Below are 121,896 nucleotides of genomic sequence, written 5' to 3' on the forward strand. Positions count from 1 at the left end.
TAATTCAAATTGTGCTAATATTTAAGAAAGAAATTCAAATTTAGGGAGTTTTTGGCTGGCTCCGGGTGAGTGGCGCCACTATCCCATCTGTGGTGTGGACCAATCACGGGAACCTCAAATACATCAGGTCAGCCAAAAGACTAAATTTGAGGCAGGATTGATGGGCACTTTTCCTTGGGCACTTTGACTGTTGTATTATCGTCCGGCTGCAAAAATACCAATCCAGATTCTCTCTCCCACTTCCTGATACCATTTTGCCTTGTCCCGCCCTGCTCTCGCTCTCCAGCTCTGCCCGGTATTCAGAGTGCTCTCCCTGGTTATGACACACTGCCATTCTCTTGATGTCTTAATGGACTATTCTCTTGGCTCTCAGTTGTTTCTCAGAATCCCATTCCTCTCCACCAACCTCCGGCTTTGTTTCGTTCTCTATGCCTGGGGATCTGCCTTCTGTGCGCTTTTGCCTAACTTTTCAATAAACTATTGGGGGAAGTTTTGCTAAATAGTTTCGCCAAAATTCCTCAACAGCAGTGTGAAACTACAGCGGTTATTGATGCTAATGGGGGGAGGAGGGGGAGCAGTTATTGACACTATAAGGGGGCATTGCTTCCTTTAAAAAGTCACAGATATGTCAGTATGTACTCAACATTTTTATTTTATTTTTGTATTGCCAACAAAATAGAACAAAATTTAAACAAAAAAACTAAATGACAAACCTGTTTTCAGTGGAGAGGAGCTTGATGCATGCAGTATGACCACAGTACATGGCGTATGTGAGTGGCGTATTCTCGTTAATATCTCGAGGGTTGGGCTCCACTCCCAGCTCCAACAACACCTGCACACAGTCATCTTTACCTGCCGCGGCGGCCCAGTGGAGCGGGGTCCTGACACAAAAACAGAAATCATGCTGTATGATAATAAAGAACATGGGCGTGTTGGGCTCATGGTTAAGAATGTGACAGGAACTGCAGCTGTTACCCATCAGTAATGTGCTCTAAAAGTGAAGTATTATCAACTAAGCATACTGTAAGTAACTTTGAGAAAAGTGTTCAGACGTAAAAATGCACTATGCTTACAAATTTTTAGGTTCATTTTAAAGGGCTCCCATAATTAGATTCCTTTAGTGTGTAATGTTGCTTTTTGAGCAGGAAAAAGTTCAAAAGCACAAAGTGGGAGTTATTCTGTATATCAGTAACTGTTTCTGAACTCCCTGAAACGCCTCTATTGTAGTCTTGAGTTTTCCACTGGGAACCGCCCAATAATTCCCGCCCAAGGCATACGCAGAATAAAGGGGCGGGGCCTGGTTCAGTTAGTTAGTAGTGTGTTGAAACCGGCGGTTATGGTAAGAAGCGGGACATTTCCCAAACACGTTCGAAGCTCTTGACCAATCACAACACACTGATCCAGCCGACCAATCAGAGCACAGTGTGCTTTTCAGAAGGAGGGGCTTCATAGAGACAAGATCTAAACAGGGGTGTGTTTCCCGAAAGCATCGTTAGCCAACTATGTTCGCAAGTTCTGTCGTTATCAGCATAGTTCAACCAATCTGTGTTTCCCGAAACTATAGTTCTAACGAACATTTGCAAACCGCATCGCAAAGTTTTGTGGTTAGAAGCTAAAATTTCTTGTTTGCATGACATGTGGACTCAATAATCGATCCTTATCTTGAGTAAAGTAAGCAAGCATTTAGATTACATTGTACGAAGTATTACGAAGTACTTATATTACATTATAAGTAATTACGAAGTACATTGTATTCAGTACAATCTATATCTTTTATTTAGAATACATACAAATGCCTCAGTTTCTCAAAAGATTAAAATAGCCGTTTTTAAAGAGTGCACATGTGCGAACGTGCTCTAGAGTCTCTAGAGCGTAAGAACGAGCCTATGATTGAATCTGGAAATAAATCAAAATAACTAAGAAAAATGAGAAACAGTCCTCAGGTGCCATGTCTGAAATTTATAGCAAAACATAATTTGATCTCAAAAGATTTATTAAAAGTAGTTATTACTCCACTACGTGCGTGACATCATTAACTAACGTGGTTGAACGACCAATTTGCGACAATATGGTTTCGGGAAACAGTCGCGGCTATCTAGTTGATTTCTTCAACGATGCTTCGTACTATGGTAGTGAAGCAGCGAGTTACGTTGTTGTTCGGGAAACGCACCGCAGAGCGTTACTGACAGACTGGGAAGAGACGAGCTGCAACAAAGTCAAATATGTATAAGCATTCAAGCATAGACCCCAGAAACAAAATCAAGACTTTGAAAACGCAGCAGCGCGATTTCTGAAAGGATGTAAAAGATGTGTGCATGTCACTCCCCTTCTGGAAGACCTACATTGGTTGTCAGTTAATTATAGAATCAAGTTTAAAATCCTATTGCTTGTCTATAAACCTTTACATAATCAAACGCCGAGCTATCTGTCTAATTTACCCTATAATCCCTCATGAAGTTCACACGGGGCGTCAGCGTCAACGCTTGACGGAAGGCGTGGCTGAAGCTTGGCACTGACGCCATGGTCATAGCAGCGTCAGCCAATGAAATTAGACAGGAACTCAACAACAAGCTTCATTGCCGTGATTGGCTGCCGCCTGGCTACTGTATTTGCATAGAGCGATCCTGATTGGCTGACGCTTCCGTCTGCGGCGCTTCACTGGCGTTGCTCGCGGCAGAAGTTGAAAAATTCTCAACTTCTGCCGCGAGCAACGCCAGTGAAGCGCCGCCGACGGATCCACAATTCTTTTCGGCAACGCTTGACGTCACCCATTCAAAGTCAATGGGAAGCGTTGACGCTGACGCCCCGTGTGAACGTACCGTAAGATCTGAAGATCAAAACTTACTCCAAATTCCAAGAACCTGCTTAAAGTGAGATTTTTCTGTGGCTGGTCCCACTTTAGGGAACAGCCTTCCAAACCACATTAGGGCTGCTTCTACTTTATCTGCATTCGAATCTAGTCTTAAAACACATCTCTTTTCGTTGGCTTTTAATACATTGTAATGTCTTGTTTTATCTGTTATCTTATGGTCTTTTTATTTTGTGTTGTACAGCACTCTGGTCAGCCTTGCTGCTGTTATTAAATGTGCTTTAGAAATAAACTGAAATGAAATGAACTGAAAAAGGGCATAATATGTCCCCTTTAAGAATTTTGACATTTTAATCAAATTTCTGCCACAATGCTTCTATGGTGATACTAGAGTTTCATTCTGCCCCATCACAAATAAAAGTGAAATGATGTCCTCAAACCAATGACAAAAATTCTCAGTTAAACACTCCACTCCAAGTTTTGTCTTAGCTGTTCCTATGGTGAGCAAGATAGCACTTGAACGCAGACTCACTCACACAATGCCACTCACATATCACACAACATGTTTACTGTACCGTTCATCCACGTCTAAAGCTTGCAAGTTGGTCTCAGGAATTCGAGACAGTTCATAGATGATGTCGCTGAATCCTGCAGCGGCGGCGATGTGAACGCAGGTCTTCCCATTCTCGTCATCATAATTGATCACAGAGGAGCCCAGATTATGGTCAAGAATGAGGGAACACATTAACTGGCTGCCACTCTGTCACATAGTTATAAAACAATGAGACATGTAAATTAATAATCAACTTGCACATATAAAATGTACATTGTTTACAATGAATTTTTAAGACATAAATAGTATTAAACTGCATGATGAAACATTACATTTTTCTACCTTACAAGGAAATGAAATTTCTGATATTACAATTATAAATATAATTATGTATAAATATAGATCTCAGTACATTATTTATAACACAGAGTATGAATTAGTTTGCTATAATATACCATCAGTGTTATGTTTATGATTTGTACCTGCACAGCCCAGTGGAGCGCTGTTTTAAAGTCTTTGTCCACGAGTGTCGGGTCGGCTCCTTTCTGCAGCAGGGCCTGCACATGCTCCGGTCGGTTGTGGAAAGAAGCCCAGTGAAGAGCTGTCATTCCCTGCCCAACAACAATCAGAGCGTTACACGGGTTACACAAGTGCTCATGGCTGTTCATTTATAGTAGCAAATGGAGCATGAGTTGTTCAGAATTAATCGGATCAGATTGGATCATTCTGCATTCTGGAAATCAGCTTAGATCACAAAATCCAATCTTGGTTTTGATCTGGATCAAATCATCAGTTTGTGTTGTTCAAAACTCTTTAGTAAGATCGGGAGACCTTTGATCCAAAAAACAACAACATCAGGATTATACTGATCCCAGCAGAAGGGTGGATTTCAGGAACAAAAATTTAATAAAACTTTAAAACTGGTAAAAAAATACAACATTTGAATCATGTAATATATATATATATATATATATATATATATATATACACACACACACATTTTATTTTGCTCTTGATTATTTTAACTGTTGAAGTAATAAATTAGAAGTAGACTTTAGGGTACATATTAAGCCTTTCAGTAGCCTAACTGTAAAGTAGAAAAAGACATTTTGGCACCATAAAATAATCCCCAAACAGCTATAAATATCAAACAAAAAATTATATTTAATTTAAAGTGGGGTTTTTTTCATCACTTTTCTGAAAAGCATTGAAATATGTAAGTGTGTATCTGGATCAAGGTGATCCAATCCAATTTTGCTTTGAAAAACTGGCACAAAAGTAAAACGGATTATCTGATCCTGGATAGCAAGATTTCCAAATCCAGATCATTCTGATCCAGATTAAACTTTTTGAACGACTGGGCCCAGATATCAATGAAAAAAATGTCCTAGTAACAACCCTACTGTTATCTAAAGGCCAAAATGACAGTACAGCATGATACAATGATGACCATGCTTTTTACAAATAGATGAAAGTGTATGAAATCTGAAAATGAAAAGCATTTTTTTTGCTGCAAGGGTGACTCTCATCAAATCCCAGCAATATGCATCCAGGTCATCAATATATTTGTCACCTTACAACCAAAATGAAGAAATAGAAGCCTATTATAGACGTTAAGATTTTTTGCCTTTATGAAAATAGGTGGGTTTGCCTTAAATACACCTATTCCAGAGTGTTTGGGAAATGTCCCACCCCTTACCATAACCGCCAGTTTCAACAAACTACTAGCTTACCGATCGTTGTATGACATCAAAGTACCACGAGAGGGATTGGAAAGCATAGAGAGCCGTCTGTTCTCTAAATGCTCTAGCGCTACTTTAATATCATACACCAATCGGTCTGAACAACACCGCTTCCGCCAATATGCTGTCTTTAAAAAGAGACCAAGCTCAAAGCCCAAAGTGTACTTCGCCGGTTTGACAGTTTAAGTTGGAAATTTAATTTGCAGGTCCATGCTCAGAAAGGATGCTCATGGTTATAAATGGAGTATAACTACTTCATAAATATCATTTAGTACCATAAAATCCACTAAAAAGACCAAATATTAAATAAAAAATATAAATATAAAATATAATACATTCATTTCTTTGAAATAAAAAAAAAGAATTCAGACATTTTTGACTGCCACGATAGGGACACCAAAAAGTTTATTTAAAAAAGTGTTATTAAAGTATATTACCTGCAATTAGTATTTTTAAATAATATATATTTTTAAGATTTGTAGTACACTAGTCGTAGTGCTGTGACTCACCTCATTGTCTTGATGATTGATTTCACACAGTGTTGACTGCTGTAGCAGCACAGCCATGAGCCTTCAACAATCAAACAAACAAAGCAAGTTTATAACTCCATAAATACACCATTTTAATTCCATCATAGAATGCGAACCAGATAATCAATGAAAAAATGTAGGCCCTGATTTTCTAAGTCAGGAAATGATTTGGATGGTGGTTGGGAGGGGTTGAAAATTAAAAGTGATTTGGTGACATCAGCTGAAATCGAGCATTCATTTCAGAGGCAGAGCACATTATTCTCACGATGCATGTAGTTTAAAATCCAAAAGAAAGAAAGAACGATAAAGATACTTTTAATTGAACACCAAGACCAATAAACAATGCACATTAAAGATTGACAGTGCAGAACAATGACAGCTGAAATGCTGATTAAATACACAATGAACCAGGAACAGGTGTGAACTAATCAGAAACCATGACAACCAACAATCAACAAGAACTGGAAGTGAAAACTATAAACAGAACATGACAATGAACCTAAACAACATGATCGTGACAATTATTACTATTTTGAAGTAAATTCAAATGTTCCACCTTTCAGAATAACGTGCACTGATGAATCAAGGAATGTACATTAAGAAAATCGATTTTTGGTTTCATGTTGACTTTAACAACATATCTTATTATCTTGTCTTAACTCATTATTTCCAGTATGTTATCTACTGATGGATGTTTATAACAAGAACATAATAAAAAAAATGTTAGTGTAAAAATCCACAATTTTTGTTGGCTGAGATTTGACTGATCCTGTTTTCTAATTACCATCTCTTCATCTTGTCAAATGCACAGCATTTTTTACTGTACTTCTCGCTACCTTTTGTTTCATTAACCTATTTGCAATAACAACTTCTGTTTATTTTCCTTGTTACCTGAAGTCAGTTTCAGCAGTAGCAGCATGAATTGGCAAGCGTCCGTTCTTATCGGGAATGTTCTGCTTTGCCCCGTTCCGAAGCAAACACACACAGCCTTCCAGCCAACCCTGCAGAAGTTAAAACAACAGATTACAGTACAAGTCATACACAACAATAAGCAACCATTTCATTCAGTCAAAGAAATGAACCTCACTGCAACTTTGTACATGACAGCTCACAAACATGCTGAAGAATCACAATTCACTGACAACAGCGCACACAAACAAGGCAGAAATGTGCCTATTATGTTTTTTTCCATGTTCATCTTTCATTAATGTTGCTGTTTGAGCATGAAAAAGCTCTGTTAAATTCTAAAGCACAATATTATCTATATCAGTGTCAGTGTTTCTGAACTCTAACGCTCCATTGTAGTCTTGAGTTTCTTCCGGGAACGACCACGTCACAATATTCCTCATTTAAATAATTAATACGCAGAATAAAGGGGCGGGGCCTGGTTGAGTTAGTTAGTAGTGTGTTGAAACTGGCGGTTATGGTAAGAAGCGGGACATTTCCCAAACACACTCGAAGCGACCAATCACAACACACTGCTCCAGCCGACCAATCAGAGCACAGTGTGCTTTTCAGAAGGAGGGGCTTCATAGAGACAGGAACTAAACAGGGGCGCATTTCCCATACAATGACTTAACTCGCTGCTTAATTACCATAGTACGAAGCATCGTTGAAGAAATCACTAGATAGTCGCGTCTGTTTCCCCGAAACTGTATTGACGCAAATTTGTCGTTCAAGTAATAATAACGTCTTTTAAGGTCCCGCTGTGGTGAAAATCAAGGTTTTAATGTCGTTATTATGTCTATATGGTGTTTTTAATATGACAAATATTAAGACAAACCATGTGTAAATTCATAAGTCAACACCATTGCAACTGCAGTGAACTAGACTGGGTAAACCCAGCCTGATCTAGCGGCGATGTGATTTCGCCCTGCGGCTCAGGCTGGAAACCTGTACATTTATCTCTGCTGCTTCCTTTACAAATTTGCGGAAACCAATCATTGATCGTTGGTCTGATTGGTTGAAGGACTATCCAATTGCATACAGAGTCATTTGAACTCTGCCCGTCGATCACGCCTCTTGTGCAGTAGAAAATACAGAGCAGACTCCCCAGACTAATGTTCAGTCAGGTGATAGCCAGACTAGCAGTGAACCAAAGACAGTCTCAAAAACACGCTTTGAAATCGCTGGTGTTTCTGACGTCACAAACTACCTTGTAACCAATCAGATCAACGTGTGATCGTCAACGAGTGGATCTCTGAGCTGAGAGAGTGAGTGGAGGCGGGGCTCATTTGCATATAGAACCGTGTATACTAAATAAGGCAAGGGTGTCGAGTTCATTCAAGATATTTTAAGACATGAAGACATTTTTTTCAAGGAAAAAACTTTTAAATATGTCATTTTGGTGATCAAAGAGGAGTTTTAAGGGATACAATTATTGACTACAGGGGGACTTTAATGAATCTGTTTGAGACTGAATTAATACTATATTTTTTGCTATAAATTACGGATATGGCATCTGAAGACTATTTCAAATTTTTCTCAGTTATTTTGCTTTATTTCCAGATTCAATCATAGGCTAGTTCTTATGTACTAGAGCACGTTCGCACATGCGCACTCTTCAAAAACGCAGCTTTAAATCTCTTGACAAACTAAAAGACATAAATGGCATTTGTATGTATTCGAAATAAAAGATATAGATTGTACTGAATGTCAGCTTGCTTATTTGGCTCAAGATGAGGATTTATTGAGTCCACATGTCATGCAAACAAGAAACTCCGCTTCTAACCACAGGTCGAGATCTGCCCTTCTAAACACACAACTGTGCGATGCTGCTTGCGAATATTCGTTAGAACTATAGTTTCGGGAAACACCGACTCGTTGAATTATGCTGATAACGACGGAACATATTTGGTTAACGACGCTTTCGGGAAACACATCCCAGAGCGTTACTGACAGACTGGGAAGAGAGGAGCTGCAACAATGTCAGACATGGGGAAAATAATGTGTTTTTTGAACATTCAAGCATGAAAACATATTCTAGTAGAGCCTAAAAACAAAATCAAAACTTTGTAAAAGGGCATAATATGGCCTCGTTAAAGGAAGTGGATCCTGAGAGTGTTTCCGTACAAGGTATGTGGCTAGAGAGAGGGAGGTCCGTCCACAGGCGTCTTGTGTATTGATAGAAGCTCCCATCTTCAGCAGCAGTTTGACCGTATCCAGCTGTCTCCCAGACACAGCATGCATCAGCGGCGTGGAGCCTGTCGTCAGAAACACAGACCTCAACAGCAGTTCTCATCAAAACTTCAATGTAGGTTAGCCCTACTGTAATCTGTTTATGATGGTGGATTATTTCTGTCTCAGAAATATTTGGGACTGATTGTATGACAATGATCAGAGGTTTTCAGATTCTGAGTGATGAATGCTCTCCACAATTAGGGTTGTGGGTGGGTGTCTGCCAGCTGGTGGCTGCTTGGCACAGCAAAACATCCCACCCTCAATCACGCATTTCTAAATATTGCACAAATGTAAAAGCACAGCTCTCCTCAACATTCTGCTTAATTTGACGTATCTCATGTGAGCAGCATTAACAAATGATGCATCAAAGTTCAATACTTAGGCTGAGGGGTTTGTTCAAATTGGTAACCCTAACTATGAGCAACATGATAGTTGCCTTGTCAAACACAATCACAATGGTCAACTTGCATCTGAAATACCACAGCCTTTAGTGTCAGGACAGTGTTGTATCAACCCTTGTGAAAAAATTACACTTAGAGAACTTATTACTGTAATAAAAAACTTTAAAATATATACAATACTCAACTGCATGGTTTCGGACACAACTGCATGTTGGAATTGTAATTAAATGAAAATGTATTATAGTTTACATTTATATTAAACTAGCTTTAGAGTGCTTTTTTGACCTGCTTAAGAATACATATTCATGTCATTTCATAATTACTTCTCTGTCATTTCTTTTGAAAATATTTTTGTAATTTTATATTTGCAATGATGAAGTTGCAATTTAGTAGATTTTAAATATATTCACTTAAAATGTAATATTGAATAAATTATAATCAAATACTTTTAATCAAACACATATTTTAGTATGATAGCTAAAGTTTAGTTAGTCAGCCCATCAAAATAAGTGTACTTCTTTACAGCATGACAAAAGATTATTAAAACATAATGATTTAAACTTTCAGTTTTACATGGTGTTTGAACATAAATGTGTGTCAGTAGTGTGTGTACACAACCCCCTTATAATGGTTATCCCTATAAATCATGCAGTGGCTCAGAATAAGCCTTATGTGACGTCACATTGCTCAGGCTCCGCCCACAACTGCTGACGGACTCCGCCCTATTAGCATAAACCCCGCCCTCAGTGAGCTGTACACAGTCTCACCAGAGCATTTAACAGCAGCATTCACATGAGAAATATAGTCTTATTAAAGCTACTAAAGTTATTCAGTCAAGAGCAGTGAGTGATTTTCTCTTTTTCTTTTGGTGTTTGATTCATATTTACAGCATATATAGCAGTAGCTACTGTATATTACGCTGCTTTCACTTTGATACACAGATCTAATATACACATGCGATTTCTTTACTTACTGTTTACGTTCACAGACATAGCTTTGCATTTAAAGATACAGCATGTTTTTCCTTCCACTCAAAAATGGGCATTTATAACATGGTGTAATAAATGATCTGTAGGGTATTTGGAGCTGAAACTTCACAGACACATTCTGCGGACACCTGAGACTCATATTACATCTTGTCAAAAGGGGCATAATAGGTCGTCTTTAAGTACACTTAAGTGGCCTTTTATGTCATTAATATACATTCTGTGATATAAAAAATACTTTAGTATATACAATATACTTTTAAGATTTAAAGTACCCTACAAGGGCACATTCAATACAATTAAGTGTGCATCTTTTCACAAGCGTGGAACAGTTATCTTGAGTATATGACAGAAGTGCAGTGTGTGGTGTGAGAGAACACCTTCCCCATCGCAGCACTCGAGGATGGAGGGGTCTTCTCGGATGGTGGCGGTCAGCGTGTTGACGTCTCCGTTCGCTGCCGCCTGGTACACCACATTCAGATCAACCTCCTCCGCAGCTTCTGAGAGGGAAACGGATCAAACGGATCACTCAACAACATCTGTTGGGTGTAAATAAAATGCGGTGTACTGACACGTTTGTGCTTGAACTGAGTTACAGAAGAATAAGGGGATAAGGCTACAATTCTATTTCCACTCCAAATAAATCAACAGGTCGAGAGAAGCAGGTGTTTGACGCTACGGGCTTTCCTACTGAAAAGAATTTAGATCTCTCAGATGTTTCTTCTAAAAACCTATGAGATTAAATAGACTTCACAATATGAATTCAAACGTTTCTCTTCAAATTCTTCCTAAATAAAATTGTATTTATTAAGCTTTTATAGCACAGTCCTCTTACTGTTGTCAACAACTGGAAAATGAATGAACTCCTAAGGAGATATGGAGACAACGTTATACTGAGAAATCATTACGGCTTCTTTAACAACCACAGAGAAATCCAATCATGTTCCTTTGAGCTTATATATATTGTCTAGGGAGCTTGTTGGGTATATTGCAAAGGAGGATCCGCTGACAGAGACCTCATCAGACTACAACAGAAACCCCTGGGGTTTCTCATGAAGCTTTTGGATGTTGACCCTCACCCTCATGTTTTACTAACCAACATAATCATAGTCGCCAGTATTCTTCATTCTGGTGGGTTATACCTACACACAAACAGATGGCAAGATAAACAAATGATGGGCTATGGCAAACCCCACTGATAAGCATTACCATGGCAACACCTTCTTGTTATCAGCTCGTGCGTGTGCGTGTGTGTGTGTGCGTGAGTGTGTGTGCAGTGCTTTACCTTTGTGCTGCTCAAATACGGATGAGGTGTTGAACTCCATAATCAAAAGCAGCTTTCAGAGAAATCCCTCCAGTGCCCACGACATGATGATGTCCCTCGGCTCCTGATTCCAGCACTGTCCGCTTTACACACACACCGCGACTCGACCCGCTCGCGTGGAGAACCCCGACGCGACAGCACGGACGCGCAGAAGACGCTGCGGGGACGCGAGAGGCGAGAGCGCGTCTTCAGGTGTCGCAGATGCGCGAGCAGCGGCTCCGTTTGATTTTGCGGGATGTGATGATGGGGGAACACACTGAGCATGTGCAGAAGCCTGCTGGCATCACTAGTGTACGTGTGTGTGTGTGTGTGTGTGTGTGTGTGTGTGTGTGTGTGTGTGTGTGTGTGTGATCACTTCACAACACGCTGTAGAGGCAGGACTGTTGCTGTGTGTTCTTCACTCTAGCAGTTATTATTTTAAAAGGTAGTTTATCCAAAAATGAAAACTCTGTCATTAATTAACTACTTACTCACCCTCATGTTGTTCCGTAAGACTTTCATTCATCCTCGGAACACAAATGAAGATATTTTTGATGAAATCTAAGCGCTTTCTGTCCCTCCATTGACAGATACGCTACTACCACTTTCAAGCCCCAGAAAGGTAGTAAACACATCATTAAAGTAATCAATGTGACTCCATGTTTACAAAATATTAACCTCCAACGCGGGCTCACGCTGTTTTCGCGTCATCACAACACGCATGCGTCGGGCTCTTGTGAATGGGCATTGGAGATTGATATTTTGTAAATAAAGTGGTAAATTATGTTTGTTTGTTTTTTGCACAAATTAAGCACTTTCGACGCTTCATAAATCGAGGTTAAACACCTGTAGTCACATGGATTGCTTTAATGAATCTTTACCTTTCTGGGGCTTGAAAGTGGTTGTAGACTGTCAGTGGAGGATCTCTCAGATTTCGTTTAAAAGATCTTCACTTGTGTTGTGAAGATGAACGAAGGTCTTACGGGTTTGGAACGACATGAGGGTGAGTAATTAATGACAGAATTGTCATTTTTGGGTGAACTAACCCTTTAACCAGTGATTCCTTTAACCAGCACAACCCAGGCGAACTCAAGCAAGTTCCAGAGGACTAAAGTATTAATCAACTTTTTTTTACATTCTTCTGTTCTATTCTGTTGTTCTATATTCTATTCTATATTATTTTATTATGTCCTATCTTAATTTTTACATTCTTCTGTCACTATTCTATTATAGTAATTTCATGAATTGTCAGGTTTTAATGTCAAGATTAAACCTGTTACGATCTTGTCAAAACAGAATCACCAGCACCAGTCCTTCACATATATTTTCATTTCATTCATATGTATCATGCAGCCTGTCACCATGGGAACCCTCGAGGACATCACGAGAGGCAGTCATTGAGCAGCAGTGAGTCCATGTCCTCACACACTGATTCCAGAGATTAACTCAAATATCTCACGACCTCCACAGTTCTCTGTAGGAATCAGTCACATGTAGAATAAAGCCCGTTTTTGACAGGGTTCCAATTCAATCCAATTGTGATTCTAATTACACTCTGTGACAGTGACAGTGACGTGACGTCAATGAATATAATGAAATGTTTCATTCATAACAGCAGCAGCTGCATTCTGCCAGTGGAAGGGGGCGTTCCAGAAGTGCGCGCGCTCGCCCCCGTTTGTGTGTGTGTGTGTCTGTGTGTAAATGTTTTTCTATCCCGGTGGGGACTTCAACCTGAATGCACACAGACTCATGGGGACTCGTGTCACAGTGGGACCTAAATTGAGGTCCCCATGGGTACACAAGCTTATACATCATACAGAATGAGTTTTTTTGGAAATGTAAAAATGCAGAAAGTTTTCTGTGATGTGTAGGTTTAGGGGTAGGGTTAGTGTAAGAAGATAGAATATACAGTTTGTACAGTATAAAAACCATTAAGTCTACGGAGAGTCCCCACAAAGATAGTGAACCAGACATGTGTGTGTGTGTTCCTATATTTTTGGGACAAATGTGTACCCAGAAGTGTCCAAAAACCTCCCTTCTGGGACGTCCTCATATGTAAATCTGGTAAAAAAAAAAAAAAAAAAAAGTTTTTTTTTAAATGTGAAAATGCATTAAGTTTTCTGTGATGGGTAGTTTTAGGGGTAGGGTTAGTGCAAGGGGAAAGAATACAGCTTACGTCTATGGAATGTCCCCATTTAGATTGCTATGTAAACGTGTGTGTTGTGTGTGTGCGTGTGTGTGTGTGTGTGTGTGTGTGTGTGTGTGTGTGTGTGTGTGTGTGTGTGTGTGTGTGTGTGTGTGTGTGTGTGTGTGTGTGTGTGTGTGTGTGTGTGTGATTTCTTTCAGATTAGTTTTTTTCTTCTGTTTAATAAGAAACTAATTTGATCTTGCTACCATTATAATAAGCTACTCTTAATACAGCTACTCAGGTAACTGGACACACAAAAAAAAAAAAAAAAAAAAGTCAACAAATGAATTAATTACGCAAAGGTTATTGCATTTTAGCTGCCATTTAACGACACCGAATGCTTTAGTGCAGAAACCGCATAATCCCCTTTGGGCCAGCAGCTGGCGCAATACACAAGCAAATAAATATAGGCCAATCATGTCAAATGTCAATAGATGATATATTCTGACATGGCTATGCAGCCGTAAATAAAACGTATTATTCAGAATTGTATTCCCCATATCAGCATTTGTCTGTATGTAAATGAGGCCGAGGTTCTTTGCAAAACTCATGGCTGAAGTTGCTTCAATAACCGCCTTTATGAGCACACTGGAGGTTTGAGCAATTATGGTGAATAAACATTGTTATATAAACAGATGAAATCAAAGAACTCCATAAAAAGTACGGAAAAATGATGTCATTGTAAAAAAAGAAAGAAAAAAAAAACGAAGAGAAGAGAAGCCTGATATGACCAATCCGTAAACATATAATTTAGCAATTTTTTTCATGGAGATACGCTGGCTGAAATACCAGTGAATCTAAATATCCTAAAAGGGAAGCAATGAATAAAAATATTATTACGACATTTCTTACAAATCCAACAAAGATCAAATATCACAACTGCTAATAAACTGTGAATTGTATAAACTGTAAGAATTACACTTTGATGAGTGTGAACAAGGCGCTATTGTGAGCATTTTTTAGCAAACAGTAACTAGAAATCTTCAAAACACCGCATAAGTACTGCGCACTGGAAAGAGACTTTGAGACATGTTAATGTTTTTCCCCTTCCTTGTCATATCAAAGGCCCTTTCATCTTTATGAAGTGAATTATTAACACATTCCTCTACAGAGGTGGGGGTCTCTTCGTGTGGACGTGTTCCTCTGGGTCTGTACAGCGAGTGGCTCTCTGCCAGGGCCGGTGTCCACTGGAGCACTGCGGGCCGGCTGCACGTCTGTGCCGGCTGTGGGCAGCCGCTTTTGTTCCTTGGAATTTGAAATGGGAACGTCAGTTGTGTGGGAGATGTCTGGCTTGTCCCAGATGCCAGACGGAGCAGGGTGGGTGTGTTTTAGGGGGATGGGAGCAGCACAGACGCTACAGTGGGTTTACAGTACATGGTAAAACTCCATTATGTGATCAAACTTACTGAATATGCCTTTCCCCACTCTCCTGGACATTCATTCCTGTGCCAGAAATATTTACATGATGAGATTCTGAAACTGACTTTCTAAATAATAATAAATAAATAATAAAGATAATTAATGAAAATAGACAACTGTCCCTAGTGACAAAGTACACTTTAGCATACTTTTAAAATGTATACTTAAAAAAAAATTATATTAGAAATGCTATAGGAATATGCTATATCATATAAAAGAATATGCTTTTGTTCAAACTGAAATGAAAATTAAATATATTAAATATTAAAATATTGAATATTAGATATATTAAATGCAACTAGTTCAATAAAGAACTACTTAAAAAGCCCCTTTAGTGCATTTTCATAAGTAATTTTATAATTATTTAATTTATAGTAAACTAAATTTTTTAATGTAATTAATTTCATGGTAAAGTAAAATATACTTTGATGTAATTTCCATTGAAACATGTACACTCACCTAAAGGATTATTAGGAACACCTGTTCAATTTCTCATTAATGCAATTATCTAATCAACCAATCACATGGCAGTTGCTTCAATGCATTTAGGGGTGTGGTCCTGGTCAAGACAATCTCCTGAACTCCAAACTGAATGTCAGAATGGGAAAGAAAGGTGATTTAAGCAATTTTGAGCGTGGCATGGTTGTTGGTGGCAGACGGGCCGGTCTGAGTATTTCACAATCTGCTCAGTTACTGGGATTTTCACGCACAACCATTTCTAGGGTTTACAAAGAATGGTGTGAAAAGGGAAAAACATCCAGTATGCGGCAGTCCTGTGGGCGAAAATGCCTTGTTGATGCTAGAGGTCAGAGGAGAATGGGCCGACTGATTCAAGCTGATAGAAGAGCAACTTTGACTGAAATAACCACTCGTTACAACCGAGGTATGCAGCAAAGCATTTGTGAAGCCACAACACACACAACCTTGAGGCGGATGGGCTACAACAACAGAAGACCCCACCGGGTACCACTCATCTCCACTACAAATAGGAAAAAGAGGTTACAATTTGCACGAGCTCACCAAAATTGGACAGTTGAAGACTGGAAAAATGTTGCCTGGTCTGATGAGTCTCGATTTCTGTTGAGACATTCAGATGGTAGAGTCAGAATTTGGCGTAAACAGAATGAGAACATGGATCCATCATGCCTTGTTACCACTGTGCAGGCTGGTGGTGGTGGTGTAATGGTGTGGGGGATGTTTTCTTGGCACACTTTAGGCCCCTTAGTGCCAACTGGGCATCGTTTAAATGCCACGGCCTACCTGAGCATTGTTTCTGACCATGTCCATCCCTTTATGACCACGATGTACCCATCCTCTGATGGCTACTTCCAGCAGGATAATGCACCATGTCACAAAGCTCGAATCATTTCAAATTGGTTTCTTGAACATGACAATGAGTTCACTGTACTAAAATGGCCCCCACAGTCACCAGATCTCAACCCAATAGAGCATCTTTGGGATGTGGTGGAACGGGAGCTTCGTGCCCTGGATGTGCATCCCACAAATCTCCATCAACTGCAAGATGCTATCCTATCAATATGGGCCAACATTTCTAAAGAATGCTTTCAGCACCTTGTTGAATCAATGCCACGTAGAATTAAGGCAGTTCTGAAGGCGAAAGGGGGTCAAACACAGTATTAGTATGGTGTTCCTAATAATCCTTTAGGTGAGTGTATGTCATGCATTTAAATATATTGGTAATTATGCATTTGTAGTGATGAAGTTAGAATATATTAACCCTAAAGGTACCAACGAATAACACACTATACAGTTAAAATGTTAATCACCTCATCAAATTAAGTGTACTTAAAAAAAATGTAATTGCATTTATTCATGTTTTGTCTGGGGTATCATAAGCATTTCATAGGATGGTTAAAGCATCACGTTTTTAAAATAATTTTACATAATACAGTATTTTTACAGAATTTGTATCTAATCAGTGCTCATCTGCCTGATTCTTCAAATGTAAAGTATATTTTTAAGCTCTTAAAGGGCCTTGGGGTCTCTCAGATGCAAACCAGAACATGAGAGTCGAACAAGGAAGGAATGTTCCAGTGTTTTGCATCTGACCAGAGTTGTTTTTCAGAAATGCCTTTGATATTCCCTCTCTAAGCATTTTTTTTAAATGGCAGTGCCAGCACCACTGGGACGCTTTTGGATGCACATCACAAAAAAGCTTCCAAAGTGTCTGCCAAGTGAAATGGGGAAAACTCTTGATCAGGAAGTGTGTGGAGGGGCGTCCTGCTGGTGGATGTAGCAGCACACATCCTCTTCTCATTAATACACACCCCACTCTTATCTGCACAAGGACATGCACATCCACGGTCACTATATCAGGGGAATGTTTATGCTGTATATGAGTATGTATATGAGTTTCGAATCTGAGGTTGAACAAGAACTTTGATCTCTCAAGTGAATTTGAACTTACCTCACTAACTGAGGTAAAATTTGCATATTTGAAGTGCAAGTCATATTTCAAGTCATATTTCAGGGGGAGTTTCTATCTGCTAACAGAATACTAAATATTCATAGCCAAATTAGCCAAATTAGCATTCACAAAACCTCAAAGTTACCTTCATAACTAGTGTTCTGTTTCATTCCTCCTGACTACCAGAGGCAGTGTGTAAGCACTAGTGGAGGACTCTTACCACATGGTGAGGAACGCCACTCACCTGAATAAGTCAAGGGCTGCGTTCCATGCCCTTCACTCGCTAACTTCCCTCCGTCTTGTTCACTTGGATGTGCGTCATTGCTTACGTTGCATGAGTTCCCACTACTGGCAGAACCTTTGCAATAGGCTGAACTGGAACGTGCTAAACCCTTGATCACTTAGAATCCACTATGGGGTTGATTTATTATAAACAAATTCCCTTACGAAATTGTTTAATGCAGCTTTCTATATGTATATAGGTGTGTTTGAGTTGTTAAAAAAAATTGTTTTTAATAATTAATATACCATAGAGTTGTTTGTGGTGGGGTAAATTAAACGCAATATGCGTTGACGTCACAATCGTGTTGCATTGTGGTATATGGAGCTGCCTGAAGTGTACAAATGAAGTAGACACGCTCCCTCAGTCAAAATCGAGGGAGCGAGGGTCTGTCCATATAAACTTCCCTCGTCCACTTCACGAAGTCGAATGCACTTCAAAATGGCGGCAGGGATTCCCCCGAGGGGAAATGCTTAGGGAATTTTGCAAGTGCGTGTCTAAAAGTGGACTGGACTGGACTAGGTTGCTCCTGAAGAACCGTTAAACTGACAGGAAGAAGGATAGCAATGTTGAACTTAGGCCCTGTTTACTCCTGGTTTTTAGATGTGTTTTGGTCGATCGGATCACAAGTGAATGAGGGAGAAACATTCCCGTGTACACCTGGTGTTTTAATCCGTCTCTTTTGTCCGCTTTAGACCACTTCTGTCCTGATTTCTTCAAAGCGGAGGGTCTATGGGTTTTTTCAGATCTTTCAATTTAATGGACAAAAGAGAACATTGTGCTTGGTAAAACATGTGTCTCCAGTCGACAAAGTTTAAATCCCGCCTGGCTAGTGCCCTTCCCTTTATCTTTACGCATTTGGTCAGTAGGAGGAGAGTTGGGCGTTGTTTTCGACTACCTCTGGAAGTGGTCAAAAGTGGACAAGCTCAAAACGTTTTAGATCCCGTTTACACCTGTATTAGTGTCGACCACTTGTGATCCGATCGACCAAAACTCATCTTAATACCAGGTGTAAACAGGGCCTTAGAGAAGCGGACAAAAGTACAGGGAGAAGCCTAAGATGCAGCTGCACAGATATCCACCATAGAGACTACGATGTATATATAGCCCTATTGGAAAGACAAGAGATTCCTCCTGGCAAAGGCTTTTGAGCTTTCTTGCATGCCATAGTGATCACCTCCACAATCCAGTTGGACAATCTCTGCTTTGATATTGCGGCCCCTTTCCAGACACCAACAATTAACGAACAAAAAGCTGATATGTTTGTCTAAGGCGAATGGCAGCAGCCACATAACTCTTAAAGGCTCTCACAGGACGCAAGAGGTTATCCTTTGATCTGATCTGATTGAGATTAAAAAGATGCCAAATTGATCAACTGATTTCTAAACTGAGGAAGCAGAGCTTTAGGAAGAAAATATGAATTTAGTCGAAGAAAACCTCCAGAATCATCCAGCAACCAATGGATGCATAATTCACTAACAGACAGCACATCAATAACATGCTTAGCGGAAGTGATGGCCAACAACAATAACAACAACATAATGCTGTTTTCAAAGCTATACACTTTATACACTTAAGGCTAGCTGTATGCAAATGCTCAAATGGTGACAGAGTCAAGTGCAAAAGGTAAATACCACCCAAGAAAATGGGGGTTACAAGCTGGCCTTAACTGCTTCACTCCCTTTAAAAAAAAAAAATACAATAAGGAGTATGAGAACCAAGAGAAGAACAATTCATTGGTACATGATACGCAGAAATGCCCACAACATATACCTTTAATGTGGAGGCTGCTTTGCCCGAATCCAAAAGTTGCTGCAAAAGACTCCGAACTCTTGGAACTTCACAGTGTAATAGGATCCAACTCATGATCCTTGCACCATGAAGAGAAGAAAATCCAATATAGTGCATAGAGCAGACGTGCGGATGCAGCTCTAACACTAGTGATGGTATGAACAACGGCAGGTTCACAATCAGTTAAAAGAGAGTTTTGCACCCAAAGCTGCAGGCAGGCTGGATCCGGGTATCAAACAGCGCTGTCCATCTGTGACAACAAATGCTTCCAGAGCAGAAGCAACCATGGCCTGCCCACCAATAGTCTCAGACGCATGAGAAACCAAGGTCTGGATGGCCTCAGCATCAGGGCCGATTGTCTCTGTTCTCACGTACCACAAGCGACAGTGAGTTGCTCGACCCTGGGAGGTGAACTGCCTTCAGCAATGGTAGTCGAGGAAGAGATCAAGTGAGAATCTTGTGATTGAAATGCAGGGACCTGAGCAACTTTGTGCTACCTTAATGGTTCAGGTTAAACTGTGGTTTTGTCAGACCGAATGACAGCCTGCCAGAACTGGCAAGAAATAATGAAGGGCTGGGAAAACCACACTCAACTCCAGTAGGCTGATGTGGTCCCTGGACTGAACTGGAGACCAATGGCCACAAGCACCCCTGTGATTCCACCCAAGGAGAAAAGTGAGCACCTCTCAATAGGGGCCTTCACACCGGAGGAACCTTTTCATAGTTCCTAGAACTATTGGCGGAAATACCTGGATTTTCTCATGTTCACACCGCAGGAACTAGGAACGATTTTAGTTCTACCACAAAGACTCAGGAGATAAAATGATATAACAAGAGTAAATTTATTAATAGCTCAGCAAGCATAGTCTTTGGCGTAGGCCCCGTCCTTAGCAAGCAATGCGAGGGTAACGGAATCTGCAAATCCCGCCTGAAGATGAAGGCAGGGGCGCAGCCGACCCCCTGGAGGTAAAGGAAGGGACCATCCTGGTGGTGGTGGGGAGGATGGAGGGAAAGGACCATCTTGGAGGTGGTTGGGGAGGATGGAGGTAATTGGCGCCGTCAGTATCTGCGAACTCAGACGGATGTAAGTACCATTCTTTTATACTGAGAGTGTTAACACATGATTGGTTAGAAGTGAGTTAATTCATGACGCGCTGATTGAGTCTTCCTGGCAGAACTTAACGCTAAGCTTACATTTCTAGGAACTTCTTTTGGAGGAACTAATTTACTCCTACTTCAAAGTCGGTCTAAACCAGCGCTATAGGAACTACAGTGACATTAGTGACGCTGACTGGCCGAACGTACGCGAAACACCAGCACCCGCCATTTAAAAAAAAGCTGTGTTAAAAAAACACCTATACATTTACTCCAGAAACTAACTCTAAGAACATGGAAAACAGTGATAGATTGGTAATACCTTTATACATACTGTCTACTCTATATGTATAACAGTTCTATCTAGTAACGTATTAGACAGGACTGTTAGACAGATCGTAAACTAATGAACTCGGAGAATATGAGTGCTGTGAGCTCAAGCTCCGGCATCCTCAGCGCTGTCAAAATAAAAGTCACAACAACAAGCGCGGCTTACGTCACTTCAGAGTTCCTACTGGCAGTGCGAATGCAACCAGGAAAATGTTCCTAAGGGAACCTTTAGTTCTCGGGGAACTGGTGGCTAGTTTCTAGAACTAAGTTCTGTCAGGACCACTATCGTCAAATACGATTGACAATTACATACAGTTAGGATTGGTGGTATGGTACAACATAATTTGAATTAGAATTTTAGCCTGATTCAGGGGGATCCGGAATGCCAAATCCTGACTAACGAGAGGAGGAGCTGGGGATGGAGAAGGGTAATTGGCTCCTGAGAAACACGATAGCTGCTGATAATACTGAAGGAGCTTATAGATGTATACAGTGATAGGTGTCGTATTCCTATAGGTATACGTGAATCAGCTGAGAGTCAGCTGATGCGAGTTGACTAACGTGACCTGCCAGAACTGACGCTACACTTGATTTCCTAGAACTACCCGGTTTAAAAGCCCCTTATGACCACTAGGGGTCCACCAGACATCAGAAACTCCCAGCGATTCTGTCATGTCAGTGGCTGAATATGACGGTATGAGACAACAATCAACCGTCCGCGTTGTCTGGTGAGGTTCAACCGCAAACTGTTGTTGCACCGCTGGAGAAGCCCAGTGGAGTCACAGGAGTTTCTGCAGTGTTAGTAATTGTTAGGCCATTGTTAGGTTGTTTGTAAGGGTCTCCTGTGTCCCAGGTATTAGCCCACCGCCAAATATATCTGTGTGTTTCTTCCAATCCCTCCTTTCTTCCACTTAATTCAGTTGGAGACACTCTGGGGTTCAAGTTAATGGAGTTACTTATTATTTGGCTAAACCCAACTTTTGATCTTGGTGAACAAAACAAGGCAGAACTCCTATTTTCCTTTGTGCTGTTCACTCACCTTGTAACCCTTTTGAACCCCCTCAATCAACTTGTTTCACCTGGTCCTTGTTCCCTTTTCAATGGCTAACTGATAGCTAGCCAAGCTTTTCATTGACAAGGTGTGCTTCTTTTGTGTGATTGTTGTATCCCAACTCCACTTGCTTGTAGACCCACTACCAAAGTACATACGTGAATGGCCTGATAATAAGCAGATTCCATATACATTTGTTCTCACATGAAAACACTATATGAAATGTGCAGTATTCATTGGATATTTCATTGCAGTGATTCCCAACTCTCTTGACTCCAAGGCCCTACGCTGTCCAAAACAACATTCAAAGGCCTCCAAAGATATTTCTGGTACTCCTGCTGTGAAGACAAAGCTGCTCATTTTCAACCTTTTGTATTTACAGAAACTGTGACTGGCAATACTTTAGCAAAACAATAAAATAAAATAATTATGATTCATTAATTAAAATACATATATTTTCCTAGCGTTAGTCCCGTTCATTTGCAGGGTCCGCTTCATTGGAATTATCTGCAAATATGTTGGATTTGGCACTGGATTTATGCCAGATGCCCTTCTTTACGCAACCCAGCACTGAGAGCGGGTTTACACTTTACATTTAATTAATAATAGTTTACTCAAAAATAGCAATTTATACCTGCTAAAATATTTTAAAGCTTGACGTAACTAGAAAAAATGAATACAGAAAATTCTACTGTAGTATTCCTTTATATTAATGTCCATGACATTTTCAGGTCTAGAAATCACACTTTTTAATTTCCTTCACAAACTTTTCCAAGACCGTGGGAACTAAATGACAGATGTTGAGGGAACACGTTTAAATAAGAAACATGCTTTTGAATCTTAATTTTTAGCTGTTTTACACTGAAAAAATTGTAACCTAAAAATTGTAACATCTAAATTAACTGGTTGTATTAAAATCCAAAATAATCACAGAACCAATCAATTTATACCAACGAAACTAATTTTTATGGGTAAGTCAGGTAGAAATAATGACCACTTTTTACAGTGTAGCCTTTTAGAATTTAAAAAGGTTTCTTTTGTCTGATTTTAAATGATTTAAGCAGGGGTCCCAACTCTCTGTTTGAGAACCACTGTATAATTGGTTTTGGCATATTTCTTCCATGACTATACCCTTACTCAAGGCGGTCCTGCTCCTAGAGGGCCACTGTCCTGCAGAGTTTAGTTAATTAAACGCTCTTGAACCAGCTAATCAAGGTCTTCAGGATCAGAAACATCCAGGCATGTTGGAGATAAACTCTGCAGGAAGGCGGCCCGCAGGAGCAGGATCAGACACCCTTGCACTGCACTTACTATATGTCAACAAGTGACTAATTCATGTCCATTTTTATTTCCCATAAGAAATTTGAAGAGAAACATCTAAAACTAAGTCAAGGTCTCCAATAAGTCTAAGCTTCTGAGCCATAAAAGTTTCCTCAGGGAGGATCTCAACTCTAAGACATTGTATAGTTGCTGTAGTTCAAAAGCATCACCCTCAGGCCAATGAAGGGTCATTATCTCACAAATGCAGCCGTACCCTCAACCTGTGGTATTCTCCCTCAAGACAAAGAAGAAACTGATGTCTGCTCGTTTTACATGACCTGACCTGAAGCTGCCACTTTTTTGTGATTTGTGTTTCAGAGAAAGAAAGGCAAGGGGAGGGAGGAGAGAGCGTAGGCTGGGCGTGGAGGAGAAAGAAAGGAAAAGACAAAAGGAGGCTTTGAAAAGGGCCCTTTTCCCCTGCAGTAAACTTTGCCAACCTCTAGATGATTTGCAGTCAACAGAGTACAAAGGCTGCTTAGGGCAGCACAAAATCCTGCAATGAAAGACAGAGATTTAACGAGTGGTCATATCGATGCAGGAAAGGCTATCATTTCTGAATGGTTTTCTGGGTGAATGCTTGGTTACACTTTATTTTGATGGTCCACTTTAGACATTCTACTAGCTATAAGTAACTTGTCAACTATATCTACAATATGAACACATACTGTAAAGGTATATCAGCATGAAAACATTGTCTGTGGCCAGAGTAAAAGAAAAACAGAGAGATTATAGAAAGCAGATGCCGTCAGAAGTACACACTGGCATGCTTGTTTACTTACAGACAGTTCATTATACAACCAGACATTGCCAGACACTTTCAGTGGTCGAATGGACCAATGGGTTGTTGGTTGGTTAAGACGTTTGGTCAGGTCTGGTTGTGTTGCTACAAAGGCTGCCACTTGATTGAAAGTTCATTTACAATATACAGACACAGCCCCACTAATGGACTACTTGAACCAAAGTCCCCTTCAAGACAAGTCAGTTCACTTGGAGGCCATCTTGGAGGTGTTTTGAAGGTGGGACTTACCGGTACTTTACTAAAGCCATGATATTGGGCATTTATCCAAATCATTGTAATTCCAGTGGTCTGCACTGAGCTCTATAACTGGCTTCCGACTTCAAGTAATGCAACTTGATTATTTCTAGTTATGTATGTTTTGGATGTGCTGTATTGCCTAGTTTCATGAACACCACTTAAAATGAGTGTCCGTAAGATTACTCTGAATACTCTGAACATTACTGCGTCCAACAAGTCAATAAAACATGAAGTTTTAATCCAACCCAAGCCAATCTGAGAAAGAAGTGGCTGGTAACCATTTCACCACATATCAGTTTGAAGCACAACTCACATACATCTGATGAAGTCCATTGCAGTCTCCCCTAAAATCCCCTAAAATATACATTTGATCAGAATGTATCAATGTATTTCCTGGGAATCAAACCCTGAACTGAACTGAGCTGGACGATGACATCACTGTTTTCTCCAGAGCGGCTTTATAGCTGAATTAAAGGGTTACTTTCCCCTGATTAGCATTAAGCTTAGTATCAGTAAAACCTGGTGGTATTTTGGAATGACCGTGCTTCCCTCCCTCATGTCCCCCTGAGACGAGAGATTTCTGTATTGTGTGTCTGGAAAAAAACCTCGGATGACGCAAAAATCTTCATTTAGCTCATCAGAGGCTTATTTATCCAGAGGCGAGAGACTCCAGCCAGTAGGAGGAGCTCGTTCCGCATGTGTTCAACACGTCCATAGGGGGATCTCGCGATAAAACACAGTCTTTTTAAAACGTCTCGAGTCGACTATCCCAGTTATATCATTTCTCCCGAGACTGCCTTCTGTAACTGGTAGGCGTGGCTTGGGCGTGAAGCAAGTGCATTCTGGGAGTTGTTGTCTTTCATCCACATGAGCCAAAAATACATTTTCTGGCTTTTCTCAGTCTAGAAGGCACCAGCTTCTAAAATAATTTCACATTTCTACTACATAAATGACCTAATTTAAATACACATTCATATTTCCAGTGGTGAAATATCCCTTTAAACTCATTTCATAATTGATGATCTTTACAGTAACTGAACTGAACTGAATCAACACTGAACTGAACAATGACACTATTGTCTATTTCACGAGTTCACACGTACATGAAATCAGATGTAGTATTTTAAGCGTATTTGGCATGCTGTCCGGGGAGGGCTCCGAGCTCGGAATTTGGCCCGAACCCAGAGTACTCCCCCTTTTTACTGGGATAGAAACCAGCCGAGAGTGAGGTGATGGGGTGGTGGAGGGATGCTGTGAAACTTGTCATGAGACAGAGGTGAGGAAAGGCTTCATTTATACCGGCGTCCTCTTGTGCTGATTGGATGATTACCTGAACGTGCTTCTCCCGAACTTTGTTACATAAAATTTCATTTAGTGCTGCTTTACAGCAGAATTGAACTTGTTTGCAACATTGAATCATTATTTTCCTGTTTATCACTGTAAAGCTTTGAAACAATCTCTATTGTATAAAGCTGTATATAAATAAACGTGACTTGACTTTACGGCAGAAATAATAAATGCCTACTTTAAAATAATCAAGAACTGAATGTAATACCTTTGGACACTAAATTGCACATCATTTACAATTAAATGAAAATGTATTATAGTGTATTTTAAGTACACTTAGGTGGCCGTCTATTTAATTAATGTATTTTCTGCAAGTACAGATTTTTAATATATACTTTTAAGACTGTAGTGCACAAGTGCACATTCAATGCAATAACCCACCTGTATTGCACTTGTGCTCATCAAAGCTTTGCTACTAGGCTACTGTTTGCCACTGCAAACTTTTACCACAAATCTCATTAGCATGTGAAAATATGAGCTTGCAGGAAATTTACCAGAAATTTAGTTTTGTATAAGGGAAATGTAAATGTAATCCTACAGCAGTGTGCTCTGGACATCTTCTAAACTGTTTTGTTACAGTGGATGCAATAGTTATTTTTGTTACAGTGGATGTAACAGTCGTTGCAAGTGATTAAATCTTCCATTCTTATAGTAGACCATTCACAAATAAACATACATGGTGATGTATTTGTTGACACTGTATTGTAAATAGACAGTTAAGATTAAAAAAGACCTGCCACTGAGTGTTCATGTACACTTTTGTTCCTTTACCGTTAATCCATTAACCCATTATTATTATTGTTATTCCAAAATTGCTTACATCTTAAATAAAGCTGTAACTTTTTACTTCAGTTGTCATGCAAATGACCTGCATCTCTGAGAAGCGCCACTAACTCTGAAGTTTATTAAATCATGACAGCCTCTCATCTACTACTTTTTTATTTTAAAATATGAAACTCTCTCTCTCTCTCTCTCTCTCTCTCTCTCACACACACACACTCACACTCAGAATTTTATAGCTTTTCCTCCCATAGTGTCTTTCTGTAGCAGTGGCTTATTTCACAGCTGAACAAATAAAAGCTGTTTTATGTGCTAGTGAGAACACTGTATTTTCCAGTTTTTCATCAACATCCCATAAAACCAGCACAGGTGTTATCTTAGCAACAGAAGGCCAGAGCAGTTTGCTTAAGCAGAAAGCAGAGTTTGAGCACATATCTTGGCATAGCAATAATTCAGCATGTTCCAGTGGTGTATGGGCCAGAATGAATAGGTGATAACAGCCTTATAGAGGTCTCTTGACCTCTGCTGTCACTCATGATTATGATCAAATTGAGGGATTCATCGCTGTATAGCAAGAGTGACTCATCATATGCAAAACACAGAATTTTATCATGATAACTATGTATAGGCTATTTAGTGAAAATCAATGAAACAGGGTGAGTTGAAATAATCTGTTATAATATAAAGGTGACATGAAATACACTTTGAAAACTAATAGGTCTATATGATTGTTGCACACAAATGCAGTTCAAGCTGCCAATATAATTAGGCTATACATCCAGTGCTGCTCTTGACCAGTATTCCATGATTTCAGAAGTCATTTCACCATTACCATTGCAAAAACATTTAAGTTTCAATAAAGTGTCACCAAGCCACAGTGTTTAAACTTTTCAGGAAAATCCTATAAATGTCATACTTAAAGATGTCTGAGCCCTATTCAGATGGGACTAGGTTTCATAGAGGATGTTAGAGAAATTTGTGTTTCACAGGCGTACTTTGACCAGATTTACACAGCTACAGAATATGGTTGTCAGTCCAGCATTTGAGTCTTAATACGGTTACATTCTCACACAGTTCAGTTAAAGGTGCATTGCGCGAGAGTCTGAGTTTTCGCAGAACTACGCCCCCTCTGGCGGCAAGCGAAACTGCAACCAGAGGTGTGCACGCTCACGGACCACACGCACACGCACGCTTGCACGAGCTCGAGCTGGTCATAACCCAAGGAGCATCAGCCGCACAAATCTTTTGTTTACAATCATAATGTCTTCAGAGGTAATAAAGTTTTAAATCTGCAAGTAATTTAAAATATGTGAAAGGAAAGGCAATTGAGTAAATAACACACTTATGTGTGAGGGAAAAAATGGGGGTAGTAGAAAACTTCGTTTTTTATTCCCATCTATCTCCATGTTGAACTGTGTTATGTGTTTACTGTATCCACTTATGACTATTATTATGGAAACACGTTCATGAACAATATAAGTTATAACTTTGTAAAAGCTCAAAATAGTAATCATGATACCATACCATACACAGTCGGTCAACAAAGTACACCCAAATGTCTCAAGGTAATAAACAATCAAGTGGCACTATGACGTTACCATAAAAGCCAAACAGGCTAATCCGCCGAAGATTTGCGGGGGGTTAGCCTGTTTTATTGATCAGCTAAGTAGCATATTCCAATAGCAATACATCGTAATTAAGCAGTAATTTGCTCAAAATTTGTGTCTAAGTATCTAACTTATATATCAGCATTTTATATCACAATCATTCTGAACCTGATCACTGACAATGGTAAGTTAGTAAAACCTATTCCGATTGTGCATTTATCTAGCTTACGCTAAAGCATTACACATTTTATGGATCGTCATTTATTGTCATTATTGGCCGTATCAGACATTAGAGAATGGGATATATCTTACCTTTTTATCAAGAAAAAAGCCAACTGAGGATCCCGTTTGAGCCCTAGAGCAGACCGGAGATCTCTCCATTTGTTGAAAGCCTTCCCTATGTTTACTCTCGTCTTACCCCGACGCCTGTCTGACTCCAATTTGGACCTTTTGGTTGCACTAGACAAAAGTTCTCTTTTTTTTTTATCTTACGTGGAGTTTGCGTTGGTGTTTGAAATGAACTACAAGCCGGTCTCTTAGAATCCATTTTCTACGGAGAATGGCGGCGTCGGCGCATACACAAACCTGCCAGACATATGAGCGTGCCGTGAACGCGCATGACGTCACGCCCAGTCTCAGATTCCGACCCGAATCCCTCTTATTTATTTTACTGTACAGGATTATAGAGGCAATCGCAGTGATCAGAGAAGGGCTCAGTCAGCCCATCAGGCAATTGTTTAAGCATGTATGGGTTAGAAAACGGGTATTTTTAACATGAAAAGTTGCGCAATGCACCTTTAACGAGTTTGTTTGCCCATAAAATCCTTAAGATATTAGGTTAAACTTATTTGGCTTGCTGTCCACTGATGAGGGGCTCGATAAAGCAGCTTCAACTCAAGCTCTGATATACCCCCCAGAATGGCTAAATGTGGGATATGATTATGAAGGGCAAGGTACCTAAGATGAAGGTGGAGTTTGGGGAGGTGGAGGGATGCTGGAACGGCTGCTTATATACTCTGGCTGTTGATTGAAAGATTAGTTGGGTTTGGTCCTCGATATTTCTGTCTGGGCATAACCGTCCCGCTCCCTTGAGTCTTGTAGGCACCTTCGGGAGTGATGGACTTTAGAGAGCCCAATTTCCACGGGTTTGACTGTAGAGTTGAACCCTCCCCTTTAGTCGGGTCTTAAAGTAGGGTCCTCCAGTCCCTGGGATAAATACTTTGATCGATTTTGAGAATCCGACAAGAAGTGGTCTTTTGCCCCATTTTGCTAATACATTATAAATGGCGTGGTCAGTACTTTGTCTGGCCCCTGTATCATCTTCTGACAAAAGAAGGCTCAGAGCTCTTCTGGTCTTAAGCCTTGCACACTGTACATTTTTGGCCACGATTTGGCGGTCAAGTCTTTGAAATGTTTTTTAGGGGATTTTACTATTAGAGATTTAGGGGGTGTGGAGACTTATAAGTCTAATACTTTGAAAGAATATGTAAGTAGATACTACTTTGGTTCCTGGTCTGTATTCTTAATGGTGGGGGTGTTACGTCCAAGGACGTACGCATTTATTTATTTATTATTATTATGATTATTTTCTTCTGAACTTCTTTGGTTTACTTTACTTCTGAAAGGGTGGCCGTTGTTGTGTGCCATGTGTTTTTGGTTGCTTGCTGTCTCTCTTTCTCTTTCTCTCTCTACTCGCTCTCAGTCCTAATCATCAGCACCTGTAACTCGTTTGTGAGAGTGTGCCTGAGACGGAGAGTATAATGGGCAAGTCCAGTGTTTGCAGCAGGAAGATTCACTTCTCCCCTGCTCCAGATTGAACTCTGTTGTGAAATATGTTTACTTCTGACATTCAGAGACAGTAGTTGTGAGTAGGCGATGGCTAACTGAGTTTAGCAGTGGCCTATGTTAAGAGATCTTGATCTCACTTCAACTTATAATTAAGCAGAAGGTATTGTGTTCCTGTTAACCCTTTTTAATAGTTACTATTGTGAGCAAAGCTGTAGGGGGTGAGTGCCTTTTACTTTTAATTCTGTTTCTGTCCCTGTTTTTGTAAAGCAGGGGAGTTGAGGGAAGTTTATGTTGTTTATTTCTTTTTGTTTAACCTTTCTTAGGTTAGTTAGGACTCCTCCCTAAATTAGATATTGTTTGTTATTTTTAGGCCTTGCCCTCCCCTGAGCCATTGCTCCCCAGAACTCTATGTTCTGTCCTTTTTTTTTTTTTTTTGTAAATAAAATTACAGAGGATTGAGGATTGACGTGTGTTCTCGCCTTCCTCCTTGTATTTTTATTTTTCCTTTTTTCCTTTGTTACTTCCCCTCCCGACCCCTAGACCAGTGGTTCTCAATTCCAGTCCTCGGGACCCCTTGCTCTGCACATTTTGTATGTCTCTCTTATCTGACACACTCAGTTCAGTTCATGGAGTCTCTCCTAATGAGCTGATGATCTGGTTCAGGTGTGTTAAATAAGGGAGACATACAAAATGTGCAGAGCAGTGGGTCCCGAGGACTGGAATTGAGAACCACTGCCCTAGACGGTTAGGGGAACGTAACAGGGTGCTTAGCCAATTTTTCCTCTCAGGTCTGTCTGCCCACATCACCTGAATGACGTGTACTTCAGGCTCCTTTTTATACTCAGGTTGCACCGGTAGTGACGCCATGGGTTGTTGCCGGCCAATGTAATTGTCGAGTTTAAACATGCTCTTCAGACACTGGTCACACTGGGGGCATTCCCCATAGCATCTTCCAGACGCAGTGTCTCATTCCCCTTTTCAGGGAACAGTGGTTACAGTCGTGACCTGAGATGTTCCCTGCACGTCCTAAGGCTCATAGCTGTCAGGAGGTAATATTCCCTTTGCCCTCACCCAAGCTCCTATACTTCATGACAAGGAAAGTTCCAGCCTTTACAGCCTTCCTCCCTTCCTTGTGTGGGTCAGGCATTAGCCACATGTGGCCCAAGAGCAGAACTTGAATGTTTAGCTATGTCAACTTCTCTTGCTTGATACAGATCATCAGGAATACTGGCCCAGAGAGGACATTTTAGACTGCGACCTTGGCCAATAACTACCTCTAGGGGGAGCAAATACAAGGGTTGCATTTAGAATCATTATTTACCATCCTCATCACATAGAGCTCCAATGCCTAAGGAACTGCAGGGAAGCTTCAGCTCTTCTACCACAGAACAATCGGGGGAAAACGCTCACACCCTGCCTGGACTCATCAAGGATCCCAAGACTCCAATCACCTGCAAAGGTACCAGATAACAAGAAGGATGCCATAAGGCAAATTACCTCCTTCGATACTGCTGCCCTTTTAAAAGAGAGCCACCGGGGAGCTACCCTACTTAAAGACCCCAGAATCCTGGGGGAAGCAGCTCAACCCTCTTAACACACTCATCTAGGGCCAATACTTGATTCAATCAGCTCAACTCCTTTAAGAGGATGCATCACCTTGAAAAAGATAGCCTGCAAGCGTCTCTTCAATAGGAGGCATCCTTACACATCCCCATTCACACAATCCCTCCAGAATCGAATAATTTGAATGCTGAAAGGGATAGATGTGAGCTGAAAATGGGCTCTTCCACAACTTAAGGAAGGCAAGGAAGATAAGGATGGCTCATTGGAGCGGGATTGGTTATGGCTTGACAGGAACCACTCGTCGAGTCTGCAACGAGCTAGATCCAATCTAGCCATGGCGCAGGCCATTATCTCCAGCAACTAGCATGCAGGGCTGAGAGGGCTCAATTCAAGCAATATCTTCGCCCTCTTTAACCATGTCTGCCTCATCCTGACTGGATGGTGCCAGTAACATGTTACCTGCTGGATCCGAGGACTCAAGAGAGAGTACAACCTGATCCAGAAGATCGCTCTAGCCAGTGACTGAGGAATGAGAGAGAGAGTCATACCTTTCTCGAAGGTCCCCAAGTTTTTTCTGTGACCCCCCTGTCCCACATCCCTTGAGAATGGGGCCAAACACAAACAGAGCTTACTCACTGTGAATCTCTCACAACGGGCGCATTCAGATCCCTCGAGAACTGAATGTGTTCTCCTCACCAAACCACATAATAGACAGGTTGTGTGTGTCCTTCGGTGTCAAAAACCTGGCACACGTGGCACACACTTCATGGACTGTCGTCGGCCAGTCAAATTGTTGTGTTGGCACAAGTTGTCACTGATTCACCAGGCTCCACCCTCACTTCAGCACACGTCCACCAACTCCTAATCACATGCACCTGTCCCTCATCAGCACTGCCACCAACCACAGCATTTAAGTACACACCTCAGTTGCACTCATTTTACCTGATTGACCTTGTGTATTTCCTCCAGCATTTCCTGATCCAAGTGTTCCTCGTTATTCTCCTCTGCTAAATTCTCCAAGTCATTCTCCATCTCCATATTTCACCTACCAACCGCAACTGAGGTGTTTGTGCTTCAATCCAGCTGTCACGATCTCCAAACCAACCTGCAAAGATAAGAGACTGATTAATCCATTTGAATGCACCATTCACCCTGCTCAAAGTCACAGTCATTTACATGTTTGTTTGTGCTCCGCTTTCTATAAATGGTTAAACGTCATCTGTGCATCTCTTCTCTGAGTATACTTATCGTTACACACATGCTTCAGACACCGGTCATGATGATGGCATCCCTATAGAGTCGATCCAAGATGCAGTGTTGAGTTACACTTCGAAAGGGAACACACACTCCCACCTGTAATCAACAAGTATAACAATTGTAACTCAAACATTGTTTAGAAAACTAGTCTTGTCAGAAAGTTTAGGTGCAAAACGATGAAACCGACACCCTTAACTAAAACCATAGAAGCAACTGTATTTGTTCTTTTTCAAAACTGTTTCACCGTGGGATTGCAGATCATGAAATAAATGTAATGAGGGTATCAACAGGTAGTTGTTGAGAAGCAAACTGCCTTTGTCAGGTTTCTTTTGTGTGAGTTTTTCCACATTGTGGCATTCCAAAGTTTTGACGTCTTTGCTAAGATCAAAAATAAAAAGGTCTTTAAATTCAAAACCTCAAACTTAGGCTGTAGATTGATGCATGTTGTAACTTAACCTCCCAGGACAACTATTTAAAAACTTCCTGAGCCCGTGATCTCTGTACTAAACAATTTGTAAACTATCATACTGATTCACATGCATTGACACTGAAGCAGCTGTTATGTTTGCATTCAGCAAACCAATCAAACAAATGCTATCAATCTACAGCTCCCTTTCTGCAGGCACAACTGGACCAACCAGTCGTCATCTTTAACCACCAGTACCACCACAGTCTGATGTCATGTCTTGAATGGCAAGATTTAAATCAGCATGCTAAATTTACTTTCAAGTTTTCGAGAAGTACATCAATCCAAACAGCTTGTAAACAATGCATACCAGGCACAGTGAGTCACTTTTAAGTGTCTGCCAAATGATACAGTAAACGTAATTTAATAAATAGACAAACTGCATAACCACACAATACGTACATGTGCACGCACTATAGTGAAATTGTAACAAGATCATGTCACTTCACATGAATTGATGGACCTATGTGGAACATGAATTTTCTTTTATTCTGAGAAAATTATTCAGTCACAAAAAGTTTTTTAATATGAATGTAGTATTTTATCATAGTTTATGTGCATTTTTTCTTATCAAACAAAAAACATATCCACCTCAAGTGAATGTAAGTATTTTATTCAAATCTTGGTGTTTTCCATCAATGTGTACATGTTAGTGGAAGTCACGAAAGTGTACTGTCTTTTAAGTACACTTAAGTTGTCTTTTATGTCATTAACATTATATTACCTTACCTACTTAAAAAATATAAGTTTAAGATTTAAAGTACACTACAAGTGCACAATCAGTAAAATTAAAATGTATTATTGCAGTGCATTGTGGGATTGAAAGAGTGCACTCGATAACCTCCACCATGGTTTTGGACACCACTACAAATGGGCGGCGATTTCAGACACAAGAACAAGACAATGCAACTAAACATGACTGTGACAACTGCCTTCTGTCTCAAAGTTCCCGCTCTGGTTCTGCTAGGACTCAGAAAAGGAGGACAAGGAAGTCCTATAGTGTACTTTAAATATTAAATCTTTAAAAAAAATTTAAACTTGACATGTAGATGATATAATGTTAATGAAATAAAAAGCAACTTAAGTATACGTAAAGAGGGTACACTTTAATATTAAACCAACAGCACCATCATAGTTAGCTCAAAACACTTTGCTGTGTCAATATGAGGCCAGACCAACTCCTCAGGAATAGATACAACTTTTACAGATGCAGAAATATAGCTCATTTGCTGTATCTCTTGATCGTAAAACTTTTTTCCGACTGCCCAACATTTCAGCCTGTTCAAACATGTATCAGCAGAGTTCCTCTATCAACAGTGCACAACTTGACAAATAATACTCCTTTTATTGCATCAAACAATGATGTCATTGACGACTGCTGTGGAATTAAAACCTGCCCGACATATATGGCCCTTGTTTTGGGAGAAAATCTGTCTGGACCAGTTGGATAAGATTAGTTTGTCGACTAATTGGCCGAGCCAAAAGAACACGCTGTCCGTGGGGTATGAGTTTGAATCTCCCCACCGCTGTGATTAAAGCTGATTAATTGCAGTTCCCACCTAAACCCAAGCAGCCCTTGAGCCGATTCACTCTCTCCTCACTGATCCCGTCCAATTACACAACATCTAGAGACGGACTGAAACTGCGCTTGAGTTAAGTTTCACAGAAGTTAAATCTACATTGTGCAGTCCACAAGGAAAGTAAACCTGAAATTACGCTCAGTTTGCAATATTTGTTTTGCAAAAATCTAAACACATTTTTCTACATTAGACACATCATACAAAACAGCTCATTTGTTTTATTTGGAAAACGCTGGCTTTCAAAATGACACATTCATTTACCAATTACTTACACAATGCTCATTTGCCAACTTGTAAACTCCACAAATCTAAAATCATTAAGTGCTCAGAAAGTGCTTCTGTGTTCCTGGTTGTTGTTTTCTTCTTCTTCTTCTTCTTCTTCTTCTTCTTCCTCCATTTATAAAAATCTCCTGCAATTAGATTCACTTTTCCACAAGCCTTCCTTGCTCTCCTCGTTACAATAATAGATTCTTTATCATTCATTCATTAATCTTTTCAGTCATGTCTGACTCTTGGTGATTCTCTGACCATCTCTTGCCAAAAGCGAGAGACTCCATGAAATGTTTAAGCTATGATTTTTTCCAGGGTAAGTTACATGGCTTGGGACTCACACACACTCACACCTACAGACAATTTAGCTTCTCGAATTCACCTAACCTGCATGTTTTTGGACTGTGGGGGAAACCGGAGCACCCAGAGGAAACCAACACAGACTTGGGGAAAGCATGCAAACTTCACACAGAAAGACCTCCTGGCTCTTCCGCGACTCCAACCGCACTCAGTTTTATTACAGTCTTGTTGAAAAAATATATATTGTTTTGCATGTTGTGTGTGAGAGTGGGGACAATGAGTAAATAGGAGCCCCCACCCCATGTGTTTGTTTTGGGGTTTTGTGTGTGTAGAGTTTAAAGAAGTTCTAGAAATCACGCCTTGGCCATTGTCGAAAGCTGTAAAAGCAGAGCTATAGCACACTGCTGTGTAGCCACTGTATAATGTGTGTGATGCCGCTTGACATGCTCCACTGGTTGTTCTGGTAACAGGCTCTGGTGGAGGACAGAGGAGTGTGTAGACGAGGCTCGGCTGTACCAGGCACTGAGCTGGGGGGGGGGGGGGGGGTTTAGTGCATACCACTGCTTTGATATTAACCTCCCCTGCAGTCCCATACGGCAAACAATATACATAGATTTTCACATAATATATATAAAATAAATTGCCAAAAATATATTGCCAAAGTACATATTTTCGGTAAGTTTTAGTTACTTATATTTCCTCACATAGGCCTATTTTTGGGACATTTTTATGTATTGTCAATACAAATAAGTGTTTTGTTGTTGTTGTTTGTTTGTTTAAATATAAATATATTTAGGGGAAAAATATATATTTACCCCAAATGTGTTTTTAAGATTATAAATGTATTTACATGCCCATTGAAGTTTGTAGTATATTTTGATATTTGATTTAAACAAAATATAATTTTTTGCTGTTTACTGCATATATTTTGCATGTTTTTATTTAATACAAAACATTTTATTTTTAATTTTTTTCATATGGTTTGTCACAAAACTGTAGAATGTATATTTTTCTGACAACATTCTTGTTTCTCTTAGTTCACGGTAATGGAGTCAACACAATCAAGCACTGAAATCCACTGTTGCACTCACTGGCGTGGGGGAGTTCGGTTCATCTTCCCCCATCTGTCATCATGGCCTTATTTCCACGAGCAGTAAAAGAGCAACTGCTGTTATTATATAAAATGCCAGAGTCTCTCATGTCCTCAGAAGCTTTTCTGATACGAAATGAGCATGAAATTAACTTTTTGCTAAGTTTTCATTAAAGTGCAGTTGTCCATTTAGATTAGTAATTTGCGGATGAAACCGAAACGCCAGTCACAGAGTGTGTTTAAGTCTTCCTGGGAAGCTCATATTTACGAGTTGGGAATTCATAATTACGACATCAGGTGCGTTTTAATCAAAACAGTGAGTTCTTTGATTATAAATTACAGAACTGCAAATGATGCATGTATAAATGATTTTCTGAAGATAATCCTAATGGTAAATTGCCATGCTACACTTGTCATCCTGCTCGGGTGTTGTGGGCGGAGTCAAGTTTTAAATAGGAAAAATACCGAAACTGTTAATTTTTTTTGAGAGAGATGCTAATGGTCTTGTCCGGTTCAATTCATTATGCTGAGCTATGCTAAAAGTTGGACCCCCAGACCCGGAGATCGGCTGAATGGATTCGAAAACGGTAAAACTCAACTGTTTAACTCTGGGGGAGTTGTAAAATGAGCCTATTTCCAAAAAAAAGTGGAGTATCCCTTTAATGCTTAATTGAAAAAATTAAGTTATGTGAAATTGACAATTCCACATTACTTAATTTTTTTCAATTAGAGGATTAGTTCACTTCAGAATTAAAATTTCCTGATAATTTACTCAACCCTATGTCATTCAAGATGTTTATGTATTTCTTTCTTCAGTCGAAAAGAAATTAAGGGTTTTGAGGAAAACATTCCAGGATTTTTCTCCATATAGTGGTTCTCAATGGCAACCAACGGGTTGAAGGTCCAAATTGCAGTTTCAATGCAGCTTCAAAGTCTCTACACGATCCCAGCCGAGGGATAAGGGTCTTATCTAGAAAAACAATCGGCCATTTTCTAAAAATAAAATAAAAATATACTTTTATGTTTTATGTTATTACGTTATGCAGGGCGCATCACAGAGTTCTGCAAGACGAGCATTTGTGGTTAAAATGTATATAAAATTTTATAATGACCTATCGTTTCTCTAGATAAGACTCTTATTCCTCGGCTGGGATCGTGTCGAGACTTTGAAGCTGCACTGAAACTGCAGTTTGGACCTTCAACCCGTTGGCTGCCATTGAAGTCACTATATGGAGAAAAATTCGGACAGTTTTTTCTGCATCCCTCCTCCACCCCGACTCCTCACTCTCGGCTGGTTCCTATCCCAGCCAGGTATACGGGGGAGTACTCTGGGTTTGGGTCACATTCCCAGCTCGGAGCCTCCCTCGGACTGCATGCCAAATACGCCTACTCTTTTAATCTATCTGATGATTTGTAAGTGTGAACTCACGAAATGCTGATATGCGAGTCATAAAGGTGCTCAGAGGTCACTGTCTGTAGAGGAATATGAAAAGATATTTGTGTCTGGACCTTCATGCAGCTATTCAAAATAAGACAAGCCTTTTTTCCTGACAATGCTCAGTTACGTAATTACAGGCAATAATATAAAATATGAATTCTCACAATAATATAAATCATTCATATATTACAATCAAGGTGATATTGGTATTTCAACCAACATGATTGTCTGACAAAACATTGCTATTATCTTCATTATATTGACAACCTTGATATGATATTAATTTCTTACTAATGAAACCATTTTACTTTATATTTTTAGTATACTGCACTTAAATTGGCCTTAGTTTGAATCATTTAGTTATGCTACCAGTCTGATGGAGTCTCATTACTGTGATATTACAGATACATTTCACCCATCAGGGGTCCAGTTTAACCTTCCAATTTATGAAGAGAATCCAAGTAAAACTATCCCACAATTCTTCATGAATGTACAACCACCCACTCCGATTCACATCACAGCTCTTTGCGTCACACTTTTCCTTTCATTAGTTGGAAACAATAACATCTATCCACAAAGCTGTTTCCTGCCTTTGACCAAACTGGCCTCCTATTCCTTTGAATGCTTTTGTGTATTGGTGCACTGTTTAAGTTTTATTCCACAGGAAGATTTTCATTTTTTTATTTCCAGTTTTTTTCATGTGAAATTCACTTTCACATCAAATAATAAAAGGTGGATATACTTGGTGGATACTCAAATGCTGTAAACTGCTGTATAATAACAATTATAAAACGGATAGTTCCAGACCTGGCTTCTAAGTCCCAGTTAGTCTAGCACAGTACTGTCGCTTGTTCATGTGCTGTCTGTGTGTTAATTAGTTCAGTCTTCCTCAGTACCCTGTCTGTTTGTATCCTTGGTTACTGATTGAGTTAGTTCGGTTCAGGTGTGTCTCTTGTTTGCTGTGTATTTAAGCCCCGTGTTTAGTCCTGTTTAGTGTCTGTCGACGTATATGTGTACCTGTTAATGTCTAGGCTATGTTACCTGATTTCTGTTATATTTGGGATGATACCACAAGGTGCCGTTCACTTGCAGAATGCAAGGCTCTGAAGGGCACATGTAGATGGAGAAGAGAAGTGGTCCCAGCACTGAGCCCTGAGGCACCCCAGTAGCCAGATGTTGTGTCTTATGCCCTTCGTCATGAGGGTTGACAGGAGGATCTGCTGGTTAACTGTTACAAGCAGCAGATAGATCCTGAAGGATGAGTACTGAAGATGTGGAAGCTGCTCTTGCCGTCTCAGAGCTTCAGTAACTGAGAGCAGGGCCGTCTTAGTTGAGTGACCTCTCTGAAACCAGACTGTTCTGTGTGAGAAAGGCAGAGATTTGGTTGAACACGACTTGTTCAAGTGCTTTAGCAATGAATGGAAGAAGGGATACTAGTCTGTAATTTTCTAAAAGTGATGGATTTAGAGTGTGTTTCTTAAGCAGTGGGGTTACCCGAGCTTAAATGCTGTGGTGTTGAGGTGTTAATGATATGAGTGAGTGCGGGAGTGTGTGTGTTTGCTGTTAAGATTTGTGTTTGTCGGTCTGTGGTGTGGAGAATTGGCCGCTGATGGTTGTTGTTGTTTTATTTATGAAGAATGTGGCAAAGTCATCAGCTGTTACGAGTTCATGAAGGAGGAGGACAAAGGAGAGAGGAAAAGTTTTGAAAAGCATGTGAGAGTCAAAAGAATTGTTAATTTTTGTTGTGGTAGTAAAGTAAAACTTTTTCAGTCATACTGGATGCAACTTAAAGTCATCACAAAACAGAATTTGCAACCTATATTTTTATGTGCACTCAGTATGAAAAAGATTTAACCCTAAAGAAATAAGTTGTACTTTTGAAAAGCATTATGAAAATATTGTACACTCAAAAATTATACTAAGAAAACTCTAGAGTGAAACGGATTTTGAAGAGGGGGAAAAATCTAGGGGAGGACTTGGCATTATACATTAGTTTTTGATTGGATTGTGAAAAGTGAGTGTTGCATATTGAAACTGAGGCAGATTTCAATGTGATTGATTGAATTCAGCGAGCCTCGCATAGTGTCATATCACAGGAAGAGCTAGTTATTACAATTTGATTACAAGTTGCGCAGACCAAAAATAATAATAGGCAAATAAACAGATGAATTGCTCACAATAAGATTGATGCATTAAGAAAATAATGTCAGTTTTTATTTCATGCAGAGTTTAACAATACAAACTGACACCAATACGCAAGTAAATTTGAGCCCATTGCATCTTTCCCATCTGCAGTAGCATTCAAATGTCATTTGTACTTCTGCATATTCACATTTTAAGTATACCAGCATTTCTGATTAGCCTAAATACAAATTTAGTACAATTTAATAATACATTTGTATTTAATAATACAAATTAAATATGGTTCTTTCCGTCAAATGAAGCTATTGTATGGCTTCAGAATATGGAATATGTAGTTGATTTCAGTATGTGTATTACTGTGCATGACTGCAGACATCTTGCATAGATCCTGTTAAGGAACATTTGCTTCAAACCATTTGATTACCATGGCAGTCAAGCCAGCTCTTTGTTTGCAGTCGAGTCGTTTACTGTGGGAAGTCCAGGAAGTCTTTTGTCTTGTTTTCTTTTTGCTGAAATGGCATTGTATTTTACTTGGACAGTCACAGAAATGTAGAAATCGAAGCAAAATTTCGGCATTAAAGAAAAAAAAATCAGAAAGGTTGAAATATAACCTTTTAGAACGGGCCTTATAATTTCTGGCAGTTTTCTCTGTAATTCAGTGCAAACAAATCTCTAAAAGAACTGTAATGCGTAATTTATGCTTAATTTTTTCTTTCATCATTTGTCTTACTCATTTTGTTCAACTCTAATTTGAGATTAAACTGCATTGCAAGTTGGGGCAAACATATTTTGTGTGGTGGTCAGCGTGAACAGGAAAACACAGAAGCTGCAGGAAGCCTGACCGGCTAAGAATAACACTTACTGATGAAGTGGATCTACTTTAACAGGAAATTGCTTCCTCTAGCAGCCCTCCCCCTAAACCAATGCTCTGCTTACTTGTGTTCAGCCAACAGAAGGCTGAACCACTGGACTTCTGCTTTAAAAGGCTTATTTTTGCTGATTCAGGGACTTGCTGATTGCAGTTAAAGGGATTTTCCACTCTCTCGATCTGGACTGCTTGCAATTCAAACACGTACAATCAATTTTAAACCCAGAAGAAAAGGAGGGATTCTGTTTTAGGTTTAATACCTAAACATTTATCTTCAAAATGTGGTCTATTTCATGAAGTGGAACTGTCATTAAAATGTATTTGTCATTAAAATAATGCTACATTATATATACTTGTGTGAAAAAGATGTCTTCTTAAATTATTGAATGTGCATTTGTCGTGTACTTCAAATATATTAAATAAATATTGATATAAAAAAAACTGTACTTGTAGATAATTGTCATGATTATGTTTTGTTCTTTGTGTATGTTTCTGTTCCTGCCTATATACCTTATCTGTGTTCGAAATCGCCCCCCTATACCCACATTCACTATCCCCTACATTACTCAACTAATATAGTCCACTTGAAGGAGTGAATGAAAACGAATTTGGACACTGAGTGCGCCAGAAGGGCTGATGCTTTTGCATTGTTTGTACTTGGTGTTTAATTATTACTTGATACTTAGCAAACTGGCAGCTCCAGTAGCTAAGATGTGCTTCCTGTGATGGCAACCGCCATCTTGTGTGTGTGGACCATTCACACTTCATCTACTCCTCCCGAGGCGGCGGTACCCGCTCATGAACTCAGTCTACTATGAAATGACCACGGAGGTCGCCCCTGTCCCTGTACTCTCTATCGGCCCTGTCACGACCACAGAGGTCGCCCTGGAACACGTAGCCTGTTCTATTATGACCACAGAGGTCAATCTGGCCACGGAGACCATTACTGAACTGGCCTGTTTCGCCTCGGACATCTCCCCTGTGAAGACCTTCTTCCCTTTAACTCTGCACAGATAAAATGTTGTCAAAATAATCCCGGTTCACATGGTTATGTGGAAGCAATACAATAATTCTGTATTATAAATTTTAAGGCCAGACAAGTAATTTGTTGAGGTCAATTTGTAAAGAAAGACTACACATCTGCACACATATATATTCAAACACGCATCCCTATAGACTAAACACGTAATACGCATGTGCACTACATCAGTGTACTCACAGGTTTGCGTATTTTAAAGTTTGAGCAGAGTTAACTTGTTTTGTTTTTGTTTTTTTTGCAAGGCTTGCGTTCTCGAGCCACCAGGCACTGTTGTTGTGTAAATGAACGGCCGGAGCGCATTAAGGGTTTTCTGTTAGAACAGTGGTGTTTAAGCGGCCCTAACACGATCTATTAGTGATCTCCGATCATTAATAACTAATGATCTTTGCAACTTTGAATCAATCAAAGCTAACTTTAGCTGGACAATAACTTTATTCTAGAGCTGGTGTAAAGCCAAAACAATCTCTTTAATTCCCTATTATCACTGTAAAGCTGCTTTGAAACAATCTATATTGTTAAAAGCGCTATATAAATGAAGGTGACTTGACTTGACTTGACTAAGCTCCCCAGCCTTGGCCAAGGAAGCCGCGATTAAAGACTCTGCTTGCCTTGCCACAGACATCACTCCTGATTCTCCTGCCCTGTTATGGACCAGTCTTCAGCTCCACCGTGACGGTCCTCAGCGACACCTTGGTGGTCACCGGTCCCGTCTGCTCTGCTGTGGTGGTCCTCTGCTCCGCCGTGGGGCTCTTCAGTCCCGTTGACTCTGCTGTGGTGGTCCTCTGCTCCGCCGTGGGGCTCTTCAGTCCTGTCTGCTCTGCTGTGGTGGTCCTCTGCTCCGCCGTGGGGCTCTTCAGTCCCGTTGACTCTGCTGTGGTGGTCCTCTGCTCCGCCGTGGGGCTCTTCAGTCCTGTCTGCTCTGCTGTGGTGGTCCTCTGCTCCGCCGTGGGGCTCTTCAGTCCCGTTGACTCTGCTGTGGTGGTCCTCTGCTCCGCCGTGGGGCTCTTCAGTCCTGTCTGCTCTGCTGTGGTTGTCCTCTGCTCCGCCGTGGGGCTCTTCAGTCCCGTTGACTCTGCTGTGGTGGTCCTCTGCTCCGCCGTGGGGCTCTTCAGTCCTGTCTGCTCTGCTGTGGTGGTCCTCTGCTCCGCCGTGGGGCTCTTCAGTCCCGTTGACTCTGCTGTGGTGGTCCTCTGCTCCGCCGTGGGGCTCTTCAGTCCTGTCTGCTCTGCTGTGGTGGTCCTCTGCTCCGCCGTGGGGCTCTTCAGTCCTGTCTGCTCTGCTGTGGTGGTCCTCTGCTCCGCCGTGGGGCTCTTCAGTCCTGTCTGCTCTGCTGTGGTGGTCCTCTGCTCCGCCGTGGGGCTCTTCAGTCCTGTCTGCTCTGCTGTGGTGGTCCTCTGCTCCGCCGTGGGGCTCTTCAGTCCCGTCTGCTCTGCTGTGGTGGTCCTCTGCTCCGCCGTGGGGCTCTTCAGTCCTGTCTGCTCTGCTGTGGTGGTCCTCTGCTCCGCCGTGGGGCTCTTCAGTCCCGTTGACTCTGCTGTGGTGGTCCTCTGCTCCGCCGTGGGGCTCTTCAGTCCTGTCTGCTCTGCTGTGGTGCATATTAGTATCGATGCGCCCTAGTTTTCATGGTGCACTGTGGGACTTTTTAGGGAGCAAACATTTCAGTGCCCTGAAAGGATTCTGTAAATCCTTCAAATGGCCGTCTCCCTGATCCGGGTATATGGCTGACTGCTGAAGTAGGGAGCTGATTGTGACGCAGCTAAACACAGATTAAACACAGATTATTGAACTACACTCTTAAAAATAAAGCTTCCAAATGGGTGTTTTAGCATCAGTGCCATAGAAGAACCATTTTCGGTTCCCCAAAGAACCTTTCGGTGAAGAGTTCTTAAAAGAACCACTTTTTTTCCTTAGTGTGAAGAACATCCTAAAAAACTTGAGAACCCTTTTCCTCTATAAGAAGCTTTGTGGAATGGAAAGGGTCCATGAATGTTAATAGCGGTCCTCATATACAGTTAACACTTAGTGTCTTTGGGGTCATTTAGACCTCAAACTTTTACAGAGCGATTGTATAAAAAATATAAAAATTAATAATACAAATGAAATATCACAGTTTTTATTTACTTCTTAACTATACGTTTGTGCTGTGTTTTTTTTTAACCTATTTACTGCAAAATTACTCAAGTAGACCATTAGTTTTCTTATGAAATATAGAATTTTTATGCATAAAGCACTTTAATGTTGCTTTAAAATAACAGTTTTTCTCAATCGATTTGACGCATTTCTCCAAATGAATGTAGTTGCTCTCGAAACAATTAGTGCACCAAACTAAACACACTCTTATGTTGGCAAAACAGTTCAGTTTTCACTTACTGCACATTAATGAAGCACTGCGTTTTATTCTAGTAATGCGTTTATCAAAAATAAATACTAACATCAAAACTACAAGTGTGCTCTCTGTCGGTTTAATAACAAATTCAGCTGTAATACAAGAATGAAAATACATGTTTTTCGTGTTCTTTAATCGTGTTCTTCAAAGTTCTGTAATGACGAGTTTAGTTGTATAACGATGAGTTTTCGACCCCCAAATAAAATAAAATAAGTAATTAAATAAATGTACTGCATTTATTGAATCAATGAACTTTACAGATCTTGACTCTCATTCTGTGCCTCCACTTCTCCACAGGCCTCTTCCATCACTTGAAGACTTGGTAGTGATCGTATTCTTTCCATCTCCAAGAGGAGAATATGCTGGGGGAACACCATCCTGAACTGTGAGTGATGCGCCAGTGCTGAATGGTGAAATTGGACATTGTCCCAAACAACTACACAATTTGGTGCTCCTGATCACCCTGCTAAAAGTGGATTTTATTGAGAGTTTAAAACATTGAGGAGCCTTTCTGGACTGCAGCATCTGTACAGGGACATTGACTGTGAGCCGATGTTTATATTGGGCTGAACTCTCTCTCCTCTCTTTTCTCTCAAGGAAAGACCATTAACGACATGGTAAATTAGGGTGGCTCTGATTTCATTTGCAACCCGTTTGTGCCCTATCCTTACCTCCCCTGCCCCTCTCTACCATCTATTCTCCCTCTACTTTCCCCTCTTTTCCTCTTTCTACATCTCAGCTCTTCTTGCTTCATCTCCTCTTCCTATACCATCTGTTCCTTCCCCATCATCTCTTTCTACCTCTTCCTCTATTCTCTCCAAAATATCTTACTCTTACATTTCTTCATTTCCCATTCTTCTCCTTTTTTTTTCTTTTCCTCTTTTATAGGAACTCAGCAGAGATTTATTTGGGGCTAATTGAGGACATTCCTAGTGCAACTGAGAATTTAACAAATAACAGAGTTTTGTTTGTTGTGTTTGGAAAAATGGCGCACAAATGATTGTGATTCTTGTGAAACCAATAAAATCCTGATATATTAAAGTTTTGGCTGGTTGATCTACTGTGAAAACATTTGAGAATTTTGTGCAGTGTTTTGAGAAAATGATGCATGTGATTTGTAATATGCATTAAATGGAGGACAATTTACAACCTGTTTAGGACAATTACAAGTGTTCAGGTTACTGTGTTAACTGTTTTGAGAACAGTGATCTGAGTTTAGAGAAATGTGTCAAATAGATTGTTATGAGCAAATATGAGTTATTTCTGGATATTGATCCAGGGGCAGAATTCTGCATCTGCTGATTAGAGGAAAACCTGCAGTTGTAGAACAAATGACCATCTAGAGTATATCCAGCACAGGCTCATAGAGATCCATTCATTTATCTGGATGTGGCCAACTGCTCCTCTCACGACTTTTGTAATATATTTTGTGAATATATATTTAAACATTTGTATGTCGCAAAAATACAAACTCTCATGCCACTGAGATGAAGGAAACCATGTTTTTCAAAGAAGGAAAATTCAAATGGGGTCAGCCTGATCCCAAGGACCTCAAAATGGTTAAATGTTCTTCACAGAACCATCAATGCCAATAAAAAAACGTTATTTTTACAAGAAAATACAAATTTAGTCCTTCAACTTCAAAATGTCATGTTTAATTAAATGTGTTACTTGCCATTTCTTTGTAATTATTGCTGAAATTTACTAGCAATATCTGAGTGCATTTTTTTGAAAGTAAAAAAAAAAAAGTCAGTGTAATTTTCAACTTTCATCTTTAAAGGTCAAGAAAATTCGAATTATTATTATTTTTTTATTAATACCAAGGTATCAAAAATATAAGTAGGCCTACATAGCAAAAATGTAAAAATTACATAAATGATAAAGAAAGCACCTATACACAGACAGTATATACACACAAAAATGCGAATTATTTTGACATGGCCCCTTGAAGTTGTATGACACCGTGCACGTAGGTTCCCAAAAGAGGTCCCTTGGCCCCTCCCACATTGTACATGACCCCTCCCATCTATCCGGAAACCCCTCCCTCTCATCCTCCCCCAAATTCCCGCCACTCCCTCTCACATAGAATCTATTAAGTGGCAAATATTCAGGTCAGAAAATGGCGACGGCGGGGAGCCGGACGTCGTCGTTAGGCGGATTATTGGACCCCAGTAGCGGCTCAGGCACCGGGACCGGAGCCCAGGACAGTACCAGCGGCTCCAGCGGGACCAGTGTGTCGACCAGCAGCGGGAAGGCGAAGAGGAGCGCGGGCGAGAGCTCTCAGTGGAGGCGCAAGGTGAGGAGTGTGGATCTGGATAAATGCGAGAGCGGCTCGGTCCAGTCCGCATTACTGCAGCACAGCCTCGGCGACAGAACCAGCTCTCATCTGGGTGATACTAATGGTGCTCAGGAGTGGATGAGGAGCTCTTTAAAGAGTCCGAGCTGTGCGGATCATGGAGCGGCTTCTGCTACGGTGGACTTGAACGCTTCACACAACAACAGGTAAAAATAACTGCGAAACTACTTCAGTCGAACGGGCTTCCGTTCTACGTGCATTTGGGGAAACGTTACAAACTTGAATTATTAGCGATATACATGAGTTTCTCTCTGGCAGAGCTCCTCCTGTGTGGATATGGGTCAAGTATGAAGGATATAGATGTTGCAAAATGTGATACAAACTTTATGCAAGTGACACTCGTAATGCAGGCGTTTTTAAAAAGTCGGTTACACTTTATTTTAATGTGTCCCTGTTACAGTGTAATTATGCATTTTAGTACCGAGGAATAATAATTAACTAAATGTACTTATAGGGTTAGGACTGGGGTTAGTTGCATCATGTACTTATGCATAATTTATAGTTATTGCTACAGTAACTACATGTAATGCCATGTGTAACAAGGACACTGTAAAATAGTGTTACTAAAAATTCTTAAGACACTTAAAAAGATATTCATACGGTTTATTTGTTTTTGCTTCTACTGAACTAACGCCTTAGAAGTGCAAGCTAAACTAAATAAATTATAATTACAAGTTATGTAAACATACTCGAAATAGTTATTAGAAAACAATAACTGGAAGAAAAAAAAAACATGCGTTTAGTATGTTTTCCCGTTTGATTTGAACGCATTTTTCAGTTGTTCTCCTGTATGACATTTGTTTTGATATTTTGTGTTTCTGATGTTGTATATTTTCAGTTCATATTTAAGTTGAAAACCGTGTCTTTAGGTTAGACCTTTAAAGGATTTTACAGAGGAGATTTTGGATATCTTCATATATTCCTTAAATCAGAATAGCCTATACTGTCAAAACCCAGAAAAATGTCCTCGTATTTTTGGGAATAAAATGCATGAAGTATAAAACCAGGCAAATGGTCGCCTATATGAACAAATTCCTCTGTAAAATACCTCCAGAATATGAATAAAACTGTAAAGTTTGGTGTTTGTTAGAGCTGCTGAAGTGGAGATATCTGAGAAAATGGCTGTAATTTGACACACATAGGTAGTGTAATGAAATAATTGTTTATTGAGTTCATATTTGAGTGTGGTGTTGAAAACCGTTGTGCTCCTCGGCTGAGTGTATGATGATGATGATGATGATGATGATGTGTGAATATTATGGTGTGAGAAAGTTCAGCGTCTGCAGGATGAATGGCAGTTGTTTTCAGAAGGAAGACTGCGAGCGCAGGATTTGATGCAATATGAGCTGCAGGCTTTGAGACTGTGAAGATAATGAGAGATGAATGGAGCTGAAACCTAAAGAATCTGCTGGAAAAAACCTGCATGCCTTTGAGAGCTCTGCTTTCCCCGAGAATACTTGAGTTAATGCACACACAGAGGACACGTACGTGGGGTTTTGTTTCATGTTTCATCATGCGTTATTTTCTTCTTCGTAAATAACTAGGCATGACGCATGTTAGTGTATCTAGATTCTTCAGCATGTTCATTTTGAGATTGATAATGAAACAACCCATATATGACCCATATATAAACCCATATATGACAGTGTGTGTGCCTTTCAGACTATAGATATTCTTCAGGTTAGTTGTCTTTCGTTGAGTGTTTATGAGCCGTTCAGGCATTCTGTGACTCCAAACCGTGTTCTACGTCATTGAGCTTATTCATTTCCCGCCGTTCCCCCTCAGGTGTGAACCGGAGCGTCACGCGTCGTGTGTGTTTCATGTGTGCTTGTTAATGGAGTGAAGGTTACAGGCAGAAACAGTCCTGATGGACACAGCAGGTGTTGAGCAGGTGTTGAAGCAGATGTTCTCCTGCTTGACTAAGATGCCTCATCCTCTCAAACTGGTTTTGTTAAGAGATCAAAGTAGTTTCCTTTCAGCGTCTCTTGATCTGTTAAAGGAACAGCTGAAACTGTGAAGAAGAAGTGTGCAGTCTAGGGGTGTAACGATGCCCTCATCATGTCATGATTCGATACATATCACGATACTGAACTCACGATACTGAACTCACGATACTGAACTCATGATACGATATTTTTGTGATACTCCAAGACATTAAGGTTAGCAAAAAATGCACTGTTGAAAAAAAAAATCTCGGTTTGGTTTTCCAAACACTCTCCCAGTCTTGAACTGAATGCTTCTGCCTCTCGCTCTCGGTCGAGCTGATGTTGTGTCTGGCTGGTTGGGATTCTCAAACAAACTGAGTAATGTTTTGCTTGTTTTCAGAGTCGCAGTGTTTTGACTTTTCACGGGAATCCGGCTGGCGGAGTTAGTGGGACAGGTGAAAGTATTTATAAATACTTGAAAAAAAGTGCCATATTTCACCTTGAATATTTTGGGTCCAGGGCTTGACATTAACACCCGCCAACCCGCCAAATGCGGGTCCATAAAATACAAAGACTAATATTGGCTTGACACCTGTTTAGCTCACAGAGAAAGTCTTAAAGTCCCCCTGTGGTCAATCATTTTATCCCTTAAAACTCCTCTTTCATTACGAAAATGGCATATTTAAAAGCTTTTTCCTTAAATTCTTCATGCCTTAAAATATCTTGAATGTAACTCGACACCCTTGCCTTATTTAGTATAGTATAATAGTGTTCTATGAATATGCAAATGAGCCCCGCCTCCACTCACTCACTCAGCTCAGAGATCCACTGGTTGACGATCACACGTTGATCTGATTGGTTACAAGGTAGTTTGTGACGTCAGAAACACCAGCGATTTCAAACCGTGTGTTTGAGACTGTCTTTGGAGAAAATACTCAGCAATGGAGTCGACTTATGAATTTACACATGGTTTGTCTTAAAGCACATTAAAAACACCACATAGACACATAAACAACATTAAAAACTGGATTTTCACCACAGAGGGACTTTAAAAGCCTGTTCGGACTATGATATCGGCACGGTTTTCGCTCGATATGTTTGGCGGAGGCCGTCATGGTGATTCCTAAACGACAATGGCTGTCGGGACGCTGAATCTGTCGGTTTATCTCGTATAGTGTGTCATAATGGATGACTTCACCACGTCCCGAGAGAAAGACTAGCTGTCACATCTGTGACCAATAGGAGCACAGAAGCTCTTCCGTACGCGTGCTGAGACGAGAGAGTGGCGATGGTGTTGGTGTCCTTCAATCCAGGAACATGTCCACTGCTGGGGTCTTCTTTCTTTTGGGGCTTTTCTGGCGACAAGACAGCAAGTACAAAACACGCCACTTCGTTTACGCTAGTTCTGCCTTTTTGGTGACATCAAGCACATCGTTAAAGACCGCAAGCAATCATTGGTCGGGGAGCAACGTGTAGTCTGACATGTTTCTTGTACATGACAGACAGGAATTAGCTAAGGAGTCAAAATCACTTAATCTGACACAGTGACACTAGTAACAGACAGAAATGTTGTATAGTCTGAACCCAGCATTAGGTAACGTCACTTTGTGATTTGTTTACATTGTTTCTGTGAACTTTGCTGCTTTCAAACGAGTCTTAGGCTAATGCTTGTTTGAGATGATTTCCAAAATTGTTCTTTTTTAAGTCAAGACACCCTCTGTGAATTAGCTTATAAAATATGCATACAAATAAATATCAACATACTTCCCCATTTGATTGATTACATTAAGAACATTTATGTATTACAAGTTTTCTGAAATGTTAGGTGTAAATATGATGAGAACTATATATGTGTATATATATATATACACACACACATCGAGTTCTCAAAACTGGGTTATGTCCATATATATATTAGTGCATGAAATAAATGTTTTGCCTGTGGTGTCTTGCTGCCTTGAGCAGAACTTTTGGATGTGATCTATTATAGTCATTTGTTCTGTGGTTTGTGAACGTGGACTGAATTGCTTAATATATCTTCGCAGATCTGCCATTGGAGCTTGGCATTGTGAAAGAGCGGTGTGGTTTTTCCATCATTGTCCGGTGGGCTCCTGTGTGAGTGTGACACAGTTGGTGTGCTCCCATTGGGTGTTCCCAGCCCACAGAATCGTAATTAATTTGTTTGCGTTTCCAGCGGATGTGGCGGGGTTTGCCTGTTCTCGTTACGCATAGATGGCTGGTCCAATGCTGGAGAAGATACTACCTCCAGAAAAGAAAATGTCGCAGGCCTTTCATCTGGTAAAGCGAGAGCATGAGGTTACATGCGTTTATGTCAGGATCAAGAAAGAGCAAACACAGCGTTTGAGGGTCTTATTGTGAAATATTGTGTGTATGCTAGGGCTTAATTGATTAATTTAGATCTATATCAGGTTCAGTAAATGGCAAACTTTCTCAAGGAAAAAACCCTCAATACAGGGAGTGAGTTAGTAGTACTACTTTAATGTAACACTAAAGGTTAAATTGAACTGATTTGTATACAAACACTTATCCTAAATTACACACAAGGCAGTTTTTATACAGTTATAATTCTAACTTTAATTACATAATTATCTTTCTACTCATTCGTTTTTTTTAAATCTGAACGGTGGCTGTCGTAACTTGTTTTCATGACAGATTTATTCAAACTTAATTAAGGCCTATTGAAGAACAGGTTAAGTAAAATTATAATGAATATGCCAGTGCACTCCTCTAGAGTTCAGTTTTCTTGAGCTATGGGCATTGAATAGCTTTTCTGAGGTAAATGTATACGTTACATGACATGTTTACAAGTTGTTGAAACACTGAATGAGAAATGACATGAGTCATTATGCGGATTTCGGTAAGCTTTATATGTCAACACTCCTGATCATGTTCATTTGTGTTTATGCTGTAACTAGTAAAACTGAAGACATGATCGGACGAGGCGCTACAGCGATCCGTCAAACCACGTTAAAGAGTGCCAAAACGGTGTTTATTGTTTGAATTTTGTAATAAAATTGACAGAATTTGAGATCTGAGATTTTGTTTCATATCAAAAGTAGGCTTGCTGCGGTAACACCGTGTTCGGCCGTACACCGATTACACTACTTGCCCACTGCGGCACAGCCTCCACTGTCGTTCAGGTCCTTATAGAAATAAAAACCTTTTAGTTTGAAGTGAACAAGATGCAACAGTTATAAACTGAAAGCGTCTGCTCTGCTTCATACGGCACGAGCTGCAGAGTCACACTGATCATGTGACTGACGAGACGATGGCGGAGGATTCGCTTCCCAACAGATCCTGAGCTTCATCGGCAGGAATATCGGAAATATATGGATTCAGGAAACAGGATGTTTCCAAGTCTCCATTGTTAATCAAAAAATGTCACTTTAGCACTAGCCATAGTGGCATGGACTAGTTTAGAGGAATTATTGGAGTAGCGAGAGGCCAGGACGATTGTGAGATATTGCTTTTATACATAGTTCAATAAACAAAGTTAATATTGAGTAACTTACATTTTACACACAAATATTGCTAATTACTTTGTCTTAGCTTTTACTTTGTAAAACATACAGAACAGAAAGGTAAATCCAAGATTTCTAGTGAATTAGCATAAACGCACTGCTCCTTTTCACACATACTGACATCCACAATAATAACACTGGTAGTAAAGAGAACTGCAGATTCTCACATTTTAGTTTGAAAATTAGTTTAATCTTGAATTATCATCAGCTCTTGAGGATTAAATTAAAACCCTCTATTCTGAACTAACAAACGATTTGAGTTTGTGAAACATATCTTGAATATTCACACTGTTCTCTGTGGTTTTCTTAGCAGGTGAAATAAATATTGTGTGATTGTGCAGCACACGTCCTGGTTTTGTGAAGTATGTGATGTTTCATTGATGCCCCATGAAGAGCATGCGAGTAATCTCTCAAGCGGACCTTTCCAGGCCGGCCCTCGAGTAGCACCGACATCTGGAGCCAAACCGGCTCCTCAAACGTTTGCTCTCAAACACGGTCCTAAATGCTATTGTTCCTGTTGGGAATGTGCCCTCGACAGGCTTCACGCTTGTAAGAAGACTCCCAGAAACTCATGAGGTCCTCTGGAGCTTCACCGTGACAGATATAGCCTCCCCGTGGGAGACGGCGAAGGGCTAAAATAAAGATCTGGGGTGTATGTTCATCTGTGGTGTCCTGAACGTGCGCTGAGGGACTGACTCGCTGGCGTTTGAGTGTGAAATGTGACACTTCTTAAAACGGCAGTCTTGCGCTTCAGCTATAGAGGATACATTTAGCTTTCTCGTAGTATTTTCTGTCCTAGCGCATGCTTTTCTGTCAGAGTAGAGGCCTGTTCACATCACACCTAATGCACATATCCTGTGCCAGGAAACCTTTGGGTAGAAAGAAACAATGGAGGTGTGTGTATGTGTATATATATATATATATATATATATATATATATATATATATATATGAGTAGCATTTTGTTTAACTGTGGTGATGTTCATTTTACAGCTCAAAAAACATATTTTTTGTCCTTATGAGGATCTTGCTGTTGTATTTTAATTGCTCCGACCGAATCGTGCTGACTGCGACCTCTCACTGTTTGTGTTTGCCAGTCATCTGAAAGCCAGATGAAGATGGGTTTGTTGACCACATATTTCACAGGAATGAATTTGCTCTTCATAACAATGTTCATGTAACGTGTGACCTTTCAAATGCAATTCGTCTTGCATTTTTATCTTGAATTTGGCATGAATAGGCCTCAGTGCTGGAAGTGTCTCTTGTGGCACTCCTTAGCTTATACTGTCTCCTGGATGAATTGCCTGTTTTGTAGCATAAGCCTTTTAAATAATAAAGAAAATAAGTGGATGATGAAATATTTAAAAACAGTATTACTAGAATTTCTGAAAGTGAACAATATATCATATTGGAAAAAGTCTGATAATGATGTTTTAAGCAGCGGTTGTAAAACAAACATGCACAAACTTAAACATGACATCTTTAGTTGAGTGTCATAATGTAATAAAACAAAGTATATGTTGCAAATACTATTACTAGCATCAAATTAGAAAGTACATTAAATACAAAAAAACAAAAACTTAGGCTAATTTAGTTTGTTGTCGTCTGGTCTACGGTGTGACTGCTAAAAGCAAGAGTGTGAAGCTACACACTAAATGAACTGAGCCGCTTCTCAAACACCTTTGTTCTGTAATTTCCCTCCTAAACATTTTAATTTTAAGAGCCAGTGGCTCCCTTGTCATTTTATTTTTCAGTCTGGATTTTAAAGTATTAAAATAACTTTTAGCCCTAATATACGTATTTGCGATATTTGGATATTTATGTGGGTGCAGCCCAAACTATGATTGATTTATGGCGTCAGCACAGCGCGAGAAAAATAAATCAGCGAGTCACGCATTGAATCAGTGCCATTGGTCTCTATTAGTGAAGCTTCAGCTTCAGCGTGACCAGCAATGCGTCACATGGGTAAGCTGAGCCTTGAAAAGTGGAGCTCAAAGTTAAGAAAAATTAACACCTTGTTTCATTACATCTATCTTTTAATGAATCAGCGTAACGATGTCATGATACAATCATTATTTGAAGCATCAAGTTACTTTCAAAAGGTGATTTACTGTGTTAAATACCCCTGCAGGTGTCTTTCAGTCATTACTTTACTTTAGAAGTTGTAGCAACAACATCATGGCATGCAAATCATTACTTGAACCTTTTTGAATGTCATTGCAATTTCTCTGCATTCCAAGGACCAGTTTTCATGTAGTTTTCATGCAGTCTGCGGGCCGGCAGAGTCTCTGAGGCTGCTCTCTGTGGAGTGTTTTAGCATGTTTTGTCTAATGAGCGGAGGCCTCTCCATGGTCACCAGGAACTGCATATTTAAAGCCCAGGGTTAGCTGAATGATCACGCCTGGACGCCGGACACAAAGGCCCGGATATTTCTATACCCATTAGGCCCTGTCCGCAGGCACAGGGGTCCCCCCCCTCTCAGGTTTTGTTTAGTTAACAGCAGGACGAGGCAAGCTAGAGATTACATGTGAAAAGTAAACACATGGGAGCATGACTAATAAGACCCAGATTACTGGTTAAAACAACAGGTCTTGTGGCAGGCCGAGGCTAGACACCCACGATACGAGCAAACACCCTCTGAAACAAACGATATGTCTTGGAAACCGTGTCTGAATGCAGTGTGTGTTCATATTCAGAGGTTTGGGAAGTCAGAACTCTCTTCAAAATGCTGGGTTGTTGGCATTAATGCTGGGCATGGTTGTGGCCAAGAGAATCACATGAAGGGATTGGAAAGCCACTGCTCCCCCATGTTTGCAGAGATGGCTTGCTAAGATGGTCTCTGTCTTAAACCTGGGAAAAAATGGGGTTTAACGAAGCAAAGTCTCAAGGTCTGGGGTCCCTTCCTCCCTAAAGATTTTATCGCATCTGTTACTATGATTTTTTTTTTATTACATTTTTTTGCTGATTTTGATCCCCCTCTTTATGTGATTTCAACTTTGGGTCAAATATGGACAAACCCAGCCGTTGGGTTACAATTTTAAATTGCATTTTTAACCCAACCTTTTGGTTTGTCCATATTTGACCCAAAATTGGGTTAAACCAACCCAGCATTTTTTCGAGTGAAGGCCGTCCCCTCTGGATTGGAGCGTGTCGATTGTTGTACACGCTCCGCGTCCAGTAAGAGCTGTTGACACACTGTGTGTTGTAACGGCATGGGAAAGGGCCATCGATTTTCCCAGCGTCTCGTTGGCCTCCGGGGACCATCAGCGGGAAACTTGATCCCGCCTGTAAATTGGGAGTGACTGTCAGTTGATTGGCGCTGTTGGACGGGCACTGAATCCATGGGCTTAGAAGGCGACACAAAGAGAAGCATTGTGAAAGCCAGCGCTGTTGTCATAATGAGGAGGATCCCAGCTCCGGCTCCGGCACTGAAGGGGCCAAAATAGGAAATGGCCAAGTGTCCCTTCTTGACCACCGCGCATCCCTCGGGCCTTCCCGTGCCTCTCTTTAGCTGAAGTAAAGTTCAGATCGAGTAATGCTAACACGTCCATCCGGGCAGCTGCCTCGGCCCGCGCGTCCCCCGGGACTTTCTTCCGCCTTTGTCTTTTGTTTTACTCTGTTCTTTTGAGGTTGGATTTAATCTCAATTGACCTTTTTCCTGAGTCCCTGCCCTTGTTTGGTGGAGAGCGTGCAGAGACTTAATTTCCTATTATCTCTGTAAAGCTGCTTTGAAACAATCCATATTGTTTAAAGCGCTATAGAAATGAAGGTGACTTGACTTAATGAAGCTTTTATTTATATGTTGAGTCTGGAGAGGCTTTTTTTAGTGGAGATGGACTGTAGTAGTTGGTCTTTGGCACAGTGAGCATTAAGTAAGGATCCTCATGACTCTGACATGAACTGTAATCTGACCTCTCACCCACCAGGCCCACACCCAGACACTTACTTCATTAGGGACTGGATTAAATCGTTAGAACTAGTGTGTCTCTCTGTTCTTGTTTTTTTTATTATGCGCTCACACTCCTTCTTTAGAAGTGCATGTGAGTGTATTAGGGGTGTAACGAGACCCTCATGTCACGATTCGATACAGATCACGATACGATATTATTGCGATACTCCAAGGCATATGGTAAAAGGTTCACAATAAATGTACTGTTGATTAAAATGCTGTTACATTGAGTGTGTAAATGAATAGTCTTGGACTTGGTGCTGAAACCCAAAGATCAGGACAATAGAGACGCCAGAATAACAATATTCATGATTCTGGAGCTGAAAATACAGGATTATTTTAGATGAATATGCTTGTTCTCTGTCACTGACTAGATATATTTATTATAATGTAGGCCACTTTTTACTGGTAGCATAAGACCCACAGATATTCCCCCATTGCATTATTATACATTACATTTAACATTATATATAGTAGTTTAATGTAGAACTGACACTAAAAAAAATTTCTCACACTGTCATTTTCATTACTTAGAGGAGTATACTTCTGGAAATATCTGGCCCTATATATGTGTTTTATAGTTTATAAGTGCAATAAACCCTCATTATAGGGCTGCACGATTTACAGAAAAGAACTGCAAATTGTTGTTTAAAAAGATTTAAATTAATTTGGCCAAAATTGTGTAATTATTTATCAGTATGGATACATAAAAGTATTATTAATAATAGTGATGAACTGTAAAATAAAGCATTCAAGAAAAGTATTTATTCTACAATACAACTTTAAAATTGCAATACTAAGATTTAATTCTTAATTTCATAATTTTCAAACGTTAAACCTTTATTTATTTTAGATAAGCGCTTCTCATTACAAGCTTTGAAGATTTTGCATTTTGCGTTTCCAAATGTGTAAATAAGTGACCCATCCCTGCAGTTTCACTGAGACACGGCTAACCCCGGCGGCTCATGAGCTGCTCGCTCGTGTGTGTGAACAGAGCTGTGCTTCACTCTGAAACACACAGCGCACATATTCAATCAAATCACAGCCTTTGTGTTTTGATATTGCCATGTTTAAATTTTGGCTTAATTTAGACTAATAGTGCAGCTCAAAGTCTTATAATTGGACCTAAAACCATTTAAATCTTAAAAAGCACAAATGTGCTTAGATGTGCGTTTATTTATTTATTTTTTGTTAACTGATTAACCTAACTTAAGATTAACCTAGCAAGCAAAGGAGGTTGTTTTAACCTTGCTGTATTTGACTATTACAATAAACAAATGTGACTATAAAGGTGCAAGTCCCCCTGTGGTGAAAATCCAGCTTTTAATGTTGTTTATGTGTCTACTGTCTATGTGATGTTTTTAATGTGCTTTAAGACAGCAATGGTGTCGACTTATGAATTTACACATGGTTTGAGTGTTTTCTCCTTAAAACTGCAGTGAACCAAAGACAGTCTCAAACACACGCTTTGAAATGGAAATCAAACTACCTTGTAACAAACATTAGGAAACTGTTTTAGTGTCGAGAGGAGAACTCAGCAGAGCTTCCTGAGCTCCGGACGCAGATGATCAAGTCCTGGCCTTACACACACCGTGATCGGCTGGAACCACACACACACACACACACACACACACACACACACACACACACACACACACACACACAGTGTAGTGCTCCTTTTAAATTGACATTCAGTTCATTGATGCTAAATGTCATTTTTATTATAAAAAGCTCAATGTTTTCTGCACTTTATGTGCACTGTTACTGCATGATTTTCTCCGTACTGCAAGAAGAGTAACATTCCTTCGAGTCAAACCGTGATTTAACATTATTTGATGGGAAGACGAGTAAATAATCTTATTCCAGTTTCTCCGTTTCTAAACGGATAGCAGTGTTGACTGCGTTCGTAAGTCTGAACCTTTAACTCTGTTACTCAACAAGTATTGTTTGTGTAATAGAAACCATGACAACAGATAATAACAAAGTGAGCCCTCTTTTGAAACATGAAATATTGCTGTTCGGAAATGTTGTTTTAGTTTTGGTGCAAACCTTACAAATATGGATTTATAAATGATGCAGTTTTTCCGTGGTATGATTGACATTTTAATGCAGTTTCACAGATTTGTCTTTGGAAGAAGGACTTTATCTACCAGGCCTCTATAACCTGTGCTGTGCTGATACTGAACCAGATAACACTTGTTGTTGTGGTCGCATGGATTTAAGATTGCTCTTAGCTTTATGCCAAATAAGAAATTGATCTGCGTTTCATTGTTTTCCTTTGTGGGAGAACTAGATGTAGCATGATTGGGAGATCAGGGCTCCTAAAACAGTCGCATCTGCAACCAGAAATATTAATTTGCATGTGATATATTTTCTGAGATCACAACTGGTGACGATATGAATGTACATGTTATGATTTAGTAATTCGCATGTGGATAAACCACAACAGGGAAACACGTCAGCTGAGTGGGCGATTCACACACTCTCAAGATCTTTCAGTCTTGGCTGTTTCCTGTTGATGCGTGAACTTCACATTAAAGGAGAACTCCGGTCAATTTTAACATTGACAACATTTAACAGAGAACAACAACAAAAATCGGTGTTGCCTACACCGTGTTATCCTCTTTTTAAAATGTGCACCCTGTTGACTTCAATGGGGCAGGTTTTAAACCTGCGTTTAGCCTGCTTTAACATCCTTGATTTGTCATTACAAGTGCACAGGTCATGTGAGTGAGTTTATTTAGAGTGAACACGGTGAATCTGACTGCAGTAGATGTGAAAGAAATGAATAAAAATGATAATTCAGCCAGCGAAAATACCTGTATTTACATCCTGTTTTCGATCGAAGTCCACAGTAGTCGATTGTCGAGTTCACGCGCGTGATCATAAGTACTAAACCTATGCGCGTGAACTCGACAATCGATTACTGACAGCACTCCAAATGTACAAAAAAATGAGCTCAATGTTAAAATTGACCGAAGTTCTCCTTTAATTATAACAACTTACTGAAATGTATCGTCTCATGTAATCGATCAATCAGTGTTTTAACCACCGGAAGACGTCAATAAAACGGCTTTTAAACAGTGTCACGTAGCGTCACATTCACCTCAAATAAAGCCATTCAATGACCATAAACTTAAGTTAGCTAGAGAAATAACTGAGAGTTATGTTAGTATGTAATATATTACATATTCATTATATGAATACATTTTGAGGCATCGAGGAGGCCAAACTACACTCAGGGCCCTATTTTAACGATCTGAAACGCAAGTGTCAAAGCGCAAAGCGCAAGTAACTTTGTGGGCGGGTCTCGGCGCTGTTGCTATTTTCCCGGCGGGATAAATGACTCTTGCGCCGGGCGCAAATCTAAAAGGGGTTGGTCTGAAGTAGCTTCATTATTCATAGGTGTGGTTTGGGCGTAACGTGAAATAAACCAATCAGAGCATCATCTCACATTCCCTTTAAGAGCAGACGCACTTTTTCCTTGGCGTATTGCTATTATAACGGCGGATTTGCCAGGCGCGCGTCAAGAGCGGTTCACAGCCGAGGAGAGCAACGCTCTCGTCACGGCCGTAAAAGAGAGAGAAGTGACATTGGGGATGGGAGAAACACACCCAAATTAGCTTCGGCTAAACAGGCATATAATAATGTGGTAAATGTGTAAGCTAGATGTATGCTTTTATAATAAATTATTATATTTATAATAAATTATCTATCTATCTATCTATCTATCTATCTATCTATCTATCTATCTATCTATCTATCTATCTATCTATCTATCTATCTATCTATCTATCTATCTATCTATCTATCTATCTATCTATCTATCTATCTATCTATCTATCTATCTATCTATCTATCTATCTATCTATCTATCGTTTGTAATAATATGATTTGCAAAAATGAAAACTGCTGCTTCTGTGTAGATTAGAGAATCACAGTGTATGAGCGTTTGTGCACTCTATACATTATGGTCAAGCATGCGCCCTTAAAATAGCATAATGAACAACGCGCAACGCGTCACTGACTTTAGACTAGGTTTTTTCTGGCCAGTGGCGCAATTGTTTTATGGAACAGTAAAATAGCACCAGGGAACGTTTGCGCCAAAACACGCCTCCTTTTTTGCGCTGAACCGCCCAGAGAGCGCAAGTTCATTCCCTAGTTTAGCGACGTGCTTCTGTGGAGGGAAAAGCGCGCTTTGCGCGGGTGCAAAATAGGAATGAAACATGCGTCGGTGTACAAAGTCAATTGCGCTGGGTGCAAGATAGGGCCCTCAATGTCCAAGTGAAGCTGGCATTATTATAGTCTGTGACACTGGCTCAGAAATCAGTTCCTCAGTTCCCGGGACATCCACGAGCCGGATGAAGAGCTGAGGCTGCGGATGTACATGTGAAGGAGGACTGGAATCAAGCCTTTAATAAATGTAAAACATGTTTATTTATATGTGGCACCTAAAAAATAAAGATTTTTTTCCTTATAGAAGCCAATGGCTCTTTACTCAAGTACCCGTTAATAAATAATGTACGCACTGTTTAGTTTGTTATTGGTCTTGCGTACCATAAATCATACTTTAGAAATGGCACCATTAAACCTTAATGCAATGTTTTTACTGAGCGTTATCCCTGAAATCCTAAAAATGATCCGAATGTCATCAGACGTGAAATATGTTTGGACTCTGTGTGGCCTAGAGAGTGTTTAATCACGACCGCCGCGCTAAACAGCTCTGGAGTGTTTAGGTGAAATCATTTCTTTTTTATATATATATCAGTAATTTAGTTGTAAGTTTCAGAAAGTTTCACTCTGTCAGCATCATTGACTGACACATTTATTAACAAGGATGTTGACTCTAAAGTTACTTTTTACCTGAATGTGAAACGGACCCGAAGGCAATGTTTAACGTGTTGTGTGTGTGTGTGTGTGTGTGTGTGAGCGCTGTTCATAAGAAACCAGCGCACAGGACATCATGTGATCACAACGTCAGATCTACACTCATCATCATCATCATCATCATCATGGACTGGACTGGGATTTCCATTCTATATGTGTGATTGATTTCATGTTTTATTTGAGAAAATGTCAGAAAATGTCATCAGCGAATGTATGATGCAATACTCTTGCCGAAGTGTCTCTCTGTGAGCTTTGCTCACACCAAACATGCCTGACTACTTCTCGAAATATCTGTTTCAAATAAAGCTGATGGCGTTTGCGAGCTGGAAGTCTCATGGGTGGATGACGGGTCATTCTGCTTTAGAAATGTGTTTTTGTCAGCGGTATTTATATGTCAGTCGTTGGGTTTCTGCTCAAGAGGTCAGATATCCTGTGACAGCCTTTAATGTTTAACCTCAAGATAGTCAATGATTCAGCGTGAAGTGTTCTTCTTCTGTGATGTTAGTACACTGACTGCTAGAAGTGTTTCCTTTTATGTTAGTGGATCACAGTCTTGTTTAATACAGCTAATGCTAACAGGACTGAATGGAAAGTTCAGTTTTCATTTTGTGTGTGTGTGTGTGTGTGTGTGTGTGCAGTTACGCTCCTCACTCCTTCACCTGTGTGTTTCATGTGCTCTGGGTTCATCTTTGGCCCTGCGCTCCAGTTCCAGCGCTCCCGTCAGAGATCGCGGCTCAATCGGCCTGACATTGGAGGGGTGTGTGTGTGTGTGTGTGTGTGAGTGAAATAGTGGAGGGGGAGGAACACAAGTGTCTCATGATGGGGGTGCAGGAATGTGATCAGAAACCCTGTTAGTAACTGTCCTGCGCACCGAACACACACCACAGCTCTCGTTTGCTAGCGCACGTGTTCAGGGGCCGATGATATGCTCTTGTAGAGAGTGTGTGTGTGTGTGTGTGTGTGTGGGGTTAGAGCAGGGGGCCGGTGGGCAGATTGTGGGGTCGTGCTGCTCCAGTTGGGGTGTGTGTGTGTGTGTGTGTGTGTGTGTGTGTGTGTGTGTGTGTGTGTGTGAAGCGTCTGCTGGGAGGAATTTCCCTGCATTCCTGGTACATGCCAGAGCAGTGTGCAGATTGAAGGATATAAAAACACAGGGAATGCACGACTCTTGGCTATGCTGTGCATGAGAAAAAGGGTGAAAATGTCAACTTTACTAAAAAAAGAGAAAAAAAAAGAGTAGGATAGTGAAAATAGTGAAAAAAATAAAGTGTAAACAGTCTGCTGACTGAAAGCAACAAGACTGCTTAAATCTCTAAATAATGAGGGAAAAAGCCAGAGAAGTGTAGCGCTCAATGACACTTTTTTTTTTTCATTCCCTATGATTTCATTCCCATTCCCCAAATTGTTTATTTTTAAAAAAATTCAGTTTTAATGGGTTAATTAAATCTTAACCATTTAAAAGCATATCTAATCAATTGAATTCATAACATATATTCATAACAATATGTTTCTATAATAATAGGGCCCTGTAGAGTGTTTTGTAAATTGTAAATTTTTCTGATTTTTGATTTAAATGCAAATGTATTATTATTAAAACAATGTGATTTAAGTGTTCTCAAATTAAAATTGACCAATTACTGTATTTTTTTTTTTTGGTAAACAATACAGAATATGAAAAAATTTGATTATTACTACTACTTTGATAAGTATGAATACAGTGAATGCACTTTTAAAAAATACAGCATTGAATCATTAATCTAAACAAACCTCACTGTAAATCAAATTGAGTCATTCTGATTTTGCAAAAAATAAATCTGAACCGAAAACCTACGAATCGATTCCCTGTCTACCCAAACATTCACAGACCTGCTATGAAGTGTTAACTGGTAAATAACACACACATTCACCTGTACAGACTCTCTCTAATGAAGGCAGCCGGCCATCATCAACACATCTGTGTTTACTGTGTGTTTACTGGTGCGTGTGATCCTACAGTAAGCTCAAACTCTGACCTGTTTTTCTTACTGTACTCAGGGCTGTGAGAGAGATGAAACCCTAAACCCTCTCTATTGTGGACGTGCTGGGACTCTCTTCTGCGGTTTCAGTTGCAGTCCAGTTATGATATTGTGAGACAGTGGCATGTATTGAGTTTTGACGTTTTGCAGTGGGTGTATCATATTGTGAAGGATTCCCAACCTAGTTTTTTCCCTCTGTTCTCTTGCTAAGTCACACAGAGTTTGTTTGTTCCAGCCCTCAAGAACACAGACACACACACACACACACACACACACACACACAGACACACACACAGACACACACACAAAGATGCTTTTTATACAGTCTCTCTCTCCCAGCACAAACATGCCTACTCCCAAATGTATGCATTATTTTCTCAAATCTTAATGCATTCCTCAGTTCTTGCAAATGGTAATCCTGCTATTTTTTCTAATGCAGTCCATTTCCATTTTCATTTTTTATTCACTTTTTAATCATCTAAATAATTGTCTGATTCCTCTAAGAATATACACTATTCTTCAAAAGTTTGGGGTCAGTAAGATAAAAAAAAAAAAAAAAAAAATGTATACATTTATTCAGCAAGAATACGTTAAATTGATCAAAAGTGACAGTAAAGTATTTTATAATGTTACAAAATATTTATATTTCAAATAAACACTGTTCCTTTAAACTTTCTATTCATCAAGGAATCCTGAATTAAAAAAAATAAAATAATTCACCACGTTTTATACAATAAATGCAATATTATTATGAAATATTATAACAATTTAAAATAGCTTTTTATATGTGAATGTTAAACTGTAATTTATTCCTGTGATCAAAGCTGTATTTTCAGCATCATTACTCCAGTCTTCAGTGTCACATGATCCTTCAGAAATCACTCTGATATGATGATTTGATGATCAAGAAACATTTCTGATTGTTATCAGTGTTAAAAACAGTTGCACTGCTTTATATTTTTGTGAAAAATGTGGTACATTTTGTTTTCCAGGATTCAGAAAACTCTCACAAAAACTTTTGAAAGTTACTCTGCTAAAAGGTTCACCTTGTGTACATGATTTATCTATAAAGGGTGCATATTAGTACCTTCAATTTAAATATTAATACCGGTGTAACCCTACTTTGTTCCTCTTGCACATTTTAGAGTAATAGTGTTGCCATAAAAACAATGAAGCAGCACAAATAGAAATGCGTAGTAAGCAAAAATGTGAAACTAAACCCTTATATTTTAGATTCTTTGCAGCTCACAGCGACGCACACAATCTTTCAACCAATTTCATGGGGTGGATCCTGGGGTTAGTGTTTCCCACAGCATTTTGTGAGACAATGGTGGGCGGACCCAAGTTAAAAATATCAATATGGTGCACTTTGAGTTCAGAATGAAGCGCTCCAACCCATGTTCATTGTCCAAATTGAACCGAGTAAAAGGTCTGCATTGACGTGTACCTGCACAGTAAAGTGGACTCAACCCTACTTTTAGTTGATGTAGTGTCTGTCTACATTCACACTGCTGTTTTAGGAAGTTATTCCTATGACAGTAATACCCATATATTGTAAAACAAATGCACTGTAAAATAAATGAAAAGGAATATTTCAGAAGTATTTTTATTTTTTTTACTTTACGCTGCAGTAGGGAAATTACAATATTTTTGTCCTAATTTCTACACATGCAAGAGATAACTTGAGCTTTTGTTTTGATGACAACTGCAGTTGAGCTTTTATTTTGGCGGAAAAATAAGGAAAAAACAGGTTTGCAAACGTCTCATTACAAATCAATGCTGTAGTCATCTGCCCATTAAAATGTTGGAAATGATGCAAATGCCGGCTAGACTCAGCACACGCAGAGATGGAGTTCACTGCGTTCATCCACGGGGAACCAAGCCATTCTCAGCTAAACACACGGTGAGCAACTGCTTTGAAACGTGCAGCGCAAACAGACTATATACTTAACTAAATTACAGTCTTTTAGGGTTTGGTAACGGCACAAAGCCTTATCGCACTTTCATTTTATTACGTTTGACAGATGCTTTTCCAAAGCAATGGTGCAAACCAGCGATAGATTAGAGACCTTAACTGTGTCCCATTCAGAGGCTGCATCCATCGTTTAAATGTGTTTACCGTGGTCCATTTATGTAGATAAGAGTATAAACTATATAAAATCACATCTTAGTAAGATATGTCAACATTTGAACCTTACATTTGAAGCTTTAAAGGTTTTTTTTTTTTTTTTACATTTGTATCGTTAGATATTCAAGGAAGTTGAAAACCCAATTCTTACACAAGTGTAATCCGGCATTTAAATAAATCCTGTGGTCTCCAGCACACGGTGGATCTTGAGCTGGGCTAGGCCGTGTGGGATCATCTGTTGGGTCCTTCATGGCCTGAGAAATGAAGGATGCATTTGTAGGCCTCATCTGAAGGAGCCTCGGACTTGGGACGGCCCGTGTCGTGCCGCGCTGAAGCACTTGGTCTCGAATTCAGCCCTAGAAGGATGCAGTCTCTGAATTGGGATGCAGCTTTTATGTTATTATGAGAAGTTTTAAAATATTTTTGGTTCATTATGAACCTGTGGCGGCACAGATTAGACTATGACAGGCCGCCAGAGTTTAGGTGATTGCAGATGCACTGCTGGGATGCAGAATTCCCATATATTACCTTCACTGCTCTATCTGTAAATCAAACCTTTTTGCCGGTGCTTCTTCTCTTACCAATGTGCTTTTTCCTTCATGTAGAATTTCTTTAACTAGAGTGATACTGCCCACTTCAAGTCCCCCACATCGCTTCATTTGGCTTGAAATTATAGACCTGGGCCTTGACTTGGCCACACTTTCATATTTTGGTTCATCATATTGAAAGGTCCCCTTATCATTAGCATGTTGGAAGGTTCAGCTTACATTTTTTTGACACTAAAGGCCAAGACACACCGCACAGACAAACGCGATCAGTGTGTTACCCCTTATGTGTCGTTTGTTGGAGAAAATCCAACACAACTTTGAGGATCCAAGAGAAACATGATTATGTATTTCTGCTCAGCAACACCGGACATCAAACACACGGCATACGCTAATAACTTTTTATATACTCTTTCTATGTATAACAGTTCTATAATAACGTGTTAGACGGGACTGTTAGACCGATCGTAAACTAATGAACACGGAGAATGCGAGCGATGTTTGTTTGCTCAGACTCTGCCGTTCTCAGCGCCGTCAAAATAACAAGCGTGTCTTACGTCACTTCAGAGTTCCTACTGGCGGTGCGAATGCAACCAGGAAAACGTTCCTAAGGGAACCATTAGTTCTCTGGAAATCACACTGGTGGCTCGTTCCTATAACTACCCGGTGCGAAAGCTCCTTATGACATAGCGACAACACTGTATTCTCTAATGCAGCTCAGCCGGGCCTCGTGAGATGCATGACGGATGAACACAAACGTGGATGTACAGGAGCTGACGGCAGTAGATGTTGCGGCTCTGTGCTCTGAGTTGCAATAAAATGAGGCAAGCACATTTGGATGTGGTCTTGTGTGGATAGATGTGGTAATGCGGTCAGTACGGATCCCAGTGGAAGCTGCAGTTATAAGGCACGTCACACACTTTGATGTGTGTTCTGCAACCGGCTCAAAATATCAAACATGTTAGATATCCTTCAAATGGATGAATTATAGTCTAAAGTTAATCTGTGCCCAAAGTTTTGTGCCTATTTCCTCTAAAGCTCGCTTGAATTTGTTGTAAAATAGATCATTAGACATGATGTTATGGTGCCTTGAAAGCTTGTGTGAAAGCAGGTTCATAATGAGGCCCGCCGTCACACACACACACACACACACACACACACACACACACACACACACACACACACACACACACACACACACACACACACATACACACATACACACATACACACACACACACACACACACTTTCTGTTTGGCCATTTCCAGACGGTTAAAGGCTGACGGTGGAGTTTGCTTTGACATGTCTGCTGGTTTCACTCTGTAGACCAAACCTGAGGAAAACTATTCATAGAAGAACAGACCTATAGCCATGTTCAGCTTCATCATCATCTCTAATGCCCTTTCTCCCTGGGAAATGTACTAATGTTCAAAGCAAACGTTTGACTTGGTATTTTCACTGGAAACTCTTCACTAGTCACTGCCTCCACTAGCACAGCCCGGTGTGTATATAGTGCTGATCTCACTCCTGGTCCGTTCTATATTAGGAAATAATTTATTATGAGGTTGACATCTCAGATGACTTCCAAAAATAATACTCACGTTCAGCTGGATGGACCTCTGCAGCCGACAACCAGTTTGATCTACTACTGATTTTAGATTTTAGATTTTAGTACTACTTTTGCAACCTGGTATAGAAATAAACAATTTAAATGGAACATAAGTCTAATATTGAAAATGTAGGCTAACTCTCACCAAAATGCCATTTTTACTTTAACACTAGAACTACCAAGGAAGTCATTTTGACTGGTTTAAAATTTTGCAATGTAATAACTTTGTTGAAATAAAACCCATGTAACTATAGGACCCTGACTTTTCCTAAATGTGTCTATATTTTATGCTATCATTGTTATTTTATTAAAATTTCAAGACACAAAAGAGTTTTGAGTATTTCTACCTTGAATGGCCATAACAGTCATACTGACCGTGTGACCGTATGCATACAATTTTCATTGTAATTTTACAGCATGATATTTTTGCTCACTAGAACAAATATTGGTTACTAAATCAGTTCGGTTTCTCGCAGTTTGGGGCATATGCATTTCATATGTGCCCATAAAGGTTTTACCTATGCATTGAAATGCATATTGGCGATGTTTTTGTAAGTTATTGTATTCTAATATCCAAGGATGAATACATTTGTTTTCATTTTACAAAGAAAATAATAGAAAATTGATCACTTTCGACTTTGTTTCTGTAATTACAATAGCTATTGTGGTTGTCGATTAACTAATACATTTTTACATACGTTAGAATTAAAAATTGTGTGTGGTGATGTTTATTATTACCTATCCTAACATTACAGATCCATTTATTCTTAGATTTGATATAGCTTATTGAAATCATATGCAGATAATGTATGAGTGGTCAGAATGACTGCGATGGCCATTATAGTAGTGACAGAATTCTGGTAGTTCTAGTGTTAAAGCTGAAAGAAAACGTATGGAGAAAAGCAGCGTGTGTGTGAAATGACCAGTTAAGTTGCATTTGTAAAAGCTGGCTGCTGTTGGACGATTTCTTGAGGAAAAAGAGCTTAAATCTGCAGTTGTTACGATAAACCGGCCAGAAGCTTCTGTTAAATGAGCAGCTTTCCTCTATAAAGGTATAATGAGCCTCTCTAAGCGCTGTGCTGCTGTTGAAGGGTGCAGTGCTGCTTGCATTGGCCAAAAGATTTATTATTGAGGTTTATTGCGAGATCATTGGGCCTCATTCATAAAACACAAGAATTTTTGTGTAAATTGGTCGTATTTTCAAAACGTTGGTGTATTTCCAGTTGTATTTCCAGTTGTTTTGAACCCAGATGTTCTTAATAAGGTCAACTGAAGAATAAGCTTAAGCACTTACTCCAGAACAAAACCTAAAAATCCTGGACAAACTTTTTGTTTTGAAGCCAAGAATTTTCATTTTAGTGCAAAATGACAAAATCAGACAATATGACTAAAGGGGTTACTTTACCAATCAGCGATTGGCTCTTATTTAGAAGGCGGGACTTATTCCGCCACTCTGAGCGTTGCACTTTTTCCCATTCAAAACAATACGAGTGACGCGTCTTGTGTTATTCTACAGTCTTTGATATTACTTCCTCAAACGTCCACGTCACAGTGTGAAACATTAGCATAATTCCCGCCCACAGGTTTAAGCGCACTGGCTCGGCTGGCCAATCAGAGCACTCTGAGCTTTTCTGAAGGAGGGCTTTGTAGATATCAGTGCGTTTCAGACAGACCGGGAACAGAGGAGCAGCTAATATGTTTTTTTGAGCATTAATGCATGTTAAGCTATTCTTTTACTCCCAATAATCAAAATAATGAGCTTTTAAAATAGCATTTTTAAACAGTCTTATGGCTGGCACCAGTGTGATCACAGATATATTACGTTTCCTAGATGGTATAGTTCTTGTGAGCTTTCCCACCCGGGGGTTTTCTCAGGTGTACAGTAAGCCAGTGTGTGCAGTGATTGAAGCACTCCTAGTTTCACAGTGTGACCCAGTTAGCCTGTGAGTGTGGTGATATCGTGTTAGCGCTCGTGTTAGCAGCTCTCTCTCCGTGTGCTAGTTCACATCACAGCCGGATCCTGGTGGACGAGCGGGACACAGTTTGGTCTCTGTAACGCCCCTGTTTATCTGATTATCTCCACTATAGCAGTACATTAATACTCCATGCCTATGCCGGTTCCTCAGCTGGGGTGGTCAGAGATGTTGGCAGGACAGTGGCGGGTGCTTTCGGAAACATGTATTTCCCAAGGCTTCCTGCAGTCGGTCCAGCGTGTGCCGCCGGAAATGCCCTGTTGGTGTTCGCTCTCTCTGCATGGCTCTGTTAGGATGGGGCAACGGGATAAGATCATGTGATTTAAACTTCAAAGGACATTTGATGATAATGTAGCTGCTTTTTAAGTAGTTTGTTGTAGGGCTGGGAATTTACAAATTTCACAAGTCTATTTCAATTTGATTTCATGACGGATTTATTCAAACATATATTTAATATTGAAGAACAGGGTTATGTAAAAATATGAGTATAAAATATAGTGCAAATATTTATTCAAATATTAATACACTAGATTTAACGCACACGATTTATTGACGTGGAGGAGCAGGTTTTGTGATCTATTATCCCGGGAACGCGCTGCTCACGTGGTCGTCAGTCACATGATTGTCTGCTGTCAATAAAATGTCATAATTCATTGATATTTAACTTAATAATAGGAAAATAATCTCCATCTATTATTTGATTATTTAATCTCTTGTTTAGACATAGGAAGAAAGACGCACTATAGGTAAAATGGTTTTCTGTCTTGTATTTTACCTCAAAATGATGGATGTTATTTTAATAAAAATGTGGGAATTAGCAGAAATAAGTTAATATTATTTACATGTGGTAAACATACATCTGCTTGGTTTATATTGTTACTGTATATAATTTCTGCCACTATAATGGCCCATTTAAAATGTTTACGTGCTTTTCTTCTCTAAATCTTTTAAGCTGTGATGAAATATTGTTGTTGGAAATACTTTCCAGCATTTCAGAAATAAAAGCCTAGGCTAGATCTTTAAAATGCATCTATATTACAGCGACGCACAACATTCACCGTGCGGTGCTCAGCAGTCGTCAAAAAGAGTTTCAACCGTGAATTTTTAATGGCTCTCTTCTTGTAAACTCAGATGTGGATCCGGACAGCAAGTAAATTACTGTACGACTTTGGTGTTTGTCAAAAAACAGTAGGTAGAAAACGTCATTCATTCGATTAAAACCGGCGATGAGATCATCCACTAGCGCCATGTAAATGTTGAAAATACCTCACGAGAAACAGTTACTGTCCGCATTGGGCTAGTGTTTGCGTTTCATTTTAATATGAAAAAGGCTCAGCTTATAAATCATAAGTAATAAAGCACAAAGCTTATTGTGATTATTGGATGGCAGGTGCGCAAGTAATGTTCACTCTGTTCAGTTCACGCATTCACGCAGTAAAACATCAATTCTTCTGATTTTAAAAGTCAGTATCGGTTGATCAAATGAAAATCAATTAAAACCGATATTTTTAACACAGCCTTAGTCTATTGTGTTTGTTTTTTTGTTTTTGCCTTTTTTTGCATTATTTTCCTGTTATGTTCAAGTCATTTTGACCCGGAGAGGATTTTCCCGTACCCGAAAATGCTAGTTAATGTTATTATTGCAATGGACTAAAATTGACTGACTTTACTCACCCAGAGTCTAACGACTTTAACATTTTTTTTGTGGTGTTCCCGGTCAAAAATGACCGGCCTATAAATTTTAGAAATAGCTTATAAATCTCTTAGTTGACAAAAAGATTGAATCCAATATTTGTTGATAAAATAGCGTAACGAGTGATTTTATGTTTTTTGTTTAGTCATTTTTGACCGACATCACCACAAGTGTTATAGGGTTTAACAAGGGTTAAGAAAAAGTAGACCTATATTGCTTAAGTAGAGCCCGGATGGGCATCTTCAGACCTGGAGGGCCGTAGTCCTGTCGAGTTCAGCTCCATCCCTCCTCAAACACCCCTGAACCAGCTCATCCATGTCCACACTGTGCCGAGCCGGAGTCTAACCGAAGGCTTTGCTTCATGTTTGCTGATGGGTAAAGCTGTGAGCGTTTCACGATACGCCTGCCATCGCTGTTTATCAGTCATTTTTGTTTTGTCTGTCTGATAGAAGGGTTAGTTTATGGCCTGTTGTTTGCTGGTTTAGTTAGTTCAGTGTATGTTTTGAGTGGTGACTGAGGTCCGAGCGCTCGGCCCCTCCGGCGCACACATTGTGCTGGCGTAACCGGAGCGCTGAGAGCGGGCGGCCCGTGAGAAAGGGTGTGCACCGCTACAGGCCTGCAGTCTAGGCTTACGTGGAGCCCGAGATGCATTCCCAGCGCTGGCTCCTCCACAGCCCACCTGCGCGGCCCACAATGCCTCTTTGTTCCTGCCCCATGGCACTGTGGGATAGCTGTTATCTGAGAGGCAGGGGTTGGCCACCACCGACTTTCCCATTCAGAGTAAAGATGGTGCATTCCTGCTCTCCGGTTTCGCTGCGGCTCAGGCTCGTGAGAGCTGCTTTCCCAGTGTGCTGTGTTGTGCGCTCGCACGCTTAGTGTGGCCGTTTGCGGTCGCGGTGAAGTCGCACCGTTCTCGCACTGAACATTGAGTACGAGAATTAGCGTTTGAGTCAGTAAATATACACTGGAAAACTTGAAACCGTCTGCAGTTTAATGTACAATGTTTATCAGAACTGTCTTGAGCAACAAGATCAAGTTTATGTTTATTCTCAAACGCTGGTTTCTGCGTTTCATGATTCTCCATAGCAGTGCCGTTACCACAGGCTAATGAACACGCATACTTATTTTAAAGGGTAAATGTTCATGTAAATATTGACCATTGAAGTTACAAATATGGCATGCAAGTAATGAGTAATAACGAACAAAGAAACGCATTGCAATAAATAATAAACCCGTTAGAACAAGGATACAAATGAAGTGCATGAGGCTTGAAGTTTTTCATGTATTTAAAAATAACAGCATTAATTATTCAAATAAACATCTAAAAAGGAAAATAATAATGGTATTATAAAAATAACTAAAATGGCAATCTCCAAACTAGGGATGCCAATTTTTAGGCCTTTTGATAATATTTTATACTATTATATACTATAATTAAATGTTATTTATTATAATATATAATATTTAATATTATTATTAATAATGTTTTAATAAATGTAGGGCTGGGATAAGGTATAAAATAACTATAAATCCAAAGCTAAATGTGACCTTTTATTTCTGTAGGCATTACTATGTGTTGGTGTTTATTTAAATTAAAAGTTATGGTTCATTATGGCCTGTAATTGTTGTTGATAAATGACTTATAAAATGTTAATGATGGCTTTCAAATAAGTTTAATGGCTAAAAATACTGTTTAATAGATGTATTGGTTGCACTTTATTTTACAGTGTACTACTTACCCACAAAAGTACAGAGTAGTGTAAGGTAACTACATGGGTTAAGTTGAGGTTTAGTGGTAGGTTCAGGGTCAGTACCTATAGTTGTTACCCAGTAGTGTCATTACTACAGTAAATAGGCCTATATAGTATACATGGGGAACAGGACTGTAAAATAAAGTGCTACTGATGTACTGGGAATCCTGGCCTTTGTTATTTACAATCTACTACCTTTGTTAATTTTATATTAAAGGTGGGGTAAGCGATGTTTGAAAGTTGGTCCGACCGACACAACAACAAACGCATGTAGCCAATCAGCATTAGGGGCGTATGACGGTGTAGGAGAGAGAACGAGCAGGAGGGAGATCTGAAGAAAGACTGTAGAAAGAGAGATGGCTGAGAGACATTACAAAAGAGAGAAGCTCAGAGGAATATCACTGGGAAATGAAGCGTTATGACCAGGAAAGAGCTTTAGGATCCGCGTTAATACTAGAAAAGCTGTCCAGCGCTGGAGAGAGCTCAGCGGGGAAGGCCTGATAACAGGTGTTGCTTTGTTTCGCTCCACACGCGAGTAACACTGGGTTTGGGGGCGGAGCAATGAAGGGAAGGGTGTGTTTGTTTGGGTTGATCTCAAATATCAACAATGTTCACCAACGACTTTGAGAAATAACACACTGCACCTTTAATTTGGGTGTTCAGTGTCAGTATTTTTGACTAGTTTTTGGTGTTAAGTATAATTTAATCCCAGAAGCCTGTGTGTGTAATTACTCAAATGTAATCGATTCAAAGCCTTCGTTAATTACATACAGGCACAGATATGACTCCCTGATTGCATCATGTGACAGACTGTCACAGACAGCTAGTCCAGCACACTGTTATCAGGAAACCTGTGCTGAGAGATTAGAGTCGTGATGGATGGATGGATGGATTAACACTTGTACTTGAGTGCTGGTGAGAGGGGTTAATAGTTATTCTTTAAATTTACATATTAACATATTTTTCCCTTCCATTTTCTCGTTGAGAAAAACTCGAAACATCATGTTGTGTCATCGTGTGAACTTAATGGAAAAGATGACTCTAATGCCTTTCTGCAGATGACCATACTTATCTTTTACACCGCTATTATCGTCCTGACTTTCTGTTCTGAAGCCACGGCTGGCCATGTTTTAATACAGCATGTCGAGATTCTGTGCTCTTTTACATTTCAGTCGTATCTAGTAGTTTGAAAGGGGAAAAGACGTTTAAAAAAGTGTTGCATTGACCTGAAAGTCACCTTGTGTGGTTTCTATTGCTGTGTAATGAATCAACCCATAAGAATCGCAGAAAGTTTGGCCCCTCGTTTGGTTTTCATGGTCGATCATTAGTGCCCATCCTCCATTATTAACCACTGTTAATTGACCAGCTGACCAGTCCAGTGAAAACACAAGCAGCTGTCGTCATATTTCTGCTCTTCCATTCATTTTCATTAGACACAATAAACCATGAGCAGTATTTAATTCTTACTGTCGTCTTCAGAGGTTGTGTTCTGCATTAGCGACACTGTAGAAAGTAACATCAGCAGTTTTTCTGTAATGTTAGAGCCATGATTGAAGAACATTGTTTGAGGTTAAAACGAGCTTCAACAATCAGTTGGTCAGCCGATGCGCTTCTGCAAAAGAGCCGAGTTTGACGTCAGCGCACTTCCTCGTGTGATGTGGCAGGAAGCCTGGCTTTCCTGTCCCGGGTTGTTGTTGTTTTGCTTGTAGAGGATCCTGAAAGAGGCGAAGGGACGCCGTGATCCGCCTGCTCATTACAGCTGGAGATGCTCCTTCCCCATCCCGCCTCCACATGTGGACACACAGCTCCAGACGACTCTCTCTCTCAGGCTTCGTCTCGCTGTCGGCGGTTTAGGGGCTTTTCCAACATCCACTTTAATGATGTTTAATCAGACCCTCAGTCGTGATCTTCATCTTGTGTAAACTGATGCATGACTGGTAAGATGGCAAGAGATAAAACGTTTCCTCCATCCACTATACAAAAATACTTTTTGGTAACACTTTATTTTACAGTGTCCTTGTTACATATGTTACATGTACTTACTATAGTATTAACAGTAAATTATGCATAATTACCTGCAACTAACCCTCAACCAAATCCTAATCCTACCCTAACCCTATAGTGAGTACATGTAGTTAATTAATATTACTCAGTACTTAAATATGTAATTACACTGTAACAATGACACCTTAAAATAAAGTGTAACCTACTTTTTTTGTAACATGAAATCTTTTAAGAACCATTTATTGCAAAAACTCTTTTCTGCATATTTATGTTGAACCTCGCTTTGTTACACACACATGCAATCGTTTAGAAGGGGTGTAACGATTCATGCATATGGATCAAGTCATCTGGCAACTGACTAATGATATGATGTCAGGGCTCCAGACTAACTTTTTTTATTAGGAGCGCTGTAGCCCCTGACTTAAAATTTTAGGAGCGCAAGCAGAAAATTTAGGGGCACACCTTCACATTTTCCCCCTAAATAACTATTACAGACAAATGCTTTGATAATAAATAGATTAAGCGTACAGAAATTATGGTGCAGTTTTATTTTAAGATCACAGGGCTCCAGACTAACATCTGAGGGCCGCGGCTCTAAGTTCTACAGAAAGTATTTGGTAGCACTGTGGGATGACAAAGCACTGAGATAAATTTGAGGTGTATAGATAAAGTTAAATTTAATTATTATCCTTCATAATGTCTTAATATTATTTCAAAAGCAAAATGAGTGACAAAATAGATATTAGGGAGTGAAAATAGCCAATAAGCACCCTCAGCAGCTGTTTACAATGGTAATTTAGTCTTTTTAAAAAAAATAAGTGTGAGTTTTCCTACTTCTTGAAACTTTCAGTTTTATAAATAGAGACAATCTTTAAAGGATGAACAAAAATGTTTTGGTCGACACATTAAAAAAAAAAAACATTTTAATAGGATATAGTTTTGAAGTGCTGTAAAAAGATGTGTAGGCTACTTTCATAACCACAGTATACCATAGTTATAGTTATGCCTGGTTCAGAATACGCAATTTTTTTGTCTGTTATTATAGTCAATGTATCAGATTACACGATTTCGACTCCTAAAAATCTTGTCATGTCCTGGACAAGAAACATTGTCAGACTACACACTGCTTTACAACCAGTCATCTCGAGCCGTCTCACACACATATTCACTCGCACATGTACACACGCACTCACTCACTCACTCGCGCACACACTCTCTCACTCTCTCTCGCTCGCTCGCTCACTCACTCACTCACTTGCGCGCGGGCAGCCGGGCACACACACACACGCGCGCACACACACACACACACTCATTCACTCGGAACCCTTCATGGAGGACCGTTAAAAAATTAAACATGCTAGTCTTCTTGTCGTGATGTCGTAAACAAAGCATCGCAGACGCGACGTCGGTTGTCGCCCACTATGAACGAGATGAAATTTACTGGTCGCACATGTGCGACTGGATGTAAAATTTAGTCGCACACTCTCAAATTTTGGTCGCAAAATGCGACCATTTGGTCGCAGTCTGGAGCCCTGGATGTATCGATGCAACGTGTCAAAATTATGTTTAAGATGCACATTTATTTTGACTCTTTCATGCATGCAATGCCTGTTGAACGCTCTGTATTTTTGTATATTATTTTAAAAACTAAATTGGGACACATGATTGCAGAGAGTAAATGTAAATGTTAAATGTTAAATTTTGGATGCATTTGTCAAAATAGGCAAATAATGTCGTGAAATTGATGGCCCTCTAATCTAATTAAACCATAACCGTATCAAGGCATGATATTGTATCAAGGAGAATGATTGTCGTGGTGAACCAATCACATCACAGCATCTCGCGTTTCAGAAAGACCAAACCAACATTTGTCATCGGATTAGAATGATTTGGTTTGATTCCCTCCAGAAGCGTCTCACACGATTGCGTTTCCGAACACCAGCGAGAGAGCATGACAGCGGTTATTGTGTTTCGTCTGACACTCTGAGAGACGCTCATTTATGATGGAGGAAGAAAGAGCCTGATTGCAGCAACAATATTTATCCGCAAATGCTTTATGATGCGATATTCCAATTTTACCCATAAGATAAATTCACAACTTTGGATGGAAACAGCTACTGATGGGTTCAGTGAGTGAGTTTGATTGGTTCCTACAGGTGACCTGTGAGTTTGATTGGTTCCTACAGGTGACCTGTGAGTTTGATTGGTTCATACCAGGTGACCTGTGAGTTTGATTGGTTCATACCAGGTGACCTGTGAGTTTGATTGGTTCCTACAGGTGACCTGTGAGTTTGATTGGTTCCTACAGGTGACCTGTGAGTTTGATTGGTTCATACCAGGTGACCTGTGAGTTTGATTGGTTCCTACAGGTGACCTGTGAGTTTGATTGGTTCATACCAGGTGACCTGTGAGTTTGATTGGTTCCTACAGGTGACCTGTGAGTTTGATTGGTTCATACCAGGTGACCTGTGAGTTTGATTGGTTCATACCAGGTGACCTGTGAGTTTGATTGGTTCCTACAGGTGACCTGTGAGTTTGATTGGTTCCTACAGGTGACCTGTGAGTTTGATTGGTTCATACCAGGTGACCTGTGAGTTTGATTGGTTCATACCAGGTGACCTGTGAGTTTGATTGGTTCCTACAGGTGACCTGTGAGTTTGATTGGTTCCTACCAGGTGACCTGTGAGTTTGATTGGTTCCTACAGGTGACCTGTGAGTTTGATTGGTTCCTACAGGTGACCTGTGAGTTTGATTGGTTCCTACAGGTGACCTGTGAGTTTGATTGGTTCATACCAGGTGACCTGTGAGTTTGATTGGTTCCTACAGGTGACCTGTGAGTTTGATTGGTTCCTACAGGTGACCTGTGAGTTTGATTGGTTCATACCAGGTGACCTGTGAGTTTGATTGGTTCATACCAGGTGACCTGTGAGTTTGATTGGTTCCTACAGGTGACCTGTGAGTTTGATTGGTTCCTACCAGGTGACCTGTGAGTTTGATTGGTTCCTACAGGTGACCTGTGAGTTTGATTGGTTCCTACAGGTGACCTGTGAGTTTGATTGGTTCCTACAGGTGACCTGTGAGTTTGATTGGTTCATACCAGGTGACCTGTGAGTTTGATTGGTTCCTACAGGTGACCTGTGAGTTTGATTGGTTCCTACAGGTGACCTGTGAGTTTGATTGGTTCCTACAGGTGACCTGTGAGTTTGATTGGTTCATACCAGGTGACCTGTGAGTTTGATTGGTTCATACCAGGTGACCTGTGAGTTTGATTGGTTCAGGTGACCTGTGAGTTTGATTGGTTCATACCAGGTGACCTGTGAGTTTGATTGGTTCCTACAGGTGACCTGTGAGTTTGATTGGTTCCTACCAGGTGACCTGTGAGTTTGATTGGTTCCTACAGGTGACCTGTGAGTTTGATTGGTTCATACCAGGTGACCTGTGAGTTTGATTGGTTCATACCAGGTGACCTGTGAGTTTGATTGGTTCAGGTGACCTGTGAGTTTGATTGGTTCATACCAGGTGACCTGTGAGTTTGATTGGTTCCTACAGGTGACCTGTGAGTTTGATTGGTTCCTACAGGTGACCTGTGAGTTTGATTGGTTCATACCAGGTGACCTGTGAGTTTGATTGGTTCATACCAGGTGACCTGTGAGTTTGATTGGTTCAGGTGACCTGTGAGTTTGATTGGTTCATACCAGGTGACCTGTGAGTTTGATTGGTTCCTACAGGTGACCTGTGAGTTTGATTGGTTCCTACCAGGTGACCTGTGAGTTTGATTGGTTCCTACAGGTGACCTGTGAGTTTGATTGGTTCATACCAGGTGACCTGTGAGTTTGATTGGTTCCTACCAGGTGACCTGTGAGTTTGATTGGTTCCTACAGGTGACCTGTGAGTTTGATTGGTTCCTACAGGTGACCTGTGAGTTTTTCCTGACCGACTGATTTTAAGAGTAATTTATTCGTGCCTTGCATGTCTGACTGCATATGATAAATGTCATGTGATGTTCCTCATTTGTAAGTTGCTTTGGATAAAAGCGTGTGCTAAACGAGTACACTGCTGCAGACAGCCAGTGAAGCCAGTGTGGTGGTGTTGGCTTATTGTCTTTACCAGTCTTTACGTCTCATCACATTCAACTTTGGCTGCAAACAAACAACACATTTGTGTGTGAGTATTTCTTTTGCTATGTGATTGTACAGTGTGCAGATTCTGTGAGAGCTTTGTTAGGACTGCAAGAGAGATGCATCAAGATGCATTTTCTATGCCGATAATTAGCATATTTATTTATGGCATCAGCTGATGAGTCTTGAAGTGCTGAGAGCTTGACTTTGACAGCCAGCACAGATGCACAGGAGCTTCATTAGTCTTTTGTTGAACAGTTATAAACTGTGTAAAAGTGAGCTGAGCAATTTGCCACTTTCTATTTATTTTCAAATAGTTTTTCAAATTTAGTATATATTATGTATAAAAAAAAAAAAAAAAAAAACATTTAATTGCAGATGTGTTATTTGCTTTTTAAATAGATTTTAAATAACTAAATATATAGTGTGATATCACATTTATCGTCTTTATATTGGCCATCGGCCTCCTTGCTCTCGACAGTTTCGGCATTGGCCATAAATGAGTTCATATTGGTCGCCCGCTAGTGCCTGTGCTGCTTGCTGGGAAATATCTGTGGGAAACTGTGGAAAGGGGATAATGTGGTGAAATGCACGTTTACGCACATGCTTATTGACCCTCAGACTGATGCTAGTGTGTTGTGTCCCTGCAGCCGGGACATGGAGAGCAAGGAGACTCTGCGCGGGCTGCAGAAGATGGAGGACCGGCCGGAGGAGCGCTTGATCCGGGAGAAGCTGAAGGCCACCTGCATGCCCACCTGGAAGAGCGAGTGGCTGGAGCGGCGCAGCAGGAGAGGCCCGATGGTGCGAACACACCACACCAGTTATTACACATCTCCAAATACATATGCACAGGGCAGTGTTTAACACCGTGCTGCACTACATCCAGCTGTTATTGATGCAGGAACACATCTGCAGAAACCAGGCTAATTGCTTACGGCCTTAAGATGTTATGCTCATGTTAGATTCAGTTTATTTTGTGTTCATTACTAGTATTTTTCTGCGATAGTGTGACAAAAGGTTTATACAATTAATTATATTGGTAACAATTATAAAGATTTAATTAGGTAACTACATTAGTACATTTCAGTATTTCTACAGCATTTTATTAATCTTAATGTTAATTTCAACATTACTAATACACTTTTTAAATCAATTTTGTGTAAGTCTGTTAATATTAGTTAATGCGCTATGAACAACATGAACAATTGAATTTTATAAACTAACATAAACTAAACAATAATTCTTTATACAATTAATCTTTGTTAGTCCATGTTAGCTAATGTGATTAATGTTTACAAATGAAACCTTATTTTAATATTACTATATTACTGTTTTATTATTGTAATAATAGTTATGTTAAAATATTAAATATGAATTTATAATATTAAGTATTATAATATATCAAATAAAATATTATTACTATATGATATTAATAATATTACTATTGAGATCTTATTTCTTTTTATTAATAGAATTGATGTCATTATAAGGGTACTTTTAACATACATGACCTCACATTAATGGGGCTCATTTTGAGGAATACCATATAAAAACCATACCATATCAAACTCGCTTTATATTCCAGTTTTAATTGTTTTGTTTTAGCTTGAAGTTAATTTTATAATGCTCTGAATTATGAAGATTTGTTTCTATTTTGGTTAAATGGTGTAAAGTAACAGACTATTGATTGAGATATAAATGTCTAGACAGAACACATTGTCACCATTTTCTTCTGCTTTACTCTTATGGCATCATTACTGATTCTTCAGTACATTACTGATTTCTACATTACTACAGTTAACAATTAAATCACTGGATTAATTGGCTAGTTAACTATTGTTAACTACTGTTAATGGTTAAATCGTTGGATCGGATGCCCTGTTACCAAAGATAGCAGTAAGGAACGGGAAATGAGGAGTTTTGCAGGTCTCCTCCTGAGAGCCTTCCTTACGCAAGCATTATTACAGCTGACCCTGTTGAGGAACTCCACACTGTGTGCTCGAACGCTCCACCGCAGTTTCACTGGGGCTGGACACTCAGGGGCCGTTTATACCACAGCTTTCAACTAAAAGCTGAAAACGTTTTGTCCGCTGTAGCTGTTAATTTACACAGTAATGGCATTTGGGGGCCTGAAAACGCAAGTTTTTGAAAACGATACCATTATAGTCTCCATGTAAACTACCAAAGCATGAATTTGTGAAAACATCATATGTATTACATGTTCAGTCCATAGACGCATAGTGTTTCTTTACAAAGTGACATTCACTGATCAGTGTGAACGGAGATCGATTTGAAAACGTTGTCGTCTATACGCGAGAAACGCAAAGGAAAAACTTTCCATTTTTAGTTAATCGTTGTCGCGTAAACGTACCCTTAACTAACGTTTTCTCACTGGAAATAACAATTTTAGTAATACAAAGCATAATCTCAATGTCCACATATTGGCCAATGTGACTCATCCCCACAAGACAAAATCAAAGATCAAATGAAGCTCAGGAAGCGGGATGGAAGCAGTGTGTGATGTGTTTGTGTGTGTGTGTGTGTGTCAGGTCGTGAAGCCCATCCCTCTGCGAGCCGACGGCACTGAGGCGGGCAGCGACGGGCACAGCTCGTCCTCCTCTCACAGCAGAGGCCATCGCAGCCCTTCTCCTGGACCCTCCTCATCCTCATCCTCCTCCTCCACAAGGACTGCTGGGAAGCCCGATTCTCCTGGTCTGCGCAGGCGGAGAGGCTCCCCAGTGCCTGTGAGTTGGTCACATTTCCATTGTCTTCTGCTGGCATGAATTTTGTTGTTGTATAGATGAGTGTTTTGGGTTTCTGCAAGTCTAGTTCACACAAAAAGTCATCATGGATATAAATGTGCCGGTGATGAACATGCACTGTATTATTGTGAGCACTTAGAAATACAGTGAATAATTCTGGATACTTTGTTACAAATTGTTTAGATTTTTAGAATGTGTTTTTAGATGTGCTTCTTCCATCAACCGGTTAAATTTAACAGCAGTGCATGGATGATGCGTAAAAGAGGCGTGAACTTTCAATATTTCAGAGTGTCAGATTTCCCCCGTCTTATATTCATAAGTGGCAGATGGAATGGGACGAGTGTCACAGATATATGTTACATGAAATAAATCCTAGTATAAGGCTTTCCTCAGTCATTTCAAATCTAGGTATGATCAAGTTGTTTTTAGGTGCCATTTAGGTAATTAGAAATTCACACATGGTTATTTACTAAAAGGTGAAGAACAACCATCATGGCTTCCTTGTCAAACTCCAGTGACAGTTAAACATTTTACTGGACTGTGCTGTTTTTTTTAACGTATTTTATAATCTTTGTCTTGTATTAATCTTTTTGTTAATTGTATGACATTTATTCACTTTGTTCTTGTCATAAAGATTGCCTTGTTGCTGACATGACGTTAGAAATAAATAATAATAATAATAATAATAATGATATTTTTATGGATTACACACTCCTTAAATGGGAGTTTGTGACATTTTCCATTTATGTGGTCTTAAAAATATGGTCTGAATGTGTGTTTACAGAGCGGCAGGGTGACGCCCCCCCGCAGAGCTCCCTCCCCTGATGGCTTTTCCCCATATAGTCCCGAGGAGACCAACCGCAGGGTCAACAAGGTCATGAGAGCCCGCCTCTATCTGCTGCAGCAAATAGGACCCAACTCATTCTTGATTGGCGGAGACAGTCCTGACAACAAATTCCGGGTGTTCATTGGTCCACAGGTATGCCATGTCCCTATATCCAACGTGTATAAATCCTGAACAATGCACTAGTCAAAGAAAAACCCTTGAACAAACATGTTTGAACTGCCGTTTTACTATGGTTAGTTTCATATTTGAAGGGCTTACTAAATGTTAGTCGACCAAAATGTTATTAGTCGGTTAGTCGCAGAAAAAAGAAAAACTTTGCGAAGTGACGCAGTCTGTGACGGACAGATCATTAACGGCGGGTTCTTGAGGTAATTACAGTATGTCGGGCAGTAAATCCAAACGTTTGCCTATCATCCATCAACCTCAAATATGGATTATCAATTGGAACAGGATAGTAGTAGCAACTTTACATAACTCTATCAATATCCTAGATAAACGTGTGCTATTATTAGGTGCACATCCAAGTGTTTGAGCTGAAGTAGAGTGTGCTTTACTGCATGACATGGAGGCGCCGGCGCGATCACTTTTTTTCCTGATAACAGTGGAAACAACCAAATATTAATTTTGTCCACTTGCCTCACAGACATGAGAAATACATCTATAGAAAGCTTGAAATGTCTACAAATACTCTCTGCTTATGTAATCCGCATGAAAGGTGCATTTCTCTCTAAAGGTGTGTCCACTTTACTGCGGAGATGAGAGTCCGCATCGTCAACTTCATCTTTGCAGCGACACTGACTCAGAAAACGCTAGTTTATTAATAAACAATTAAAATGTCTCCCAGCTATTTTTTCCAACACGTTTATAATCATTACTTTTGTCGATGCTTTGCGGCAAGCTTTATGTGTGTGCTTGAGTGTGAAATAATCATCCCCAGTATATATTTACGTAATTAAATTAATATAAACATGAACGGCTACTAGTCGGCTAGAAAAAGCTTTAGTCGGGGGAAGCCCTGGTGTTTATGAAAATTGGTAGCCTAAAGATTTGTAAAAAATATGGTTCTGTTTCCTCACTGCCTAATATAGTATATTAATGTCGCTTACATTAATATTTAGTTATTCCTCATAAATATGATTCCCCTTGTGTTGTGTGTGATCAGACCTGTAGCTGTGCGCGAGGGACGTTCTGCATCCACGTGCTCTTCGTGATGCTCAGGGTCTTCCAGCTGGAGCCGTCAGACCCCCTGCTGTGGCGCAAGACCCTCAAGAACTTCGAGGTGAGGTGACCGTGATCCAGCCAGATCTCTGGGCCTGTCCTTACGCTCAGATCACTCATGCTTTGCTTTCATTCAGGTGGAGAGCTTGTTTCAGAAGTACCACAATCGGCGCAGCTCACGCATCAAAGCTCCCTCACGCAGCACCATCCAGAAGTTTGTGTCCCGCATGTCCAACTCGCACACGTCATGCACCTCCAGCGCCTCCCCATCCAGCAACGAGAGCAGGTCGGTAAAGCTCGAGAGACTCTTATCCTGTTGAACTGTGTGATGATGTCAGGCTGTCCCTGACTGTGGATCTTGTTTTACTTGCTCTTTTTAAAGAGGTCCTATCATTCATGGTTTAGGGCTGTCACTGTATTTTAACATTTTAATTGCAACAATCATCGTGTTGGTTTTTCTTCTTCTACCTCTTAAAACTGAGCCTGTGTGTCTACTCTTGTGAGCAGTATGAAGGATGAGGAGGAGCAGATGTGTCCCATCTGCCTGCTGGACATGCTGGATGAGGAGAGTCTGACGGTGTGTGAAGAGGGCTGCCGAAACAAGCTCCACCATCACTGCATGTCCATATGTAAGTACCAAGAGAAATATCAGTGGTCGTATCCCAGATTATCCCACATCACCTACTGTGATATTTAGAGTAGTCGCAGGAACTAGAATGGACTTCTGAATCTGGCCACATCACAGGAGGTATAGCAGTATTATATACAGCATTAGCCCAGAACACTTCAGGCCTGGTCCAGAGTGAGCGTGTTTAAGCCTTTTCGGCCCATTTCTTTCAGCTACACTAATGCTCTAGACATTAACCAGGCATTTAGGTGCACACATTTGATCAGTTATTAGTCTGCTAATAAAGACAGTAGCTACGTTTACATGGACACCTTTTGTTTCAATTGGAATGAATCCTAATGTAATGTTTACATGAACACTAAATAAAGCGGTCGCGTTGATGTGTGCATTTATACATCACAAGCTTCAGGTTTCTGATGTTTGCGTATACTAACCGTTCTGATTTTCTTTGTTTTAAAGAGCAGACATAACATTTATCCTTTCGGGTCCTAGTTAGGAGACGACGAACACATGAACCGTTGTGCCGTGGTGCTTATATTAATCAAACCCTTTAAAACGGCCCTTCCCGCAGCTAAAACAAGGCGTCTGTGGATGAGAGTCCGAAACAAGGACTGATGGGACGTTATAGTGCTCCACTTCACAGACGATGAGTGGAAGGAGAATTGTAGAATGACAGGACACTCATTTATGACACATTACGTCCTTACACATGAGCAGTACTTTCCAGTTTCGGTTTTCAATCAGATCAAGTGTTTACATGTGCTCTCGATCGGATTAGGAAAGCTTTAAATCACCTGTTATAATTTTAATCGGATTTGGCCAATTCATTCCGATTGACGTGGTAATGTGTTTTTATTTTTATATTATTTTATTCCCACTGTGCTTCTAGTCCGATTAAAACCAGATTATTAGGGTCCATGTAAACACTGATATTGCTAGGGCAGTAAATATTAAGATAGTGTCAAGAATAAAGGCTTTGGAAGATCTTTTAAATGTTGTTTCGCAAATGTTAAATGCTCATTCATTGCCTCTATTACAGAGCTCTTCAAATGATCTCCCCTCGTGCTAAAACAGCCAACAACTCAACAACCAGAGATTGTTGCATAAAAATGCTGAACAAATTAAAAAAAGAAGTCATGTATGAACACCCCCTTAGGGATCTCTGAATTACCAAATGTAGTCAATTGGGTAATGCAGTAAATAGGCTTGATATTGCACAAATCTGTCATAATACTTATAAAAGACATGAGGATTCCTCGCAGGAGATGATTTGAAGTCTGACTAGTTGTTTGTTGAACGAGCATCCTTGCCCTATATCCCCTGACAGCCTTCATGTAATGATGAGTGATGTGAACATCTTGTGCCCTGTTTGTGTTTCAGGGGCTGAGGAGTGCCGGAGAAATCAGGACACGTTAATCTGCCCTCTGTGCAGAGCCAAGTGGAAGTCTCATGATTTTTACAGGTAAAGATGTAGAAGCGTGATCGAAGCTTAGAGAATTCAGCCGTTCATGTTTAAAGTGAGGCTAGAGTCTTCAGTTACAGATGTTTATGAGCATTAAGTTCCCTACATCAGGAATATGTTCATGACCCATAGACTGAGATGAGATCATGTGGAGGTCAGGGTGGCTAGATGTCGAACTCCTCTCTGGTGGTTAGGTGAGCGAGACAGCCCGGCACCAGCCATGTTTGTGTGTGTCTGCCCGGGATTGACATGCTAGCGGCTAGTCGGTTTTTGGTGTTTTCTAGCTTCCCGCAAATCATCCAGAGATTCGCCCCACACACAATGATGCCCGAAACCAAACCCTGCTGTTTCTTCTTTAGGAAACTGCAATTATTCTAATTTCATGAAGTAAATCCCCTCCATTTGTCTTGGCTGACTGTGAGATGGCATGACTGTTGAGAGGTTGGCACTTTCAGACAGTCAGTGCATTATGGTCTTGCCATCTCAGCTTATGAGAACACAAACCACGGGTTCGGTTTGTTGCCTTTTGTGATGTTTTTCTGAGCTATTAGACCTTAAACATGCATGCGTTTTGTCGTGTTATGAGACACAATGGCAGCCATTAGTATAAAAACTGTCTTCTACAGTCAGAAATCATTCTGATATGATGATTTGATGCTCAAGAAACATTTCTGATTATAATCCATGTTAAAAAAAAGTTGCGATGCTTTTTTTTTTTTTTTTTTTAAAGAGAACCACATTTTAATTGAAATCGAAACTGTCAATTTTGATCAATTTAATGCATCCTTTCTTAATAAATGTTTAGTTAAAAATCACACTGTTTTGAACAGTAGTGTACAGTGGATGTTGCCTTAAAGAGCTGTGTGTCTGTGTTTGTGTGTAGTTTTGAGGCCTCATCTACAGTGGAAAGCACAACAAACCACTCCCAGAGTCAAACCACCGCAGCTTCCTCTTCATCGTCTTCATCTCTTCAGGCCGAGAGCTCCAGATCGGGGCAGGAGGGCGACTTCTCTCTCCCACAGTACGGAGTGCAGCACATCCCGCAGACTTACACAGAGCTCGCCGAACCCTGGATCAAGGTGCCGTACACACACACACACACACACACACACACACACACACACACACACACACACACACACGATCCTGCATCAGGTCTTCAGACAAAAAAACTCATTAAAGTGACCATTCATGAACAAAATGAACATGGCTTCCATGTATTCTTGAACCTATATAAGACCCAGTAGTTGACCCAAAAATAAAAATCCTGTCATCATTTACTCAACCTCAAGTTGTTCTGTATGACTTTCTTTCTTCTATGGAACACAAAAGAAGATATTTTGAAGAATGTTGGTAACCAAACAGTGTTGGTTCCCATTGAATGTCAAAATAATTAGTGTTCTGCAGAAGAAAGAAATGAATACAGGTTTGGAAGAACATAAGAGTGAGAAAATGATGTCAGGGTTTTTGGCTGGACAACGCCTTTAAAAACGTGCACAACAGAATAGATTTTATTATAGGCCATCAATATCTCAAAAATAATTGTTGGCTGCCAGTATTGGCAAAACTCACTATATTTTAGGGAATCTCACATAAACTGACATATCTAAATTCTCATTACTGTAATGCAATGGCAAAAAAAAGATTTAAATGCAGTCGTAAGAATTACAGTGTTACCAAACATATCTATTTCAATTAAATGTGGTTCTTTTGCATGGTAGTATTTTTCTTTTATCATTTAATTTGTAACAATAATATGCAACAATGTACGAAAGCTTTCTGTTTTTTCTATTTTATTTCTTTTTCAAAATTGCAGTGAAAAAAGTGACCCTTCTGATTCTTAATGTTATTATCTGACGTGAACGGTCCCGCTGACGGTCTGTTGTGTGTGTTCATGCGTTCCCTCAGGTGTTTGGTCTGGAGCTGGTTGGCTGTCTCTTTTCCCGTAACTGGAACATCAGGGAGATGGCCCTCCGGCGGCTGTCACATGACGTGAGCGGGGCGCTCCTGCTGGCCAACGGGGAGCACTCATTGGCCGGGGCGGGGCCGGGGGCGGGGCTGGGCACGGTGACCGGAGAGGTGGTGGTGGAGTCGTGCTGCAGTGTGCTCTCCATGGTCTGCGCCGACCCCGTCTACAAGGTCTATGTGGCAGCACTGGTGAGAGGCTTTATAACACTCACGCTTGCCCCTGATACAGCAGCTGAAGATATAGGGTTAGCACACTGAATAAACAACATCACTTCAGTAATACTGTCAGTAGTATATTATCTGTTAGACATGATGGTAACACTTTACAATAAGGTTCATTAGTTAACTACCTTAGTTAACATGAACTAAGAATGAACAATAGTTCTTCAGCATTTATTAATCTTAGTTAATATTAATTAAAACTTTTACTAATACGTTATTAAAATCAAAGGTTGTATTGTTAACATTAGTTAATGCACTGTGAACTCACATGAACAAACAATGAACAGCTGGATTTTATTAACCAACATTAACGATGAGAAATACATTTTTTACAGTTTTTATTAATCTTTGTTAGTTCATGTTAGTTAATACATTAACTAATGTTAACTAATGAACTTAATGCAAAGTGTTACCGACATGACAATGAATAAGTGCTTCAGTCGAACAGACTGCACAGGTTAACAGTGGTTCCCACTCTCTTTCTGCCCCACATGAAGACACGCTCAGACAAAACATTGCTTGCACAATCCTATAGGATTTGAAACTTTGTAAATGACACAGTACTAAACTTCTGCAGGCTTCTCTTTGTGTTCGTGATGAATCTCTAAGTGGCGTCTTAACTTGTTCGGCTGTCATACTGTCAGAAGCTAATGTTTTCAGGCCCAGACACAACACACTGTGGTCTCTCTTCATTACCCACCGCTGCTCTGGTGAACCCGAGAGCCATGCCTCGTCTCTTGTCTTCACTGGACGTGACAAAGCGAGCGTTGCAATCCATTACTATAAGTCCAGTACTATATTCCTGCAATACCGGAGGGGCATGAGTTTACTCTCGGGGATTTGTCATGTTGTGTCGCGCCACATCCAGTGTAGACAGCATCACTGATTATAATGGCTTCTGTCTGTTTTTGTTGCGCTGCTCGCGTCTGGTGTAGACAGACAGTGTTTTGGCAGCTGTGACATTCGAAGTACATTCATCATCTGCTTTGTTTACCTGCCACTGGCAGTCCGTTCACAAAAGTGTCCATGCTCAGTGCAGAACCGTGCATCATCCATTTATATTCTCACACGGCTCCCTGCAATACTCTGATTCCTCAGTCGCTCCATCTAGGGGGCTGTTATTACACGACAACCTCTACAACCAGGACAGACCACTCAGGCTGTATTGAGTCATCGTGAGGTCATTAGATATGTCAAATTAATATTTTGTGTTCAACTATTTACTAGTGGCAATAAGGATAATTTCGCAGTGGGGTCTTGTATAACCCTGAAGAGTAATCTTTTGCATAACAATCTGCTGACTGTACACGTTTTATAACTCCAGGTCACGCCGCCTCAGTTTGGTAACCACTGGGTTACATTCATTCTTTATTATTCAAACACTCCAGCCCTAATTATGTCCATGCAGAATCGTGAAGTGCCGTGACATGTGAGCTTACTCGACCACTGTTTCACATGCCTGACCCACTGCTGTTATCATGTGACCACTTCACTTGTCATGTTGATGGCGTGTGATGCTTCTGTTGAGATCACATGAACGAGAGAGATTGTGGCACGGCAAAAGGAAGTTGCACAATCCTGCACGAACCAAGAGCTCCTACAGTCATCAGGGCTGGTTAAACCCGAGGACTGGCTCATCGTTTTGGCTTGGTGGCCTTTGCTCTTTCATTTGCTCTTTTCATTTAGCTTCATTAACACCACAACTCAGGACAAAGGAGAATGTTCACATGACCTGGTCAGAACGGGTGACTGAGCCACATTGAGGAAGATGTGATCACTTTGGCTGGTTTCAGTGTCCTCCATCATACCACGGGTACGTCCAAATTGGACTGGTCAATATAGAATATGCAACAAAGCAAGTTCTTTGAAGAATCCCAGGTCACTAAAAATCCCAAATTTGCCCATTGTCCTCTGTCCATCATCATGGCTCCTCCTAATCATCCCCATACACACTGATTGGCTTCATCACGGTCTCCTCTCCACCAGTAAGCCGGTGTGTGGTGTGTGTTCTGGCTGCCGTCGCATCATCATCATCATCATCATCATCATCATCAGGTGGTGTTTGAGGAGATTCCCCTCTTCCATATGTAAAGTGTTTTGAGTGCTGGGTAAAGTGCTATGTGACGAAGAATTATTTTAAGTTAGTGTTCCTTCAAATAGAAAACATTGACTCTTTTCACATAGCACTTACACAAATACTCATTCCCTAATTTTAAATTGCAAGCAAAATGATGCAATAACACCAGCAAAATGCAATAATACCAGTAATATCTGATCTCCCAGCCCTTCGCCTATAGACTGTTCTCTCAGTAAAAATCCCAAGAAATAAAACAGAAATAGCACAAAATACCGTTTCATGGCCCTTAATGCGTTTTACTTGCCATTGGCTGGTGTGCAAAAACATCATCATTGAATACAATGTCTAGATATTTCTTTTCCTTTTGTCAACTTTGATCTGAGGTTATCTGAACCGGGCCAGAGTGCTAAAGTGCAACAAACCACGCTGGCTAGTTTTAAAGTTCACTTCAAACCAGGAAGTCTGGAAGCAGCAGGGATCCTCAGACTGAAGCTGGGAAAGAAAGGTTTATTTTTTTTCTTTCTTTCATAACCTATTTTTCCTCCTTAAAAACAACAAACAAACCAACAAAAAAAACAATAGCTCTTGCTGCTCGGACTTGGTGTCTTTCCCTCAGGCTCTGTGCTCCAGTGAGCCGCCTTTATGAAAACAACAAGCGTTTTGTCCGTTCGGGGTTTTCCAGCAGTTTTTCTATATTCTTCGAACACGCACCAGGAAAGAGGGCTGTCTCTGTGAACTAAAAATACTACAGACAAAAGCTTTCAGGACGTTACCTTGTGTTAGACTGCTCTGTAAACACTGCAGTTGTGTAGCGCTCTGGCTGATCTGAAGTCTGCTTGTGAACTAAATGTGGCGAGTTCAAATGTCATAATGTTTCACTGTTTATACTTGACGTGGAGTTATTTTTTGCATGCAGAGGAGAATTATTTGATCCTTTTAGTGTGTGTGTGTGTGTGTGTGTGTGTGTATGTGTAGGCGGGTGAATGTGTGTGTGTGCTCGGGAGGGGTGTGTATGCTGTGTTAATCAATGCTGGGCCGCGCTCCAGTGCACTGTGCTATCAGTCACCACTTCCCAGCTCTCTCTGGGAGTCAGGGTCAGGGTGAACTCTTTCTCACACACACACACACACACACACACACACACACACACACACACACACACACACACACACACACACACACACACACTGTAGCACTGTTAATGTACTGTAGTCAAGCCGATCACAGGACTGTTCAGACCTCAGGGAGAATACGCTGGTAATGCAAATAATTAATGAACTGCAACTAATCACATACTTGTGTTTGTGTATAAAGGCTTTTAAAATAGAAATGCGTATCAGCTTTTAAAATGGAGAAGAAAAGGCGTCTTGTTTCTTTTGTTGTTGACGTCAGAGCCAATCAAACTCGGTCACTGTGTAGAAGCTAGCTGTGTTCGGCAGATGCCAACATGGACATTTTCAAATTCGAGAGACTTTTAAACACAACACTAAAACAAACAAACAAATAAAATAAGTGAATCCACATTTAAATGTTAACATTTTTACTTTTGGACAGTATGTTGGTACTATATTTGGCCATCACATGATGCCCAGTGTTGGGATGCCTTATTTTGTGATATTTATGATAAAAATTGTGATTCTGATTGAAAATGTATTGTTTGTTGTTGTTGTTGTTTTAAAATAATATAATCTCTTTTTGCTTTGCTTCTTTGTAGCACAGTTTGACCACAAATGTTGTAATTGTATGTTAGTATGGCAATAATAATATATTAATATTATTTTATTATTTTGATAGTTATTATTACTAAATATTATTATTATTATTATTATTATTATTATTATCATCATTATTATCATCATCACTAAGTATATTAAACAAAATAAAAATAGTACTATTATAATTTCACTGTAAAGTAAAAAACTAATATTTAAGAAAAATACGAATTTTATTTTATAGTACATCTAAATTTCCAATATTAATATTTATTGCCGTCTTAATTTCTTCATTTTTAAATGTTAAACAATCATGCTTTTATTTGAGGAATACTCTTAAAGCTTCTCTTTTGTTGACAACACGCACTTTCAGGCCTGGTTTCACAGACAGGGTTTAGATTAAGCCAGGATTAGGTCATAGTTCAATTAGGACATTGAAGTAGCTTTTATAAACGTGCCTTAGAAAAAAACTTCACTGGTGTCAATCTTGAGACAAAACAATGGCACTGACATATTTTAGGATATGCTTTCAGTTAAAACAGCTCAAACATGCATTTTAGTCCAGGATTAGACTTGAGCCTTGACTGTGAAACCGGGGGTAAATGTTTAAATGAATCGTGCATCCCTCTGTGTCCTGATTCCTGAACCACACTGTCTGAGAACCAGTCTTGTGCTCAACACAGGACTAGAGGATCCACAACACAAGCCACAGTCCTGAATTTGGCAACATCGTTTGTGATCTGTATTAAGAGTCGATCTTTGCGCTGTGTTTCAGAAAACCCTGCGAGCGATGCTTGTCTACACCCCCTGTCACTCTGTGTCAGAGCGGACTCGCCTACAGCAGCTGCTGCGGCCCGTGGTGGAAACCATACTGGTCAAGTGTGCAGACGCCAACAGGTACAACTCGCTGAAGAGCGTCTCTGATTGGGCCCTAGTCGTCATGCGTAGTGGATAAATGAGTTGCCTGGGTGTAATTGGCCTGATCCAGGATTCCTCCATTATTCAAAGCTAGCCAAAAGGGGAATGATCACAATCAGAAGATCTGGTATACATCAAATCATTTCTAGGCTGTCGTGAAGTTAACAGGCTATTGCCACCTAGTGGACGGGCACTGTAGGCACAGACAAATTATTGCTTGTTTTAAAGAGTTGTCAGTATGAAATCAAATGTTACTGTTACTTCACCACGACTCTCTGGTCATATTGTGAATGATTCATTGGTGCATGTTATTTTAAAGTAAACAATCTTTCATCAGAATCTAGTAACTGAAAGCTTTTCTCTGACGTCCTCTTTTCCCCATCCAATCAATTCTTGATGTATAATCACGTGTTTATTTTTAGTAGTCCTGTTGACTTTAAATGCTCTTTTGAAGTAGGTTTGCTAAGTGTACGTGTTTGTCTTGTTGTGCTCATAGTCGCACCAGTCAGCTGTCCGTGTCCACGCTACTGGAGCTGTGCAAAGGTCAAATGGGGGAACTCGCTGTGGGCAGAGAAATCCTCAAAGCAGGTACAAATTTGTAATCAGCAAATCTGTGTAACAATGAAATATCCTGAAGTTGGCTGGTGGTTAATATTCCGTGAACAGCTTCCTATTTCTTATTATTTAAATTGATAGTGCACCCAGAAAGGCAAATTTAGTTTTTGTGGCTGGCAATCTACAAGAAAAGCATCATAAAAGTAGTCCATTTGACTTTATTAACGATATTCCATGTTGTTTGAAGTTATTTATGTTGTGTCCCAGAAGACACACTATACACTATGCACTATGTACTCAACTGTCTAGTGCAGGGGTGCAAAGCCCAACCCCGCTCCAGCACACATACCTGTAGTTTTCAAATAAGCCTGAAGTGCTTGATAAGGGTTGAAGCTGAACTCTGTAGGGCTGAGTTTTGCACCCCTGGTCTAGTGTATAAGGTTTAAAATGTTATTTTGTCAACCATCACTGGAGTCTGATAGCCTCTCTCCATTCGTATAAAAGGAAAGCTGTGACAGAGTGCAAGAAATGTCAGACATTCTACACTTCTTTTTTATTTATTAGTTACATTTTGACATTTTCAGTGTGAACACCCTACACTTTATATTACAAAACCGCATAGAATAGAGCATAAATACGAGAATTGGGATGCACCTATACTTTAGCTTTGTGTGAGGAATAAGAAGCTTACATTATTGACTGATAAATGTACCCTTTTTTTTTTATTATTTGTTTGCTTTTCAATGGAAACATGTTCATCTCTGATTTTCCATTAGGCTCTATTGGTATCGGTGGAGTTGACTATGTCCTGAACTGTATCTTGGGCTCTAAAACGGAGGCCAATAACTGGCAAGCACTGCTGGGTCGTCTGTGTCTGATCGACAGGCTCTTACTGGAGTTTCCTGCTGAATTCTACCCTCATATTGTGTCAGGTGGAGACTGCAACCAGGCCCAAAACCTTGTGGAGAGGTACAGAAATACATGCTAATCTCGCTGAGTTTCTGTTTTCCGGTTATGAACCTTTATAAAAGTTTGCCATTTTTGCAACCCTGTAAATAATTTTTAGGACATGTCATCATTTTCTAGAGATACGATTTTAAATTATACAGTTAAAAACAAGTACTGGGATTGTAGATTTAACCTAGAATAATTTCTTGCATATGTAAGCAAAATGGAAATTATAAATCTAATGAATCAGAATCTAATCAAACTGAATCGAGGTCAAAATCAAATCGAATTGGGACATCTGCAGTGTTACCCATCACTCATTAAGAGCTTGCTAGATTGGTATCTGTTTACTTGTTTTTTTTTTGGCGAGCCACCCAACAGCTGATCAGCCAAATTTAATGTATTAAAGGTTGTTTTTTTGTTTTTGTTTTTTTTAGTTTTTACTCTTGTCTTGAGCAAAATGCTTCACAAACACAGCAGTTGATTATTTCATGTCTCATCCTTCTTAAAATCTTAGCCAAAGGTTCTGTCTGTGCAACCAGACCTTTATATGGTAACAGATGACATTGTCTCACTAATTGTATGGCCCATTTGGGTCACACCTTTGCAGACACAGTAACGCCCAAAGTATACTTCGGCGCGCACATGTGCAAGTGACTTGAGCACTTAAAAGCAAAGTCCACTGGAGAGTATGCATCTGCCGAGCGCGTCTTTCCGTGCTCATGGCCAATGGAGTGTACTTTGAAAAGCTAGCATGCTCAACTGTGTGCGAGACGGAGCGCAATGTGGAAAACGAAGTATACCCGGGCCTTTACTGTTGATTGCATCTCAGACCTCAGTTGTACCAGGGTTGCAAGCAAAGCATCGCTCAATATTCATTCAGTTCTTGATAATTGAAAAACGATTTTAAAAGTAAAGGAAAACCAGTTTGCAGTCTTTTTGTGGAAAGTGCTTTCCTGTATTGGCATTGGTTTTAACTCCATTATTTTGCCTTTGTAGGTACCAGAAGCTGCTGCCTCTTCTAAGTTTTGCGCTGCAGTCCATCGATAACTCTCACTCCATGGTGGGTAAGCTTTCTCGTCGCGTCTTCCTGAGCGCTGCCCGTATGGTAGCTCGTGTGCCTCATGTCTTTGTCAAGCTTCTGGACATGCTCAGCGTCACCAGTTCCACTCACTACGCCCGCATGCGCAGGCGTCTTCTAGCCATCGCTGAGGAGATGGACATCTTGGAAGCCATCCATCTGGGAGTGGACGACCTACAGACCGGTCACAGTTCGCTCTCCAATGCCTTCATCGAGCCCACCGCCCCCCATAACTCCCCGTGTACGACAGAAAGGAACTCGCCCACCCATGGTCTACAGCAGCCGACCGCCAAGGTGCCGCTTTCAGGTCAAGCCAGTTCAACTCCTGTAGATGACATAACAGAGAGACTCTCAAACATCGTCACAAGCCCTGCTGAGTTTCCAAAGCCCCCTATTCAGGCCCGAAACAGACCTAGTCAATGTTTGAACTCCCCCTCATCCAGTCAACCCCCGAGCCTTCCTTCTCTGTCCATGGCCAACGCCACTGCCTTCCCTCCAGAAAACCACAAAGGCCTTCCACAGAGTTTTATTCCCAACAAACTCCCCCAGTCCTCACTGAGTTCCCAGCGCAAGTTGCCAGTGCAGAAGGGATTAAGTGGAGGTGCCTGTAGTGGGAAGGAGCCAGAGAAGCTGCCCTCCCCTGTGTTCACCCAAGCTCGACCGCTTCCCTCGAGTCACATCCACTGGCCCAGACCCTGTCGACCCTCTCCATCTGATGGAGCTAAAGCTTTAAGCCCAGGGACAAAGAGCAACATGAAACTGGACCTTCAGGAGGGCAGGTCCAGAGACGAGGTGTGCTGCAGTGGCGGCTCTGCTCTCATCCCCAGCGAGGACACGGTCTTCACACCAGTCGAGGAGAAATTCCCCGGCATAGACGCTTCGGCCGATCTCAGTTCCAGCATCGAGGACCTGTTGGAGGCCTCCATACCTGTGGCAGACAGCACCGTCACCTTCCAGTCCGAAGTGGCAGTGCTGTCACCGGAGCAGGCCAACACCAACGACGACACCTACAGTGAGGACATGACCAAGAACCAGAAGTGCAAGGAGAAGATGGAGGCTGAGGAAGAGGAGGCGCTGGCTGTGGTCATGGCAATGTCCGAGTCTCAAGATGCCCTGCCTATCATCCCGCAGTTACAGGTGGAGAAAGGAGAGGACGTGATCATTATTCAGGTGGATGTAAGTGCATGGCTATTAATATCATAGTAAACTCTGCTCAAAAATAAAGGCGACTCCTGTACACTGTCAGAAATAACAGCTTGTCACTGGGGCAGTACCCTTAAAAGGACAACATGGTACCTTATTTACCCCAAAAAGGGTGCATATTAGTAGATTAGGCCCTGTTTAGACCTGGTATTAAGATCTGTTTTGGTCGAGAGAACATGGTGCTTGGTTGGTTTTTCATCTTCAAACCAAACTTGGGTCTTCAGCCGACAAAGTTTAAATCGTGTCTGGCTAGTGCGCTTCCCATAATGTTTACGCATCAGGTCAGTAGGCGGAGAGCATGTGGTCTTTTGTGGATGTTTGAACACATTCGATTGACCACATGAGCGTTTACACTACGAAAGCAATCCGGTCTAATGCGTTTTCGACTACCTCTGTAAGTGGTCAAAAGTGGAAAAGCGCAAAAGGTTTTAGACCCCGTTTACACCTGTATTAGCGTCGTCTACTTGTGATCCGATCGACCAAACAGATCTTAATACCAGGTGTGAACAGGGCCTGGTTCCTGTACCATTAAGGTTCCACCGTGAAATATGGTACAATAAGGTTAGGTATGGTGGAAATAAGGTACAAAGATGTCCCATTAAGGGCACTGCCCCAGTTACAAGCTGTTGTACCTCTAAAGGTTTTCTGAGAATGTAGAAAGAGATTTGACACCAATAACATCTAGGTCTTAAACCTTGACTTTTCAATCATTCTGCCTTACGCAAGCACTGCTCATGTACAATTTTAGGATCAAAAAGTTTGTTTGGCTTCATTTCTCCCTGCCTTTTTTCCTTCTCATGGTCAGACACCAGAGACTCTGCCTGGTCATACCAAAGCAAAGCAGCCATACAGGGAGGGCAAGGAATGGTTAAAAGGGCAACAAATTGGCCTGGGTGCCTTTTCGTCATGTTACCAGGCTCAGGATGTGGGCACTGGTACTCTGATGGCTGTCAAACAGGTGAGAATATCTGTTACACACACCACCCGATACTTTTTCCTAACACTTTATGGGGGATCTGTGTGTTTGGATGGTTGTAAACGCAAATTAATGAAAATTATCCGAAAATGCGGAGAAATTGTTAACGGGTCACTTACTCAAGGTTGGACACCCCTGGGGTATACAAAAGCACTAAATATGTACACATGGGGGCTGAATATGTTTTGTTTTTGGCAGCTATTGCAGAACACATACAGACACGATGGTTGATTGTAATTTTATTCATCAGGTGACGTATGTGAGGAACACCTCCTCAGAGCAGGAGGAGGTGGTGGAGGCACTGCGAGAGGAAATTCGCATGATGGGTCTCCTTAACCACCCAAACATCATCCGAATGCTTGGGGCAACTTGTGAGAAGAACAACTACAACCTTTTTGTGGAGTGGATGGCAGGTGGGTTGTCCACAAACTTGCAAAGAGTAAAGGTGTGGTCAACGGGTCCAGTATTACTTTCAAACCAAGCAGTTTTTTGTTGGTCAAGATTGGTCAAACTTGAACCTGCTGTGAAATATGCTCTTGCGCAAAATTCCCATTGGCGTGGAATGTTGAAATGGCTGGATTTGGGCCATGAAAATTTGCTGAACAAAAGTAAATGTAACTGCTCCTTAAATGTAGTGGTCGTATTGGGATCTCACCAGGGTTGCCAGGTCCCAGAAAAATGTCCAGTCCAAAGACTCAAAATAATACAGCGTTTGCCTGTGTGTACGCTAGACTACATTAGAGCATATATGGGACAAACTGGGTTTAATATGGAAAGCTACTTTGATGTCTTAAACTTCAAATGCTTGTATTCATGCTTATAAATGAATCACTGCTTAATGGGACGATTCTGTATTATATATGCACATTGGCAACCCTAGCTAACACTTATTATTAGCAGCCTAATAATTAATATGCCAAACTCAAACTACCTTAAAATTCCAGTTGTAAGCGAATCTCACGTAATCCCTCTTTCTGAAGTGACATCAAACCATCTCACCTCTCTTTCAGCGGTCCTTAGTTTGCCAGTTATTCTTTCTGAGGATCAATACACATTAGTAAAAGGATCCATTTTAATTTCTTTGTCTACAAAATAACTTTTTTCTGTGACCACTGTACATTTACATTTAGTCATTTAGCAAACGCCTTTGTCCAAAGCGACTTATAAATGAGAACTAAAGCAAGCGAGTAATCATGAAGAGGCAAAAAGTACGCAAGAAGTGCTCAAAATACAAACTTCAGGCATTGCTTAGTGTAGCATAAGCCAGAAAAGAGAGGATTAAAGAGGCTAAGTGCTCACAGAAGAGATGAGTTCAGCTGTCTTTTGAATGTTGTCAGGGATTCTGCATTCCGGATGAGGGAGGTCATTCCACCAGCAAGGAACTGTGAATGAGAATGTTCTGGAGAGTGATTTTGTGGCTCTCTGTGATGGCACCACGAGACGTCGCTCGTTGACCGATCGTAGGCTTTTGGTAGGGATGTAGGCTCGTAGGAGTGAGTGAAAGTAGGAGGGAGCTGAGCCTGTGGTTGATCTGTAAGCAAGCATCAATGTCTTGAACTTGATACGAGCAGCGAGTGGTAGCCAGTGCAGAGAGATGAACAGAGGTCTGTGAAGGTCAGCTGGTCATCAAAGATTACTCCAGTATTTCTGACTGACCTTGATGGGGTGATTGAGGATGAATCTAGCTGGAATTTGAAATCGTGCTGTAGAGACAGATTGGCAGAGAGGACGAGAAGCTCAGTCTTTGCCAGGTTGAGCTGCAGGTGATGTTCCTTCATCAATGCAGAGATGTCCGCCAGACGTCTTGAGATCCGTGCAGCTACTGTGGGATCATCTGGTTGTAATGAGTGGAAGAGCTGTGTGTCATCAGCATAGCAGTGGTAGGAGAAACCATGTGCCTGTATGATGGGTCCCAGTGAAGTGGTGTAAATGGAGAAGAGCAGGGGTCCAAGCACTGAACCCTGGAGAACACCTGTGATCAGCTGATGTGCTTTGGATATTTCAACTCTCCAGGCAACCCTGAAAGACCTACCTGTGAGATAGGATTCAAACCAGTTAAGTGGAGTTCCTGTGATTCCCAGTGATGAGAGGGTGGACATAAGGATCTGATGATCCACAGTGTCGAAGGCAGCAGACAGATCCAGGAGAATGAGATCTGTGAATGAGAATCGTGATTCGCAGGGCTTCTGTGACCTACAGTAATGCAGTCTTGGTTGAATGGCCTTGCTTGAAGCCAACTTGGTTGACATCCAGCTGGTTATTCTGAGGCAGGAAAGATGATACTTGGTTGAAAGCAACTCGTTCAAGTGTTTTCGCTATGAATGGTAGAAGAGAGACAGGTCTGTAACTCTACAAGTGACGTGTTCAATGTTGTTTTTTTAAGCAGTGAAATTACCCAAGCCTGCGAGTTGAATAGGAGGAGAGAGTTGAATGTCTTGAGAAGTGTTCGTGTGTTAGAAGCGCTGTTGATCTTGTTGTGGAAATATAAAGATTTCGCAGCATGAACAACAGAAAAGGAAGAGAGCAGAGATTGATACATACTCAGGTCAGATGGGTCTTTTGATTTTACGCCATTTCCTTTCTGGTGTTCACGAAGAACATCAGATAACCAGGGGTTGGAGGGAGTAGCACGTGCTGACCTGGAGGAGAGAGGGTAAATTAAAATTTAAAATGTAGCCCAAAAAAAATGAAAACCGCAACACTGGATCTCACAATGCTTTATCACATTAACAAGAGGCCCTTTTGGCTATTTTCCTCTTTGTAAGTAACAGTTTTTAGAATGACTGTTTTACCAGATCTGTCCTGGTCCATAAAAGTCATACCTGTAACTCCTCTGTTTTCCTCAGGTGGCTCAGTATCTCATCTCTTAAATAAATATGGCGCGTTTAAGGAGGGCGTGGTCATCAACTACACTGAGCAGCTCCTACGAGGTCTCTCCTACCTCCACGAGAATCAGATCATACACCGCGACATCAAAGGTAAGCTACCGGAGCATGGCTACCGAAAGAACTGCTATTGTCTCAAACTGGGAAGAATGGTTTCCAGCGTACTCTTGTGTCCTTTACAGGTTGGTTTGGTGGATAGAGAAGGCAGTGACTTTTTCAGTAAAATATTTTTGTGTGTTATAAGCTCTGTTCCAAACCTAAGCAGGTTCCTACTGTTTTTTTTTTTTTCAACTCTGTTGCAGAGCATTGGAGCTCTGTTTGTGTAATGTGGGGTTGTTGCCCAAGTGTGGCGGTTAATTTCAGTTCTAGGCAGTAGACAGCAAGGCAGCTCACTAGGTTGTGGAGCAGACCCATATTTATGGTTTCCTTTTAACCTGTGTAGGTGCCAATCTACTAATCGACAGCACGGGCCAGAGGTTGCGGATAGCTGATTTTGGGGCAGCAGCACGTCTGGCTTCAAAAGGCACGGGTGCGGGGGAGTTCCAGGGTCAGCTCCTGGGAACCATTGCCTTCATGGCTCCTGAGGTAAACATTTGAACTTAAAAATACAAAACCTGCCTGTTTACTACATAAAACATGTTGAGATTGAAGTGTTCACCCTGAAGTGTTTAAACAGGCCACTGTTTAAAGGATTAGTTCACTTCAGAATTAAAATTTCCTGATAATTTACTCTCTCCCACGCCATCCAAGATATTCATGTCTTTCTTCAGTTGAAAAGAAATCCAGGATTTTTCTCCATATAGTGACTTCAGTGGGGTCCAACGGGTTGAGGGTCCAAATGTCAGTTTCAGTGCAGCTTCAAAGTCTCAACACGATCCCAGCCGAGTAATTAGAGTCTTATCTAGTCAAACTATCGTCATTTTCTAAAAAAAAAAACTAAAAAAACATTTATATACTTTTTAACCACAAATGCTCGTCTTGCACTAGCTCTGTGATGCGCCGGACATTACGTAATCGCGTTGAAAGGTCACGCGTGTTCCGGTTCAAAATGTAGGGTAGGGCGAAAAACATTTTCTCCTCCAATGTCATCCGACATTGATGTTTTACCTTTTATTAATGTATTTTTTTTAAAAGCCTTTTGACTTAGTCTTTGCACATTTGCTTTGTAAACACTAGATCTGTACTTCCGCCTACGTCACGCGTGACCTTTCAACATGATTACGTAATGTGTGGCGCATTGCAGAGCTAGTGCAAGACGAGCATTTGTGGTTAAAAAGTATAGAAATGTTTATCTTTTTTTTGAAAATGACCAATGGTTTCTCTATATAAGACCCTTATTCCTCGCTGGGATCGTGTCGAGCCTTTGAAGCTGCATTGAAACTGCAATTTGGACCTTCAACTTTTCGAAGAAAGAAGAAAGAAAGACATTAATATCTTGGGTGATGTGGGGAGAGTAAATTATCAGGAAATTTTAATTCTGAAGTGAACTAATCCTTTAACTTCTGTGTTCCATGAACGTCCATTTGGTATAGCAAGTCAGACACACAATATCAAAACTACTTTTCACAACTTGCATTCAAATAGGACAGTATGTAGCAATGGCAAAGTTTCTTTGTTTTCAATTTATATTTGATGTATTAAATGCAAACATTACAGCCACAAGATGCTTCTGTTTGGGTTTTAAACTGGCTCACAATACTCACTTTGCTTGGGTCCAATTAATTCAACTACTTAAAGGAGATGTAGAAGTTAGCCTTCTCAGACTCTGCTTAAAGCTTTTGGTTGGAAATTGAGAGACTGAGAGAAAGAGACCTTCCCAGACAAAAGAAAGCTTGTTCATTTTGAAGAGGTTTCAGTAATGAATACCCTGCTGGGAGAGGCAGGGCCAGCTGAACTGCTTCCTAATTAAACAGAGTTTGGGCACACAATAACAACAACGACACAAGGGGTCGGCCTATTGTGGCTTCCACAAAAGAACTGCAATTTACTTTCATTTCAAGTTACTCCGAGATCTAAATCCACTTTGTCCTATTTTCTTGACTGGCCACGCAAGTCTGAACGCCACACAGAGAGGTCACCAGACTTGACCACAGTTTTGTGAAAGGACAGTGGCATTTAAATGTCCAAAGCTTAGAGAGCAAGTAAAGTTGTGCACCTATGGCGCGGCGTGCAGAACACAATACCAAAAAAAATTAAAAAAATAATCTAAAACCTGGAGTCACTGCAGAAATAAAACCTTTGGATTGTCTCAGGTGACCTTTTGTATATCTGACTGGTGTCTTATGTTTTTTGTTTTGTTTGGGTCTTTTATTTTAAATGTACTGTTAGTAAGTAAATTCTTTAGCTGGTCAACTTTGGAAACCAGTTGTGTCAATTAGTGCATCAGGAACATCATTTTAGAATACAATATATATGTGTGTATGTGTATATGTGTATATATATATATATATATATATATATATATATATAGTGGCTATTGTATATAGCCAGAGTACTGAAAATGTGCCAGTCCGTTAATTTGTGGTCCTTTACATGCCTATACTTATAATGACAAGTGGACTAGGGCTCATTTGAAACCAGATACTGTGGCAGCAAATAATGCACCACAGACAGAAGCTGCAGTAGGTCTGAGTCGGGCTGGGAATCTCTCGGCACCTCACCATTCAGTTTGATTACAATTTCAGAGGCCTGCGATGATCAAACTGCTATCGATGCATCTTTTTTTTTTTTCTCTACAGGATTTTTTTTTTTCACTGTGTGACTTCATTTTACTTTCAAAGCAAAGTATCTGTAATGGTCCATAATAAATTTACTCCCAATTATGGGTGGGAATCTTTAGGCACCTCACGATTCGATTCTGATTCTAGGAGTCACAATCCATTTCCAAAATGATTCTTAATCTATATTTTGTTCTTATTAATTAATTAGTTTACCGAATCTACAATTTTATAAGACTAATATATCTGCTGCTGTCTATCATTGATGTTAATCAAACAACAAAACACACATAAAATAACTGAAACACTTTTGTAACTTTAATAAGGATAAATCTGTATAGTTTGGCAGAGCAGGTAAAAATCAGAACCGGCCCGCCTTGGCTAGTGGGAAAAATCCTTAGTTTTGAGCCCTGATATATTAAAAGCACTGCTAAATGTGACATTTATTATAATAGGTTTATGTGAAGTTCACTTAAATTAAAAGTATCCATCTCATTGATCTCATTTTCTAAAGATGTTGAAATGTGTCTTGTGACATACAGCAACAAAATTGTGTGAACGCTGCTAAAGGGCCAGCTGTTTTATGGGTAGAGTCGAGAGGATTGTTTTATATTTGATGGCAGCTTTATTGAATAGTCTCGGCGTTACTACACTACTGATTGTGAACTGGTGTGATTTAAACGTGTGTGTGTGTGTGTGTGTGTGTGTGTGTGTCCAGGTGCTGCGAGGGCAGCAGTACGGGCGCAGCTGTGACGTCTGGAGTGTGGGCTGTGCTATTATAGAGATGTCCTGTGCCAAGCCTCCCTGGAACGCTGAGAAACACTCCAACCACCTGGCACTCATTTTCAAGGTGAGGATTGAACTGCATCTGTATTAGGACTTTATGAGCAAAACAATCAATGTAGTCATGTTTACTGAGAATTTAAACCATTTATAATACATGTTACCATGAGTTAATGTAAATGACTTCAGGTGAGTTAAGTACTTGACATATTTGACATTTCCTTAAATGTTTTTGCACAATCATTTTCATGCTGAACAAATAAAATTACTAGTTAAAAACATGTACTAAATCAGTACTCAGTAGCTTCAGGAAGTAAAAAAGCATATTCTTGCATTATAGGGTTAAGTTCAGGTGTAATGATGTAAAAAAAGACAATCTCAAAAAGTGTATTGTGATTGTCAAAACATTTTAGTAACTACACTGAATTTAATTAGGTTTAGTGACAACATGTTACAATGTTTACATGATACAGTTTCTGGGAAGCTACGTTTGTTTATTATTGCTTGACACAAATTTAACAAATTCAGTTCTTGTGGTTTGATTTAATATAGACTCGTTTGGATAAATATTAGGTAGGCTACACAAGATAGGCGTTCATTTTTCTCAAGAAAAAAAAAATCTCACCTAATGCTGTAAACATACAGAGAGCCCTATCAGCTGGTAGTATTATATAAGGTTAAAAATAGCTCAAATTAAATATAATGCGGTTTTTATTATAATAACAACTTTATTTAATGATATAGCTAAGTAAAAAATATAATAAATATGTAATATTGTACACATATTTAGCAAAATACTCTCTTTCTAGCCAACTGACGTGCTATATGCTAGCCTATAATATGGTCATTTAATGGCTTTCCTGAGGTAGGCTAAATGTTATGTGACATAATTGTTCTCCAGCTGTTTTATTGACCCCTTTCCGTGGTTTAAAAACACTGATTGATTGATATTATGTATGAGTAATATACATTTCGGTAAGTTGTACTGTATCTTTCAACAGTGTTCATTCGTGTTTATTTACTATTAGCTAGAGATGATCGGTTCACGTGCCGCTAGGGATGTGTCACGTCACATTTACAAGCGCCAAAACCATATTTATTGTTTGAATTTCATACAAAATTGACAGAATCTGAGATTTTTTTTTTATATCGTAAGTAATTTGCTCTGTCTAGTCTCGGTCTCCGTGTCCTCTTTGCTTTGCCATTTTTCTGTGCGTGAGAAAATGGATCTTGAAAAGTGTCAATTGCGTGAGTCTCACGGTGATATTAAGATGCGTTTTGGTCAATCGGATCACAAGTGGACGACGCTAATACAGGTGTAAACAGGGTCTAAAACGCTTCAAGCTTGTCCAGTTTTGACCACTTCCAGAGGTAGATGAAAACACATTCGACCGGATTGCTTTCGTACTGTAAACACTCATGTGGTCGAATGTGTTCAAACATCCACTAAAGACCGTCCTCTCTCCGTCTACTGACCTAACGCGTGAACATCATGGGAAACGCTCTAGCCAGACGGGACTTAAACTTTCTAGTTTAGTTTGAAGATGAAAAACACACCAAGCACAGTGTTCTCTCAATCATTCCTGATTTCTAACACACACTCACAGCGCTCAGCGTAATCTTACGGCTGACAGAGCAGAAACTAAAGCTGATGTTCTCCGTGTGTTTCTCCGTCGTCTCTGAGTGCGTTCATATGTAAATTGCAAGATTATATTTTGTCCATTAGATCGAAAGATCTGGAAAAAATCATTTACGTTTACCCGCCCATAGACCCTCCCCTCGACGAAATCAGGACAGAAGAGGTCTAAAGTGGACAAAAGAGACGGATTAAAACACCAGGTGTAAACAGGAGTGTTTCTCCCGCGTCCACTTGTGATCCGATCAACCAAACGCATCTTAATACCAGGAGTAAACAGAGCATTGGCTGCACCCACCGGAAGATGCAAATCGAGTGATTTTGACTTGACCGCTACAGAGCTTTTGTTAACCAAAAGTGGTTAAAGTTTTTGGCAAAAGGGAACATCAGCTCTTTTTCTGTCTTTGATGATGGGCTGAAATTTGACAAACACATAAATACAGTGGTCAAATCATGCTTTTTTAAGCTTTGACTACTAGTAAAAGTAAAACCTATTCTGTAAGGAAATTTTTTTTTGAAAGAATAATTCATGCTTTTATTACATCTAGATTGGATTACTGTAACTCACTTTACTTTGGGATTAGCTAGTCGGCTTTATCCCGCTTGCAGATGCAGCTGCAAGACTCTTAACCAGGACTACACGGCCCACATCACGCCGGGTTTACGTTCTCTGCGCTGTGTGTCATCCAGTGAATTTTAAAAATCTTCTTTTAGTGTTTAAACGGTTCGGTTCCTCCTTACCTCTCGGATTTATTGACTGAACATCGTCCAGTTTTGTCCAGAGATTGTTATGCATTCGGAAGTCTCTGCCCTTCTGTGTTCGATCTGCATCATCACATTTAAAAAAAAAAAAGTTTTATATAGGAAGTTATATTGCATTGTGTTTGTTTTGTTTTATAATTATATTGTATTGTCTTTTTTATTGTGTAGCTCATTGGTCAACCTAGAATGTGCTAAATGGTGCCATATGAATAACATAGAGATTCTCACTGACTCGTCCCTCAGATCGCCAGCGCCACCACAGCTCCAGGCATCCCCCCCCACCTGTCCCCGGGCCTGCGGGACGTGACCCTGCGCTGCCTGGAGCTGCAGCCCTCGGACCGGCCGGCCTCGCGAGAGCTGCTGAAACACCCCATCTTCAGGCACAGCTGGTAGAGACGGCACACTACTGAAGCCTGCTCCTGCTGACACGCTCTACTGCTAGTCTACACACTTCTGTCTTTCACAAACACAACACACTCATCGCAGAGGGCCCTAAATGCTGTATCCTCAATACGTGATGCAAAAAACATGATTGCACATCTGTATGAAAGTGCCATTTCTGTTTTAAGTGTAGATCTCTGCTCAGTCCACAATCAGGTCATCTTTAGTCGAGTGACGGCGTTCAGTGGCTCATCTGTTAAACCCCCCTCACATTTAACACATCGGATCTTCATGTCAGGCCTCGTGTGTTTTCACACCATGAATGTGTGTTGGTGAAAGACAAATCTCTGCTAGTTGAACTAGCGCACCGCTGAATGTGAATGCTTATGATGCCGGTATGGTTCACTTTTCATTTCTAAACGGAGATCTTGTTGTATAAATGTCTGGTTTTACATGTTTTAGCTTAATGGGTGTAATTGGGATAATCCTTTTCAAAGCTATCGCCCAATTTTAGACTGTGATGTGCGTCTGTAAATCTTGTTTAAGAGTCCCACTGGAACATAATTTCGGATCTCCAGCTCGATTTCAGTTTATATGTCGTGATTTGACTTCTTTCTTTACTTTGGGTGTCGACTCGTCGTGATTCAGTTGAAATTTCATTTCCTTTTCAGCTGTTATTTACTCAGCCATGTTATTGGTGCTGTTCTGTTCACGTTCACGAAAATCCAAGACGTTTTGTAAACGATTAAGCTTCCTAAAGGAATATTCAGCTCGCGTAACTGAACATTTCCTCGCGTGTTATTTACTCCATTACAAGCGTTGAACATTTCGGTGGAGGGATCATATTTAGCTAACGACTTTAGTGCTCGTAAACACTGTTTTTTTTTCCCCAAAAACCTTTAACATTATGCATGTTCTGAAAACATGTCAGGTGTCTGAACTGTAGCTCTTCAAGCGTTGTTGCTTTTTAGGTTTTCTTCCATTTTTAAAACCATTTTTAAAAGAATAATGACGACCTTATTTGGACTCCGTTCACACAAATCTTGAGTTGTAAACGTGACGATTTCAAAAATATTTTTTAAAAGTAATGTTATTTAATGCAAGTTCTACTGCTTTATGTGGAAAACAGGCTGATCAAGCTTGAAGAGTTAAGATGTAAATATGAATTTTGGTAGCTAAATGTATTTTACTTGACTCCTGCATTTTTAAAGCCACACTTCTCATCATAAATACGTATTTTGTTCCTGCAATGTGTGTTTTTTTTTTTCTTTCTTGTTTTTTTTTTTTCCTATGCCTTTATGAAAGCTTTAAAGTTATGCACTCTGTCTTTTTATATACTGGAAAGGTGTCTGTTTCAGTCGGCTTGATAAAATCTAATCAGTATTACTTGAGTTTTCCACATCTTCTGTCGTTTCTTCAGTTCTCCTCATCTCACTGCGTTCTGTTGTTGGGTTGTTTCATGGGCTTTTTGTTCTGGGCTGAACGGACCTGTATGAAATGATGCTGTTTCTCGTCACTTGGTGGTACTTTTTTATGTGAAGATTGTCTATTGCTGTTTTATTCCAGTCTTTTCTACCTCAGGTGTCCTCTAGAGTTTTCTTCTACCAAAGTTCACTTTCTCAATATATATATATATAAATAATTTTATATATATATATATATATATATATATATATAAAAATATATATTCTTTTATTATAATTTTATATCTCTGATTCTTTGTTTTTTTTCCTCAAAGATCTCCAGGGCTTAAGGGCTAACTTATATTAGCACCTTTTATTGTGCAAATAAATCTCTGGGTTCAGCAAAAGAAAATGAAAATTGGCTAAAGCTGTATCTTTTAATCCTGTGTAGCTTTTGTCAAAAATGTTTTAATTATTAGGTTTTTACCCCATTTGAAGCATTTTATAATGAAATCTACCTATTTTGGTCTTTATAGCAAATAAAACGTATAGGAAAATCAGTTTGTTGTTGTGTTGTTGTTTTTTTTGGCTCTTTTTGGTTCATATTTGGTCCTTTTATTCTCAGTCAATACAGAATACAGCAGCACTGGATGTGCTGATTACATGCGGCTCAATCAATCTAACTACGGTTTCAATTACATCTGTAAGAAATATGGTCGTCTTAACATGCTAAACTTCCTTTAGTTTAGCTACGGCCTGTTTTACTATGGTGATGGAAACCAGTAAAATCCTATACACCTTTGCCTTAAAACAAGTTTGTAATGTTGTGATCCACCTGGGAGGGTTTTTTTGTTTTGTTTTTATACAATAAAAGCTTTATTTGTATATATACCTGTATGTGTGTGTGTGTATGTGTATATATACAGTATATGTATAAAAGCTGATTATATGTAATCTGGATTACATAATCAGATTCCAAGAATTACTTGTAAATTGATTATATTACATTTTAAAATACTTTTTTTTAAACGTATTGATTACATGATTACATTCACACAATGGCAGTAAATTATTCATCATTTATTTATTCTTCCTAATTCTTTTTTTTTAATGCACAAATTCATGTAATTTCATATTTAAATGTAATGCATTCCCAATTGTTTTTAATTCTCAAAACGTTTTTGTCATCCGAACCTCTTTTACTAATATATTTATTTATATTTAATGTAATGTTTAACTTTTGCGTGTTACTTTGCACTATTTTAACTATTATATACACTAACTAGACCACTTAAAATGTCTTGAGAGAATTGTTTATCGTTATTGATTTAGTTTCTGTTGGTCAATCAATCTCTCCCATTACTATAATGTACATGTCATCTTAATAATCTAACTGGTAAGGAGGAGGAAAAAGTATAGACATTGTTATAGTTTCAAGTATTTTCAAAATCTTATAATACTTTTATGAATATGATCACTCTAAGGATTACCCAATACGTCATTTCAGTGAACGCTTGACTGAGATGTGATGATCCTCCGATATGATGCGTTTCATCGTTCAACCTCTTGTAGTCATGGAAACGATATTATGCTTCCCTGCCGATTCGCGCAGAAATGGCGAGCAGAATCAGTCGTGCGCTCTGATTGGCTGCTGCTCTCTCACCATACACCGTCATTCGCTCACACCATTGAACCACTATGCGCACCTCGTCTAGCGACCCTCCTTTCTGAAGCGCTCATTGGCTAAGAGCGTGAAGGGGCGGGAAGATGAGGACCTTCAGAACGCGTTCTGTGTTTTGATTGGCTGTAGGGGAAGCGCTCCAGAAGCAGACGCGCGCGCTGCACAGGTATCGTCCGCCCGCCGTGTATAAATAGTATGTCTTTAATACCGTCTTTAACGGCAGTTTCACTCAATGACAAGCTCTCTTAGGAACTGAACACAGTTATAAAGGTAAGTTCAGTCTAAATCTGTTTTCAACAACAATTATGTGCTTAATTCTGACGTAAAGTTTATCTAAATTAATGTTATAGCCTGTTTTATAAAGTTTCTGGCTACACTAACTTACATTAACTTCAATATGACTGATGAATGAAGGACTTTCTCTCGATAGTTCAGCATGCACTTGAAAAGCTCTTTCTTTTCTTTTTTACTTTTATTAAAGATGAATAATTATTCTAAAATACATAATAAAAAATATCGGCGCAACGCTAATAAAATCTCCATGACCAACTTTCTGAATTAAATTTAATATGAGCGCTTTTGTATAACTTCACAGATATTTATTTTTTCCATGTGAAGCTAAAATCTATTGATCCTCCGATCTCGTTTACTATCAGAGTACTAGTGACTAACTTACTAATGTTAAATATGGGTGAATTCAGGGGACACTTTTGCCATTAAAACTTACTGGGGGAAAGTGTCTCAAACACCCTGAAATAGCAGAAACGACGTAAATAGAATATATTTTAATCAATGCCTCGCGGCAATTTATACAAGTATAGGGTTAACATACATCTAAAGTTTATTTGATGTTTACTGAAAAAAAAAAAAAAAAAAAAAAACATAATATTGGTCGAAAAACGTTTCAGACATTCATTACAGGTTCGTATTCACGCGTCCCGAATATTAGGATTCAAAAAATCAGGAAATTCTTGCTTGTTAAGTTACACACTGAGTGTGCGCACTGTGTAGTGCGCAGTGGAGACGCGTGTGTGTGGAGCGCGCTCCTCCGTCAGCGGAAGACGGTCCGTCGACAAACACTGCTCGACCGCACACACTCATCACACTTCTGACCTTATGAGATCTCCCCCGGACGGCTCCGAGCTCACCATACTGCAGACTAGCTATAGAAACTGATATATGATTGTGAGGTAAGAAGAAGTGTCCTGTGTGTGTGTGTGAGGTCGTGTGTGTGTGTGTCGCAGTGATGAAGGTGTTCGCGGTCTGCGAGTGACACATGTAACGTTAGGTGGGGTCATTGCCTAGACCCTTTCCAGAATTATGACTACTGCTGGTTTAATGTATATGTTTAATGTAAATGTAGATTTGCGTTTATTAGTTACTTATTGAAATTAATTATTATGAAAGCGTTTCCACATCCCTGTGAACGACACGACAAACCCGAACGGCTGATGTATAGCGCGTTATTTACTTACAGATTCATTGAAATGATTAAGAGGCTAAGATAGTTACAGAGGAATGATTATATCATCCAAATCAAACCAGGACAACAATCTGTAATAGTGTATTTCATATTGACTAAAGTCAACTAGTTGAAAGAAACATGACAAGTTTGCTGTTTTTACCACATATATATATATATATATATATATATATATATATATATATATATATATATATATATATATATATATGTGTGGTTTTAAACATACAAGACAAGATCACGTGATACCAAAATGCATTTACTTCTGTTTATTGTTCAGATGAACTCTTTTATGCACATGCCCTGGGTGTAAATAAATCAATACCAATGGTGTTTACTAGGGTGTTTTCCTCTTTTTTCCACATTGACTGGTCAAGTGTGTTTACTGGACATGGAACAGGACAAGTTGCTCCGCAGGGCCATATCTATGTAGGTTAAAGGTAATGTCCTTTACCCAGTGAAGGGTTAATCTCATTAGAGGAGGCAGAGCTCCAGTGGCTCACAGGCTTTGCCATGTGCCTCTCACTACCTATGGCTCCTTCCGCTGGATGTTACACATATATTTGTTTTCAGTTTTCAAAGGACTTGCCGCTTGGCCGTCTCGTAGTGTTTATGACGGTCAAAAGTTTGGAATAATTAAGATTTTTTAAAATGTTTTTGAAAGGAGTCTCTCGTGCTCAGCAAGACGGCATTTAATACAATAAAAACAGTAATATTGTGAAATATTATTCAGATTTAAAATAATGATTTTGAATGAAATAATGAAATTGTTTTCTATGTGAATATATAGTCAAATGTAATTTATTATTCCTGTGATCAAAGTTGAATTTTCAGCATCATTACTCCAGTCTTCAGTGTCACATGATCCTTCAGAAATCACTCTAATATGATGATTTGATGATCAAGAAACATATTAGAGAAAAAATTATACTTTTATTCTCTAAGGACACATTACAATTGATCAAAAGTGACAGTAAAGACATTTATTTCATCATATCAGAATGATTTCTGAAGGATCATGTGACTCTGAAGACTGGAGTAATGATGCTGAAAATTCAGCTTTGATCACAGGAATACATTACACTTTACTATATTGACATAGAAAACAGCTGTTTTGAACTGTAATAATATTTCTGATCAAATAAATGCAGCTTTCTGAGCATAAGAGACATCTTACAAAACATGCTGAAATATGTTCCTCTGCATTATATCTGTGATCTGCGCCGCTGTTCTCTAGACATCAGTGTTGTCACTCATCTAGTGGGACCGGTTCTGGTAACCCTGCTTTCTGTGAGTCCGTGTGCTGCATCATAACGTCCTGCACACTTTTGTCTCAGTCCATTCAGAATGCCTGGATCACTCCCTGCAGTGTGCGAGGCCGCGTGGCCTAAAGATGTGGGCATCATAGCGATGGAGGTGTACGTGCCCTCTCAGTTCGTGGACCAGGCCGAGCTGGAGGAGTACGACGGCGTGGGGGCGGGGAAGTACACCGTCGGGCTGGGACAGGCCCGCATGGGTTTCTGCTCGGACCGCGAGGACATCAACTCCCTGTGCCTGACGGTGGTGCAGCGGCTGATGGAGCGGAGCGGCCTGTCCTACGACAGCGTGGGCCGGCTCGAGGTGGGCACCGAAACCATCATCGACAAGTCCAAATCCACCAAGACGGTCCTGATGCAGCTGTTCGAGGAGTCGGGCAACACTGACGTGGAGGGAGTGGACACCACCAACGCCTGCTACGGGGGAACCGCCGCGCTCTTCAACGCCATCAACTGGGTCGAGTCCAGCTCCTGGGACGGTGCGCTGATCTCACACACACACACACACACAAACACACACAACTAGTTGGAGTCCAGCTCCTGGGATGGTGCGCTGCTCTCACACACACACACACACACACACACACAACTGGGTGGAGTCCAGCTCCTGGGACGGTGCGCTGATCTCACACACACACACACACACACAACTAGTTGGAGTCCAGCTCCTGGGATGGTGCGCTGCTCTCACACACACACACACACACACACAACTGGGTGGAGTCCAGCTCCTGGGACGGAGCGCTGCTCTCTCACACACACACACACACACACACAACTAGGTGGAGTCCAGCTCCTGGGACTGTGCGCTGTGAACTGTAGAGCTCACGTCTCACCACAACATCTAATATTCATGTTTATAGTTAAAGAACAATAGGGCAGTGTGAATTATTATTATTTTATTTTTTTGTAGCACTTTTTTTAGGACAGTTAAGCATGTCATTACTGTAAAAATGTATACATATATATATATACAGTAGCCAACATTTGAAGTGGATAGTTTCACTACAAAATAGTTCATCAAAGTTGTCCTAAGACAAGAACGGGTATTGTTCAAAATTCATGTATAACTTTGAAAGGTTTTGATCCAGTTCAAATGTTAACTACTGTATATATATATATGGTAGTATTTGAAATACTGCCTTTAATTTAAATGATACCACTTTTTATTACAGTAGTGAGTGATAATCACCATTAAGAATAATGGGAATTACATATTCAGAGTTTAAATAAACTAAGAATTTAGGGTGTGAAATATCCTTAATTATTAGAGAATAATGTCACAATGCAAAACATCACAACAGTCCTAAAACATGCTTCATTACCTTCCATGCAGAATATATGATATTTGGGTTAGTTTTTATGTCAGCTCATATTTTAGGGTGAAATGTGACCGGACCACATTCATTATAAAAGGCTGTATTTTGAGTTGAGTTGTTCTTCTACTGATCATTGAGTAACGGACTGGTTTTGATGGTGCAGGTCGCTATGCTGTGGTGGTCGCTGGTGATATTGCGGTTTACGCCACGGGCAGCGCCAGGCCTACAGGGGGCGCCGGAGCCGTGGCCATGCTAGTGGGACCCAACGCCCCTCTGGCCTTTGAGAGAGGTATGAGGCCTGCCTCACATCAGCTGTCATGACCTTTCTCACACTCACACACAGCTCTAACTCAGGGTCTGTGTGAGGCCGAGGTTAAAGCTCATGCAGAAATCGGCAGTTACACCTGTAATGCTCTGTATGCTTTATTTCATCAAGTAATTGAAATGTAATCACATATTTTCACAGGGCTGCGTGGGACACATATGCAGCATGCGTATGATTTTTATAAGCCAGATATGGTGTCCGAGTATCCAGTGGTGGACGGCAAGCTCTCCATCCAGTGTTACCTCAGCGCTTTAGATCGATGCTACTCCGTCTTCAGGAACAAGATCCACGCCCAGTGGCAGAGAGGTGGGCGAATATATATCCACATATTCTCAAACAATGGAAATCAGTCATTGAGTTTCTCTTTTATTTATTTATTTTCATGTATTTATTTGTATTATTCTGCCATATTGTGACAGACACACATTCTATATACCCTCTTTATATTAAGTGTCTTTAACTACTATGTACTTACATTTACATGTATCATTTGATACATTGCACTTAGTGTATATACATGTTTTTACATTGTTCATGTATTTAAAAAGTGCCTGGATGTAATTACAGCTGTTATTAATTTCTGTAAAATAGTCACACTGTTGACCCCTTAAAGTGGAAATGAAGCAGTCAGTCAAGTTTACGTTATTTAGTAAACTGATTTCCACTTTAATTAATTAAAAATAAATATATATAACCAACACGATTAATGTAACCATTTTAAAGAAAAGGGGATGTTTTGTTATAGCATTTGGAGCAAGGGCGCCGTCATTTTGCAATACCACAGCGTGTGAGTCACGGGAACTTGACTGACCGCTTCATTTCCCCTTTAAGCCCACTCACACCACTAAACCTGTCCTCACCTCACCCGTATCCTCCTCAATAGCAGCACAAGAGTTTTACAATACAACAACACAATAAGCACATTTTACCAAACAATTATTTATATTAGTTAAAGGCACCTAAAATTGGAAAAGCATGCTAGTATTAAGGAGTCCCTTTATTTTCTCATATTTCCTCCGTCATGCATTACATGCTGTTATAAACCTTGATGATGGACATGTACCTGATTGCTAGTGTAAAGATTTGTGTTCACATTATCGGCCAAAATGTCCTCTTTCAGTTTTCACTGGCTACACTTTCAGTCCCTCTCCAATAGGGCTTTGACTCCGAACTTCGCTATTCGAATATAATTTGAATATTTTAAAAAATGATTATATTCGAACGAATATTAGGCAGCCTTTAATATTCGGACCTGTTATGGGCATTATTTTGTGTAAATGTGTTTGCTTGTAAACGTTGTTTTCAATTCAGATTCCGAGGCTTTTTCACGGCTGGTGAAGTTGTGAATCGCGAGCTCGTTAGCAAGGCTATTATTGGTCATCTGGGCTCCCGTAGGTGACATTAGCGTCCTGGTTAGCGCCTATTTTGCATACCAAAACAATGGCAGCACCAACGGCTACAACAACCACGCCTGACGAGGAGTTCGAAATCTGCATTCCTGACAATTTGAAAAGCAACGTGTGGCGCTACTTTGGGTTCCCAAGGAAACAGGGAAAAATCACGAGTAAGGACAACGTGATGTGTAAAATATGTAGGAACAAACTCACACACCACGAGACGACCAGCAACATGAGAGCCCACCTGTCAACACTACTGGAAGCTGGAAGAAGAGGAGGAGGGGGGGGGGGAGGGGGCGAGGCAGGCCAGAATCGACTCCATGCTGTCTCCGTCAAAATATTATTAATAAATATTAGAATATATTTGAATATTAATATTAATACACAAACGAACTTCGAATATGATTTTTGGGCAAAAGTCAAAGTCCTAATCTCCAATAAATACGACTCATGCCCGTTAAAGGCAGGGTAGGTAGAAATGGTCTAAAAATTTTATTTTTCAAATTTGTTTAAACTTTATGTACATATCAATACATAATTAAAATGTAAGTACTCTGAAAAAGAAAGTATCAAAATCGAGTGTCTGTAGACCTCTCACGACTGTTTTAAAGACATCTCATTATTTCCATTCACTCCACCCCCTCATTTCTGTGCTTCTTCCAAAGCCACGCCCCCAAAACACATGAACGCGCGACTCCGACCGCTGAGCTAGAGGACGCATTATTTACCTGAGACAAGCGGAGGGGAAGGGGCATTTTTTTGCCTGGTTTGCCTTCACTAACTGCATATGTCGGTACTGTAAATTTAGATTGCTCTTTCTCTGCCATTGTTTTGGTATTCCTAGGTTCAGTGCCTTCTTCTTCTTCTTCGATAGATTTTATTGGCAGCTTGCAAACATAGTGCATTACCGCCATCTACTGGACGGAGGTGTGATCAGGTTCCGTGCCTCTCGCAATCCTCAAATCAAACGGTCACGCGCAAGTGGGCAGGTGCTGTGTGGCAAAAGGGTGGTTGCCATGGTTGCGAGAGAGTGACAGTCGCCTAAGCCAATCCTTTGATTCGTCCCGAATCGAAATAATGAGCTGTGTTTAATACAGATTAAACGGTCTAGAGTCACTTGATTTTTATACTCTTTTTTTCAGAGTTCTTACATTTTAATTATGTATTGATATATATAGAAAGTTTTAACAAATTTGGATCTTTAATTTTTAATAAATCCTACCTACCCTGCCTTTAAGCTATATGATATCTCTGTGAGGAACAGACTGAAATTTAGGTTTCATCTTTTCTTCAGGATCTATAATTGCACATCCCAACAGAGCCAGACACTGTTAGAGAAGATCAGAGGATTTTGACTTCTTGCTCATTTTTTGATGAGGGCTTCTGTTGTGTTTCAGAGGGTGTAGAGAGGCGCTGCAGTCTTGAAGACTTTGGCTTCATGGTCTTCCACTCTCCTTACTGCAAACTGGTCCAGAAGTCTTTGGCTCGCCTGATGCTCAACGATTTCATGTGTCATCCCAGTCCAAACACAGAGAGCGGCCCCTTCAGCGGACTGGAAGCTTTCAGGTTAGTAGGCTCCTTCAGCTGACGGTTGAGCGTTAAAAAGAGTCGCTCCACATGATGCTGAGAAGTGCACTCAGTGGTCACATTTAACATTAATTAATTGATCCCATTTTTACTTAAAGAAAACGTTCACCACAATGGAAAATTCAGTCATTATTTACTCATGTTTTTTGTTTGTTTTTACTCAAACCCATATGCTGTTTTTTTTTAATGGAAGATATAAAGAGAGATGTTGAAGCTTCTTCTCTCAGCTGTTTTCATACAACAGCAGATCATAGTGATCGCATCTTAAATAAACCAAACGTTTTACATTTCTTTACTCTTTTTTGCAGAGACGTGAAGATTGAGGACACCTATTTTGACAGAGATGTGGAGAAGGCCTTTATGAAAGCCAGTTCAGAACTGTTTGAGAATAAAACCAAAGCGTCTCTCCTCATATCCAACCAGAACGGCAACATGTACACGCCGTCAGTGTACGGCTGCTTGGCTTCAGTTCTCGCGCAGTAAGTGTCACGGGTGCCTCGTCTTATTTTCATACAGCATTCATGGTTAAATTCAAAGCCACTGTAGACGTGATTCTTATTATTTTGTGAATCTCCACAGACACACACCGCAGCAGTTGGCAGGGCAGAGGATCGGTGTGTTTTCCTACGGCTCAGGCTTTGCTGCCACACTCTACTCCATCAGAGTCACACAAGACGCCACACCTGGTACACACACACACACACACAGAAGCGATTTCTATTAGAGTGTCATTCCCCTAAACTAGGGTGGGCGGTACGACCAAGCTCACAGTCATGGTACAACACATTTTGTCACTTTTTATGTGGAATTTCAACCCAAAAATGTTTGAGATATATTGTATCATATAATACATAACAATGTAGTCATGCCTATTTTTTGATAGTGAATTAAATGAAAAGTACTCTAACCAAATAGTAACCATAAGATTGCCCTCACTGAATCAGCTGAATTCTGTATTAATGTGCTGTATTACAACTGTAAAAACCTAAGGTTACAGTAGCTATGTTTCCATCCACCTATCCGCATGTTAAAACTAAAATCTGGATGGAAACACCAAGATTAACATAACTTCTAAAAAACGATTGTATGCGCTCAATTCTTTTTTGGAGGGAGGAGGAGGATCTTTTTTTTTTTTTATCCGATAAGAAGACATGCACATAATGTGAATGGAGACCTGGACAACCAGCAGACCAGTGTCATCGCACAGCATCTCAGCATGTTGGTCATTCTGAAATATCTGAACCAAAGTCCGTCATCAAAATGGTTCTGCATAACGACCTCCCAGAACCATCTCGCATGCATCAAAGGTCATTAATGATGGAGGCAAAAAGAGCCACGGTATCTTACCCGGTTCCTGCGACTTTCATTCTTATTACAGATAGTTTGTGCCAATTTCCCAGGAAGTGACCGTTTTGTTCTCTTGAAACGGGAAACGCTACTATTTTCGCAACTGTTTTATGCGACTATTCTAATTTTGCGCATTCTTAACTAAAGTGTCTGCCCGGATGCAAGCTGTGCGTCACGTCAAAATCTGATGAATCCCATTACAATCACTGATGCTGTCTACAATGGATTTTTTTATAATGTTTAGTGTAGACAGCCAGTGTGGACACAGAATTACACCTTGGACACATGCGCCTCGCAACGCGTTTATAATCAACACAGCTGCCTGAAGTTTCTATAAGAGGCTAGTCGTATCGCCCAGCCATTGTTAGCTCAAGGTTGATGACAGTCAGTCAGTTGTGCTAACGTACATCTTCATTTCAAGGCTCTGCTCTGGATAAGATGGTCTCCAGCCTGTGTGACTTGCAGGCCCGACTGGACTCTAGAAAGAAGGTTTCACCGGGGGTTTTTGCTGAGAACATGAAGCTCAGAGAAGAAACACACCATTTAGGTAATCAAGCGTTTGCGTTCTGTTCTTCTCGCATTGATTTTTGTCTTTATGAAAATCTCTCAGGTCCATTTGACGATGTGATGTTTCTCATATTCCCACAGCAAACTACATCCCTCAAGGCTCTGTAGAGGAGCTCTCCCCTGGAACATGGTACCTGACCCGTGTGGACGAGAAGCATCGCAGACAGTACGCCAGGCGCTCGATGAACGACCACAGGCCTCTGGAGGCGGGACTGCTCACTGCAGCTGAGGTGCACACTTACCCCTGGACCAGTTAAACATGTTCATTCAGCTAGAAGTAAAGCCCATTCACGTGTGCATTAGGGTATGTGTAGAGCGCGTGATGTCGATTTAATCATTTTTACTGTACGCACATCCAGATTATCGACCACTACACATCTTACCCCTCTGGTGCTCAAAAATGACAGAATATTTTTATTTTTCAATTAAATTAATTTACTATATTTTAGTTCGATGTTTTTTTTTATTTAATATTTTGTATTTTTAGGGGATTTTATGTTACTAAATTATATTTACGCTGTATTTATAATCCATTTATTCACTTTTTGAGCATAGACCTGAAAATGTCATTTCCAACTTAAACTGTCGTAAATTTTGAATGCTTTAGAGCTCAGACTAACTTAAAGTTACAGAATTTTATGTTTATTGTTAAAAAAAAATCAAAAATTTCAATTTTTATATGAAATATATACTTTCTAAAACATGTATTACTCTAAAACTGTGAGAAAATCAAAGCCATACATCTAAACAAGTTGTGTTGAACATTTGAGCCTGATATCTCAAAAAATGAGCTTTCTGTATGATTTTGTTTGGCCGCAGTACCAAAAGTTTCCACTAGATGAAATTCGTCGATGAAGTTTCGTACCATTCCGATGAAGAAGAAAACAAAAAAACACGTGCAATTTTTCGAAGAGCACCAGAGGGTTAATACCAGGTGTAAACGGGGCCTGAGAGCGCTTGCCGTGTTCATGTATGCCTAAACAAACCCAACTAGTGGAGAAAACAACCAGTTCTGAAACAAACGCTCTAGTAAATCGTAAGTGTTTTGTGTTTGGCTGACTGTGTTTTTCTGTCCTTCTCAGCATATTCCCAGCCCGCTCAAGAAGATGCCCCGTATCCCAACTACCACAGCTGGCCCTGAGGTGGTCATCAGCAACGGGGATCATTGATTACCTCTGTGAGGTGCAGGTCACATTGAAGACACATGATCTGGAGAAGAAACTAGCGAAAACAGACCCCAGGACTTATCACTCATCAATGAGTCAAATCAAACTCAACGTTTTTTAAGTGTCCCAGGACAGAATTAGTTTGACCGTCACTGTGTTGAAGATGAAGATGTGTACATGGGAAGGTTTCTCTGCTGCTCAGAGTCATCTATGCAGATATCCTGACTTCTTTCATCCTTTTAACTTCAAATATCTACCCGTCGGCATCCACAAGCTCCATGTTGTCCATCCTGTCAGTTATAGCAGACGCTTTAGGCCAGCCGAGAACTGGAGGGTCGGAGCGTCTGTTTTAGGGAAGATCGACCCTCGTTTTTTAATTGATCTAAAAGCTTCAGTTTTCACACTCACGACTATCGCTCTGTCCTCTCTGTCAGGATTTGTGTTTTTAACTCTTCTAGTCAGTCTTATCACCATGGCCATGTCAGGGAAATGTGCCTGGATCACATATTAATGAGCCATACATGTAAAGTTTTAATTACATACAGTAAGTTCATAATTGTTTAGTTGCTGCTAAACTGGCTTCTGTTGGCATTTATGTCCTTTGAAACGAGAATCATAAGTAGATAATGTTCGTTTATAATGAACCCAGACCAGGAAATAAAGTCATGATTATTGTTAGAGGATGAAAGATTGATGAAAACATTAAATGTTATAATCAGTCACATTAATTTTGGACAGTTTTAGGTATTGAAGAGAGAGAGTCAGCTGTGGACTCGCTCTATGTCACAACTTACCCTAATACTCACTTCCTTGTGACCTTTGATTGTTTCAAACACAGAGCACTTCTCAGTAATGATGCAGATGTTTCAGAGATTTATGGGAGGAGAGAAGCAATATTAATAATTATACTACAATATTGTAGAAGTTCGCACCTTAAACCTTGATGTCAGAGGGCTTAAGGCAGATATTATAGGCTAAAAGCAAAGACGAGATATTTTCAGACAGAGATTACGCTTAATTGCACAAACGCTGATAGCAAGATGGCATTTCCTTTCAGAACGTTCTTCAATCTGTGGGTCCATGTTCACATCTGCAGAAACTGCATATCCATCAACTTTGAGAAGCCTTATTCTAACCATGTACAAAACACAAAAGGGTTTATTCTGAAGACTGTATAGAGGTATTGTTCTTTCTGTTCACTCTGCTGCCAGGACATGCTGACTGTAAAGATGTAACTTGAAACAGCCGATGTTTACAAGAGGTTTCCCTGAGATCAGATCATGCCAATAATTGGCAAGTAATGTACAGTACTAACTTATATTTGCAGATGGGCAAACATTGGAATCTGATCAGATGCAGCTTGTAGAAAACAAGCTGTACAGAGGACGTGTCTCAATTTATATGGGAATCTGATCATGTGTGAACTGAGGATTAAATGTTCTTTTGCTGACGCCTCTGCTTATTCTTTTGCATCCACTGAATTACTGCAGGGCTGGGGTGATGTCATGTCTCATAAATATTTACATATTTAACATGGGCACTTTGCCTTGCCAGCAGTTTCAGACAGGCTTGAATACACAGCTGTTTGGTCCAGTCCTGTGTGGACACGCAGAAGAACACACTCTTCACACACATATATCTGGTTTAGTGCTGTCTACAAATCATTTATATTTTTGTAGGCAGTGTTATTGATTAATATATCCATTG

At 40.2% G+C, this 121,896-nt stretch overlaps 3 protein-coding genes across 7 annotated transcripts in view; 2 read left to right on the forward strand and 1 right to left on the reverse strand.

Annotated features, from left to right (window-relative positions):
* Positions 1–11,762, reverse strand: part of ankrd55 (ankyrin repeat domain 55) — a 19,382-nt gene extending 7,620 nt beyond the window's left edge. Inside the window, exons 1-8 of the mRNA XM_084400434.1 lie at positions 11,487–11,762; positions 10,582–10,701; positions 8,707–8,837; positions 6,526–6,635; positions 5,614–5,674; positions 3,845–3,973; positions 3,385–3,569; positions 714–881 (exon numbers count right to left, since the gene is read on the reverse strand). Of these exons, the coding sequence (XP_084256560.1) occupies positions 714–881; positions 3,385–3,569; positions 3,845–3,973; positions 5,614–5,674; positions 6,526–6,635; positions 8,707–8,837; positions 10,582–10,701; positions 11,487–11,526 (944 nt within the window). The 5' untranslated portion in view covers positions 11,527–11,762. The remainder of the gene's footprint in view (positions 1–713; positions 882–3,384; positions 3,570–3,844; positions 3,974–5,613; positions 5,675–6,525; positions 6,636–8,706; positions 8,838–10,581; positions 10,702–11,486) is intronic.
* A 34,708-nt stretch (positions 11,763–46,470) lies between these two features.
* Positions 46,471–108,561, forward strand: map3k1 (mitogen-activated protein kinase kinase kinase 1, E3 ubiquitin protein ligase). Of its 2 annotated transcripts, none has more exons than XM_084400704.1 (20): positions 46,471–46,865; positions 79,508–79,658; positions 81,407–81,601; positions 82,404–82,598; positions 83,629–83,745; positions 83,822–83,970; positions 84,192–84,313; positions 85,693–85,774; positions 86,658–86,853; positions 87,683–87,931; positions 92,529–92,650; positions 93,168–93,259; positions 94,003–94,195; positions 95,174–96,431; positions 97,264–97,416; positions 97,685–97,847; positions 100,281–100,412; positions 100,762–100,904; positions 103,755–103,886; positions 106,461–108,561. In XM_084400704.1, the coding sequence occupies exons 1-20, from the start codon at positions 46,483–46,485 to the stop codon at positions 106,608–106,610; spliced, it is 4,377 nt and encodes a 1,458-aa protein (XP_084256830.1). In that variant the 5' UTR covers positions 46,471–46,482; the 3' UTR covers positions 106,611–108,561. The 2 variants fall into 2 exon arrangements, with proteins under 2 accessions (XP_084256830.1, XP_084256831.1); XM_084400705.1 differs by lacking the exon at positions 46,471–46,865 and adding an exon at positions 74,438–74,672.
* A 1,246-nt stretch (positions 108,562–109,807) lies between these two features.
* hmgcs1 (3-hydroxy-3-methylglutaryl-CoA synthase 1 (soluble)) lies at positions 109,808–121,639 on the forward strand. Of its 4 annotated transcripts, none has more exons than XM_084401080.1 (10): positions 109,808–109,952; positions 112,503–112,960; positions 113,964–114,089; positions 114,267–114,431; positions 116,920–117,088; positions 117,418–117,588; positions 117,689–117,795; positions 118,878–119,003; positions 119,105–119,327; positions 120,106–121,639. In XM_084401080.1, exons 2-9 carry the CDS (start codon positions 112,513–112,515, stop codon positions 119,278–119,280), a joined length of 1,488 nt encoding a protein of 495 aa, XP_084257206.1. In that variant the 5' UTR covers positions 109,808–109,952; positions 112,503–112,512; the 3' UTR covers positions 119,281–119,327; positions 120,106–121,639. The 4 variants fall into 4 exon arrangements, with proteins under 4 accessions (XP_084257206.1, XP_084257204.1, XP_084257203.1 ...); XM_084401078.1 differs by having other exon boundaries at positions 109,819–109,952; positions 119,105–119,253; XM_084401077.1 differs by lacking the exon at positions 109,808–109,952 and adding an exon at positions 110,736–110,872 and having other exon boundaries at positions 119,105–119,253.
* The last annotated feature ends 257 nt before the right edge of the window (positions 121,640–121,896 follow it).

This window comes from Rutilus rutilus (assembly GCF_951802725.1).
Source record: "Rutilus rutilus genome assembly, chromosome: 25".
In the NCBI taxonomy this organism is placed as follows: Eukaryota; Metazoa; Chordata; class Actinopteri; order Cypriniformes; family Leuciscidae; genus Rutilus; species Rutilus rutilus.

Coding starts and splice junctions, on each gene's coding strand:
- map3k1 (XM_084400704.1), top strand. CDS start 46,483: ATGGCGACGGCGGGGAGCCGGACGTCGTCGTTAGGCGGATTATTGGAC. Junction 84,314..85,692: donor CCATCACTGCATGTCCATAT/GTAAGTACCAAG, acceptor TTTGTGTTTCAG/GGGCTGAGGAGTGCCGGAGA. Junction 100,413..100,761: donor CATACACCGCGACATCAAAG/GTAAGCTACCGG, acceptor TAACCTGTGTAG/GTGCCAATCTACTAATCGAC.
- hmgcs1 (XM_084401077.1), top strand. Junction 114,432..116,919: donor CCACGCCCAGTGGCAGAGAG/GTGGGCGAATAT, acceptor GTTGTGTTTCAG/AGGGTGTAGAGAGGCGCTGC. Junction 117,089..117,417: donor AGCGGACTGGAAGCTTTCAG/GTTAGTAGGCTC, acceptor TCTTTTTTGCAG/AGACGTGAAGATTGAGGACA.